The following is a 144,179-nucleotide window of genomic DNA, read 5'->3' on the forward strand; positions in this document are numbered from 1 at the left end:
TTAAAATTTTAGCTCCTCAAATTTTCATTAAAACTAAACTGAACAGAGTTGCATTCTATTGCACCAAAATAATTTTTCTTTTCAGATGTGGATTAATATTTAACTAATGACACCTTTGCTTTTTACATTAATACGGACATTAAATGTCCTTAAAATCTGCATAAATAAGTTTACAGTGTAGTTACTTTTCTATATTTAAACTTGTTTAAATAGAGCTTAGAACATTTGAAAATAATTTTAACAGGAATAGCCATAAAATAAAGGGGTCTCAGAATCAGACAGACTCCGTGTCAATACTTAAGTGAAAATTAACATTAAATTTTATTTTATCGGTTTAGATTGCATGTGATTGGATTATGATAACATTAAATAACATTAAATTTTATTTTATCAGTTTAGATTGCATGTGATTGGATTATGATAAGGCGTACCATAATTTTATCAGAGTAAAAATTATTAAATGCACAAAAATTACTTACAAAAATAAAATTTTTTTAAATCTTTGTTCTATTTCACGTAGCTGAGATTTCTCATTAGATTTAATTTTTTTAGATTTATTATGACACAAGCTATATAATATTTTCTGGTCTTCTAGTTTTTTGAAGGAAAACTGTTTTAAGAAATTAATATGCCTTTGTGAATACACATATATATAAAATTCCGCGATTATTGTTTTCCGTTTATTTCAAAGAAATATTATTGCCGTTTAAATACGAAACTAATATCCTCTCCATTATTTACAGATGTCAACATGCTCATAATAAATTTGCGTTTCTAAGCGTAAGTCTAACTAAAACTTCAATACAGCCAGTTGCAGTGGTATCGACACTTTGTCTCGCCTCACACCAGCGTAGCTCCGTAGCTCCTGCTTTTCCCCTTTTCTTCCCAAATCTTCTCCTCTCTTCATTCACTCTTTCACTTAATCTTTCTTTCTTTCTTTCATCTTTGAGGTGACGATATTGGAAATCAATATGTCGGCTATATTTTCACAGGTTCCCCGCGAAAACAAAGTGACCGGAGCCTTCCGATAATCAACAGAAAAAAGTAAAAGAAGAAAGCTTAGTCCGGCAATTTCGCATTTTCTTTACTTTTGCAATTCTTACTGCGTCTATAGTTCAGTTATTTATTTCCGTGCAACTTAATTACGAAGTGCTTTACCGCTTCGACTAACTTTACCGTTTTGAAAAGTGCATTAAGCACTGTATATACCACTTTGTAAGTTTAAATTATAAGAGATCATCTCAAAGGAAGAGAATCCGTCATATTCTCACTTAGCATTACGGAAGGAAGTGCATCTGGAGACTAAAAACTCTTAATTTTCTTTATCAAACCAAGGGAAAAAATTAAGCTAGAAAGAATTCTAACAGAATGTATGAACATGCTAGTCTCGCCTTGATTTAATCAAGGAATAAAATAAGAAACTTTCCAATTAGAAATGAATTATTTAGATAACTTAAATTCCATCTTCGTTTTTGCCAGTGAGAAAAAGAAATACTTATTTGAACTCTGGATTAGTGAACGAACTATGAAGATAAAACCAGTAATATTTCAGTTCACTTTCAGATAAATGCCTTATTATGGGTCTTCCTCCACCTCCTGTGAGGAAGGCTGTTTTCCAGAAATGGTCTAAAACAGTGGTGCCCAACCTTTGGCCTATCGCGAGGACAAAATGCGCTTTCCAAAACATCAACATTTTTGTTAAACATATTTCCAATCTTATGTGATACATCTGATATACTAATTTTGGCAAATGGGTTTGAGATGAATAATATATTGGTTTAACTTTGTGGAAATCAGAGAAGTGGAGTTCAAATTTATTTTTCAGTGCATTTAGGTTTTCCGAGTATTTCTCTGTTTCAATTGCCTTGTGGATATTAATATGGCTTGATAAATTTTGAAAAGAGGTGAAATTTTTTCCCTTCATCTGATTTATCCACAATAACTTTATCTGAAAAGCAGTTGCAGTCCCAGTCAATAGAAAAAGGGTTTTTCCTTTTCCTTGAAGATCTTCGTTCAGTCTGTTCAGTTTAGCTGTTATATTCGTGAGAAAATACAGATCGGATAACCCATTATTATCGTCCAATTCTTTATAACTTTTGTTTCCGGATTCCGAAAACTGCTTTATTGGCGAAATAAGTTCTACAAATCGTTGAAGTACTTTTTCCCTGCAATGAGACATCTAACATCGGAATGAAGCAATAAGATTCCATGTTCGCTATCAATTTCATCAGTCAATTATAACGTCTTGCAAGATTTCTCTTATGACTATAAATGCTTACCATATTTTAAAAATTAAGAAATATAAATAAATGGTTATTTTAAAAATATTTTATTCACAGTACCTAATCGGGCTGGCGAGCACATACAAAACGATCGGCGAGCACAACGTTTGACACCGCTGGTCTAAAAGAACCCTTTAGTTTCCAACGAGCGAACTTGGTTGAAATGTACCAAAGACTTGTCACCTCTTTGGATGTGATGTTTAAAGTAAAATCTTATCGGCTCTTGGGTAAATATTCTTATTAGCTTAGGACATTTGATTTAAGGCTGAATATTTTATGATTCTCTTGAAAGAAATAAGGTATTCTTCCCATGTGAGTCCTCGTGTTGAAATTGTTAATGCATTTATCTAAAAACTTAGAAAACTACAAGATGATTTTTAGGGAGGGCATATTTGATTTGGCTCGGTCCGCTCTCTGAAAAATCTCAGTCTTTTCTAAAACGACTTTTTTTTATGTATTTATTTGAAGGGATGCACCAACTTTTTTTTTGTTTCCATAATCAGATTACCTTATTTGTTTTAAACTAGTTCAGTATTAGGATGACAAATTTCAATGAGAGACAGAGAAATGAGGAAAATTATTTATACTATCACTGGCTTTTAAGGTTCTAGATCGCTCATTGGCTTTTATTATTTTAAGGTATACCTCATCAAGTATTTTGTCTTACGACATATGGAATTCATCTTCATAAATTTGGATCAGTTCAAGGATATAGGTTTAAATAACACCCATTGTTCCAGTGTATCAAGAATGAGCAAAATTGTTTAGGTCAAAAAATATATAAATTTAAGGTTAAAATGAATCATTTTAGTATTATGTTTTATTTCAGTAGTGAACTGCAATAACGTTGTCCCAAGTCACTACTTTCCAAACAGATTGAAATCTGCATTTTAATAATTAATTAAAAACAGAAAGAAAGCTGGGGAAAATGGAATTTAAATGTAATTTACCTTCTTTCGTTCATTCCGAAAGAAATAGAAGAAAGTTTATAATTTATAGTATTAAAAACAACTTGTGGAGAAAAATTTAAAAACTGTTTCGTACGACTTCCAGAAATAGTGTCACGTTGTTAGAAGTTTCGTGGAAAATATTGAGATTAAATAAGCAATTATTAAAAAATGTAATATACAATATACAAATCTAATGATTTCTGAAAACTAATGTTTTCATACTTTTATACGAATAAATTAAAATCAAAAATACAATTAAATTAAGATTAAAAATTCTTTGCATAGATACATTAAAATACACCTCAGAAACGCAATTAAATCCAAACAAATACCACATCGGTTAAATTATCAACGGCAAAAATTAAACTAAGTATCCTTACAGACTATAACTTAGTGAAGAACTTTTTTATATTTAAGTTACATGCGAAAGCTTTCTAATACACACACTGCCAATGAATTAGAAATTTTTAAGGTTTTCATTTGAATGCGTGCTAGGGATGAAGTATACAAAGTTTTTTTGACGTGGGTTACACGTGGTTAGAATGTTAGTATAAGTAAGGTGTTTTTTAACGATGAATGAAGTAAAATGGAAAAAACGACAGATCTTTCACTTTTTGGAAAAGGGCTTATTGTTGGTGCTCGTTTAGCAATGGCCTCGATTTCGAAGACAATAAATCTCACTGGGTTTCCCAAAGCAACTATACCAAAGATTTTTGAAAAGTTGGGATCAGAAGCCACAGTCCTTCTCTAGAAGACATAACTGTGGTTCGAGCAAAGTTTTCCAAGGGAGTGATCGGTGTCGTTTCTGACGAATTGTACGGCAGAACAGGGACTCTACTGTGCTTCAACAGATCGGCAACCAAGGCTCTTCCCAACAGATTTCAGCTCGAACCATGCGCAGAGAACTGTAGAGAATAGGAATGCATAATCGAAACTCTCATTTCTGCCTGATGTGCAAGAATTTGTTTGCAGTGGTGTCGGGAAAGAAGAAACTGAACATTTGAGGATTGGAAATGGGTAATATGGTCGGATACGTTACACCTTACTTTGCAGTGATGGAAGGCGTCGAATATGGCGAGAACCTCATGAAGCATTGAAGCCATCTTGGCTTACTCGCACTGTGCAAAGGGTCTGGTGGGAGTATCATGATATGGGGCATGTTCTGATGGCTTGGAAATGGTGCTCTGGTGTTCTTCGAGGGTAAACAAACTGCCATGAGATACGTAGATATACTGGCAGATCAAGTGCACCCTGCAATGTTGTATTTTTACCCGGATAGCGACGGATACTTCATGGACGATAATGCAACTATATATCGTGCTAGAAGTGTTCAAAATTGGTTTGCTGAACATCAGTCTGGCTTCCAACACCTTCCCTGGCCGATGCATAGCCGGATCTTAACGATATAGAAAATGTGTGGGATATGGTTAAAAGACGCATCCGACAGCACTCTTCCATCTAATTTCCAAGATCTAAAACGCTAAATAGCTGATGTATGTTAATCTCTTCACGGAAATGCACTTCAGAAGCATGTAGACTCAATATCCGTGCGAAAGGTGGTCCAATGAAATATTGATCTTGGGTTTTCTAACTCATTGGCCTGTGTATTTATTTGTTTTATACGAGAAAAGAAATAATTGCATACAGTTATTTCTGGATGTCAGGTATTTCACTCATTGCTAATAGGATTTTGATAATTTAAAACTGATTTTTTTAAGTATGATACAGAATAAGGCAAGTAAAAACTTCACTTCTTTTTATCAATTCATGTTGTTGAATTCAAGTTGCCAATGAAAAATGTAATATTAGTCTGTTTCAAATGAATGAGTTTTTGTTTCTACATGGATGAAAAATTTCTTACATTTATTAAAAAAACTGTGATAGAAAAATTATTCCTAACTTTATTTGTATTAATACCTTCTTCTTAAAATCAAGCAACAAACGCACTTTGACTGTCACAAACATTTAATTTGCTCATGAAGAAGACGGAACTATATCTGATCGCCTTAGAAATCGATAAAACATAGCTCTAAATTTTCGCAACTCAAATGTTGCTTTTATGAATAGTTTTAAGTAATACATATGTGCATTTCTATTCCAGTTAGGCTTTTCAATAGACTTTTAAGCATAAATCAATAATTTAAAATTAATAGGGGAAAAAATCAAAATTTTCCAAATTTATAAGTTACAAATATTCAGAATCTACTTTAACTGATAAAAAGCTGTTTATTTTTTGTTTCTTAGTTAGAGATTATATTGCATTTCTCGTAACCTAAACACACTTTGCAAAACAGAAAAACTATTAGAAAGTATTAATTTTAATATTTTGCTGTACAATTTTATATTGGAATGCTAAACTAACGTTCTCGTGTCTTTTATCGTTAAATAGCGTTTTCTCTGGCTTCTAACTTCCATATCGTATCAATTAACTCTCGGAACTCGACGATGTTATTACGTTTATTATTGTTTTTGTATTTCCCTCTGCAGGACATAAATATCAATCATAGGTCAGTGTATGTGTCTCGCCATCATTTATTGGCCTTGACAGATATCATTAACCTAGGAATCATTAGGAAATGCCAGGCAAGTTATTAATTTATACAAAAGAATGTATTCCCTATGTAATTTGCGTCCATGCCAATCACCCTCAAGTGCTTGTGATAGAGAATCATTTGAACAAATGCATGCACATGAGCTAGGGTAATGAGAATCGTAGTGCGCTTGATATTTGGAGTCAAAGAGTTATTTACTCATGGGAAGACTATATGACAGCCAAGAGTGACAAATTTGATGAAGTCAGAATTCAAAACTGCCGTTTTCTTATCTGACAAACCAAATCTTGAATAGTGGAACTTTTCTTGAATAAAAACTTTTCTTTCAGGGCTACATTTAGAGATTTTCAGTAAATACTTAAATATTTTAACGGGACAGTAATTATTTTATACTGCTTTTGTTATCCTGCAAGAGTGTTTCCCTTGACGTAAGATCCTGGCTCTCAGTGGTTGTTTTTAAATTCCTCTTTACCTGTTGAAATTCAAATTGTTGTTTTGTATGTAAAATAAGTACTCATGGCTCACGGTTATCAAGAGGTGCATGATTGCTATCTTATAGTCTTCTTTAAATACTCAATTACCATGTCTTCACCTAAAGAAGAAAACACTTGTGTGTTCTTCAATAATAAAAACATCTATAGGCATTAAGATTATATTATATTGTTCATTAACAATCAGTAAATGTTTTATGTACTATGTTATTCATTAAGTGAATTATTCCCACCGAAATAAAATGATAACGAACACCTCACCCATCACAAAACACTTTCGTTCGAAACCATATTCGTATGGAAGTCAATTTGGTATAATTTTCATTTCCAGAAGAAGAATTTATTCGAAGCTTATAGGAGTTCGATGCTTAAATCTGCTCTAAAATGAACTCTTCCTTTCAAATGCCAGTCGAAGCGTGGATCTTCATTTTGATTACTGTCGTATGATGTTGTTATTCTTTTGGAGTCTATATTTCATAGAAGGGAGATTGAACTTCTACTTTTCACACCAATATTGAAGGAGAGAACCATAAAATGGTCGGAAGGCCTACAACCTCTTTCCTCTACCATCAAACCAACGAGAGGACTTTCGGCTCGCCATGTATTTAGAGTTCCTCCATGTCACAAAGACGCTATACATCATCCATGTCCTCTCCCAGATTTGAACCCGAGCCCTGTTCCGGTTAAGGGTTTTATGCTTTTAGTTAATCTGAATGCAACAGTTGTAGAATTATCAACAATTTAAAAGTCCAAGTATTTCTAAGCCTAACGAAACCACGATTTGTATACATTTGAAGCCTTTAGTAGAATAGTGAACTAAGACCGTTTTTACACGAATTTCATTGCTTTTTTGCGAGCGATACCAAAAGACAACTTTCAGTTTTGTGCCCCGAAAAATCTGTCTTTCTGGCAGCTAGCCGAGTTGGTTGTTTTTACATAGAAACTCTAATTTTAGTTGTAAAAATTGTTTTTTTATTTATTTTAACTGTATTTGGTGTTTTACGGGTTTTTATTTTACAATTTAATTCCGCTTAATTTTACAATGCAGTAAGAATGCAGTCCGTGCAGTAAGAAACAATTTAATTGAATGAGAAATAATGAAATTCGAGGAAGTAAGTTTAAATGGAATGCAGCGAAATATGTGTCTAATTTAATAGGCCGTACAAGGAAGTCATGTAGCGCCCATATCAGATTTTTATTTTAATAAAAAATCCAAATTATATCTTTTTAATATTTTAGCTTCACTTTTGTAATTCTACATTCAAAAGCAAAAGATTTTATATCTAACAGAGAAAATAAACTTTTCTTTTTTGTAACTTTAATAATGAGCAGTACTTCTGCGGTTTGGATAATCATTAATATTAGTAATAAGCAAAGAGGAAACAGTTCAGATACAGGTCTTAAATATTAAGTCGTAAACTATTCAGACACAGGTGTTAAATATGGGTCATGTTATTCTCTGCAATACTACGGAGATAATACTGATAAAATAGAGTTGTATAATTTGCGGTGCTATCTCATATTAAAAAAATATATGTGATTTATTTTCATCATTGGTAAATTCGTAATTTTTGTTGTTGATCAAATTGGGCTGTTTTAGCTCTTTTCCCAAATTGTTGTATTTATATTTGACTAGAACTGTACAGGAGTGAACATTTAAATTAATTTATGAATATTTGAAGAAAACCGAATATTTTCAAATAAACTTTTTGAACTTTGTAGACATTAGGTTATTTCGAAACAGAGAGATGAAAAATGAGCAATGCCCTCGCCAGGACTCGAATCACGGACCTCTTGAATACTCGTTGAGCCTGCTGACCACCACACTACGAAAGCATGCTAAGAAGGAGGAGAAATACCTTATAACTTTACTTGCATTATAAAACCGGGAAAAACATCCCAGCAAGTAAGTTATCGGATGTTTTATATGTATGAAAGATGATGAAAATTGCTTAATTAAGGCTCACAAAGCTCTGAAGTTAAGGTTTAGAAAAAATTTTAAAAATTGTAGATGGGAAAAAGTAGCACAAATTAGTAAAACTGAAGGGAACGGACTCGCATATAATTAAATAGAATATTTTTGTTAATACAGACGCTGTTCGCTCGATTTTGCTTTGCGATAGAAAAATTCGACTGCTCGGAAATATGTTTCTTAACCTCCGCTATATTTTGAAACCAATAATTATCATCTCCTACTTGACAGTTTTGTTTTCATTCAAAATGTCGCTTTTGAAGAAGCAATGGATGGAAGGCTACGTCTGTGCTCTCACAAAGAAAATTATTTGTATCTAGTTTTTACTAAACTCAGGGAAAGCCAGGGGTTTTTGGTATCTAAAGCTACGGAAAGTATCATTGTCAACAAGAAAGGAAAAAAATCAAATTTTGGTTTCAAGGGGAAAAATTGTTCCCAATGGAAATTTTTTCCAAAATTGTTCCAAAAAAAAAAAAAAAAAAAAAAAAAAAACGAATGTTACGAATTTTGCAAAGATAAGACTTTTAATGTTAAGAAACTCCGCAAAGTTAAAGGATAGTGGCAAAATCATTAAAATCCTCACTGTCAACTGTAAACAAAGTGATTCATGTTGATTTGAATCTTAAAAAGGTGAAGGTAAAACATAATAAGCGTCGTCTTTCCCAACGACATGTCGCCGAACGCAGAACGCGCTGCAGAATTCTTTATGAGAAATATTTATCCGAGTAAATATGGAAAAGTGTTGTCATAATAGATGAATCGTGAGTGCATTTAAATGAATTCAATAAAAAGATATCCATTATTATCATCAAAGAGGAGCAAAACTGTTGTATTTATATCGTATTAAAACATGGTTCAAAGAATCTAAAGAAAGTTTTCCAAAGGGATTTAGGATTGTTGTTGGTTTTTCATATAACCGCAAATTTAAAATAAAGCAAATGGAGAAATATATTAAGATCAGTTTCACATATTATCAGGAACCTATCTGACACCTAATTTTCAAATATGAAATACCTTCTCTTCAGCCACTCTGCTTCGCCTTGATGCCACTAGAACTGCATCAAGACGTAACAAGCAGCCACACGTCAAAATGCATTGTTAATTGCCTGGAAAAATGGAACAAGAAACGGGTATCAAAACCCTACCGTTCACTCATATCCTTACTAAATACTCTGATGTATCACCAATGGAGTTTTGCGCTTTTGGACTTTAGAAAAGCGGATTGGTCAAACGCCGAGTGTAACATTCCTTGGACTTTGGAAAGCTCTTCAAGAGGAATGGGGTAGAATACCTCTTCGAGCACTATAAAAAGGATCTATTGTTCTCAAAATTATGATGCAGAAAGATAGTGAATAATAAGGGTCATCAAAGAGAATATTTAAAACACAAAAATGTTAGGTAAAATATTGCCGTAATTAGAAGGATTGGATTATTCATTTATGGCAAAGCACACGAGGGCTATCTGCCTAAAGGAAGGGATGCTTTCGTGGAAGACTTTCTAAGTGAAACTGGCTCGTACACGCGTTACACATGAGGAAAATCACGAAAATGCCCATGCAGCCATGCCCGTTCGAGGGATTCGAACCTCGGACCGAACTACCAGTGTTCAGCGTCTTTACCACTCGGCCGCTGGTGGGGTCTGTAAATGGAAGGAAAATCGCCTAAAAATGCGCGAACACCCTCTGTACGAAGATTGCGCTTGAAGCAAATTCTGAATTGGAGTAGAAGTACGGAAGTATATATATTACTGTATATATACTGTATGTATGCATTTGTATAATCCCTCAGTATTATTAAGTAACATAAATTTAGTTTATGAATTTCAAGAATTTTTAAGAAAATTGTATCTTATAAGAGATATATAAAAATTAATCAATTGCTATTACAAATATCAGCTATTTTACTTCTAATGGAAATGTTGTAGAAGAAGATGCTATTATAAATAGATGCTATCTTTCTTTATATTACTTACTCTACAGTTGCCTAGTTCCATCCGTTAAAATCCTTAGTATGTTCATGTAATAATAGGCAGGCATTCCATACACATACAGCGTAAAATTTTCTAAGTATAAATGACATCCAATGATCATTGAAAAAAAATGGCTAAATTTCTCATTTTCTGCCATTGAGGGGGTGGAAGTCATCCTACTAAAATGTGACATCACTCGGAACAATACCTGAAATTGCAATTGTATCCTGAATTCGGAAATAAATAGTAGATGTAATTTCGAAAAACGTTACAATGACAAATGGTAGATAGCCTTTGATTTATACTTCACAAACTTTCAACGTTATAACATCTAACGGTTTTTTTTCCTCCTACTACCACATTAATTTAATCCTCTCTTTTTCCTCTCTTTTATTTCATTTTCGTTTTCTCCTCCCCTCCTAATTCTCGAGCTTTTACATAGAAAGAATGCAGGAATTTTAGGAAAAAAGACCTAAGTCTGTCAGTTTAGGAACAACACATATTGGAATGATGGTAGTTTTATTTGTGGGTCAGCATCTGTTTTTTTTTTTTTTTTCCTTCCCTGAAGGAAAGTGTTTGTTCAGAATAGAATGCTTTATAAAATATTAATAATTAAGTATTGGATAATATGAGCACTGCTATGACATGTCGCACAAAATGTGTGTATATATATATATATTTAAAGTATATATATATATATATGTATATACTTTAAAGTAAAGTAGAAAGAACAAACGATAAAAGACCTATGTGGTCAAAAATTTTGCGCATTGTGCTACAAAATTAAGGAAATTAAAAGATAAATTTTAGTACGCACGCTAAAAAGCTGCTTAAATACTGGGGTTCCATGAAAACTTTAACATAAGCAAAATTAGTTGCAATGAAATGTTTTAAAAGAGAAAAAAACAACATTTGATTATTTACAAGTAAAAATCAACAATAATAGTAAGCTATATGCTAAACTAATTAAGTATATTTAAAACATAGTAAAAGTACTAACTAATTAATCGGGTTAAAAAAAAATTAAGAAGCGGTAAATGGTCGATTTGCCCAATTCGAAGTTCATTATGGCACGTCAGGGTAAATATTTTTTTAATGAATTTCAAACTAAGGTAATTCCATCACGTGTTTCACCGAAACAACCAACTTACCTACTACTACTTTTCTAGAATGGAAAGCTGCACTAATTAAAGAATTTCAGCTTTTTAAGTAACCCAATTTCAATTATTTACACAATAAAAGGCATATAGAGACTCTTATTCAGAAACAGCAAGATAACTTTATCATCACAAAGATTGACAAAGCTAGCAACAATTTTAGTGTAATTTGAAAAAAGTTTTATTTCGACATTCTGCATAAAGAACTGAATAGCGCTTGCACGTATAAAAATATTACTACCAGCACTAAGATTCTTCTCAATAAATTTAATGCACTTCATAAAAAACTTAAAATCCGTCCTCGCAAATATAATAACAGATTATATAATAAGATATAGAAGAAATCTATATGCACTACCAAAACTTCATAAGACTCAGGTCAAATTTAGGTTCATTGCCAATAGTACCAAATGTTATCTAAAGGACATAGACTATCTCTTTGCACAAAAACGCCATCTCACACGTGACCTCAGTAATAATTTTGATTTTAAAGATCTACATTGCTATAACCCACTCTGTTATCCGTCTCGTTGAGCTCAGCTTTTTTATTCTTTTATGTTCGTAAACTGCGCAATTTTTGCTTTAAATGTGATTGAATTATATTGTTCTTATGTCCAGTTAAGGTTTCTATGCCTTTAGTTGATCTGCATGCAATAGTTGTAAAATTATCAACAATTTAGAAATTTTTTAAGTCTTATGAGGCCGAGATTTGTTTGCATTTGAAACTCTTAGTAGAATCGTAATAATATAATTCTCATAAATAACTCTGCAAAGCGTTCTGCGTTCGGCGATATGTCGTGGAGAAAGACGGTGCACATTATGTTTTTTCGCCTTTTTAAGATTCAAATCAGCATTAATCACTTTTTTTACAGTTGATACTCAGCATTTTATTGATTTTCCAATTGTGTTTTGATTTGGGTGATTTTCTTTTAAGATTAAAATCTTGCTTTTGCAACATTCGAAACATTCCAGTTTTTCCTTGGATGCGTGCTTGCAACAATTTTTCCACTTGAAGACTACGTTATTCAAAATTTGATGGCGCTAGGTATCGTTGTTCTTTCACACTGGGAGAAACGTTCATGCAGATTCTTCATTATTTAGTTTCTTTAAATATAATACGTAACGATAATATTTGGTGGCAACAGTCTGAAAAGTGAAGCAACGCAGAAAGTGAAACGACGCAAAATGCCGTTTTGAGACTAATAACCCTTTGGGGGTCTAATGCCCCTTTGGGCTAATAAGTATTTATTGAAATATAGTGAGCTTTAAATTTATAAGAATATTTGTAGTATACCTTTGTATTATACTGTATATCAATGTTCAGTTTTAACAATTGTTCGGAATGCAACTTTTAAGGAAAAAAACTTGAGATAAATTACACGCGATGAGAAATGAAGTAATAGGGCAAAAAGGGTGACAGCTTTGTGCTACAGAATATATTTTCTTCAGGTTTGAAGATGGAAACGTTCGAATTAAAAGTATTTTTTATTACTAACTAGTTCAGGAATTGTTTTTTTTCAGCTCAAATGGACTCAGATGGCCCAGCACTATGCTATACAGGTAAGTGGTTTATAGCCCAAAAAGGACTATTCATCTCGAGATGGGATTTTGCGTAGGTTCACTATAAACGGCGTATCATTTTTAAAATTTTTGCCACCCTGTATTATGGCCGTGTATTATTGTTAAAGCAATTAAGTTATGAAGAATCTGCATGTATATATGTATGTTCCTCGCAGTGTGAATAAATGCGAGTACGTAGAGCCGTCAAATTCTCAATAACGTAGTCCTCCAACCGAACATGTGCACCTGGAAAATCAAGTTTTGAATTTCGAATTTGTTTCATATTTTGTAAAACTTTAATGAATTTTTAGTAACGAGCTTAACGATTTGAAAAGCGAGCAGTGGCAACACTTCGAAATAAAACATTTTTATCTCCAGCTCGAGACTGTTGGCTATTCGTAAAAAATGTAAGATTAATGTAATATCTTTCAGTTTTAATTAACAAACTCGGATCTAAGAAATCAGTGTATTGCAGCAACCGAAAACAGAATATTTTTATCTTCCATGAGCCAGCGTGTTGCTTCGCATTCAAAAAAGTTTCAGATAATTTCAAATGTAATTTAAAAGGTTATTGAATACTAAATCAACTAAACGATTTACAGCAATAAACAACATAAGAATATTTTACGAATTTTTAAATATTTTGTGATTTTGCTGCTGAATCGAATTCTATGTAGCGTAAGTGCGGAGAACTTGATAAATAAAGGTGAACTCATGAAAAGTTAGTAATAAAAAGACAAGAAACTTTTTCTAGCCATCTTGCTAAGAAAACTAAATAGTGATGTGATGAACTGAGAAATAACTTAATATATATATATAAATGTAAGCCAACACACTGCATCGGGAGTTCTAAACATATGTAGCTAAGCAGCTTTTAAAAATTTTGGGGTTTGTTGCTGAACTGTCAATGGCGTAACTGCGAAGAAAAGGATTTTTAATAATAAAGCTTAAAAAAGAAAATGAAAAAGTGTATGCAAGAGCAGAACGGTAGTTAGCGAGTTAAACGAGGGCTTAAACCAGCGAGTTAAGCGAAGAAGTAAACCTTAACAAACCTTTTTCGAGCGACTGTTAAAATCTGTTTTTCCCCTTTTTTTACTTCATAAAATTTAAATTTGTGAAAAATTGTTGAAAATAACCCAAAGAGAGAGATAAAAAAGGAATATGTTTTACTTAATATTATTATTCTGTTGTAAAACAAAAATTAGTTACCGAAGTATCTTAAAAAAGAGCTTAATTCTTTAACAAATAAAAGTGCTTATACCTAAATTCCTCTCATTCAGATGTAATGCACACATTTTCGCCCTTTTTCCATTTTTTATATGTCTGATATGCTTATGTCAAAAGAAAAAAAATCCCCGAGACCAAACCAATGAGGGAAAGAAAAAAAAAAAGAGAAAAGATCCTGAAAAAACCTTGTCTGTACAAATGTAATTGGGATAAAATGGAACCACTAAAACAATCACGTAGTTATCAATCGAGTTGTCGCCAAAAAACAGTTGAAATAATAATAAGTGTGTGGAATGCAGGGAGAAGGAGAAAAAAACTCAGGAAAAAAAATTCAGGCTCCACCCCAGTAATTTGTAGAGCGAGAACACATCATACAGAGACTAGTATATAACGTACGCGATTTCAATTGCATAGTAGGTGACTAGAGGGCGCTGCGTACCGATTCACTCGGAAAAGATACATCACTTGGTTTAACCATCTGTCTTGTCTTCCAATGGTTATGCACAAAGTAGAAGTGTTGGAAGAAAAATGGCACTGGCGGAAACAGAAAAAGGCACGGGGGGCCAAGGAAAGGGGGTTTCCTCAATGAAATATAAGAGAGATTCTGGAATTGATTTCCCTTTCAAGTGGGAACGGTTGCTGGCATTTAACTGACTACATTCACATAAATATTATCCCTAAAACTTTCAAATGACTTCTATTTTTGACTTCTGATTTTCAAAGCTTATGCTTCAATTGAAATGGGCAAGGAGAAGCAGGAATCAGTTCATTTTTGCCTATATGCACTTGATCTAAGTAGTACAACTTATTATAAAATGATGCCATATCTATTTGTTATGCAATGTCGTATTCTTCTAAAAATTACTAAATTTAAGAAAATAAATAAATAGATAATTGAAACGATGTTTGTCTAAAAATATAATTTCAAAAAAATATTCACAGTATTGAAAACAATATTTTAATTAAAAGTAATTTAGAAATTTGAATTAAAAATTTAATAAACGTATACTTTAGAGTTTGATCAAATTGAAAATTAATGTATAAATTGGACACATTTATTTTTCAAAAATAATTTGCTTTCAACGGTTAAAATATTGCGAATTTAAAACTTCTTTTATAGTAAATCATATAAGGACTGTATAGAAACTTGGCTTCGATTTAAAATAGTTACAACATTATTTGAAACAATAAACCATTCGTCTTAGAACATCCCATAAACACTACACTTATTTTCATTCTACAATAAGTAATAAACATTATAAAAAATCAACAAACAACTTTAGGCAATAAAATACTAAGTCTGGTTGAAATTACAGTGAACACTTTCTTCAATCTGAAGACTTAATTTCTCAAATACACTGTTTCACAGTTTCTAGCCAAATTACTCTCATAACACGATGTTATCAAACGTGTAGACATATTTCTGGCTCACCCTGTATAATGATACTGAAGCTCTTTGACGAATTTCTTTTAAAATCTAAAAACACTGAGCAAAATCGATGCGAACAATTGCTCAAAGGAATCTATTTTCTGTTGCTGCAATTATTTCTATTGTTAATATTATTTTCCATGTATTTGGAAAGAATTTTATAAAAAAATTAAATGAAATCAGTTTGAAATTTAAAATATTGATGCAAAGTACCTGCCAACGGTTGAACTGGCCAAGTACCTGCCGACCTAAAGGAATGCCAGGCAGTTAATCACCTGTTATGCATGTTATGTTTTTCCTCACATGTTTTAGTTTGATATATCCTGTTCATCTGTTTTGTAAAACTCAAAACCCATTAAAATGTACGTTTCACATAAATCAAGTATTTTCCTCTAGTAGGCAACCACGTTTTATACTATTTAAATACTCTCAATCTCAGCAAAAACAAAACAACAATTTTTAACTCATTCGTACAGTAAAATCTTTATTAATTACTTTAAATGTACACTTTTGCATTGCGTCATCGATTTTATTTAGAGTCAGGTATTCAAAAGAGAACAAACTGCGCGTTGTTGGGTCTTTTCTAATTTCGCTTCTGCGTTCTACCTGCTATATGTCAGCGTCATTAATGAAACAATGTATTCTTTCTTGAGGGCAAAGGGAAATCTTTATCCCTCCTTTTCTCCCGCAGCGCGAAATGCTTGACCAGATTTTCCCTATCTCATGCTGTCTCAGCGTATCATTCAAGCAAGATGAAATGAGTGTTCGTTGTTTAGCACTGAATTTAGCACCATTTGCCTTATGTTTTCGACATTACTATTACTCGAAGGGCTTAATTTAAAGATTTATTCTTATTTCTGGGCTTTTTTCAAAATTCCGCGTGATGAAATTAAACATTGCAATATTAAGTGAAGCATCGTTTTTTTTAGAAATCTGAAGCATAGCTGGAAATGATACAGGGGGAATTTTAAAGTACATAGTTCAACCGTTATTTCGATTTCGATCATCCTCTTAAAAATAAAATTTAACAGGCAAGTGCAGCAAATATAAAAGTAAAAATACGAGACTAACTCAATCTGAATAATATAAGAAAACTAGCTCATTAATAATTAAGATAAAATAACACGACAAACAAAAATTAATTTAGAAGCCAAACAACAAAATTCAGCGTTATATTTTCAAATTTTCACAGGACTAGTTTCGATGGTTTTCCGAATCATCAACCTCAGCTGCAGAAGCGCAAATGAAATTTTGTGTTACTGTGAATGTGTATTTGCGCTTTTGCAGCTGAGGATGATGGTTCAGTAAAACCATCGAAACTAGTTCTGTGAAAATTTGAAAATATAATGCTGATTTTTGTTGCTTGACTTGAAGTTAATGGCTCATTAATAGTTTACGATGCTGAAAGAAAAGCTTCTCTTGCCACAGTTAGTTGGAAGTTATGAATTTAACATTTTCAGTGTGTGATTAGTATCTGTCTTAAGACTTATTATAATTAATTAAGGAAAAATTACAAAAATGACTATTACTCAAACAGTTACATGTAGAATTTAATGGAACTGATCCACAGTATGCAACACATAGTAAGGCATAAAATAACACGAAAAGAAAATGCCGCACAATTATGGTGTGATAGAACTTAGCACATGTATAAAATGAACAAATCAGATGTGTCAGTTTGGTGTAGGAAAATTACCTTCAATATGGACTGTGATCTTCCCCAGAAGCAATACAATACATTTAGCGATGTGCGATTCTGTCAATTATGCAGTCGATCAGTTGAATAGGAGGTGAGAGCCATTGTTCTTTCAAAGAAGTTGCAAGCTTGGTGAGGGTCTGAAAAAAAGGATTGAGAACAGCTATACGTCTTCCTAAAGCGTCCATAGATGCTCGATACGATTCAGTTTCCCTGGTGATCAAGTTGGACACTCCATACGCTGAACTGTTTGCTGCTGAAGATTATCATCCACGATGCGAGCCCTGTGCGGTCTGGCGTTGTGGTCCTTTAATCACCTGTTGCCCCAGCATAAGGGCGCACATAAGCATCAAGAATATCATCTCTATAGGCCTGAGCATTCATGGTTCCACGTAAACGAAATGGAGGCCTGCGCTTCCACCAAAAATGAGATACCGCCGCAAATACAGATACTACCTCCTCCGCATGCGTCTCCTTCACGTATGTTTAATGGATAATAACGAATTCCAGGCTCTTTCCAAATCAAATAACGCCTACTATCGCTTTGGAGGCTAAACCTAAACTCATCCGTAAAAAGAACAGGCCTCCAATGATCAGCTGTCAATCGGACATATTGACGTTCCCACCTCAAACATTCTTTTCTGTGACTTGACGTGAGCGGCACGCAAACGAATGCTCACCTCGAGTACAAACCTCCATCATGAAGCTTTCTACGCACGGTTGACGTTGACACCAATCTTCCAGAGGCTGCAGCAAGGGAGGATCTGAGCTGATTCTATTCTTTCAGGGGCATAACAATAAATATCGATCATCAGCGCTTGTCGTAACGGTTGGCGGTCCTTGGCTGAACCTCCTGGATGCCGAATCTGTGATTAGAAATTGTTGCCAAACATTTATCCATCTGGTCACTTCTATCTGACTGCCTGTCTGCCTGTAGTCTTCCAATAGCTCTCCATCGAAGTTCTTCGAGTAGGTGATGCCTGGATAGCATTGTTACAAATTGGCTATCCCACATTTCTTATCTCAGTCTCTCAACGAAATTTGCTGGCTTGCTCTGATGCATGTAATTTTATGCTCCTCTCAGACGACTTATTTCGATAGCAGCGCCACTAATTTGCATGCTTCAAGTTTAATCAGCAATTCTTATTTGACAGCATTCAGATTTTATACGGACTGGTTTATTTTCGAACAAGTTATCGCTATTTTTTCTTAATATTTGAAAGCTAGTGTATCTTGCTACCATCAAAGCTTGGAATCAATCGATGCCCAGTTTCGGTTCTACTAATTGGTTTTGAGTAAAATCGCAATTCTATCGAGAATGCACTGGAGCTTTTAATAAGAGAGACTCAACTGCACAACTGAATTGAAATATTTACAGAAAATGGGAATGCCATATTTTGGTTAACACTTATTGAAAGTGATATTAATACTAGATACAGAATGAACGACTCAATTTCCCTGAGATGAGCAAAATGCTTGGGAGAACGTAATTCAGCTGATATTTTGCTTTTGATCATGCTCTGAAAAAAAATTACTTAAAAATGAAAAAAATTAACGATCGTATTCAGTAAACATAAAGAAAATAACATGAGGTAAACTGAAACTACATAATGCACGAAAACTAGCTAGTTAATAGTTTATGATGCTAAAAAAAAAGGTTTTCATTTAGCATAATCAGTTGTAAGCTATGAATTTAATACTTTCAGTGCTTTATTAGTATTTATTTTAAGGCATAAAAATTTCGATCAGATCAAGACTTGAAATTCAGTCAATGTCCAGTTCTAGTGCTTCTTAATTTTTTGAGTAAAATCGTATTTCTACCCAGAAAGCACTGAAACTTCAAATAAGACAAACTCCGTTGTATACTTTAATTGTAATATTAACTGAAAATTTGCTTAACATAAAACATTAATATCTGTTTAAGTAAAACTTATATTGGTACCTGAAATAGAATTGACGATTGAATTTCCATGAGAAGAGTAAAAATGCGTGAGAAAACTTTAGTAGTCGAGGAAGTAAATCCTCCTTGTTAAAATGTAAACTCAGAAATTAATTTTTATAAGCTGTATTCGTTTAAATTAATTTTTAAACGCTTTGAAACTTTAATATTATACGTTTCGGTATGTTAAAATGTAATCCGAAAATTTCAGGTCTCAATTTCTTTATTTTTTAAATTGTTTATGTTAATCTTCAATTTAAGTGCAAAATTAAGGACATTTTACGAAATCTGGCATCCATTATCTGGAAGGGGCTTTAATTATAAAGGTACAATGCGATACGAATGGCAATGATGTCTTAATTACGATATTCGAGATGTAAAATTATTTTCACTTTGTCACTTTTAAAATTCCACTAATTGTCAGCTCCATATACCATCCCACGAAGATTAAGCTTTTTTTATTATTCACCTACATATTACATATATATTTATTTCATAAGCGGTTTGTTTGTTGCAACGTTGATGATAGTTTGACCTGAGGGTAAGTTGAAGTTCTAAGCCACCTAAAATCTGTTCTCGAAACTTGGATTATCAAATGAAAATGAGCCTGTGAAGGTTAAAAGTATCTTCTAATTTATTCTGTTATTTAAGGATAGAAGTAATATTTTCTTTTCAGATAAATTTGGTTTTTTTTATTTAAAAAGCAATGATTTTGTGGTTAATTGCACTTACGAAAAATTTAAGATTTATTTTCACTAAAATTATAAACTGAAAAGCAAAACCTGTTCTAATGGTTTTTAACTAGATTTTTACTTTTGAAAGTCACACGTGGATGAATTTTTGTAAAAGCAGGTGTGTTTGATTTCTGCCGGGTGTTTCTTTTAATGGTTTTTGATATCCAACTTCTACATCCCATAAGGAGTTTCCTTTAAAAAAAAATTTCTTTTAGCGATTTTAATATGGTCAACTGCATGACTACCATGAATCATATCTTGTATGCTATCTTACGTAATAAATCTGAAGAAAATAACTATTCTGCTATATTTTTTTATCTTTTATTTCTCCAAAGTTTCTTATATATTTTATAGCATTATCGTTATCCATGTTGATTTTTGTGCAGGTGTCGATTTTGAGTTTTTGACAGGTCATGCACGTGTCAAAGCTATTTGTAAAGTGGCCTTTTGAAAAACAACTGCATCTTCTTTTTTTAAAGTGACATTTACTGTTTTAATATTGAATATTTCATTGTATAAATTATATTTCACGCAAACATTCGAGATAACATGCGAATATAATTTTTGTATAAGTTTAGAAAGCGTTTTTATTGGTTTGATTTTAGAAAATAACTATTCTAGTGGCAAAAGTAAATAAATAGCTGAAAGCTCTCTGATGTTTCAAGCTACTGAAGACCTGTAATATCTTCAAAATTACTAATACTACGTAAAGTGCAGGAGTTTTATTTCTCTTTTACAATAGTCCTTAATTTTTTTCTTTAAATGAAAAATTTTTCTAAAATAAAAGAGCAAAATTATTTCTAAACTGAACTAAAAAAAATACAAAAGAAACACCTTTTTTCGTGCTTCATACTTCCCTCAAGTTAAAATTCCTTTTTGTTTTAAAGAAAATAATATTTTATAATTTATTACAATTTTCTCATCTAAATGAAAATTTTTCCATCTGTACTCTCTTTCAACGCAAAAGAGCAAAATCTCCTAGCTTTCAATGAAATAAGGAAGGAAATATAAAGTGTTTATCGAAAGGATTCCTCTGCTATTCTACTTCTACAATAGACTTTTCAGGCACTTTCGTTTATCTGTAATAGCTGCTGAACATTAAAAGTTCCTATTTCGAAATAAGAAATTAACTTTGCATGAATTTATATATTTAGAAAAAGTGTGAATTTTTAAAAGCAAATCCACGTACTTCTTGCCTTATTCAGACCTTGAACAATTCAAGGAATTACATTATTTTACACAAAGAAAATTCATGGGTTCAAAGGAAATGTTAACTTTCAAGTATGAATGGATTATAGTTAGCTTATTATTTTGCAGGACACTATGAAAGTTATTACAGGCAACATGTGAGACACCAGATCGAGTCGGACAACTTCTGTCACGATTTTCTATGTTAAGTTCTACGTAAAGTCATGATTTTCTAAGAGATCATTTGAAACCTTTTTCCTTGCGCTCGAATTCGATTTCGCTTTGTCAACAGAAATTTGGAACTTTGTAAATATAGTCAAGAAATCTTTAATGATGTAGTTAAATTAAAGAAAATCTTGAAGTTAGAAATACCTCGGAAGTACTGAAATGGCTTGAACTTGGAAAATGTTAATGTTCCCATGTTTTGATGACCTAATCAACACCTCGAATAGGTATTACGAATTTGAATTTTCTGGTTTAGTTTCTTTCGATGTATAAGGATGTGTAGTTGAGCTCAGATTTAAGACTTACAGTCAGTTTTTTTTTTTTAATATTTACTGAGAATATACGAACCATCATTGAATAATTTTCTAAACGTAATTTTTAAATAATTTTGTTTTGAAGTAAAGAATGATCATTCTCCACAAAATCAAAATCAGAATCAAAAACTGGTACAAAAGAAAAGAAAAAGTCATAATTTTTTTCTTACAGTTTAAATTTTTGTCAATTTTAATTAATTGTATTAGAAGTACGATGCTTACTGAGATGACTTACTAATCTGGAGGTATTAAATATTATAAAAAAAGAGTGTGTATACGGACATGGTTAACTCATTCTTGAACATGATAACTTGGAACTCGAGAGTATTCTTATTCATGTTGAGAAGCTTGTCAGAAATGTTCAGCGTCTAGGCCACATTGAAGGTATATGAGAAAAGTTAATTTTTATAAAAAAAGTTTGTAAGGATCTTAAATTTTACTAATGTTTATTTTATTTTAAAACTGTACTGTCCTCCCTTATTTTCTACTTCCGTCCAGAATAAACGCGTTAACTTATTTATGAAAATTGTGCTTGCTAACGCCCAAGTATTTAAGTTGTGTTTTTTCGCCAAGAACAGAGATGAAAAGAAAGTGAGCCGCTTTGCCACTGTACTTCACGCGAGCTTTCCATCAGTTGCTATCTGCCTTTAAGGCCAGAGGTTTTATTCCTCTCGTAATCTAAAGACGTATTGTAGTTGTCCACAGTTTGCGTACTACATACGTAGTAATTTAAAAGGCCAGTTTTAGGGTTAGTCATTTGTGTAAAGTATTCAATGTTAGCTTTTATTTAAATTTTAGTTAGTCAGTAGTTTTTATATTTTTACGTTCAGACCACAAGTGGTTGGTCTTTGTATCCCGAAGTGCGGGAGCACCTGTAATATCGTGGAAAATAAAGGGTAAAGTTAACCCTTCCTGCTTGTGTCGTCCATTCCACACATATTTCAACAAAGCTTGAGTAATCTCCCTGTTCCCATTCAGGAGACGTCATGTTCCTAAAGCAGATTAAAAGATGTAAGGATTATGTTAATTTTATTAATTTTGAGTTAAACTTCCTTTCCCATCGATTCTTAATTTCAACTTACCCCTTCCGGCCAGAATGTAGTTTTAGAATTACGTCTGAATGCTAATGAGGAAGAGCTGTATCTAACCGCGAAGTTCTACAGTCTTAGAGAGAGAGATACCAGATATTCTGACTGCACGCGTCCGCCTTTTTAGGCTACCCTCTCGTAAGCTATTATTACGCCCGGCCGTACTTTAGGCCTTTGATAGTTTTGCAGTCAATTAGCGTTAAGAAGCCAACTCTCTTGGAATTTTGATAGCTTCGGCTATATATCTTTATTTAAAGATTAGTTTCGTTTAATTTTTAGTTTCTTAAGCCAAGTGTCGGCTTTACTGTACAACTCCAAGACGGAGTTCTGTTAAATCTTATTTGAATAATAAAAGGTCTTTTAACCCATTCCAAGTTTATTTATTGTCTCACGAACTCAAGCGATTATTTGCTTACAAGTTCTTAAGATTCTTCACTTTTAACTCTAACTTAGAATTACACAGCGGGGAATTCTACAAAGCAATACAAGTACTGATAAGTTCATTTATTGATAATATATCTGGCAAAGCTAACACATCACCTCTAAATGTTATGATCCGAAAAACTGATCGTATAACCGAATGAGTGTTAGAAACATCTAATGAAATGTTGGCATTTTGGAGGGATCGCTGCTCATTACTAATAAGTACTAGGATATGGAGATGCGAAGAACAGCAAATACTCTTTCAAGCGAGAACAGCAAATACTGTTTAAATTAAAAAGCAAATACCGAAGTTCAAAGCTTAAGAAAGTGCAGACTGTCTCCACTAAAATAAAAATGAAATATAAGAGGGAAGAGAAACAAATAAAGTACATTTGCATTGCTTCAAATAAAAAACTTATTATGAAGGGGGGGGAAAGGCGTAGAATTCAAGGCATAACTGAAAGAAAAGCTTTCATTGCAATGGTTCCATTCAAAAATTAGTATTACTTGTAGTTTGTGTGAAGATTGGGATGCACCAAAGGCACACATTTTGAGGTAAATTGCAATGCATAACCCCGAAATTTCTTTAAATACGTTATTTTAAATTTTCTTAAGGAACTGTCTCAAAACACTTTTATAGAAAAAAATAATACTTCTGGTGTGATGTATTATTTTATAAACTGTTCATCATCATCAAGTTACGAACCATCATAAAAATTCTAAAGCAGGCCTGGGTTTCCCATGTTAGAGATTTCCTTTCTAAATTTTACCGAGAAAATTTCCTTCCAGCCATTTCCTAGCAATTTTATGAAATCTTTAACTAAAGTATTCACAAATAATTCCTGGCAAATCCTATCTGAGTAGCATGATAAAGGGATTTAAATTATGATCACAGATAATAACTATTTATTTGCTTCTCAAAGGAAATAAGATTAGCATCAGAAATTATCTTTATTTGTTGGCATATGCAAATAAATGCCATTCACTTTACAGCACTTTTTTTTAATTGAAAATTTTAAATCCTTGTGCACCACATAGTACTCGTATTATACAAGGCTTACAGAGGTAAGTATCACAAATAATTTTTGGCCGAAATTTTCAACATCTCTAAGTCAGCTCTTTGGATGATCACCAGATTGTCCTTTTCAAGCGAGCAGTATCTATAGTAAATATACAAGAAGATCAATAGTACTTACTTACAGTTAGTGTCATGGATATTTCCGGCTTAAAATGGAGAGAGATACGTGACAAAATTAAAATAATAATGCCTCTGGCGATTGATTAGTTCGTGAATCAGGTTACTAAGAACATGATTAGGTCAAAAATGTTAAGACTGCAAGAATTTTCAGCACGAAGATAATTCTATTTGGAAGCTGAGATTTTTCATGTATGGATTATTTGAATTTGTCTGTGAAATATAGTGTTACTTGCTACAGATATAGCACGTTACTAAGCTGGTGACGTTTCTTAGACTTTTATCAAAAAACGATCTCAACTAAGCTAAAGCCTCGTCTTTTCGAAATTAAATATTTAAAAGTCTGGAATCCATATTGCAGTGCATCTAGGTCTTTATTAGCTTTTGTAAATGCAGGACTACATGTCCATAATGATTCACTAGTTTGCTTTGCCTTGCTTTGTTATATAATACTTTGTACAGCTTTTCATTTCAAAGAAAATGTGTTTTTATGTCATATTTCTATTATATCGTATCGAACTTATTCTTTTTTTTCAGGTATTTTCGGATTTAACTTCGAAGGGGAAAAAGACAAATAACCTAGGATTATCGTGGGACCTGTAAAGTACTATATTTAGCTAAATAAGATCAAGATTTTACTGTTAGTAAAGGGTTTTATTTCATCACCACGACGCAATAGTGTTAACAATGCGGGCTACGATCATAATGTTCTATCAGTATATACGCACATTTCGGAAAAAAGGAAGCATACATTTCTTTAAAAAGCAGTCCTGCTTAAATATTTGAGTACACGTAATATTACACCGTGTCAAATATTGCGTAATTTATTTTTACGCACACCGGGAGCAATTGCTATTTAACTTTTATACCTTTAATAAAAATGATAATGTGTTAGACATTGTGTTACAGTGTAGAAAGTTAGAAAGTTTCGAAATGATCGATGACTGTTCAGCTAACGGATGACCGGAACATATTTTGTGTGAGAAAACTGACAACTTTATCCAAGCGGTTGCATAAGAAGAGGCAGAATTTAACTAGAACCTAAAATAATAATTTCGCAAATTTTGCATTTCATAACCGAAGAGCGTCCTAACCCCTTCCCCTCCACGCAATAATCAGAAAATAAATGTTGGAGAATTTAAAAAATTTTAGAGAAAATAAATATTTTTACGACTTTTTCAATGATACGTGTCCGCGCAATTTGTTTGGATAATAATGGGGCACCAAATAAATGTTTGGATAAAAGCGGAACACCAAATAAAAACCACTGAAAGTAAAGAAATAAAACTTTGCCCTTAAAAATTAAATTAAGCTGGAGCACTTTTAACAATTTCTGCTGAAGCGAAATAAAACGACGCACCACACACAACATGCAGAAAACAATCAAAGAAGGAAAAGTTTTGAGCAATTTTCACTTTAATCAATGCTTTGTAAAAGTCAAAAGCAGTCACTCCTTCTTTACTTTTACTTTATTGCGCAAGGCTTCACAAAGGTTCAGAGATTCATTATCTAGCTTATATAACCGATATTTGTTGTACAAGATGCCTTTTTGAAGGTTCTATTGCATCTGGCGTCTCCTTCCGAAAGACAATCTCCAACTTTTTCCTTTACCTAGAGGGCGCTACTTATTTTTAAGATTAAAATTTAAGAAGACCAGGCATTACAGCTTGCTTAATATCAAACATAAAATGGATTGTTTATGAAACGAAAGAAAGTACTGCCGTTGCTAAATTCTTAATTGAACATTGCAAATACTATAAAGAAAAAGCAATACATATGAAAGTAAAAAAGACTTGTTCTTCAAACAAGAAGTCTTCTATGCCCACCATCGAAATCAATGAAGTTTCATTCACAATCCAACCCAATTTAAGGTTGTCTTTTCACCTAATTTTAAATTTTACATTTAGTTAGATTCACAGTTAGTTAAATATTTACATTAGTTAGATTCAGTTTGTTATTCACACAAACACTTCAGATACAAACAGATGTACACATTGCACAAAAAAAGAAAAAAAAAGGGGAGGACAGTTCTATATTTCGCATTTTACTGGACCGATTGACGAAATTTAACTTGCATTTTTCATGTTTCGAAAGCTCAGCTTAGGATGTATATTAGATTTATATTTACTATTCTAAGGTAGGTATTTTAACTCAAAATTGGACGTTTTCTGAAATGGCAGGTGATTCTTTTCTATACATCCATTCTACGACTTAAATTATGTCCAAATAATTTTGTAAAATTCTGTGATAAACTTACAGAGGAATTTAAAACTTTATCTTGGCGCATATTTTTCAGTTTGTGCGAAGAATAGGCGAAATTCTTAATTTATAGCAACCTATTTTTCTTTCCCTTTTTTAATTATGCCGGAGAAGAAAAAGGTGCATTGTTCATACTTTCAAAAAATTTTAACAAAGTACGTTATTCCGGAGTACAACGCGCACTTTCAATACAAAAACTAAGATCGAAATTTACGGGTGCGCGTTATATACGGGGTATAAAAAGGAGAGATTTAAAAGTAAGGAATGAGTATAAAAAATTAGATTACTGTACCTAAGTGCTCTCTATTTAAAAGAAATGACATACCTTATGAACTTAAAAATTTTCATTATCGCATAACATGAAAAGGTCATCATGTTTGTTTTCTGTTGTATGTTCAGCTACATCATCGAACTCTGTTTCATCTTTACCATAATTGTTACTCTGATCAGTAAATAGATAATTATCTTCCGTTCCATCTAGGATTTAATTTTAATTTAATTTAATTTTTAACAGTTTTAATGATTTCAGAAATGTGACTTTGTAGGGTTTCTCTCAGTTTGAATAACCAATTATTCTAATTTTTGTTATCTTTTCTGAACTCCTCAGTTTCCTTTCGCATTTCCTCCCCAGGATTACATATTAAGTTGAAGTGACGAAAAGCATTTAAACGGGCGAAAAGAGAAAGTTAGAGCGTGACTTCGCTAGCCTAACTCACTCTGCTATTGTGTCCTTCCTACTATTGCTGATACGTCTTCTAGCCATTTAGTGAAAGTCTATCGCGGGTGCAGGTTGTTGAGTCAGCCTGTTAGTCTTAAGTAGCGTAGCACTACTTTTTACCATTTACATTTATTGTTGAATTATTTTTAAGTTCCCACCGCAAGTAGTCGGTGTTATCGTGAGCACGAAGTACATGCATTTTTATTGAAGTGTTTAGTCAAATAAAAGGGGCACTTTAAACCCTTTAGTGTGGCATTTCTTCACGCCTGTTCTAGAAGTCGCCTGGCTTAGAATAGATTGCATCTTTGAATGTTAGCAAAAAAAGTGCATCTCACAATTTATTTGCTATATAGCGAATTTATTTCCGAAATATGACTTATTTGCTATATAACGGCTTTTATATTATTTAAAAGAAAATATTTTCCACGTGAGCTATCAAAACTCTTCCAAGAAACTCACGATCGACATAGCAATCCTTGGTCTGCATGATTTACGAGACAAAAAAAGGTTTCAAAGAAAATATCTCTTTTGAACGTTTAATGTTCAAATGACATCCTGGTTATCTTTGTGTTGCTGAAGGAAGCGTATAGTAGTCATATTCGCAACGCATTTTTTATTATTTGCACAGCTATTTGGGGTACGGGTAAGTAAACATATTTTTCGGAGTTAAACATAGGACTTTGGAATAGAAGCGTATCTAGTCAAGTTTAGAACTGAAAATTGTAAATTCGTTTCTTGTTCAATTAAAAGGATGGAAAGAAGTATTTCATTTAATTTTTAAATCACTTTCTGGTTAATTCAACATATTTTAACAATAAAATCTATCATGTCTTATTTTTTTATACGGAGTTGAAAATTTTCCTGTATGTAAGTCTAGTTAACAGAGGAATGTGTGAAAAGCCATATTGCGCATTTTATGCAAAGTTAATTTTTCTTAATTAAAAATTATAAAACAGGAACCTTTGCATAATATAAAGCGTTTTTTAACTGGAAATCTACAACCAACGGTTGCGAAAATAAAGCCCTAGTAACAACTTTTGAAAACCCCGTGTATTAGGCCACTTTTTGTCCCGTTTATACTAAACTAATAGTTAGCAGAATCTTAAATTGGTTTTCAAATAAAAAAAATTAGCAAAATTAAATGTCTGTTGACGTCTATGATTTCTGATGGTTACTAAGAAGTAAGTTTGTAGAAAGCAACTGTGTTTCCTAAATCAACTATTTTTTATAACATTAATGTAATGAGCAATTAAAAGAAAAGATCGATGTAGTTCTGAAAACAAAATGCGGAAAAAAATAAAAGTAAAGAAAATCTAGCTTTTGTTATATTGAATTAGATGTAGGAGCGAGAAAGCGAGCAATCATTTTCGGTGCATTAATCGTATCACTTTCTGTTCCATATGGAAAACTAGGTACTCAGCCTTCTTAAACAGAAAGAACAACCTCAAGGGCATCTCTGTTACATTAAAGAAAAGTACAGCCGATAGTCCTAACGTGGTGGATGGTATCCTTTACTGTGCGTATAAATAATGCCACCCCGTTTGACACAGAACGGATTTATTTGCACTAGGACACGGGACTTGTGGGCCACTGAAAGAGAGAAAAAAAAAGGCACAGGGGGTAAGAAGGAATCATGGAAAGTGAGTTGGGGGGATGAGAAAGGTTTGATGAATTATTCTGCATCCAGGAAACTCCTACATCGTGTACTCTCTGTTGTGGCATGATCAAATAATGGTGATGCGATACCATTATCAGTTAGTTCTTTATTTTGCGTGCGTAGACTTTTATGAAGGAGGCAACATGAAAGATTGCAAGGAAATATTTCTTCCAGCATTTAAGTATTTTTCTTCGTACAGAGCCATCAGCAATTACTTGAAAGCTTTTTGGGCTCTTAGATCGAAGTGTAATTCTGGAATCATTATGCTAAACAGCTATATTGGAAACTGGATTTTCTGCAAGTGTCATTCTAAATTTCCAAATCTAAACTTGTAAGGATTATGTTAATTTTATTAACAGTTAAATTTTGACTTAAATTTCCTTTCATATCGATTCTTAATTTCAACTTACCACTTCCGGCGAGAACGTAGTTTTAGAATCACGTTTGAATGCCAATGAGTTGAGTTGAGTTGAGAGCAGAATCTGGACACCCGTGCGGCTTACTAAGACTATTCGGGTCTAGTTCAGGTTCCGCAACTATCCGGGACAACAGCTCCTGGGGCCTATAAGGGCATACATTGGTCCTGTATACATGCTTACATAGTTCATAACATATGCTTATAGTTACATAGTTCATAATATATGCTTACATAGTTACATAGTTCATAGTACATGCTTATATACAAGTAGTTCATAATACATAGATCTTTCATAATACTTGCTTACATAGTTCATACATATACATGCTTACATAGTTCATACATATACATGCTTACATAGTTCATAGTTGCTTACATAGTTCATAATATATTGAGCCTGTTACATAATACATACATAGTTCATAATAATTTTCATTGGCCATAGTACATACATGTTTCATAATATATTGAGCCTGTTACATAATAGATACGAGTACATAGTTCATAATAATTTTCATTGGCCATAGTACATACATGTTTCATAATATATTGGGCCTGTTACATAATACATACATAGTTCATAATAATTTTCATTGGCCATAGTACATACATGTTTCATAATATATACAATAAAAATGTAAAAAAAATAAAATAAAATAAAAAAAAATAATAATAAAAAAAAATCTGAAATGTTTCAGATTTTAAATTACGTCCAAAGGGGCGTTTTTTAACATTTTGTGTGTTACCTTTCTTTATTAAATATCATGTTCCTCGCACTTAAACCATAAGATCCAGTGCAACAGCAATATCGCAAAATAGTTTTAAAACGAGCATATCTTTAGAATTTCCGATACAGAGACTCACGCGCTGGAGATAAAAATGTTTTTTTTGCACAACGTTGCCATTGCTCGCTTTGAAATCCTTGAGTTTGTTAATCAAAAATTCGTCAAAGTTTTAAAAAATAGGAAATCGATCATAAAACAAATTTCAAATTTCAAATTTGGTCTTCCACATGCTCATATTCGTTGGAGGATTACGTTATTCAAAATTCGATGACTCTATGTACCGTTATTTTATGACAATGTGAGAAATATACATACATTTACGCAGATTTTCATTATTTAATTTCTTCAAATATAATGCAGGACTCTAACATTTTATGGCAACAGTTTGAAAAGTGAACCGACATTTATCCGTCCGACGCAAAATGCCAAAACGAAACTAATAGTCCTTCGGGATTCAAATCCCTTTGGACTAAAAAAAAGATAGAAGAGAGAGAGAGAGAGAGAGAGAGAAGAGAGATTGACAGGGAACTACTCCACACTGCACAAATCTGTTCCCAATTCCTCCAGTTTCTGCATTATCTTGCATATTTTGATGCGAAATGCTGGCTGTTTGATCAGATAACGCTTATGAGAAGTTGCCTGTTCCGGAAGCTTCACATGCCACTGTGCGGTTAGAGGGCATTGGGTCAAGTAATGGTCTGGTTTACCAATGCCTCCACAGACACAACTTTCGGTATTTGCAATTCCTCTCTCATAGTAATAGGAGGGGAAAGGCCCGTGCCCCGTCACAAATCTCGTTATTTGTGGGGATGACTCGAGACGATCGAGCGAAACTTTATGGTAATATTCATAGGTCTTCCTGCTTTGTTCGGTAGAGTCCCATTCCCATTACCACTGGTGCTGAGCTGCTGTCCTTGTCACTTTTTTAAGGTGAGACCACGGGAGTTTGGTAATTACGCATTGTGCATCGATATTGTGAGCTGCTTCTTTTGCTAGCCTGTCGGCTTCCTCATTACCTTGAATGCCGGCATGTGCCTTTATCCAAGATATGAGGATATTCATTGTCAACGAACGCTCCTTCAGCGTGTCCTGCATCTCCGCTATGATAGGAGAAGGATGTCTGGGATTTCGTAAGGCATATATGACCGAGAGGCTGTCTGTAAGAATATTAATAGATGATCCTACTGGGGGGCATGTTAACTCGATAGCTTTGCGAATCGCAATTGCTTCAGCCTGGAAAACTGAATTATTCTGTCCTATATGACCTTTCCATGTTATCAGCGTTTCCTTGTTCTTAGTTACTATAAGGCCACAGCCTACTTCTCCGTCAACTTTTGAACCATCCGTATAAACATAATAATCAGAGTCATCTTTCCATGATGTGTGGGCCGAGACTCCTTTTCCGTAGTTAGACGAATGGATGACATTTACTGGCCTTATTTTCATGGAGGCTGTGCTGAGAGGTGGTATGTGCTACAACCCCTTTTCCATGGTGTGAAGGATGGGTTGCATTTATGACACTTTTTGTTTCATACTCCTCTGGATCATAGCATAGCGGTCCAAAAGTAGTGAAGAGATGTAATTGGAGAACAGTCGTTACTGCTGCTTCTTGTGCTGCTCTAATATGTAATGGCAAAAGTCCCGCCAGTATTGTGGCTGCCGCTGTTGATGTTGTACGGTATCCTTTTGTAATAGCCAGAGCCAAGGGGCGTTGTATACTACTGAGCAATTTCCTTTTCCTTTCGTTCATTGGAGTTGCCCAGATTGCTGCTCAAGATCGGTATCTAACCACGAATTTCTACTGTTTTAGTGAGAGATATACCAGATATTATAGCTGCACGCGTTCGCCTTTTTAGGCTACTCTCTCGTCAGCTATTATTACGCTCGGCCATACTTTAGTCCCTTGATAGCTTCGCAGTCAATTAGCTTTAAGGGGCCAACTCTGTTAGAATCTTGATACCTTCGGCTATATCTCTTTAGTTAAGATTAGTTTAGTTTAATTTTTAGTCTCTTAAGTTCAAGCACTTCTCTCAAGTGTCGGCTTTATAACACAACTCCAAGACGGAGTTCTTTTAAATTTTATTTGAATAATAAAGTGTCTTTTAACACTTCCCAAGTTTACTTATTGTCTCACGAACTCAAACGATTATTCGCTTACTAGTTCTTAAGATGCTTCATTTTTAACTGTAACTTAGAATTGCACAGTGGAGAGTCCTACAAACTCCTCCTTACAGCTTTTGATATTCTAACTCAGTGGTAGTCATGTGATGAATCTTAGAAACACATGAACGTTTTATAAGTAGCTGATTTTCAGTTCTGTTCTAAAATTATTCTTTCGTTTTTTTTTTTTTTTTTTTTTTTTTTTCAGTTTAATTCTGAGTTTCTGAGTTTAATTCCGATAATTTTTATGAATGAGTGAAAAAAATTTCTAAAAACATTGGCAATTGTAACGATTCCTTGCGTTACATCATGAATTAATATTATTCATCTGCGCCTTTATTGTGAAATTACTTTCTTATTTCATTAATAAAATAAGTATGAATTATCAGAATAGGTCTCAGCGTGAAAAAATCAGCTAACTAAAGGCTAAGAAAAATACTGAATTAATTTTTTACCGAAACTACAAAAATATTTCTTGCTCGCAGTAACACTTACCTCGATTCTAACTGATGTTCTTTTATTCATTTAATAATAATATTTTTACATTTAAACAAATTTAGATTCATAATGTATGACTCAGTTTTAAATTTTTGCTTAAATAATTTAATTTAGTCCATCAGTGACCGAGTGGTTAAAATCACTGAAGGCTAGTAGTTCCATCCAGTTCAAACCTTAATAAACGGGTTGACTGCATGAAAGGTTTCTTGATTTTCCCAAGTGTATTATTATAAGGTATTTCTCCCACTTTCCTAGCGTCCTTCGTGGTGCACGCTGGGCCGGTATTCCAGAAGTTCGTGGTTCGATTCCCGGCGAAGGCGGTTGCATATTTTTGCTCTTTTCTGCTTCCAATTTACCTAATGACTCTACAAGTGGCGCCCGAACTAAAAGGGTTGTGGATGATGATTCTCCGCCCCCATGATTTGGTATATAAGGTATTTTTCCCACTTTCCTAGCGTCCTTCGTGGTGTAGCGGTTCTGCACTCTGGGCCGGTATTCCAGAGGTCCGTGGTTCGATTCCCGATGAAGGCGATTGCTCATTTTTCATCTTGCCTGCTTCCAATTAAACTAATGTCTCTACAGTATAAATTAATGAATTACCCACCAACCAACCATTTTAATCTGAGTCGTGTTATTCTAAATTCCATGTAGAGGTAAAATAAAATAACCCCAGCAAGCTGCAAATTTCAAATGTAAAAACGGCTATGTAAAATTTCGCTTGATCCCAATTAAACAAGTCTGGTGGCTTTAGAATCAATATTCCTTAAAGGCCCCTAACATCCTTTCCTCTTGTTTGAAGAGCTCAAAACAAGATTATAAGGCATTAGATGACCATTTATGCTTAAAAAAATCTGGAATCTCTTCCTCGGGTTTTATTTGGCTTAAAAGGTAATCGTGTGGTAATAATACTAAGATATTTTGTGTAATGCCATAAATGTTTCCAGCCTTATGATCACATAAAAAATCAAAACTTCTTCGAGATAACGGGTCAAAAATTTATTTGAGTTCGAAATATTAAGTCCAAGCTATTATTTTTAACAGAAACTGTGACTTAATAATACTTCATGCTCCAAACAGTTATTTTGTTATGCCAGGCTAAATTACACATATTGAATATTTCAATTCTTAATTTGGTAATCGGAGTATTAAGATAGCTTTATAGGAAGAGAGGAAACGAAAATTTCTATCTGCTTTTCCAAAATTTCGAAATATAAAAATGCCTGTGCTTAGCTTCTTGCGCAACATCTCTTCTTTGCTCCCTAAATATTTCTGCTCTAAGTCACGGATCCTCTCTCTAGGCATTTCTTCCTGCTTAATCTTTCGAAATTTCCATTATTTAAGTAGCAACGGAACTCGCGGAAGAAACTAACCAAAATGATTATTTTAGTCATATTGCAATATATTTCAAAATTCAGTAACTCAGAGTCTTTTCAACGTTTTGTTTACTGTTGATAATTTCCATTTCCATGGTTAAGGTAAAGTATTAATTTTATCATAATCATGATTTTGTTGGGAAGAAGAGCATTTAAAACTTTTCCTTTTTACCACAAGCATTTTCTTGATTAAGAATAACTATTCTTATTTTTAGCCACAGCTAAACATTTTAAGAAAATTATACCCATTATGTTTTCGTGCGCTATAATTAACTTAATAAAAGAGCTTCAGAATTTTTAAACTCAAAATATTGAAATATTTTTTTTAATCTCAACAGCGTCACTTATTACATGATTCTATACCATTTTTCCTAATTTTACAGTTGAAGTATTTTAAGGAACATATTTAATAGAAAATGAATAGCCATTAGAGTCTCCACGAAATGCATTATAGCCTTTAATTTTCCTTAATTGTTTTTAAATTTTTGGTAGCTACACTGATTTATTTTCAATGCCATCCTTTATGCCAGTTAACAAAGAACAGCTTTTTTTTAAACCTTATTTTTAAGCTAAAAGATTTCATTCGTATTACTTTTGACTCTGTTTTTTCCCTGGTTATAATTAATTGAGAATCTTATATTTTTTCTTTGACATGTTGATCAATATTTTATAATGAAATTCCTTGTTTGCCATCAGTAAAAAATAAATGCGCAGTCTTTTAATGCATCAATTTTACTAGCGTTTAGGATAGCACTAGCAAGAAAATAATCTTAAAGGATTCAGATTTTAACAGTCGCCTTAAATATTTTTTTATAGTTTAATGTGGTTTATCAGTAGAGATTACCAACAGCGAGGCCAAGATGGAATAGCTAAACAATTTTCAGGATGATTAATGAATATATATTTAGAGTAATAAGGGAACGTTATATATATTTTGTATATTTAAAAAGTGAAAATATTTATACGTAATTCTATGAAAATATTCAATGTTTTTAACACAACATGAATTAAATGTATTTTTATTTAAAATAACCAGATTACAAAGTGAAAATATTTATAATGTAATTCTATGAAAATATTCAATGTTTTTAACACAACATGAATTAAATGTATTTTTATTTAAAATAACCAAATTAAAAAGCAGAAAATGATATTATTAAAAGCCTGCATCATCTATTGCTTTTAACCACTTCCCCGTTTCACTCGTCGATTTGAAAAGTATCTTCAAGCGTCAGCAACGAGATATATTCGTCGGAGTTAAATGTAGCTGGATTATTACCCTCTTGCAGACTCATCGGTTCGTGTTTTCCATCCTCCAGAATGCGTCAAAAATGCAAAGGGGAGACAAAGCAAAGTTTACTTAAAAGGATGAGAAATAGGAAGCCGCTTCCACCCTTTTCAGCTGGCATATCAATGGAAACTACTGCTCGTTTGAAAGTGTGCTTTTAGGGGATAACATTTATTAAATTTCAGATAAGTGACTAGGGAACACAAAACAATTTCTCCTGGGGTGACATACGTCCTTCAACATGCCTGAGTATGACAAGTAGGGGGTTGATTTGGCGCAAACTTTTAAATAGCTATTGAGAGATAATAAAAGGGGGGAGAAACATTTCTAAGGCCACTTTTAGACGGGAAAATTTTATCTTTGGAGGAAAAAAGGTAGCAAATATTCAGCTTTTTAGGAGGATGAAGTGGTTAAGTAGCTCAGTTTGTTAATTGAAAAACCAGATCAATTAGAAATATAAATTACTTACATTTTGCCAAATGGCAACAAACTCAAATCAAAGCTTGTTTAACCATAAGCAGCATAAGCATGTGCCCGAGAATTCAAAGACAGGAAGCATCCCAAAAATTTCTCATTATCGGTTTTACCGTGGAATGTATAGTACAGTTAAACAAAATCGAAAGTGAAAGAATGAAGAAAAAAACTGGTGTTGGTTCACCAAAATCTTTAGGTGCTTCGGACCTCCAAAAATCTTAGTCTGGTCCTGACTCGAATGAAAAGTAAAGCAATGTGTTTACAGACGATGACGTTTAAAGTGAATCAACGGAAAATCATCGAGATTAATCACCGTGAAGACAGCTCGGAATTTCAAACCGAGTCGAGCTATTAGTATTCAATTGTCTTGCCGATAAATTACGCATATGAAAGGAATTTGTTGCAAAGGAAGACAACAAATGCTGTAGAAATCCTGAAATATTATTAGTAGATGCTACGTATTATTATTAGCGAATTTATAAAAGTTCACACTAGTGCCCACTTTTAATTGTATGCATTAGTTGTACAATACATGAGACGCTTCAAATATGAAAGAATGTTTTTATTCATTTTTGTGTAGTATGAAATTTACTAATACATTAAAGAATAGTTGAAAATGAAACTGAATTCACAATAACAAAATTATCTTACATCCGTGCTTTTCTGTCATCATAAATCATTGTTTTTTTTTTTTTTTTTTTTTTTTTTTTTTTTTTTTTTTCTCTTTACAAGATAATTTTATAGGCTCTGCTAGAAGTACCTGAAGCTCGTTTCAAATTAAAAAATATTATTTATTTAACTGGACATCAGTTGTCGTATCGGGTATGCTTTTTGATAAGTGTTATAATAAATAATAATTCATAAATGTAATCTTTAACAATTGCCATAAATAATAATTAGCATGTAGATTAATAATTACTAATTAATAACTGTTAAATTTCTACAGATAAATTTATAATATAATAATGGTAATTATTCTATATAACTGATGAAACGTCTTTCACGTTTGCGAATACTTTTTCGCAACATTTGAAAATGTTTCTAGCCATCTGACAAAATATTCAATCCTTTAATATCTGAAATTCTGACACCTATTTCATTGCACTTATATAATAAGGGATGATAATAGAAATATGAAATATTATTATACATAATAAAGCATTAAAATAAATTTTGCATTAGGTCTTTCGAGTGTACTGTCAAGTTTGATTTTATGCCGCAAAGGTTAAAATAAATATCAAAGGTAAATGCGAAGCAGAGGGAGTCCTTGTGACGACATTGGTTGTCTAATTTCAGTTTAAAAATAAATTTTTCATTATGGATCGCCTATAAAAGTCAAGTCAGCGAAGCGCAGACTATTGCTCCCTTCATGGGGCGTCGAAGTAGACTCCGAGAGAAATTAATTATCTTTTCAATTTCCAGAAAATCCTGTAATATTTATGAATAACCCATTCCATTTCCCCAGAAGCTTTCATGATTAGAGTCATCAAATCACAAACTAGGGAATTTAAATTCATTAAGATCCGCCATGGCATGAATCGTGATTTTAACACACTTACATGCAAAAAAAGTATCGCTTATTCATCAAGTAAATCACGTACTCCGCGGAAAAATGATAAATACCAGTTCTGGGGATCTCCTAAAATCCTCAGTGGGGCGTTTCGTTGTTACCGTGATTTCGAAACGTAACAAGCCAGGAAAGATTTTTAGAAACACGTCGATGGACGATGCCATTCATCACTAGCAGCCTTTCCCCTTCTTCAGGCTGCCTAATAGCCACTGCGAAACTGATTGGACCTGCCCCTAACAAGGCGTCAAAAAAGATTGAAATAAATGTAATTATGGATCCGCCACCGCAAACATTACTCATTGGGGAATCAAGATGGCGGAGGTCGGCCATCTTGCTCATTTCGTTATCATTATTATTACTAGAGAACAGTATGTGTTCCGATTCGCAAGACATGGAAGGCATGTATGCGTTAAAATTTAATTACTAAGAGTTGGAATCGGGAAACGACAAAAGTATATTTTGAGCGAAATATCCATTATTTATTAATCTTCTCCTGGTCAGGGCTTAATTTATTATAGTGGTTTTGCAACGAAGAAAAGGGTACAAGCCGGCTGGAATTTTTAAATTTATCAGTTGCATTAAGCATTGGCATCACGCCGAGCAATTATGAAAGGATACAATGAATTTCTAACTTGAAGACAGGCCAAAACATGGTGCTCGTTTACAGTGTCGGTACATATTGGACGAGGGAGAAAAATGAGTTTTGATTTATTAACTCTCAGTTTGAGTAGCAATGTTGAATTTGCACTAAAACAGATTAAAGATGTCTGGTTTTTCGTTTCTTTCAACTCGCCTTCCCAGAAAACTCTATGTTTCCTGCGGATAATTGAAGGCTTCACGAAATCTTTCTCAAGTTAATTTTTTTTAATTCTTCTTTCCTTACCTTATAACAACGCAAAAGTGTAACAGCAATGAAGTAGAATGTGTTCGATTAATCTCACATGTGCGTGCTACTCGGATAAAACGAAACTTTCATGGTGAAAGAAATTATGACTTCTTCGTTGGAATGAATACCATTGAAAAGATTTCTTTGAATATGTAACCTTATAATTCATCACCGCCCCAAGTTGCAGAAAACAAATTGTTTCTAAATTAATCTAAATCTAAGAAGTTTTAGCGTGGGCCAAGAAAATTATTATGCAAAGCTACCAGCAAGCAGCTGCTGTTCACTTTAATATGGGCTCAAAATTTGCGTAGCTGAGTTTCGCTTTTTTAAAATCCAATTTCTTACAGGAAGTCATTTGCATTTCTTATTAGTTTGAATATGATAAATATTTTTGACACATGACAGATGGTGAATACTGCACCATGTTTGCAATATCATGATCCATCTCTATTTCACATCCACATCTCTATTTACTTTTCCATATGCAAGCGCAAGTTAACGAGAGGAGAGAGAATTGAACATTAAATTTCTAATATTGAAATATTTTAAGCAAAATATTTTACTTTCTCTATTTAACTTCGCATTTTTTAAAAATTCCTTGTCGTAATAAACGGCTCATTGAATGTGTAACATCCACCTTTGCTAAATAAATACAACTGAAAAAAAGATTTAAAAAAAATTATCGGAACTCATATCAAGAACCCTGAAACACATAACAGGAAACTAAAAATAAGATTATTAATTTTACATAATGATATATTGTTTCTGCAAAATAGTTTATTTAATTTTTATTAACTCTTTCCAAATTGAATATGTTTTCAATTAATTTTTCATTGCATTTTAAAAACTTATATCAGCTCTATATACTTAATGTACTTAACGAATTTGTTTTTATTGTATTAAACTGTAGATAAAATCATGCTTTAGAGCGAAAGCCTGCATGTCTAAAAATGAATGAGGGGGAAGTTAGAATGAATGTGTTTTGTAGGGTTCTCCACCTACACTTGAATTATTAAGAGTGTTAAAGTAGCTCATCGAGTTGTAGAATGTCGAGTAAGGTGTGTCTATTTGGTCGTTGAATTCTAACAAATCATGGTGGTTAGGGGAAGTGTTGTAAGACTAAAACACGAATATTCCCGTTTGACACCACACATGGTGGAGAGCCAGGGTAAAGTTAAATTAATCTTTGAATAATTGAATGAATGTGAATTAAGCAGTAACTAAGGAAAACGAATCGTTTAAAAACAAAAATTTATTCAGTGTCAAGAAAGTGTAAATTATAATGTATTTAGAAAGATACTGATACTTATTCCTTCTAGATGCTGGAAGGAAAAGAACAAGATTGATTGCTGAAGTCCAGGAAAAGTTGCTGTAAGAAGAGAGATTTATATAAGTATCTACAGAAATTTAGTATACTTTTGTTACATAAGATTTTTTTTTTTTTTTTTTGTTTAAACGAGGCTCTTAAGAGTTAGTTCAGAATTCTAGAAACTTTACAACAGGTCGTTTGTAGTACCTGCTTCCAAGTTTTCCAAATTCTGGCAGCGGCAAATGTAGGGTTTATATTTATTTTAAGTAACATTTATTTTAAGTTTAAACTATCTTTCCTGTCAAGCCTTTACTTTCCCCTGGAACTGCCAATGCCAGAGTATGTAAATTTTAGTAGAACGAGCAGGGATTCAAATTATCAGCGGAAGTTTCTGAGTTAAATAGAATGGAAACGAGTTCGAGGTGCTGCTGTTCTTACTTCACGAGCGCGGAGGTAGTTATCCAGAAATTGAAGAAACCCGCGTTTCGGCCTGTGTGCTTGCCTCGGAGAATTGTTAATAGTTCAACGTGATATTCAAAGTTTGCTGAATTAGCAGCGGTAGTGTAAAACGCGATGAGGTTAGTTACGTTTAGAGAGCCTCATTGTTAGAGTCTTGTTATTATTTCTTTTCAGGTTCTTATTTTTATTTTACCGCCGGGTCGGCGTAGTTTGTGAGCGTCAAGAGAAGAGCACGCATTTGTAATTTCTTAAGTTGAATAAAAAGGGACTTAAACCCTTAGCAAGACTCTGTCTATTTTCCAGTTTCAACAGTCACCACTTGCTTGCGTGCAGGTTGGAGGCGCGCAACTCTACAATATATATAGGTAATTCGCTTAAGAAACTTCAGAGACTTCAGAGACGGGTAGATTACTCAGAGATGTTTCACAGCTACACAGCAGCGTAGAGGTGGAAACGCAATCCTCATGTTCTAGTATGCACAAAAGTAAACACAAAAGATGAAAGAAATAATGATCAAGGCAGTTCCTAGGCCATTGGCTGTCCGCTTAATTTCCTAAGAATGCCGCCGCCAAATTTAAAAAAAAAATACTCAATGATTAATAAAATTTTTATTTCATATTCACTAAGAACTTACGTATAACAAATTGTATGAAAAGTGCTTATATACGACAAGTACTTACAATGAATTAAAAATATTTAGGCGTGGTATCGCGAGAGTCCGGCCGCCCTTATTTTTGCAGCCTGCGTAATTTTACGCATTACATCCTCGCTAGGAACTGCCCTGATAATGATGTAAATAATAATATTTTAATCAGCAAATCATTACAGTTGAGTTATTCAGAAGTCATAGTAAGTGTTTCGAAGCAATAGCCGCCAGATGTGGTACAAGCGTGACGCCGGCGCAGCAGAGGATCACGGCCTTTTGAATATACCGGAAGCCTCGTGAATGATTGCACTAGCTACATGAATGCGCCTTACAAGATTCTTCCCAATGACACCAGATTTTTCAGGTAACCCCAGAGAAAGAAATCTGCGCAGATCTCAGGCATATGTGTAGAAAATGCGTGCTATCTCTTTGTATTAAGACCTCTGTTTTCGAAAGATAACAGTCCGACAGCCTATGGTGACAAGCTTTGTTTGACAGAAGTTTGGTTGGATTAGCTGAGGGAACTTAAAATAAAAAAAAAGGAAAGGTAAATTCCCCCTGCATTGGTCAGAACTTAATTTTATCTTTATTTTCTGCCTATGGTGTTTAGAGCCTTGTGGGAACTGAGATTTCTTGTGCGAGAGTAAAACTGAGATCCGCCTGAAATTTCAAAGAGGAAAAAAAGACAGAAGGAACTGGAACCAGCTTGCATCGCTACAGATTTGCCTGAGCAAGCTGGCTTGGGACAAAGGAGATTCACGTAAAGCTTGTTGATTTCTCAAGCGCTTGCGAGATAAAAGGAAATTTAACGGAAGACGTATTGGTCTCGTGGGATATTATCAGCAGAATTGAATGACTAGAGCACACTTTTCGTATCGCTGATGAAAGATTCCATTTCAATGCTAAATGTGATTCTGATTTTTTTCAAGTGGCGTTTTTCGAGAAAGGTTTCAGGACTTGCTTCCTAACCAATATATGACTGAAAGTGCAATGTTGTGTAAGGATGATTTAAGGGGGATAAGACGTTTGGCACAGGCCTGGCAGTGGGTTAACTCATACTAGACACTTCGGACCTCAAAACCCTGGTGAAAGCTAATTGAGACCAAGAGCAATTTAATGTTCTTAGTCAGTCTCTGGCAGTAGTGCATGGTTTTGGCTTTACATTAGCATTTCCTCGGTGCTCAAATGAAATAAATGCGATGAGTTCTACTGGACTGTGAATTCTCCCTAGTATTCTGGCGATCAGTGAAATCTTGGGTTAGAAATTCAGATGTTTGAGGTTCATCGTTTGAGTAATGATTTTTTCCTTGTCTTTTGTTTTAATTATTATTGTAAAGATCTTTGAAGGTTAAATAATAAGTAAAGAGCAGTTATTTTAATGTAAGTGTTAATGGAGGACTCTCTATTAGAAGGTGAATTTGATTATCTAAACTCAAGTATCCGAAACAAGGAATGTTCTGCAATAACTAAAAATAATGATTTTTAATGTTTAGGTTTAGAAACAGAAATAAATATTGTGAAGCTCTTTTAAGGCAAAAGATAAATATGAATATGCTTACATAACAGTGTAAATGCGTGTTATTATCCTTTAAGAAAACACTGTAGGAAGCTAATCAATTACCCCAACTACCTGAATGTTAGTTAACCTAGAAAAATAATAAATGTATTTATTATTTTAATCATTTATATAATATTATTATTAATTTGTGGTCTATTTAGTTACTCCATTTGTTTGACTGGAAGGTTATGAAAAAATGGTGGCTTATCAGAATTTGGGTTTATTTATAACCATACAACGTAACAACGCCGCTGTACTAACCCCTTATTATTGAGATAATTAATGGACTGATTAATAAAAAAGTGTCGATGTATTAATTGTTAATTAATTTTATTTATCTGGGTTTTAAGTGCATTTATCTGATTTATTATCCTTTTATTTGAATTGCTGATTGAATTATTTCATGGGAGGTCTTGCGGAGTTTTGAATTTGCATTTCAGTGAAATGGGTTTATGGCTATAGTTTAAGAATTATTATGTATTGGCATTTGTATGAGATTTACATGTTTTTAAGAAACTTAGAATGTTATAGCATTTTTAATATATTAGAGAAATTTTCAAATATTCGAATTTAAACTTTTGATAAGATTCAAATGCAAATGTGCGAAAGTTAACATATAAGTAAACGTGTCATGTGGGAAGGCTCCGAAATGCCTATATTTAGAGAAGAGTATTGCTAAAAGATTCTGGATACAAATGTAGGCTTATGTTTTGCAATAGTAAAATCAGAAGAAAGACGAAAAAAAAACTGCATAAAATTATATTTCTTTATTCGGGAATACTAATTTAATTCTCTGAGCTTTACGAGTTTTCCCCTTAAATTTCGAAGTTCCCCAAAATGCCATGAGTAAGCTGTATTTTCTTAATGTTTTAATTGATTATAATTCCATAATGGCCCTTCCACTTTTCACATAGACTTAATTTCTTCCAATATACATCCAGCCTGAAATCGGATTTATCAGTATCAGTCAGAAATTTTTAAGTGTAACAAATGAGAAAGCAATCCTTCGATATGGAGTTTTACTCAGAGGGTTAAGTCATAATGATTTCTTAGTTTGTAAATGAGTGTCTTTTCTTAGTTTGTAAATGAATGTCTTTTCTTAGTTTATAAAAGAGTTCCTTCTCTATGCCATCCATGTCTTTTGCCGGTCAATGTCAATAAAGTGCCATTTTTTAAGGGGGTGGATGTAAAATGTAATGCTTTTTTTAAGCTGCACTATTGTATGTTGTGCAATTACATAGTCTTTGTTAAAATAAAATACAACAGAATCAAAATTCATTATTTAAAATTTATAATATTTATGTTGGAGCAGATTTCAGTACGAGATTTCTTCTATCTTCTAAGACTCTCTTAATGCAATTTGTTAAAATTTAAATTCAGAAATGCGATACAAATTATATGCAAATTATATTCATATATGAATATTAATAATCTCTGCATTACATGTGTAATATTAGTTTTTGTTCTATATAAATTAAAATTCTCGTGACTAAAGTAATATATTCTTTAATTTTTGTTGAACGTTAAACATTGTGATATTTATGTTCTATTTTAATATGGTATGTATAGAAATATTTGTCTCAACTTACGTTGTCTCACTTGTTGCCAACAGACTGGAATAACTCCAACATACATATTAAGTATAATATTTATATTGGTATGAATATAATATTTATATTGGTATGAATATAATATTTATGTTGGTATAAATATAATATTTATGTTAAAAATATATTAAACGTTAATATGCTATTTAATACGAAGAAAAGGAAACACCCCCAAGCTTCCCAAGACAGGCTAAATAATGTGTTTTACGAGTATTTATCTCATTTTCTAATGCTCTATGGCAGGAACATACTTTTATTTCTAACAAATTATTCCACATTTCGTTACTTTCTTCAGATGAAATTGCTTTGCATCCCGTCATTTATCTAACAAGGTAATTATAAAATAGCACCAGTTGCACTAGATAAAAGGAGTTAAAGGCATTTTTCTCACGTGTGATAGTGATGTACACATCTACCTAGCAGTAGAAAAATCTCAGTTTCGATATTCTGCGAAGTTTCGGTTGATGTTTCATTTTCCACTTCATAAAAACTCGATAGTTTTTACAGACTCATCTTATTTATAACATGAAATTTATTGCCACAGCTATTTGATCAAGAATCCATCTATTGAGCCTAACCAAATATCGTTGTTCTTCTCGCTATATTATCCAACTTAAATTGTGTCTGTAAAGCCACTTTCTTTTTCAACTAGTATATCAATAAGAAGTTGAATTAGTATATCAAAGGCATGGAGCCAGGAAACGGTGTGAGTAAAGAAAGACAAATTTACAGAGTTTTGAGCATCTGGACTTCGTAACACATACACGTAAATTCTAGGTATTAACAAAACGACTGAAACTAAATGTCCATTTCATTCTATTTTGTAAAAAAAAAGCAGAAGAAAAACTTAGAAACCTATGCCCCATTATCACGATATCTATTTGCTACGACGCGAGTTGAAAAACTTTTCTTCGGTTTCTGGTTCCTTAATCGTCATTAGAGTTCGAAGAGCGAAAGAGCTCAATAAAAGTTGTTCAGCTCAAGTTTTAATAAGTTTCACAAACTACAATATATATTTTTGAGCCGCCATCACAACCATATCAAATTTTGTGAAAGAAATGAAAAAAACATATATATCCAAAAGTCGGTTTCAAACAATGGTAGAACTTAGGGCCTTTTATACAATTGATCCCCGGATGACTTGAGGCCCTAACTTCTTCATAGGGAGTCATAACATTTTTATTACACTTTTAACGGCCCTCTCGTTCTCTCAATGTCACGTCGGTTCTAGGTATTATTATACTCCCCCCGGAACGTTGGGAGGCCTCTCTTTGCCCCTCGCGGTTTGCACTGAAATTTTTGCCCCCCCCCCATCTTTTTCTGTCTTTTCTTTTTCGATTTTTGTGTAGAGCCTGTTTATCGTGGGATATCAAGAGCACTTGGTTCTGAGGGTTATAAAACTGCGCTTGTTTTCTGCTCTCCTGGGGGGGGGGTGAGGCTCGATGATAGTCGAAGGCGGTGGCGAAGACAGATCGTGGAAGAAATGGAGAAATTTGTTTCTCTAATGTGTTCTATCCTCTGATTGTGTAAAGGCTTTTCATACTGTCAACGTTAACTAAAATGTATTTAATCCATAGTTGAGGGGATTTAAGTCGGTTGATAATGTCACCGGATCCGAAAGGTGTTTCCTTTGAAATTTCTTACTAATGCTACCAAAGTGTGAAATGAAATTTATATTTGCTATTGTAACTGAGGTGATTAATCCTCCTAAAAATGAACATAATCCAACTCAGTTCCGTTTATTGTGAGCAAAATGTCATCCATCATTGCGAAGCCTTGAGTGAGCATTTTATAGGTGATAACATGAATTTGTCCAACTGAACATAATTTTGATAAAGAACACTTCAAAGGCAAATCTAAGGGTTTCTCTAAGGGTTTTCTTGCTTCCCATGAGCCTCTTGAGGGGATTTCCGGCTCGTCGGTATTTTAGGTGCCCCCACACATTTACAAACATCCGGATTTCTCTGGGATTCCAATCCGAGCCCAACTCATAAGCATCAATCAGAGCATAAGTCGTCCGGCACATCTAACCACTACACTGGTCAGGGTAGCAAATTTACGTTATTTAATATAATATAAGCTAGCTAATTTAATTTAATAAATTTCTTCATCAAGTGAATGCTTTCATTAACTAGGTAATCTGAATTAAGTAGAAATTAAATTAAATTATCTTTCACTGAGTAATTTAATTACACGATAAATAATGCCTTTTCTGAAAATACTTTTTACTTGCTTAATTTTTTTTTCTAAAGAAATCTTTTTGCAAGCCTAACTTAATTTTTAAAATACTTTTGCTACATGAACAGCTTTTGGCACAATAGCAAATGAAATTTATGGTATTGTTTTGTATTAATCAATGCAAATTTTATAAAGAACTTTTTTATATCGATTGTTATTTATAACTGACTTCCCCATAGATTATTTCCAGAACTATTATAAAACGTTTTGCGTTTTTTCTTATAAATTATAGATATACCTGGCAACAATTTGAGATCTTTTTCCATCTGTTTTAATCTTAGAAGGTCAATCATCTTTCGATAACTCCTTTGCAGTTGTTTCAGATAATCCCGAAGGCAAAAACGAAGAGGAATCTTGAATGTGATAAGAGAAAGTTTTTGTGGGTTAAAAGAGCGTTTATTATTTTAACAGTCCTTAGTGGGTAAATCCGTCCTGTTATGAAATAAAAGCTACAGAAATAAAGGAAAGAAAAAAAACATGATTTATGAGCAAAAGTACCGTATACTTTGCTTAGAAACTTTGGAAAAAATCAAATTTAAACATTTCCAAAATATCAGGTATTTTGTAAAGATCAGTTTGAAATGTATCAGAATTAAAAGTATCTGAAAATGGCAAAGCACACGAATGCTATCTGTTTAACCCGTTTGGAGAAGGCCAATCAGCATTAAATATTTCCAAAATATCAGATGCTTTATTTAGACCAGTTTGGTGTGCTTCAAAATGAAACATCTTTTTGAAAAACATGCGCAATTACAACTTAAGACGCTTTCTGCCCTAAATTCCGTCTATCGGGTAATTAGTCCAAAACCTTTGGTGAACCAGGTACTATGTGAATTCATCATACAGTGAGAGAAAACTATTTTCAACGTTTATTCTCTATTATTTTTTGTAACTTTAAAAAAAATCATTAATTCTAAATTTTATGCTGATTAATGAAGACCCCTAAGTGAACTAATGAGTGTAATTCCTGAATCATAACTGAATGAAGAGCTATTCACCTTGAAAAAAATTTTTTTTTTTAATTTCAAGTTGGCAGTCATCATTTTTTAATTTCGAGTTGCTTAGAATACATCTGTTTTAAAATTTTTGCTAAAAAATTAGAAAATTAACTCGTTAACTAAACACTGAAATGAAGTACACAATTATTTAAGATAAAATGCTAATAAATTTTTAAACTGGAGGTATGTTTCTGGTTGTAGAAATAATGAGAAACATCCTGTACGAGCAGAATCTGGAAATTACTCCTTTATGTGCCTGCTTCCCTTTTCTCACTTTAGTTTTCATTTCGAATATTTCGATATTCCGTTACAGTCTCTATGATTGCATTTCACCCTTCAGATAAAAGAATTATTCTCCAATTCCAATATGCTTCGCTCTTCATCTTCTCACCCCCAAATCTGGAAGCTCCCCGTAGTGCTATCCTGTTCCCATAGCAACTCCCTTCTTCTTGTAGAGTGGAATTACTCAGGGGTCAAGCAAGACTCGACGCCTTCACATATAGATGCCCCTCGTCTGTAAATATATGTTCCCGCTGTTGTCTTGTAACTTGATAATTTTAACGGGAAATTGATTACTAAAGAAGATAGATATTTTTAGAAAATTCAAAGGTACTCAATATTTATTAATTTATAAAAATTAAATGAATAAAGAAGTTAGAACAGAGATCAAGATCCATCTTTTAGAGCAGCCATTCCTAAAAGTGAATTTTCTCAAGATTTAATTTGTAAAATAATAATAAACATTAACTTATGTAATCACTTTAAAGGATCCTAAAGCACATTTCTTTATAGCTGATAATTTCAGGAAAAATTGTTCGGTATAATATATCACTGATAAACAACTGTTTTGTTACAGAAAAAAAGTCTTTTTCATGTATATAGTAGGCTGATTTTTATTTGAATTTGTCAGAATTTCTTTATAAGGGATTTTTTATAACAGAATTTTAAACTGAGTCTATTATTTTATGTCAGAGGTCAAATGGTTGCCATTATTAGTTGTGACATAACGCTGTTTCTTGTCAATCTTATTTTCGATCTTAATTTATCACACGAGCAGGCATAGGCAGCAAAATTTAAGAAGTATAATATTTTAAAAGAGCAAGAAAATGGGAACGATTTACCCGAGCAAGAAGAGTATAAATGGTTTTAAAAGGTATCGCGTATTTTCAGTGGCGTACGCCTATTACTAAAAATTATAGACATCAATGCAATCTTCTAAAGACTACAATGCTATTAACAGGCTTCACGAAAATAAGCTCAAAAGCAGTTCGCTTCCTAACGGAAATGAGTATCCATTCATGCCAATTGCTTGTGTATATCATGTATGAAACAATCGCATCAAAATAGGAAATATTTGTAATACATTTTACAAAAGAACATTTACTGCAACCTTGCTCCTTGTCTATAACAGAGAATAAACTTATGAATACACAAAATACTGCTCATTCTGTATGATATGGATAGTATCGCCGGACGAAAACATTGAATTAAAAACTTCTGCTCTAAAAGAGAGACCGCTTAAATGCTTTATTCGTTCTCAGGAAGTATACTACACAATTCTTCATTTAGAGCTCAATTTGATGAAAATTGTTTTTAATGACATGCGTATAAAGTAGGTGGGTTTGTTTCTTAAAAATGAAGTTTCTCAGAATTAATGCATCCAAAAGCAATTTCGCTAATTAAAAAATTAGGAAATTAATGAATATACTACATTTGAAGGTTTATTGAATGAGGCTGACTATAATCTAATGTATGGAAATCCTCTAAAGATCTGGAGATGAAAATTTTAGTTAACTGGGTAGAAAATTACAAAAACATTATTAACGAATTTTTGAAAATTTACATAGCTTTTGTTGTACCATGTGGCTTTAGGTGTAAATAAGAATTATTTGGCATGCTGTACATGGAAATGATTGAATTTATCTTCCATATGAAGCACAGTTTTAGAGCATTTTCTTTTAATTTTCTGTTAACTGATGGTATACAGATTTTCAGAATCTTTTGAAATGAATAATGAAACAATCAAATAATGTAAATAAATTCTATAGAAAATCTACTTAATTTATAATAATATAATGCAATTTTCATTGAAATATTTAAGCCAATTATACCACTTGTCAAAGCCTTCAGAAATAGTTTCAAAGCATAGTTTCTGGAAAGCATTTTTTTTTTTTTTTTTTTTTTTTTTTTTTTAAATAATCTCTGTCAAATATGCACTAGAAACGATTTAGATTTTCACAATTTTCTCAGATTTCATATTGGAATGTACTAGGGGTCATGATAAAGCAAATTTAAATCAAGTGAAATCTCTCATGCCCAGTTCTTTTTATCGTGCGTATTAAATCGTAATCACGATAATTAATCGTATTGTAATCAGCCCTTCATTTTCAGACCATTTAACTTTTCAAATAAAAGGATTCTGCCACCCATTGTTATCGCTATATATTACTTTTAAAGAAATAACGTAGCGAATATTTAAAAAAATTATAACAACAATTAACACTCTATTTGTAATTCCAATTATATGATGATTTTTAAAATTTTGTTGTTAAATTTTGTATACAATGAGAGCAAAGAAAGTTATTTTAATAAATAAAGCTAAAATGTAAGTCATAAAAAAGTATGTCAACATGTTAAGAAAAGTAAACACTGAAATGCCATAAACGGAAAAAAGACTGAAAAAGAAATGCGTGGCAACACTTAACACTCTATCGGTAATTCTAACATATGCTGCTTTCAAACATTTTGTGACTGTCAAGTCACTGATTTGTGAATCTGAAGAACTGTACAAGATACTAAGATATACTACGATCCAGAGACTACTATGGATGCCATAGTTCATATCAAAGTGTGAGAACGGATGTGTACATGAGCATGTTTAGTTATTATTGTCCATCGTACTCGAGAAGAGAATAACAAAAAATGAGTATCGTTTATAATTAATACTGAATCACAAGTTCCATAAACAAATTAGGTTTTATTTACAAACCAATCAGCTGTAAATGATAGTTTACTGAAAGCTCGTTGCTATTCTGCCAATTCCATGCTTTAATACGGAATGTGTTAACTAACATCGTAGTTTTTCTTATTATTCTTCTCACTCGATGGAACTAAGAGAGTCGGGATTCGAAAGATACGAGTCCTTTTAGGTTTTGGGTTAGAGAATATTTAAGATTGTTCTTTTCTCTTGTATTCAAAGAAAACTTTTGCACACTTCTTACTTATTGCTAGCAGCAAAGGAAGATTTTTCAAGTCACATCTTTCGAAAACTCGATTGTCATTCCCATTCGAACTTTCAATGGGATTCGAATCTAGTCCTATCAATGTGGCAGACGTTCCCGCTATCTGCATTACCTATTGGACGCGTGCGTGTGCTTAATCATATAATGAGAAATATTTAAGAGAGTAAACATCACGAGCATCAAAGTTGTTATTCTGAAGAGGGATTACATAACTGGCATTTGTAATTACTGTCAGTTTGAAAGTCGAGGCGAGAGGAGTGTGGAATAACAAGCAATAGCTCTCTCTTGCATCATTTAACCCTTAGCGTCCTTCACCCTGCTTCTTTCCCGAGAGCGAATCACACCTCCATTTCAAGGGGACAAGTAACCCCCTTCATTACAACTATCTCTCGAAAAGGACGCGAGTTCTAATGGACACTAAGAAGGGGGACGTAATATGACTCAGCCTTTTCCAGGTGAATTGTCCCTCCTACCCCCTCGCGATGCCAGAGATTCAGGAGACCAACCATCGGTCACTCGCGCCCGATACTCTTGGACACTTTATAGAAAAATTCCCCCTTGAATGTCCACTCCCTCCCTCACTTTCTGTTGTCATGACAACGGACAATCCTAGTGGACGTTACAGGCGGTCATTTCTTCTACCGAGACGTAGAAGAGCTGCAGGGTTACTGGAATTTAGAAGAAGCAAGAGGAGTTGGCACCTTTTGATGAAAGGATGAGCTGAAGAAATCGACGTTTTTTCGCCAAAATTTTAACTGAAACCTGTAGTGTACGCTGCTAGAGGATTTGATAGCTCCTGGTTTCAGCTAAAAACCTGTTTCTTAAATCTGATATTTATAACAAGTAAAATTCATTTTAAACCTATAGTTAGATTTTACTAATCGCAATCTGTTTTACTTAACAAATAATTGCAATCTGGACTTGGGTTTTATTATGATATGGAACGCAAGGAAAAACATATAATGCAAAGTTTCCGGATAATTTTAGCTTAAGAATTATTCTGTACTGTTAGTTTAGTGAAAATAATGTATGAAAAGAGATTTTATCTTCTAACGCAAGCTATTATTTATTTGTTGCAGTATTAGGTATTATTTTTCTTAGACTAATGATCAAATCCCTAGATCACTTGAGCTTTTAACTTTTCTTGCTTCATGAAATGATTTAACTACTAATTAGAGACTGAAACTTATTTAAATCATCGAACACATACACACACACACACACACACACACCCATATATATATATATATATATACCTTTATCGCACTTCAAGGATATTAATATGTTACTTATATAGAAATCCAATCGTTTCCCCTGATTCTCGTATTGTGTAGCATGCTTTTAAATCTTTCTCGTTGGAAGATGCAATTAAATTAATTCCTTTTAATATAGTTAATATGTATTTATTATTTTTGTTTAGATATAAGATATTAGATCTTTTTCTTTTCATTAGGAAGTATAATTTTTCATGAGATAATCATTATTTAAGATTCCTTAGTTAGAACACGTAAAGTAATGCAAATATATCTATGTATCTGAGATATGTCTGGTATTTTTTTTTCCAGTAAGTGTTAACAATTTAAAAATATTGCGAGATAGTGATTAGTGACTCTGACTGCTGTACTGAAGGGCCCGGGTTCAAATCCCGGAGAAAGCATAGATGTTTGTAAAAGTATAGTGTATGTGCGGCATGGGGCATTCTAAATATGATGCGAGCCAAAAGTCCTCTCGAGAGGTTAATGGTAGGCGATGAGACCCTGGGAACTGTCCCTCGGAGGGGATTTCCCTATAACTGAGGGCGGAATTGAGCAAAGTCGCACTTTCACCTGTATTGTGTCTAAGGCTCTGGCCAAAGGCAGTCGCAATACGAACGCAGCTACATGTTACGGATCAGCACATATAATCTATATATCAAGTAAATTTATATGAATCATATATCAAATGATTAAAAATGAAGTGAAAATTCAGCTTTTAACTAAAATATCGTGTTCCTTGTACAATTCAATAAAATTCGTAAACTACCCCAGATATTATTATCCATGATAAACAAGAAAAGACTATCTTTGTGATAGTCTAAAGATTATTGTACCAACTATTTTTCACAGCGTTTCATCTTCATCTTTGATTCAAAGAAAACTCTTCTTTCTTTTCAGAATATGGCATTTGAAAATACGTATTAATGTTTGAAAATAAAAACGAATAATACTTTTCATTTATGAAATACAAGTAATTAAGGAAAGGAAAATTAAAATTTCTCAGTTCCCAACTCTTGCCCCCTAGTACTTAGTTTCAATACTTTGAAACAACATTCTATCTTAAATTTCATAAAGAAATACAAAAATTAATTTTAACATAATTTGTTTCAATATTACAAAATTTGTTAATTTTTTGGAACGAACTCATAATAAGCAAGAAATAAAATGCCACATTTGCAATGAAAGACTATCGTTCTTTAATAAATACATTCTAACAATTTTATTTTGAGATTTATTTAGTTTTGTATTTTATCTGCCATTTATAGATGATCTTTTACATAACTGTCGCCATGTTACTGTTTATGCAATTTCTGTCATGTTACGCAACGTGATCAAAATCTTGTTATAAATGCTGTCACTTTAAAAATGTCACTTTTGTAAGTTCAGATTGGAATTCTAATATTCTTCTTTTCTGCCTTCCAGAGTGGAATGCGACCCTATGTTCAATGGCAATTACTGCTCATCTGAATGAGTACTATCACGCCTCTTAATTTATAAAAGTAAGTTAGAATCACCCTGTATATATATATATAAAGAAAAATGTCTGTGTGTTTGTTCCCGATTAACTCAGTCACTACTACAGCTATCGTCACTAAACTTTCTACAATTCTTTCCTAGATCCTAAAAATGGTCGATGTCCATTTCCCCCTCCCCCCCAAAAAAAAATCAGAGATATTAATTTAAAAACTCTAAAAACGCAAATTTTTGCAATCATTTTTCCGAGTGGCAACAGTCTCGCATGCTGGAGATAAAAATCTGCTTTATTTCGAGAAGTGTTGCCACAGCTCGCTTTCAAACCGTAGAGTTTTTTTTCTAAGTTTTACAATGAAATAAAAATAGCATTGCCAAACATTAAATACATTATTCCCGATTCCAAAAATTCGTGCGAAGCCATTTCGACTATTCCCATCTTCGTACGACTTTAATCAGCCGAGATGTTAATTAAAAATTCTGAAAACCCTAATTTTCGCACTCATTTTTTCGAGTGGCAACAGTCTCGCGCGTTGGAGATAAAAATTCTTTATTTCGAAAAGTCTTGCTACTACTCACTTTCAAATAGTAAGGTTTGTTAATAAAAAAAAATTTAAGTTCTACGAAATCTCTCTCTCTCTCTATATATATATTTAAAGAATGCCTGTATGTGTGTTTGTTTGTTCGCGTTATTGATTTCTGATGAATTATAATCAATTTTTGGCTACGTTTAATCGACTAAAATTCGATATAAGTGAAATATTGGATGGAACTTGAGTTTTTACGACCATTTGATTAGAAAGACGAAAATCATTAAGAATTGCGTGCCATTGTTGCTGATAAAATGAGAGAGAATTGGTGTATTTTTCTATCGAAATTTTTTTTGTGGATTCCATAAAATGTATGATTATGAATCGTATTTTTTGCATCGCTATTAGAGAAGGATTGCAGCGGTATCGTTTTCTCTGTTGTTAGATGCATTACTCTCAATCTAGGTTAACTGGCATCGGGTACCTCTACCAGTCATTAAATTATTAAAAGAGCATATCTTTAGAATTTCCGATACACAATCTCGCGAGCTTTGGATTTTTTTTTTTTTTTTACTGTGTTGCCCTTGTTTGTTTTGAAATCGTTGATCAAAAACTCATAAATGTTTTACAAAATATGAAGCAGATAATAAAACAAATTCCAAATTTGGCTGCTTTCAGATGACCATATTTTGGTAGAGACGTACGTTATTCAAAATGTGATGGCTCTAGGTACCATTGTTTTATCACAATGCGAGAAACATATATACATTTATGCAGATTCTTCATTATTTAATTTCTTTATAATACTGGGCTCTAATATTTAGTGGCAACAATTTAAAAAGTGATTCGCTGTTTATAGTGAATCAATGCAATATGTCAAAACGAAATTAATAGCCCTTCTGGGCAAACTACACCTTTGGGCTAAAAAATTAAACGAAGATGGATCAATTATTTTATTGTTTTATTTTACGACGTAACTCAAACTTTGCGCAACAATGAGCACTAAAGTTATCAAAATAAATCAGGAAATTAATCATAAACTTCACTGTATACAATATTTCAAAGAAAAAATTGCTAAACGTTAATAAAATTGCTTAAAAGGTAATAATAAATTGAGTCAAATTTAATACTAAAGAATGCAGTTCCACCTGATGCGATAAGCACATAGTATGCAGAAATGGAAAAATTTGGCCATTCAAGCTTTGTAAGATCAAACAAACTATTTTTTTTTTTCTCCTCTTCGCCTTTTCTAATATAAGATAATCTTCTTTACATCTGTTAAATTTTTTAGTCTTGATCGTGTTTTGGCCTTGAATTCAAATTAATGAATTACATAATCGTACATTAATATTTTAAGCGATATTTATTGGTTCTCCAGAGTAGTACGATACTTGTGAAAGTTCTCGAAATGTCGGTTTTCTTTGCATGGGTTCACTAATACGAATGTTGTTAATTCTATTGCTTTATATTTAACTTATGTGTTAGGAGAAAGCACACGTGACTCTAGACAGTTACCACTTTTACTATTATCAGCATAAACTGTGAGAAGATTTATCACCCTCTTAATGACTATGGTCTGTTTCTTCCTGCATAAGCTTTTATGGAATTTAACATAGTATTTTGTGCGGTGGCTTATACTTTGAATATGTTCTTTGTTTAGTGCACAATTATTTACTATTACCTGTTACTTATTCTTACAAACGTAGCCACTATGTAACTGAAATCTGCAATTATTTCATTCCGAAATGTTTACATGCGAATCAAGAAGCAAAACATTTATTCATCATAAAAATAAGTCCTATTTCTTATCATTTGCCTTATTACAGGATCCGTATCTGAACCAAATTGGGATAGAAATGTAGAAACAAATTAGGATGAAATAATATAAATAAATGAGTAAATAAAATACAATTTCCTTGTTAACAAAGGACTGAAATAAATTGAAATCAATTTCCTCTTTAATGAAAGTGTCTGAAATAAATTTTAAAATTAGAATTTGTTTTAAATTTATCTTTTAAATATAATCTGCCCTTTAGTCATTAAGTGAGATTTTCAAAAGCAACCGTAGTTCTTAAAAAGAAAAAAAAAAAAAAAAAAAAAGTGCAATCTGGAAACTTCAGATTACAGTCTAACACCCCGATAATTTCAAAATTCAATTAAAATTTCAAAAGCATTAAAAATGTTTAAAAAATTAGAAATAAAAAAATTGTTAGATTAAAAAATTTGCATTCTTATCTTGGTATGCAGGTTTCAGTTTAACAACTGAAACAATTTTAAGCTAAGTAGTTACGATAAATTTAATAATCTAAGAATTAGCAACTAAAAAATTAAAGATATAGAACCTAAAATCTCACATTTAAAATGAGGTATTCAAAAGATAAAGAAAAATGGTAGGGAAAAAATATGTGATATTATGTCACCATAAATGAACACCATGATCAGACCTTACATAATAATTAATTTTTCAAGGCGTAGCTGTACATTTTCTCTAGACTAGATAGTTTGCGAATGAAAATGGCAATAAATATTTCCATCAAGTTATAAAGGACTATCCATTTCTGTACACGTGCTGTCGTGGTGTTAAGTGGTAGTATATCCAACTAACCGTTGAAAGATATGTGGTTAGAATCCCGGCTGTAGTATGGTAGATTATTTATGATTCTTTTTTCGGAATACCTGTTATTTTTACCGCGGTGCCTGTCTAAAATGTGGTTGGCGATAATTCTTCATTACTTGAATTTGGTCGACTGGTTATCTTCTTCTCTCCAGTCGCCACTGAGGCTGGAAAGAAAGGGAAAGATTATTGCATTCTCTTATGCGTGCTCTAGTAGCGTAACTGGGAATAAATCTAACTAGCAAATGGAAGACCCGTGGATTGAATCCAGGAGAGACATAGTTGATTTTTTGCGTTTCCTGCTCTGAAATGGATCTACAGATGGGTCATTCTGTTTCTGAATAATGCTCATTAAAGAAATCAAAGTTTACACTAAATCAAAGTTCACACTAATCAAAGTTTACACTAAAGCTAATTTAATTTTAAGCTAAAAAAGGTAAAACTTGATTATTAGGTATCCTTAATGCATAATTGCTGCTGTAAAGAAAGGAAATGATTCCATCAACATTGTATTTTCGAGAACAGAGTTCTTTGTTTAGCCATGCATTTGTAAGGAGGAAACCTCTTCAAGAAATCAATTACTATCATTCCGCAGATTTCTTATCCTGGCAAAATAAAATCATGGCCCTTATGAAAACTCTTTATGCAGGGCACAGGCGCACCATATCCAATGAAACAAATGTATAGATACGTCTTGAATAATCACGAATATTCCTTTCTAAATAAGTAAGGAAAACAGAACGTGGTGTAATTTACGGTTCAATAATATCAAAGCACATTTTTTCTACCATTTTTCTTTGCCATTAATATCAATTAATTTTAAATATAAAGTTTAAAGCTGTGTTCTATACTTCAATTTCTCAAAAACTACTTATAATAGTAAGCTTACTGTAACTGCTTGCCTGGATAGTAGGCATCTGGAATAATAGGATAGGAGGCGTAATTTCTTTCTGGAGTTATACTAAGATAAGCAATACAACACTAAGATGACGCTGCAACTTCTTCTTGATTTTATGTTTCATATATATATATATATATATATAACTGTATTAAGACTTCTTTTCATTTACAAATAATATATGTACGATAGAAAATATGAAACTCAAAATGACTGACTTTAATTTGGCTGCGTCCCCTCCCTGGGATCAAAACTGCACTACTTAAGAAAATAACGTTATATCCTCTGCATTTCATAAGATATTATCCAATCGCCTTTCAGAACTTAAACAAAAGATTCGGCTCTTAAATATAACACTTTGTTGAAATGCGCACTCGCATTTGTCGTGCTAGGACGAGTCTCACCTCTTCGCAATACAATCTGTTGATTCGAAATGTAATAATAATATATATAAACTTGCACGGGGCTTGTTTCACCAATAGTGATGGATAAGTCAAGAATATATGTTAGAAGAAAGTATTCTTTAAGAAAATAAAACTATGTGGTGAATATACAACTATTTGTGGTTTTACAAGTGCCATAGACCTAATACGCATCATGTTTGTGTGACAGCAATATGAGTGGGTAAGAAGCATGGTTAAAAAGGGAGTGGTAGCATTGTCCGCAAAATCATCAAAAATATCACATTTATACAGTCGTTGAGTAATCCATATACTTTTATTGCATTTTGTAAATCTGTAAATGATTTTTTATTATCTCCATGCTTTCGTGCGCATACCAATCGGTGTATATTCAGTCATTTACTTTGTAACCTCGTGTAACGCTTACCTATCATAAAATGTACGCAGCGTTGAAGACTGTAAGAACAGTAGGCAGCAACTCGTGCTCACAAAAGCCAACACTTTTGGCTTGACTCAAAAGGTAATGGTTAAACTTAAAACTGATGAAGTTAAGTATAGCCTAATGGCTTCATAGAATAACTACCGAACAAGCTGGCTGTGACCGAAGTCGACGGAAGCAAACCTAACGGCAAGAATCACTCAATCCCGCTGAATTCTAAACGCTAGAGAATCAAAATTAGCAACGTTGCCTTCAGCCAGAACACGCTCTGATTTCATCTTCCGAAACCTTTCTTTAAATACTTTCTTCCTTCTACCTAATTTGAGTATAGCTCGTGCTGAAAATTCTCTTTCTGACAGGGAAATGAAACGAGAATTGAAAGGAAATGTATTTAAAACAACAGGTTAGAAAATTATATATTATATTCTGCAACTGATTTAGGCGAGGTAATGTTTATTTTTCCGTCAAACTTTGCTAATTTTATTAAGCCAACAAAAAATTAAGTTCCATTTCGAAGATTGTTGGTTTTCAACAGAGTTCTGGGCAAGGCTGGCGTCACAGCCGTAGCAACCGATGCGGCCTCGACAGGCGGCAAAATTCAGGGACGAAAATTTTTTTTATCATTCAGAGAAGGTATTGATAGCAGAATTTAAGACTTGTAGTGTTGGCATGGCAAAAAACCTAATGTCGGTCCTGGTTCTCTGCAAACTTACCAAGTAAGAGAAATACATCTGTATATATTCTATAGGACAATCGTGTATGCAGTATATGCCTTTACAAGCGTATATAGTCTGCCCTTTCATCCACTGGTTCAGCACCCATTGTACATAAAAGAGCCTTGAAATTTTGAAAATAAAAAAGGGAAACTTCAGCACGAAAATTTAAGATTACAGACGTTTTAGAATTTACCATTAAATTTTCAATTTAATTTTTTAAATTTAAAAATATAAAAATTCATAAAATAAAAACAAATTGCAATCTGATCTTGCCCTGAAGATTTTAATTCACTACCTGACACAACTTTAAGAAGAACTGTTACAACAGGCCTAATGGCTTTAAGACTTAATCTCTGTAACCTACAGGTATAGAACAGAAAAGAATATATTTTACAGGACAGCGAACATGCAAACTCAAAAGTTTAAACTTTTTCGGTCTGCTAGGTGTAAAATAAATGGTTCATAAGACGTAAACGCGTGCTGAGCTAGAACGAGAAAGCTGAGCTAGAATTCTTTTAATTGCTAGTGTCTTCCCTCCTTTTTGAAGAAGGATGGAAGGAGGAAGTAGCCTGGATTTTTATCATCTCATTTAACTAAAACAGGTTTCCTTCATTAACATTTCTAACAACGAGAAACAGACATTAATTAAGTAATCCAAATAATCAAAAGATTTAAACTTTAATTAGTTCTCCCCCTCCCACACACTGGACTCAACTTGCATATTTATGAATTTCATGAATTCTTCTGGCAATAAATATGCAGTTACATGTTAAGTAATTTTCAGAGAAAGCTGTTTAAGACACAGGAACAGGGATTATTTAATAACAATGTATTACTTCATGTATTATTTATTTTTTATAATTATTAAGGCTTTTAAATTATGTTCCAAAAAACTTTTTAGATTATTAAGCGAATGCTATTGCAAATGATCACTTATGTTTGCTCTTTTGTGTTTCGATAAATATTATTTCAGGATCTTGTAAAAAATCTCATGTTCATGAAATGTACTATGCTTCAGAAACATTTTAAGTGAAACGCAGACTGAAGCATATATCGTGAAGAAAAAACAAGTCAGCAAGTCTGATTTAGCTTTTTTAAAATGTTAAGGAAATTTAAAAGAACTCTGAAGCAAAAATACAAATGTGAGGGGAATGCACCCAAAGTCGCATAAGAAATATCAATAAAAATGTCTTAAATATTACATATTTTCGGATACAGTGCTTTTAAAAAAAGCGAATCATATAGTTCTGCACAATTCTGAGAATTTTGTCGCTTTTCATTAAGCAGAAAACGCTTTTGATGAGGAGTTTTCCCGCCACATTTACTTAACCCGCGTTTTCGCATTTTGACTCTTCATTCATGCATATATGCATATATTACCGCTCGGTCGTTATTCAAAGATGGCGTATCAAAACTCTCAAGAGGTTAACAGTGTTTGGACCTCCTCTAAACACATCAGTGTTTCTTTTTATTTCTAATAATGGGAATAATTCCTAGATATATGTATTTTTAGCCATTACTTATATTTAAAAAGTATTCGGCTCTGTCTCTGCATGGGCACATTTTTTTCCTTAAAATTACCGTTTAATTCAGTATTAATTATTAATTATTGTGGTATTTGAGGCTACTTCATAAATCTTCCGTCGTAAATAATCATTTGATCTTTCTTTTATCATTGTTTCAACTTAAAATATAGTACAGTAAACTGCTTAAATTAAAAATTTTAACTGCTTAAATATAATACAATAAAATTTACTTAACACGAACTCGCTTAAGATGAACGCTCATTAACACGAACAAAATGTCGGTTTCGGCAGAGATGTAGCTCATGATCTTACAGGAAGTTTTATCAGTCAAAGCGAATTTCGTTTAGCACGAATTATTTTTTGGTCCGTAGTGTTAGATTTTATCATTTAGCATGAACTTTTCTCTGCTAGGGCTGCGTCCAGAAAATTCCCGTGGCTTTTACTCAAAGCATCACAGAATATACTGCATTTTTTAAAACATAGCCAGCATGAGTAATATTTCTACGACAATCGCGATTATTGTTTCAACGATGAGTTTTGAGGAGTTTATTAGTGCAGGTGACGACATTGCCGTGTATACTCCGGTGGAATAAAATGTACCAGAATTTCTCAGTTGCAAGAAATGCCACCAGAAGAAAAGGAGGATACAATATTATTCCGCCCCCACGCGAGGAAATGTAACACGCTTTGGACACCTTAGAACGTTTAGCTGTAACATCCAAATTGACGATTACTTTTATTACGGAAACCATGAATAACGTTGGCCAAGCGGTGTATTCCAAGCGGAATCAGTAGCTCTTCTTCAAGCAATAAAATACAGCATCACAAACTCCCTAAAAGCAGCACATATCACATATCTTTACAGACAGTCATTCAGCTATGCATGCCATCGCAAACTCGCGCCACTGATCAAAATTAATCCAGGAGATTACAGTAAGAACTTCAATATCACAAAATCATCACTTCTTTGTCACTTGGCTGAAAGCACATGCAGAAACAATAGGCAACGAGGAGACTGACATCTTATCCAAAGAAGGCAGCTAGGGGTCATAATGCACAAAATTCATCAGTACCATGGCCTGGCTCGCACCTTAAAAAAATCACAAGCAACAAATCTAAAGCTGAATGGCAGAACTGGTGGGACAACGCCGAACAAGGAAGAAGGACTTATCAGTTGTTCCCAAAAGTAGGCACAGCATCCAGTTTAATAACAAGAGAAATAACGTGGTTCTTATCAGGGCATGGCCCTTTTCCCACGTACTTTTATGCAAGGAAATTAGCAACTTCAGATCAGTGTGCATGTGGAGAAAGACGCAGTCCCGAACATTATATATCCAAATGCCCCCTCACAGCTGAACATCATCTAAAAGTCCCGAATTCAGAGAGTGAAGTGATTTCCTTTTTTTTAGATACGCTACCAAGAACAACCATCTCCGGAAAAAATCATAATTATAATGAACTTCCTGTCCACCAGAGACACTGAGCTATGTAGCACAGTCTAGAATAATATAACAAAGCTATTACTTAAAACGTTGTATGTAAGCAGACCTGGAGCTGTCCTCCATAGCATGTAAGTGCGAAAGGCACCAACTGTGAAACCATCACTGTATATTTAAGGAAAAAAGAAAGGTACTGCCCGCGGTGTGGTGAAATAAAAGCATTGCAAGAAACGCCTGTAAGTCCTGTAAGTCCTGTGAGGTGTAATTATCTGGATATCTAGTGTGGCTGGACGATACCCACATTGTCAATGGTTAAACAATGGGTGTCCACCACATTTCTGCATATCTATATCCATATCCATACCGTTGGCCATGAGCCTGGTGATCTGTGAGTGCATTTTTCGAAGTTACAATATGGTAACTAAAGTAGTACTGTAGTGTTTTCTATGACGACATACATTATATATTGCAGTACTTATGTAACTATATACTGTAAATGTACAAATGTGTACAAAATTTATTCCAAAAATAACATTTGAGTCCCTAGTTAACATGCATTTTCTTAATACAAACTCTTGATTTTTCGATCGCGTAAGACTTGTGTTAAAGTGTGCTAGAATTTTTCAAATGAACTCTTCAGTATATGTAAATGAAATTTCTTCGAAGTTTTCGAAGTTCAGCGTTAGTTAATGAACTCTTTATGGGTCAGATTTCGTAAGAACTTGTGAACCTAAAAGAACCTCAATTTTTTTTTTTAATTTCATTTAAATCTTATTAAAGAGATGGCTCTAAAACTTCTCTTTTTTATTCTTTTTGCTTTTCAATTTTATATATTAGAGCTTCACAAAGAAAATAGTCTATACCAGGAGAAGATCAAATCATTCGAAAATATTTAAGGGTGTGACGTAGATAAATGTTTACTGAATTCAGCGATATTTATGCTACGTAAAGGAAATTCTTCTCTTGATTTCATAGCGTTACATCATGTCTGCCTTGAAAGTCTGTCGCTTATGTCTAACTTTTAAGTCACATGATTTAACCTTGTGCTATCTTTTGTTTCCCGTGAGTATCTATGTAAGTGACATATATTACAGAAAATGGTGCAAAATACTTTTGCTTCTTGAAAACAATGTTCAGTCATTTTGTCCTTATGAAAATCTCAGAATTTTTATGAAACTGAGTTGCTTCATAAAAAAAAATAATAGTTTTTGAGTTTAGAATTTTTTTTCCTTGAGTTTAAAAATAGGTTTTGAGTTTAGAATTGTTTTTTGAGTTTAGAAATAGTTTTTGAATTTAAAATTAATAGTCATTGAGAGCATAATGAATAGCCCATTATATGTAATCACATTCTTACACTTAATTTGCTTTGTTTTGCCTTATTTGGGTTTACTTATAAATAAAGTAATTTATAGTACTTTAATTTATAATACATCTTGGTTCCATATATTATAATGAAATAAACAAAATTTATAATAGCAATAAAATCGAGCTGTTAAAAATAGACTAACTATGCCTTTCTCAAACTGGTACTTTCAAAAATAAATTTTTAATATTTAATTCACAGCCTTTGTATTTAGTTCTACTTAAAAATGAGCTATTTTGAAGGAAGGAAAAAATTATATAATTAAACTTTGATAAATTTTAAATTTTAATTTTATAAAAAAATCAAAATCGAAAATTTTATGTTTAGGTAATATAGAATAGCTACTAATAAAATTTTATATAAAATATAGCTTTGCAAAGAAGTAGTACATTTACAGTTAAAAGTGCAACATTTTTGACCTTGTGATGTGTAAACAGGTATCATTGAGCAACATGAGTAAATATCATATTCGTAATTTTGGACATCGTTATCAAAAAAACCTTCAAACACTAGAGCAGCTGATATTAGAAACTGTAAAAACATGTTGGAAACGTATTTGATAAAATTAGATCTATTAGATTCTAGTTTCAGCAGTAAAGCTTATGTCAGCACACTGGCGTTTAAACCTCTATATTCCTTATAAACTGCTCTCTTTAAAAAGTTCAAAAAGTTATTTGGTTCTACAACAGATTTAAACAGTTCCGGAAATTTAACACAAGCTTAAAAATTTTGAAAACGAATAAGGCGTAGTTTTTATTAAGTAAGTTAATCTTTTCGCTTTATAAAATTTGTTAGTTTTAATTGTAATGTTAGAATCATTTAATAATTACGGCGGAAGTCATATACAGGAGAAGTTATTCTTGTCATTCGAAATTTAAAAGATATCTTAAACATTTCGAGCATTCTGAAAAGAAAAACAGAACTACAGAGTGCTATTTTTCTTAATTAAATTCTGCTAATGAATTTTTTAAATTTGTTTTTATTAAAAAATTAAATACAAAATGATTTGACTGAAGCAACGTATTTTGCGAGGGTTGTAAAATTAAACATTTAAAATGAATTAAGTATACAGCGTGCATGCTAACTCATTTCAATGATGATATTAGCAAATAGGATTTTATTAGTATTTAATTAGTATTAATAGGATTTTATTAGTATTTAATTAGTATTAATAGGATTTAATTAGTATTTAATAAATAAGGCCATTACATTTTAATTCAATGTAATAAAATAAAATAAGAAGTAAAATGTCTCCAATGAATTAGGATACATTCAAAAAACGAGTAAAATCAGCAAACTGATTAATCAGAATGCAATTGCCCCTGAGAATTTATCGCCGAGGTGAATATTTTTTTGGGGGGATGGGGGCTTAATGTATATTTCAGTTAAAAGTTTCGTCATTTAGTGGCAATGTACCTTTAATATTGTGAAAATGTAAATCTTTTAAAAGACGATTTTGCAACTAAGAACTTGCGATAGGCATCGTGAGTAGTATGCTCGAAACTAAAAATGAATAAATACCGTATAATATTTATTTTTCTTCTTTTTTTCTTATAAAGATAATAATAGCGTAATTTATTGGTAAAAATTTGAGCTGCAATTTATTCTTATACCAGTATTAAATAAAAAACTGCCCTTCAAAAATATATTCAAGTAATTTGTTGATTTATATATAAAAAAAAAAAATACAGCAAAGTATCTGAAGTGTCCAATTTTTTTCCGGGTGGGTTAAAACGAGCTTTTTAAACAACTCACTTTTCAATAAAGCTTTTGAATTGAAATTATTCATAATTTTCTTAAATCGCGTGTAATAAAACTCGCACATTTAATAACAGTAATTGAATGGTTAGGAATATTGAAGGCAGGCAGTCCATTCACCCGTGTTTAATTCCAAGATGCAACATAAGTTGGCGTAGCATGAAGATTTCATAGATTTAGCCTATAACATAGGGTGCTTATAGAGAGCTATAACAGTTATAAATGTTAATAAATTAAGGTGAGTATATGATTCAAATACACTGAAAATTACGCATAAAAGTTTTGTTTATACAGTTATAGGCTTTATTATACTTCATACATCCGAAAGCTTTATGAATACTCTCTGTTCAAACAAAGTTCGATAAATTTCTGACCACGTTATCTGACGTCATTAGTCTATTTTTTGTAGCGTTATATCATAAAACACATCATGTCTGTTCATCCAAGCTGCACTCTTTAGACACGATTAAGATTAAGATTTGATAACAAAAGTAGTTCATGAATCACTGAGCTGTCACACATACTTGCAACGAGTTCGAAGACCATTTTATTCGCTATGTCAGAAAGATAACGTTTGCGCTGTACATTCGATATATGAGTTGCAATACGATTTGTAAATAAAGCACTTTTGCGTGCACTTTGAAAAAAGCTTCTTTCACATACACGTTCGAAGTTACAACCATGTGACTGTGCATTCCTTATATATAGGTAGGATTTCCCAAAATTATGTTCAAATACTTCAAGAGTAAGACGTATTTTACATTAACGTACTGAATTCAGTGATGGACACTTCATTTTCTTACGTAGTTGTTATGACGTCTGAGGTACTCATCTAGATGCAGAAGATGTTTTCCGATGTTCCTCTCTTAATAATGTTCTTATAATGTCCTACGCATGCGCTAAATCTTGTTCATGAATAACACATTATTGCGAAGACGATAGAACATATAATTCTCTTTTTGTCTTTTGGATCTTAGTAACTGCGCGATTCTTTGTTCATATAATTAATGATTTCGAATATTGTGACAAAGTCCAATCACACGTCAGTTCGATCGCTATCTTTTGCCCATCCTTCAATATCGCAAGATTCCAAAGAAGTTTCTTTTTGACAAAGAAGATTTCGGAGAAAAATGTATTAAAATAACAGTTTACACGGGAAAGAACTATATTTTACAAGACAGGTTTTGAAGAACTTACATGGTTGTATCTGACGTCATGGTAACTTCAGAAAAACAAGATAACTTCATGAGACATAGTGCATAATATTTGTCAAATGAATATCCCCGAATCAAATAATTCTGTTCAAGAAGTAGCAAATCTTAGAAAAAACGTCCTTCATAAATAAAATTTTAATGTTTATTAGAGTAGTCTCTGTGAAAAGCATCTTCTCCTAAGAAAAATGGCTGAAATTATGCATTAAATCGAATAAAACGTTAAATAAAATAATCATTCTGAATAACACCTGTTACTAATATTTTTCGTTTCCATAATGCATTAAATTTTTTCTGTATGTAGCATGTTTCAGTTTCGATATGTTCATTTAGAATCGTTCGAATACTTTAAATCCTTGTATAGGAGATAGATCGCATCCAGTTTAAACTGAGAGTCGAACTGAAATCCGTCACACTTTCAGCGATTAATTTCTCGTTACAGTAACCCTACTCTCCTGATTCTCAGAGGAGAGGAATGGACAGTAATTCCAAAACACGCGGATTATTGGATTTGGCGTGGAAAGGGGGGAGAGCCGGAGGAAAAAAAAGAGAGAGAGGAAAAGGGAGAGGAGGAATAACGAAAAGAGGGGGTCGAAGAGAAAGAAAATGAACTCGCCATTGTTTAACAGTGAGAGAGACTCTCCTTTCTTTATCCATATTTATTTCACGTTCCTCCTTAATTTGCTATAGCCGGCAGAACATATTGATCGGAGAAATTATAGAGACTGTAATTTGTGAATCTTGCCTAAATATCACAAGTGCTTCAAGGCTTCTGTTTCTGCATTAACTTTGGATGAAATCACCCAAACCACGTTTACGATGTAATATCTTCTTGCGTGTTGAATTGGGATGAATTCTACAAAAGAGTCTTTATCGAATTTCTGTACCAAACACGATTAGAAAAATAGTCTTGGATTTATTGATTATGGAGGAATAGTTGTTTATCCATATGATTTGGTGCTTGTTTTTTCTATAAGTATGAAAAGTGACTAAGTTTTACCGAATCAATCAATATTCTACAAACATTCAAAGGTGTCTTTGTACCATCGATGCATTAAGTAACTGAGTAATTTTTAATATCTTTTGTTGTCAACATATTATACGATAATAAAAAATGTTATTAGAGCATCGAAAATAAACCTAGAAAATGTGCTTGATATTTGTATGGCATTGGCTGGTAAAATAAAGCTGTCAATGAATTGTGATGCAGACATTAAGTTCACTTACATTTATATAGAAACTACTTCCTTGAAGAGAGTGAATTTAAGGCAGTCAAAGTAAATCTCGAAAATATATGAAACTACAAAGACTAATTTAATTTAACCATAGTAAATCCAGTCACATTTAAAAGAAAATGAAAAGTGAATTCAAAGTAGACAAACTAAATTTCTTCACCTTTATAAAAAGTGTAAAGTAGACCCATTACATTTGAAACACGCCGCCCAACCGCAGTAGTGGTTAGCGACGGCCGAACAGAAGGGCTTGGGTTTAAATCCTGAAGAAGGCATGAATGTTTGTAAATGCATAGCGTCTGTGCAACATGGAGAGCCCTCTAAATATGCGGCGAGCCGAAAGTCCTCTCGAAAGGTTGATGGTAAGTGAAGAGAAGTGGGAGATCCTCAGGTGCATCCCCCCCAGGGTGATCTCCATCAAAATTGGGGTCAGAAGACAGGTGCAGTCTTGCACTCCTTGCCACGATAAATTTCGTGGGCTTGTTCTGATTTTACTGTCAGACAAGGGAGATAAGTCACAACAACAGCAACACATTTGAAACACAAAAATACTAAAGTTATAATTTGAAAAAGTAGGGTTATTTAAAATGCCTTTACGTAGACTGCATCATGTTAACACAGTAATATCATTTTAACTTTTCATTTCAGCTCCACACTGATTGAATATAATATGAATGATATATATACATATATATGAATGATATGAATAATATGAATATGATATGAATGATATATAATATGAATTGAATACAATATATAATATGAATTTACGAGCCTTCCGACAGATTTAGACACATCGGTGCGTATTCGAGAGGTCCAAGTTCGAGTCCAGGGTAGCGCATTGCTCATTTTTCTAGTGTCCTGCTTCAAAATAACCTAATGATGCTACATCATAAGGAAGGGAGAGCGCTTGTAACTTAATGAGCTTCAAGTGTTTACATACATAAACTCTAGATATGGAACTCGAAATTCTTTATTGAAACTTCGGTGTAGTACTCAGGACGCCAAAGGATGATCTTGGCAATGCAGGCATTAATGTACGAGCATTGCTCGAGGGCACTGCCCTGAATTATGCTGCGAGTTGGTGTAAATAAGTGTGCAAAACCGTAAAAAGCTCGGGACTTATTATCAGCTTATGATGGCCCTGGATCTAGGTCCTTTAAAATTGGAACAAACGCTTTCTTTTTCTATTGGGAGTCGCTTAAACTAATCTTTTTGAAATTTTATCTTATTTTTTTTTTTTTTTTTTTTTTATAATAACAAGATTTGAAAGATTCGACTGGCGAAAATCGCGAAGGATTGTGCTTTCGGACCCCGAGTTTTTTGCGGAATTAGTAGAATTTGGGGGTATGACTGCATAATCCCTAGTTTAAATGAGTTTAAAATTAAATATTTTTCATAATCATGTTCTACACCATTTACAAGCGCTCTGTGTGTATTTCTATATTAATTACTTCCTGCTCAGGTTGATCAAGATCCTGAATGTTAGAACAGAATCAATTCGCCTGACAAGTTGTTACGAATATAAAGGAAAAACATAAACGAAAGGAAAAGAGGGTGTTCACTTCTCTGTACCCCCGGGATGGGAGAAGGGAACTGGAATGAAGGAGAAAAAAATCCCCAGATGTTTTTTGTGACCGCAATGCGGCTGGCAGGAAGCCTATTGACACGTGACCAGAGCGCCCAAATCGTGGGTAATTACGTGTGAAAATCCGCGCTGACAATAAGGCTGCCCACCCCTCCTTTTTTCACGTATTGTCCGAACCCAACCGTTGACAAATGGTCCTTTCAGGTAGTCCAAGAGCCACGTGTTTTACTTTATACTGCCCACGACAAACTGGAGAATTCAGTGCAAGGTTATTATGAACTGCATTCACCCTTAAAGACCACGCCGTCTTTTCATGGCGTAATCGTTTCTATATGTATATTATTCTGGATTACATTTTTTCTTGGTCATTTAAATCCAGCAAGGTTGTCGCTCTTCAACTTATTATTGGATCTCCCACTGAAGCAGCATAAAGTGAAACTTTATACTACAATTACTCAATCTATTGAAACTTTTAAGGGTCGGAAAGATTATGCCCAGCCGGCAGCTCGGGGGAGGTTTTGAAAAGATTGTTACATTAAACTGATCTCCTTGTGTTAGCTCTCAACTACTCAAAGAAAACTTCAGAATCATTTGGTTCCCTTTATTATGTTTTTGAGTTTCATTTGAATTTATTTTGTTTAGCAATATTTTTATTTTCTATATTGTGTTAGCAAAACCAAACCTTCATGATGTCACTCTAACATGAAATGTGTTGCATCCATAATAAATTTTAATACAAAATTAAAATATACAAACACGATTGATTCCTTTCAAGTTTAAATTGCTTCTTTTAAGGTTTTAACGCTTTCTTCTCGAAGGCATTATTTCACTTTTGTAATGTAATCAGAAGGGGTGGTTAAATATTCCTAAGATTTCAGAGATAGGCATAATTAAATTTAATTAAAATAATTATTTTATAAATTAATATAGTACTTTTAATTTGTAAACCATGAATTAGATTAATCATGCTGTCATGAAATATTTTCTTAAAATATGAAATGTAAAATCTCTTTGATGGTTAAAAAGAATTCAGTGATTTTTAAACGATTAGAGCTTTTAAAACCACAAAATGACGTATACTGCACCTTGCATTAATGCTTATCAATATAAAGAACAAATAATTTCTTCTGAACTCAGTGTGCAGTAAAATCAACTAGCATTTTCCTATTAATGCACTCAAATTACCTCCAATTAAGCAGTCCCTTACTATGATGATTTTCAACACATACAATCTCCCCGTACACCATAAATGCACAACGCATGGCTTACAGAAGTAAATTAACTAAAGCATTAAATATGACATGCATAAATAAAACAAACATAAACAGAGACCAGCAATCTGGACTTTACAAAAACAGATAAGTTAAAAAGCCAAGTTACGCCAAACTTCTTCAAAATCGTTCTGCGAGCATAATCTAGAGCCGTCGAAGGTAGGGCAGGTAAAAATTAAATGTTACACCTTTTGAAGTACTCTTTTTGAACATTCACATAAATTATTTGAACAAACTCATATTGAAACAAAACAGGTGACTTGCAAATTTACCGTAACCAGATAAAAACTGAGATACTTTAAAATTTAAAAAAAGGAAAGACTCGGAATGAAGTCTATGGTAAATAGAAAGAAAGAAATTTTAGATGCCCTCAGCATTACAAAGTGAAATATATTCCTCATTCCAATTAGCTGAAATCTTCTTATATTGAAAGAACTTCCAATAACTCTTTGGAATGCTAATATTGTTATCTATGGGTAAATTTAGAGCATCTTTAGCTAAGAAATCAGCTCTTTCATTTCCGTAGAATCCACGGTGACCACGCACTTAAGCAAAACGGATGTCAAACCCTTATTTCTAAGCGAACTGACAGTTAATAGAGTTTCGATTACTAATTTGTCGCTGTTACTAATACTGTTCGAAAGATGAAGAGAAGAAAGAGAATCAGAACATATAAGGTACCTTGAGGATGCTGTCCCATTATTCTTGATCCACTTGATGGCAAGATAAATACCGAGAAGTTCTGCTTTAAATACAGTGCATTCATTTCGAATACGGTGCTCAAAATATCAAACCTCTGACTGGTCTTCAAAAAGAACAAACGCAAGGCCAATTTTATTGTTCATTTTACTGCCATCTGTAAAGCAAACCGTATGAAAAGACTTTTGAATACTCTCTTTATAATCACAGAACCTCTAAAGTAGCTGGAGGAAGCTATCTACTTTAGAGCATCTTTTCATCAGCTCTAAAGTAGCTGGATGAAGAATATCGGGGAAGGGGATGTTTACATTTACGCAGTCTTCCAAACCATCCAGTTGTCAATGCCTCGAAAATATTGTTCTTATAATCAGTTTCAAAATCAACACGCGGAACTCCTGCAAGAACAAAAATAGCTTCATAACTTAAGGTTATATAGCCACTAATAATGGGAAAAAGAATTCTGAGTTGAATTTTTCTCAGATTTCTTTTGTTAACCTTCTTTGCAAGAACATGTCCCCAAGGACGAGAGCCGTACGTAATGTTAGGCAGAGTACACAGCTTATACATCAGTTTCTTGACTTCTTGCAAACATTGAAAAAAGAAAGGAAAAACAAAATGTTTAAAAACTGCCATTTATTTAGCCACGTAAACACAAATATAGTGTCCCAAAACTCCTCTTTCTGTCTGTACTAGGAATTTCAGGGACATTTCTGTTCCCAATAGCTACCTAATCATGGCAATTGCATATAATCCCCCACCCCCTCATGAGAACATGACAGCATTCGCAGAACTCTAAAATAACACTTGTGTTCAAAATTTTTGCATTATGTAGAATTTTTGAAACAATCATGGACAGATTTTAATGAAATTTGGTATGAGTCTTGTTACGAAAGTACGAATTCGCAATAGATTGAATGCGCACAGGTCCGATGATAGGTTGATAAAATTTATTTTATCAAAAGAAACACATCAGAGATCTGGAACTTTCCACAGAAATAGTCGTATAACTCTTCACAATATCACAGAATACAATCAGTAGTTACACTTCAAACTACTACGAACATTAAACACAACGCAATGAAAACCGCAGCTGAAGAGCGAAACTAAGCCGGAGATAATACTCATAATTCACGCTGAGCTAACAGCTCACAAACACAACTGACGGCAGAGGTTCTCACAGGCCTTAGATAGTTTTTGCCGGCCGCTGAGATATTTCTAGTCTGCTTCTGTTAATTACTGGAAAGCAATAAGAGGGTCGAATTACGGTTACAGATAATATCGCGATCAATTACAATACCTATTACGGTGATACAGGGACCAGACAAAAGTTTATTGACTTTTGGCTGTTTCTCGCCAAATTGGAGATAAAAATTAGTCACCAAAACCGTTACCAGCTTGGCGATAGTTCGCCAAATTACCGAGATACCCATATACTCAAATGGATTTGCTCCTAATTTATTACTTTTACAGCATAGCTTGTCTCTCTAGACTTTGCATGCTACATTACAGAGAAAAATACAATTTCACGTATAACTGCTCTAAAATCATTTATCTATATACAAACTTCGCAACAATATGCATTTATAACCAAGAAAGATTCCAAAGTCATTTTCTACGCATAATGTGTACACATGATTATCAGTAAAGCTCATAGTGCAGAGGTATTCAAAATCCACGTTGTGACAACGAACTGAAAATGAGACTAATATGGGGTATGATCCCTGTTACGAAGCGAATAACGATACTAATGCGTAGTTCGAAAGGCTAGTAATAACTTGACGATTCTTGTTCGAAAGCTAATTTTGTTTCGACGAATATGCATCAGTGGTAAATTTGATCTTGATTTGGATACAAAATATTCATGACGATATCTTTCATTTATATTTAATGAAAACACCAAAATATATCACAGCAATACACATACATCGCAATGGCGAACCACAGTTACATAATGTAAAAAACACAGAATTCTTTTGGCGCAACAGTGCCCTCTATAATATGAAAAGTTCCAACACACCCCACCTGTGCTCTTTTAAGAGCACATTAAATTTACATATCAATAATATATTTAGATATAATCAAAACCAATATGCACAAATTAATACTGAAAACTACATTGCAAATTAAATACAATACATGAAAGAAACATATATATATAACTTTAAATTTCAAAAGGATAGATTAATTGGACGGGTCTTCGATAAAGTCCTTGAGAAGTACGAATCAAACATGAACGCACATACCCATCCCTACCTTTATAAACTTCTTCTATAATTCCAATAGGCCATAAAAATTTTGATTTCGTCGACCCCTCCAGCAATACAACCTCACCCTTTTTAAGATTCCTTTCAGGAGATGGATTTAGAAAAGTATGCGCAGACCGTAATTCGAGGAGATAATTCTCCTTCCACTTTTTCCAAATTTGTTTCAAAAGATTAGTTTGATACAGTTTTCTCCTAGTCAAAGTCTGCCTGTTCAATGGTTCATTCCTGAAAAGGTCGGCAAAATGTACAGGATAAGAAATATTTTCTTGCCCTAGAAACAAGAAATGGGCAGGTGTAAGAGCTTCTGGCTCTTTTATTTCATTATGGACATAAGTAAGAGGTCTATGATTTAAAACTAACTCAATTTCTGATAGAATAGTCATCATTTCCTCAAAGTTAAGAAGAGCCCTTCCGAGAACCTTTCTCAAAGGATCTTTGATACTTTTCATAAGCCTTTCATAAAAACCACCCCACCAAGGCGCGTGAGGCGCAATATATTGCCAAGTTATGCCGTTTATTGATATGAAATCTTTCAATTTTGAATCTATTATAATTTTTGCTAATTCTTTAAGAATTTCATTAGTGGCTCTAAAGCTCTTAGCATTGTCGGAAATGATAACTTTACAATTTCCTCTCCTAGCTAAAAATCTCCTTAATGACAAAATAAAATTTTTTGTTGACATATTTGTGATTAATTCTATGTGCACAGCTCTAGTAACACTGCATGTAAATAATGTTATGTAAGCCTTTTGAGGCGTATCCTTTCCTGATTTTATTAAAACTGGGCCAGTGAAATCTATGCCAGTTATAGTAAAAGGAGGGTTTTCAGTAATTCTACATTTAGGTAGTTGACTAGTTATTTGTTTAGCTGGTTTCAACTTATACTTTCGACAAATTAGGCAGTTACCTAATACTCTTTTTATAATTTGTCTACTTCGTGGAATCCAAAATCTAGACCTAATTTTGGCTAGCGTAAATGTAACTCCACCATGAAAAATTTTATTATGTTCTCGAATAATAATTAACTCTGTAAATTTAGACTGCTTAGGAAGAAGTATAGGATGAGCTTCATCCTTTGTAAACGCTCCTTGTTCTAACCTTCCTTTTATGCGCAAAACACCGCAACTGTCGAGAAATGGGGCTAAATTTGAAAGTGGAGAGTTTTTAGGAATCGATTTACCATTTTTAAGGTTCTGTAATTCTAAGTTGAACTCTATGTTTTGCTCATGTTTTATCCAGTCTATTTCAGCATTTTGAAGTTCTTCTGCTGTGAGGGGACCTGCAATCGTTTGTCGTTTTTGAAGTTTATTAACAAACCGTTTAACTAGTGCAGTTACTCTTAGTACTTTTAACAAACAACTATATTTCCTTAAATCTAAAATAAATTTCGAATTTTCTACCAAACAGTTATTTTGCACTGTACTTTCAAATTCTTTTTTTAGCTCTAAGTCTACGTCTGTAGATTTTAAGTTCTCTCTTTCAGTAGGCCAGTATTCAGGTGATTGGCTTAGCCACGGTGGACCGTTCCACCAAAGATGGTTTGTAGCTAAATTTGCTGCAGAAATTCCTCTGGACAAGATATCTGCAGGGTTATCCTTACCAGGACAATGAGCCCAATTATTGGTATCTGCTAAAGATTGAATTTCTTCTATTCTATTTTTTACGAAAGTTTTGTATTTACTAGCTTGTCCCTTAATCCAACATAATGTAATCATCGAGTCGGTCCAAAAATAACTAGAAGTATTAAATTTGACATTTACTTACTTGATGGACTAATCTTGCGGACAATAAAGCTCCCATTAATTCCAGTCTTGGTAATGTAAGACCTTTCAGAGGAGCTACACGACTTTTAGAACAAATAAAACTGATACTTATCCTCCCATCTTCAGATATAGCTCTTAAATACAATACAGTTCCATAGGCTAAAAGAGATGAATCTGAAAAAGAATGAATTTCAAATGAAATAAATTTACAGTTCAAATTTGAAAAATAACATCTAGGAATCTGAAGATCTTCTAAGTGTTCGATTTCACTGCACCACAACTGCCACTTGTATTCCAGTGACGATGGAAGTTTATCATCCCAGTCTATGTCATGACTCCACAGTTCCTGTAGAATGCACTTCAGCTTTATGATGAAAGGCCCAAGAAATCCGATAGGATCATAAATACGACCCACTACTCGAAGAATAAACCTTTTCGAAGCAGTTCCGTTCTTGACAAACTTTGATAATTCTTTCACGTTAAAAGATATACTGTCCGCATCTGGATCCCAAACTAGACCCAACACCTTGGATGGTGAGTCAAGTCCTGTACTTGAGCTCTTTTCCTCATCGATTTCGAACTCAGCATCTTTCCACAGCTTACGCAGTTCCATGGAATTGGTTTTCCATTTTCGTAATATCATGCCACATCTTTTGAGAATCTCTACACTTTCAGTCGTAATTTTCAAAGCCGCTTGCAAGTCTTCTTCGCCTCCAATCAAATCGTCGACATAAAACCATTCTGACAGTAATTTGCAAGTATCAGGAAATTCTTTACATTTATCAAAATGATATTTCAGAGTTGCAGCTAATAAATATGGACTTGGTTTTAGTCCAAATAAAACTCGACTAAAGTTCATTTCTTGATATGAATTAGAACCGATATCATCAGTCCAGAAGAATCTAGTAAATTTTCTATCACTAGGATCGATCAAAATTTGTAGATACGCTTGCTTTATATCCGCTGTGAAGGCGATTGTATTTTGTCGAAACTTTAAAATCATTTCAAATAGATTTGGATACAAGTTTAGTCCTTTAAATAAACAGTCATTAATTGAAAGTTGTCCTCCTTCATGAGAAGAACCATCAAACACGATTCGACTAGTAGATTTGTCCTCGCGAATGACAGCGTGGTGGGGTAAGTAGAATGACTGCTCAGAATATGACACTTCAGTATCTGACGACGAATTCTCAATGATACCTTCCTTACGATAATCATCAATTACCCTTTTGTAATCCTCATAAAAAGCTGTATCATTTCTAAATCTCCTAACCAGACTATCGAAACGTTTCCGAGCCACTTCTCTATTATTTGCTAATTTCTCCTGCATACCTGGTTTCCACGGAAACTTTACACAATATCTTCCATCTACGAACCCAACAGAATTATTAAATTCATCAAGTATCTCCTGTTCCACTAAAGTCAAACACTCCGCTTCCTTGTTTTCAATACCTAAACTTTCCAGTTCCCAGAAACGCCTGAGTTCAGCTGATACAGTGCTTTGATCACCTAAAACTAAATTCACAGCAGCCGTTTTACTCATATCACCACAATTTCCCTGCAAGGACCATCCAAGTTCTGTGTTTACAGCTACCAAAGACGTATTTAACCTTTCGAAACCTTTTGTCAACTTCCAATAAAAATCTATACCTATTAACAAGGAAATTTCATTATCATCTGACGCTTGATTATATCCCCACGTTAAAGTTAATCCCTTGGCTTCCATTTCAGCTCTTGTACGCTCATTCGGCAAATTAATCGCCGCCCTCGAAATTTCATCTGTTTCCAACGCCTGTATTACGACTTCATTTCCATCTAAAATATTTCGCAATCTCACTTCAACTCTGCGACATGTTTGCAACCTAGGCTCCTTTGCTCCAAATGAATAAATCTTTAATGTTTCTGACCCTAGACATTTTAATCCCAACTTCATAGATACATTTCTTTTAATAAAACTCTTCTCACTACCGTTATCAAACATTGCAATAACTGTACCTGACGATTTACGACCAACAATTTCTGTCCTAACACACTGCAATAAAATCACATTCCTATCATTTACAACTGAATTAGAAATAGTAGGCTGAATTTCCAATTCCTTTGGTTTTTCTTCTTCCGGTTTTGAATTAGATTTACACTTGCTAGAGTTTTCAAATTTAAAACAAATAGCTTTGGCGTGTCTACCAAAGCAGAATGAACACTGTTTAGCATTACATTTTTTCACATAACAGTTCGTGTTACAACATAACAGACATCTCCTTTCCTTAATTAATTTATCCCTTTTTTGTTGCACAGTCATGTTCTCACATTCAGTCTTACAGTGACCTTGACCGCAGAATAAACAAACTTCGGAAGTTTTCGCCATAAATTCTGTTACTGACGCGTGTTGATTATTGCGACTCGGAGGGAAGTTTCGTTTCTGATTTCGAAAATTGTTTTGTTTGTGTTGGTTAGAATGAAAATTATTATATGAAGATACATTATTAGAATTAATACGGAATGCTTTTTCTCTTGCACTAATAGCATTGTGTAAAAACTTCATCAATTCCTGTAAATCATGACAATTATTTATATTTTGCTTCGAAAATTCAAGAGTCAATTCTCCTGGCAGATTTTTTAGTATTATGTTAGTTAGTATTGTTGTGTATGTTTCCGATTTGACATTTAATTCCTCTAAACATCTAATTTGAGTTTGGGCTTCAAAATAAAGGTTACGAAGGGCCTGAATGTTAGAAGCATTTTTTACAGGTGCCAGATTTAATAAATTTGACAAGTGAGCATTTATTAAAATGTCTCTTTGGCCAAATGTTTCAGAAATTAATTTAACAGCCTGTTTATAATTCTCTGGAGTAATTGAGAATCCTTTGATGCTAGCTATGGCTTTACCACCTAATAACGACTTTAAATAGCAAAATTTGTCAACTTCAGTTAAATTAGAATTATTATGTACAGAATTCTCAAACTGATTCCAAAAATCTAAATATTCTGAAGGCTCACCATAGAATCGAGGAAGCGAAAGTTTAGGAAGTTTAGTTCTGTTTCCTAAAGTTTTATTTTCTACGTGAACATTTTCTGGATTTACTGTTTGTTCACCTGACTGATATGGAACTTTTCCAATTGATTTAATTTTGTTTTGCAACTTTACTTTAACTGGTATTATTTTTTCGTTATATTCATCTACTGTGTTAATTTCATCCTTAATTTCTTGTTCTTCTTTCAACAATTCATCAATGTCACTATTTAGTATGTTAATAATTTCAATTTTACTATTCAACTGTTCTAAATATGAATCACATACATCTCTGTCAATATCTGATTCATTCAAATATATGTTTATTTTTTCTACTAACTTTAATGTTTGTTCACGATGTGTGTCACGCTTAGTTCGAAGCTTTAACAATTTAGCCATTTTCACAGTTTCTAGCAACAAATTTTACCCCTCAAATACTTTAACAATAAATTCTAATTCTAGAATTATAAGAAAACAAACTGTAATTTTCAACAACAAATCACACTTCAAGCATTAACAACAAATTCTAAATCTAAGAAAGCACAACATTTTCTTACTTGCAAATACCAATGCAAATATTCAGTAAATGCGAAACCTAAAGTTGTAAATTTTTACCAAACAAGATCAACAACATCAAACAACCCTACTACTTCAACAATTACAAAATATTCTATTCAACCAAATTTTCAACAAAACTATTTACTCACCCCACCATTACGATAATTCCCGGCGACAGCACCACATGTTACGAAGCGAATAACGATACTAATGCGTAGTTCGAAAGGCTAGTAATAACTTGACGATTCTTGTTCGAACGCTAATTTTGTTTCGACGAATATGCATCAGTGGTAAATTTGATCTTGATTTGGATACAAAATATTCATGACGATATCTTTCATTTATATTTAATGAAAACACCAAAATATATCACAGCAATACACATACATCGCAATGGCGAACCACAGTTACATAATGTAAAAAACACAGAATTCTTTTGGCGCAACAGTGCCCTCTATAATATGAAAAGTTCCAACAATCCCTACCATAGTCAGATAAGTCGCGCAGCGTGACGGCATACTGGACATTTGAGAAGTCCTTGTGGCAGTCGATTCCCCTCCTGGCAGAAAGGCAGTTTTCAGTTCTTGGATGGTACTCGGGACAAGATAAAATTGCCCTCCTGAGAGCGCCGCAGACATGCTCTATAGGTTAAGGTCAAGAGATTTGATTGGCCATCTTGAGAATCCATGCGACGAATATCCTTACTTTCCAGGTAATCGTCAACCAGCTGAGCCCTTTGCAGAGGAGCGTTGTTATGCATTAACAAAAAACCTGCACAACTGTAATGATCCTTTTTCCTGATGATAGAGGAATGGTATCGTGTTTTAGGTTCCTCCAAATGCAAGTACGCCAAGAATAAGTGTCCAAAGTGAATTTCGACTCATCTGTAGAAAGCATGGTGCTCCAGTGAAGTTTGGTTTAAGGCGCATGTTGTCTGCATCATGTTAAACGTGCTCTTTTGCGTGCTGCAGAGAGCGGGTCTTGTGGTATAGATCTCTCTCATGGAGCATTCGAGCAACTGTAGACCGCGAAACTCGCGTTCCAGTGGTAACATACGGCCCACGTAAGGGAGCTGTGAAGCTGTAGCTGTCATCATACTGGAACTCTCAAATCTTGATCTGCATTCGTCGTTGTGATCTTGGTTGATCTTGTTCAGGTCTTCTCGAGACGGATTTCTGAAAAGTCCTGAAACTGTTTTCACAAATTGCAGACGACACTGGGCGTTACACTGAACTCTCTATCAACCTGCACTTGAGACTGACCTGCCTCCAATTTCCCGACAATTCTCCATCTCATTCTTTCACACATACATTTGTGGCTACTCATTTTATCTGATACTTTATGAAATTTCCCCAACTTTTATGAGAAACACGGCAAAAGTTGCGAAGGAGTACGAGTACATAAATCGTCCAAAACCGCTATCGCATTTACATTTTTTCCACAATTACAGCTCCATAGACACGCACGTATTTACTCACGTGTACGCTTATACAAATAGTTATAATACTTCGGAGGCACAATTAGTACCTTTCGTTCAATAATTTTCTTAAAGATAGACATAATTTGCAAATTCTCTTAATTTTGAAACACTAGTCTATATTCACATTCTCCACAAACACACACACACACACACACCAAAAAAAAAAAAAAAATTCAGACAACTTCAACGCTGTGAACTCGCTTTTGGAGTGTCCCGTCGAAAATGAGTAGGTATCAAGGGTGGCGAGATTTAACTTTGACCACTACTACCCTTTGCTCTTTAATTCGTGAATGGACAGTTAATTATCACCCTTTGCTCAGTGATAACCATTTTATCGAGTTGGAGTATACATAAACTCACAGCAAGTCACTAAAATTAGGTGGAAGACGAAATCCATAAATCTCCGATGCTTCGGCAATGATTTAGTTCTGTATGCCCAAAGTCTGGTAGCACAATACAACAACTGCAAAGATATTTTAAAATTAAACATGCTGCGTGATAGCTTTGTAAATACCTTGCACTCAATCTCCGACCAAGTTTTAAAACGCCTTAGAACGTAATCTGCAGTATAACATCCTGATGAAAGAATCGGTTGACAGCCGAACGTAGCAAAGTATGCGCCCTAAGGTGCCAAATGCAGAAATTCTATAGTCCTGAGGAAAAGGCAGCGCTGGCCATAAATTTTAAGCAGCGTAGAGCTGCTTCTAACTGCGACATTAACAATGTTAACGTATATTGTGGTACACTAATTTTACTTCATGGCAAAATTAGTGGACCACAATGCTTGTAAAATGCTGTGCTGCCTTTAAAACTGAGCATAACGAAGTGTTCAGACCAAATGGCTTCGCCGTTACAATTCAACATTGTGCAAATTCTACAGTACAAGTACTTTCCCTTTTCAAATAAAATAACGCAGATGATGAAACCCCAGCATAAGGAAAAATCAGATTTAGCATTTCACAATACTTTAAGTTCAACTTACTAAATTTAGAGCCTTTTAGACAAACAAGGAGCTCATCAGTGAAATCGAAGATCTGAATCCAAACAAGGACCCAGGTTCGGCTAGTTTGTATAGAATGGGTATCGTCCAAGTAACATGCAGTACTTATACCACTCTTTTGTTCGCCTGTAAGAGTACGTGACATTTTCCTGCGAGTTCAAAGGTCGCAAAAGTATTCTTATTTATAAAAAAAATATAAAGGGTTCCTACTAAGCGTTATCATGCAGGCCAATTTGCCTATTACACGCACTCGGTAAAGCGCTGGAAAGAATAATACTGCCAAGGTTAGGGCACCACATAATAAGATGAAGACCACTGAATAGATGTCAGCACGAACTCAATGGTGTAGAGTCCATTGAAAATGTTTAAAATCATTTTCGTAGCATAATTGTACACAACAAGAAAGATAAACTACTTTCACGGATAATTTTAATGGACTTTAAAGATGCCTATCATTCCTATGGTGGCTTGAGATTAAACTTTCCCCGAAGGTTCTTTGACACCCGATTCATAGTTATTAAACAGTCGCCAAGTACAAGCTAGAACAGACGGAGGAATCTGTACTCACAGCGTTCCGAAAGCTCCAAGCCTTGGTCCTCTACTCTCGAACCTGGTCCTGGTAACTTTCTCCGCTTGCCATTGACAGCAATAGTAAGATTCTCTCTTATGTTGACAACTTCGTGCTGTTGGCCACAGGACACTTCCACAGTTTTTACGAAAACAGAGTACATTTAACATTAGACAATTTCTAACTGACTAAACAGCGTAAACTAGTCATATCAGACGCCATAACCTCCATAGCTGGGTGTGATCGCTGATGATAAACTATCATGGATTCTCCGCATCAAAGATCGCAAGTTTAAAACTGTACAGGATCTCTAGATCGATGCTGCGCGTACCAGCGGCGGAGCGCTAAAGTCGCTGAACGCTGGTAGTTCGGGCCAGAGTTCGAATCTCGACGAACGGGTTGGCTGCATATACGTTTTCGTTGTTTTCCCCATGCTTAACGTATATACACGAGCCAGTTTCCCTTAGAAATGAAGGCGCCTATGCCCTTAGGTAGATAGTCCTCGTGTGCTTTGCCGTAATTAAATTAACCAAGCCAAAGTAGATAAATGCTGATGACAGATGCGCTTATCTGGAGAATATCCTCGCAGATGTTGAAGGTTTGGCTTCTCACTGTAGCAGAGAGTATCGCACTCCATCGTGCATCACCATAAAAATGAGGAACTTATTAGACTTTTCACAAAGATCACTCTTTCTAAGCATCTGTCGGAGATAATGGACATCGCCAACAAGCGTGTTTAACTCATTTCCTGGAGTTCCACCATTGCAATTAACAATACAATATCAAAACTCCACAGTTCGCGTATTAAGGGAAGAGGCATGGAATATCTCCTTTGCTTACATGGACCATGAGCAGATTTTATCATCTTGCCGAATTTGACATAAATATCATCTGCAGCCGTCCAGCCGCACTGAATACCAAGGCAATCTATACTTAACGGATCTAAAGGAGAGGAATGGGAATTTTCAAATTTATCGGTATCTGCGAGCAGAAAGTGAACCTTTTTTACTTCTTTGTACGAAATAAAGGAAGTATTATAATGCGAAATATTCCGGGTATCATATTTCAACGGAAATATCTGTTTTGACCTTTCCCGAGTCCATTTGGATTATTTCTTTGCATGATATCTGTATGTATGGTCAGAATAAAGGACTCTTTTTTCCAAAATTTATTGCAAACTGGATTTCAAATGGATTCAAAAGCGATATTTTTATGACATCTGTGCGTATATATCTCGTCATATATATGTATATATCTCGTATAAATCAAAAAGGTTATCCTAAGAACGTTCAGAATTTTGTATATGGGGCTGCTATAACGTTTGTGCACCTTCTTATTTTATTGCAAACGTATGTATACCCACCTCTTTACCTGGCTTAAATGTCCTTACCCGGCCTTTATGTTCGCAAACGTTGGTCGTAGTCACATACTTTTAATTACAGAAGTGTTTAACTACAAAAATATTTGGGTTTATTAAAAATTATGGGTTTTTGGCAATGTCAAATTTAAAAAAATTTTTTTTTTAAATAAACGAATAATGAAATCTAAATGAATGTATAATAAGAGTTTACTTGTGCAGTTAGGCTAACAATAAATACCAACAATATTTAGTGTTATTTTATTGTTGTAAATATCTAATAATGTTTAATAAAAGTTTATTGTTGTTCTAAAAAGATTATTACGTTACAGACGTAATATATTTATGTAAGTTAATAATAACTCAGCTATCTCATTTTGTGAACTCTTGTGTAAAGATTACAAATGTTAATTTTGAAGTTGCGGTGCGAAGTTATTGCTTAAACTTATTTATTTTAGAAAAACCTAAAATAAAAAAGGTATGAAATGCAAAAAAATATATATACACAATTTAATATGTCATACAAGAAAGGCATGTGGTGTTCACATCATATTCTAGTTTTTTTTTTTTTTTTAATTCTTATACTCTATATCGCCCCATTAATATTGAGATTCGCACTCATAATACAGCCCGAGAGGTGTGAACTAGTAATAAACACTTTAGCTTAATGGGATTAAAATATGTACGTCTGATTTAAATATTTTTGATTTACTGGAAACAGTAACACTTAAACGTGTTTAATATTTAAGAAAAAATTTGTTTTAGTTTGAGGTTGGTTTTGCAAAAACATTTATAAAGTTTAACGAACAAAATTATTATAACAGAGTAATTTTATTCTTTGAACTTTTTGAATACTGAATGAGTAAAACACTATGTGTGTTGAATATAAATATGAATGTTTTTCTTGCTTCAAGAAGAGGAACTTGTATTAAGTCTTCTTCGAAATAAATAATTTTATTTTAATAAAACTACATAAAGTCAATCTAAGGTTAAATTTCGACTGATTTTAAATTTCAAATAAAATAAATAAATAAATTCAATCTAGCGTCAAATTAATAGACCTCCCTTCCATATACATTACTTAAACGCAGATAATTTTTTTTTTTTTTTTTTTTTTTTAATTTAGTGACCTATTTCATTTCCCAGATCGTATATTCAAATGAAAGTATCAATAAAAATAATCACAACTTTAACTTTTAATGTAATTTTTACCTGAAGTTGTATGCATCTACCATTTGTCAACTGTTTCAAGTTTATTACTTTATTTCCATTAAAATTTAAACCTCATATTTTAATCAACCCTTTTAAAATCCTTTTGAACTTACCGTACATTTAGCATTAAATTCACTGTTCCTTTCCCGGTAGTCGGAAAAGCGTTTCTTATTTAGTGGCTCTCACTGAAAAGAAAAACACTGAAATTCCATTCTCTGATAAGGTGATGGGATAGCATCCAGTTTAAGCGAGAGAGTTTAGATCGTCGAAATGTTACCCGATAGGCTACTTGGTTAGGGGTATTCGGAGTCCCTTAATGCGAAGCTAAGGGGCTATTCCAGTGGTCCTTTTAGGTCTCGTAGTATTGACGCTGACTTTTGTTTCTTTTTAAAAGTCCCTCTCGGGTTAAATGCTAGCTTTAGTACGATTAGAAAGAGTTTTCCATTATCAGCAATGAAGAGTGAAAAGAACTTACAATTTAAACAATTCTCTGATCTTACACACAGTAAGGTAGGACACATAAAATGAAACTCCTGTCTTTGTAAAACATAACTAGAGTAAAATTAAAAAAAACTACCACTTTAAAACAAACTCAAAAGAAATTGGTATTTTCCAAATTGAGTATATAAAGTATTGCATTGTTATTAGTGAATAAAATCAATGATTACAGAACAAGTGTAAATGAAAGCAACTTAAATTCGAAGTAATTAATACTTGTTTATAAACATTATAAGGTATTTTCTCACTCCTTCCAGCATCCCTTCGTGGTGTAATGGCAGCAGACTCGGCTCGTATTTGAGAAATGTAGGTCCGTGTCTCAGCGAGGGTATTGCTCATATTTCAAGTCTTCTGCATCGAGAAAACCGTAATTACTCTACAACATTTGCAAAGCAATTTTTAGCCCAAAGGAGAGTTAACTCAGGGCTATTAATCTCGAAACGGGATTTTGCGTTGAACCGTTGTAAAAGGCTGTAGTACTTTTCAAATTGTTGCCACCAAATATTATTGCCCTGTACTATTTTAAAAGAAAGTAAATGAAGGAGAGTATGCATGAATGTAGGTATGTTTCTCGCATTGTGAAAAAAGGATGGTAGCTAGAGGCATCAAATTTTGAATAACGTAATCCTCCACCCGAACATGGACGAATTTTTGTTTAACGATTTCAAAGCGAGCAATGGCAACACTTTTCCGCCCCCCCAAAAAAAATATCTCCAGCGATCGAGACTATCAATCGGAAATTCTACAGATATATGTTGTTTTTAAATATTTTATGATATTCCTGTTTAATTGAATTTTATGTGTTTTAAATGCAAACGACATGATATTTAATGAATAAAGGTAACACTCGAAACGTTAAAAAAACGCCGCTTTGGGCGAAATAAAAAATCTGAAAGCTTTCAGATTTTTTTTTCCTTTTTATTCAAGATAGTTATGAAAGTACGGGAAGTTATGCTTATAATAAATGGGTCTTGAATTTAATAAATATTAAAATGGGAAACTCTCCGATATTAGCTTTAATTTAATTGCTTTTCATTAAATCCATCACCACAACTTCGTTCTTAATTTTTTACGGTATATCACAGTCCGTCGAGTCTCTTAAGCGAGAAAAAGACATTAAAGTGAGAAATGAAGCTCATAAATATTATTTTAACCACACATAACCCAAGAGAATGGAATACTAAGAAAATTCAAAGTGAAGATTTTATTTTGAGTTTAATGACCCAGTTACCTTTTTAATTTACGTTGTTCCTTCATTTCTTAGATTTGTAATCATATCACTAACACCAAAGCTCACATGGCTTCACAAAGGTCCGCCACATCGTGGAAGTTAAATCTCACTTTAGGAAACAATCAACAGACTTAACTTTGCTTGATAGTCCAAATGAAGAAGTGATTCCTTTTATTTTTTTAAAAATTCTTTTTGATGACTCATTAACTTCCTAAAAATAAATCTGCTGAGTGTACATGAATAGAAAATTCAATTCTCACCTTCTGGCCTTCTGTGAGGATGGTGCAGTGGTCGATTCCTATCTTTGACCAAGCACTAAAGATACATACTTTCATACACTAAAGACATACGCCTAACGTAATAAATGCAATCACAATTGTATTAACAAGGTGAATTTCTCTAAGATTTTGATATTGATAGCTTCATTATGATCATCTGGCAAATAAAATTTCGGCTTCATATCATTCTTAAATTTAAATTAATCAGCTAGATTAAGTTTGACTTGCAATTTTCAAACTCAGCTTTCACAAGAAAATCTGAAAGAGAGTTATGTTGCCAGCATATAAAACGAAATATTTTATGGTTAATTAAGACTAGACAATATTTTTTTTAAATGCCCCCAGAATATTAATTAGTTCCTATTAGTTTCCTTTTAACGTTCTCCATCTCACAAGGAAGGAGACTAACGGGAAAATAGTTTTAGGCTGATATAAATCTGTTACTTTCATGAAATGATGGGTTGAAAGTATGTCGAAAAACAGAATTTTGATCCAATGTAGAATTCTCTAGTTTCCTAGTATTCAAATTAAAATGTTTTCAAGAGATTCCCATTTTAAGTACTTTTTATTACCATATCTACATTATTTTGTTTTTTGTGTTAAACATTTTCCTCCGTTTAATTTAAATTATTACACAATTGATACCCTGATTAATGTTGCCCTTTTCTTCAGAACTTTATCTGTGTGTTACAGTTGCTCCCTTTCTGTTTATATTTTAAAGATTCTAGTACAACATGTTATCAGATGTTTTTAAGTAATTTTTTTTAGCTTCATTTTTTTATGTGCAGCACTTTGTTTCACACATCATTTTCACGAGCGCACTGTAAGACAACAATAATATTCCGAGAAAATTTTCAAATGCATAATCACATTTGATATCTTAAATGAACAATTTCTTACGATATATACGAAAAAATAATAATATTTTTAAGACTTTTTTTCAAACAATAGGCTCTTTTCTTTAAGTACTTTTTTTTTTAGTTAGTGTGATAGAACTTAAAGGCTTTTCAGTATGCAATTTATTTTAATTCTAGACCTCATTTTTTTTCCTTCTATTCATGTTTCTCCTTACAAAACATGATTGTAAAGTAATAAATAAGACCTCTTTTTAGATCAGCTTTCCCTTCTTTTTTAAGCCTGTTATCTCAACACAAAGCCAGTATAATTACTGATAACCAAAGACTCCAAGGGTCATTCTCATTACAACTTTAAAAACTTCCAATTTAAAAAATGTACTCAAAGATTAAAAAAACCCTCGTTAAAAAAACTGGTTTCCTTTTAGAAACCAATTTAGCGAAAAATTCTTTTATTGCCAACGCACAACTACTAAACTACAATACTCAGACCTAGCCCACGTGCCCCTGGTACAGAAGAATTTCAGCTTCGCTGATTTGACGATTGTTCAACTTAGTGTACTTTCAAAAGAATCATTCTCCACCTATCTCACTCCTCTTCACCTGCTCTTTATACATTTGTTGCCAGAGATTAAGTTCTTTTTTTTTTTTTTTTTTTTTCGCTTTCTTTTGAACTCCCCTTATTTGTGGACATATATAGATAATTCGAACTTTACTCTGACCCTCCTGTTTTCAGTTATGAAGAACAATTTCAAGATAGAAACAGAAGTACGTAGGTGGAGGGTGGGCACAGATTCTATTGTAGAAAGTTAAATCACCCTTACATTGTTTGAAGGGGCCTCATAACGCTCGTTTGAACACGTTGAAGAGAAAATAATAAATATTGGAGCAGTGGAGAGTAAAATGGCTTTTAGAATTTCTGTCATTTCAATTTTTAGAACTGTTTCCTTTTCAGCTTACATCTGTCAAAATAATTTCGCATTATGCTGCATTAAAAGTTTCATATTCAAGGGTCTAATTTTGTTATTTGAATTCTGCGTGGATGGACACAACTGATTACGATGACAGGAAAGTATTTGTTGTGAGGCCTGATGGGATCCTTGTTTCGCACCCAGATACTCTTATTATGGCTTGCCTTAAATTTAATATGCCGCAAGAAAGGCATATAGAATTTAATAAGCCTTACGTTTCGAAAGAAGACCATTTTTATTGATAATCGTCCTTTTAATGAAAATGGTTCAGCTTAACAGTAGTTATTGTTTTTATTATCCCCCCATAGAATGGTAAAAATTTGAAATTCCCAAAACTTTTGGTTTAAATCAAAATTTGCTCCTCTAACCTGTTAGACCCAGTGTGCATCTATCATTTTGTGCTATGAAGGAATAGGGTTATTGACAAAAAAGAAGGTGTCGCTACATGAACTACAACAATGGAAAGTTTACATATAATGTTGCTTTAACTTCTTTCAATCATTAAATGAAGCAGACAATGGAGAAATAATTAATAAGAAAGATTTTTGTGGCTATTATTTGTGATTTGGGAAAAACAGGATTCTTACGACTTTTTTGCGATATTTGATCAGTTTTATATCGGAAACGAGGACGCAGCCTCGTTAGAAACGAAGTTAAAATCCTCAACAATGTGTGAAAATACTTAATTGCACAGGTAGAAATCCGTTAATTAAAAAATAATCCATTGATATTTTATTTGGGAATAAACATTACGAGGCTTTTGAACACCAACATTAGTATTCAAATTAGTATTATCTAAGTATCTTCTTGCCGGCTTCATAAAGTTTACTATAAACATTTCATAGCAGTTATCACGACAAATGAGCTGTTGCATTAAAAGTTGCAGCCATGCACTTACAACTTCTACTCGTACATTTTTGCAATTTCTACTCCATAATTCCCTCTTTGCATTAATACGAATAAAAGAATTATTAGGAAAAGTCTTAAAAAGCTTCATTGATCTCTTTTCCATTAAAGTTTTATTTTGTTATTGATAAATTGATGCATTCCCTTACTTCTATGGAGTCCAATTCTTAACGCAAAGCCTGATGTTATAAGACGTAAAAAGTATTTCAAAAATAATTAAGCGTGGAGTCATTCCCATCTGAAGCATCCATGAACTTACCTACAGAGGTTTCAAGATTTTTATCTAAATATCAAGAGCCATTTTTGAAGTATGAGAGACAGCTAAGTAAGCTACGTGTTAGTTATAAAAACTACTCGCACTCTTAATCATAACTAATTCAAGCATTTTCCTGAGAGAAGGAATGATATTTGAAATAGTGTCGTTTACAAGAAGTAAAATGCAAAACCACTGTTAGTTAGAAACGTGAAATATTTTAATAGATCGAGCCTATCCATTATTTGATGTATGAATATTTGAAAAACGCTTAAGCTTCAGCTTTTATTCTAAAAAGCAAAAATTAGTCTACTTTTGAGTTTCTGTTTCGATTATTTTTTGCTTTCTGGTTATTTTTTAGCTCATCTTTTGCTATTTTAGTTCCCATTAACTTCATCATAAACAGACATTAAAAAAATATCTGTATAATTTACAGCTTCTTTTTGCATCTTAAATTTGAAACAGACTCATAGATTTGTTACTATCTACTACTACCTCATAGCATCTGTAATAACTATTAAAATTTTAAAAGAAAATATTTGTAAATATATATAAGAATCAGATCAAATGTTTGCACTTCACCATTTAAATCTCAGCAATAAAATAAATTAAAGTTTGTCACATAAAAAAATATATTTATCATCTGACCTTCTCATATTCTTTATACTCTATTTATATTATCTGTTCTGATGCAAATAATTATGTAATTTTTCCTATTTGGATTTTATATCGCAATGTTTCAGAGCTACATATAATATTGCTAGCAAATTTCGCTATTTTCTTGTAATATAGCTAGAAATTCAAAGATTCATTACATATATAGTTCTCATATAGTTGATTTTTTTAAAGCTTTGAAATAGGCGAAATATATTACACGACCTGAAGAGCATAGCTCGTAATATTAAATCTCTGACAAGATAAAAATTTCTTTTATATACACATTTTTTTTTAAACTGTGGTTAAGTTATTGTCCTACATGAATTTTTGTTTCAATGACAATAACTTTCAAATGTCTTACAGTCACAGCCAAAAGCCAAGCCATGCTATTCATAGTATAATAAAATAAGTAGCAAATTTTTTAATGCAAAAATATTTTAAAGAACAAGTCATGCACTTCGAATACGTGGCTTACATTCATAGGATCCACACTAAGTAAAATCGACATGGCATAGAAACAGCAAATGCACAGGATGGGCCCCGGCATGCAAACGACATTAGTTATCAGTATGTGATCAGCAGAAGAAAAATCTATTTTTATGTTGATTTAATAATGAATGAAGAGTCGGTATGGGCATACGGATAAACTATACGTAGGTTTGATACTGGTATATGCAATCACACTGTATACTGTAACCAAAACCGTAACTAGAAAGAGCATAATTATGATGGAAAAAAATTAAATAGTCGACATAATCATTTTTTATAGTGTTTTCACAGAATCAAGATCGGTGTACGATCAGACATAGAATCCGCACTGATGGCACGTGAAAGGAGTGCTATTAACTACTTGCAAGATAGCTGTTTAATTTTATACACGGCGACTGAACGCTGCAAGAGTATTCGAAATTCCGAAATCCTAAAAGTTCTGCCACCTTTTTATTCTGCCATCTTGTTCAGCATTTTGTGTAGCATTAAAAAAATGTTACTGCCAATGATGATGGTAGTATTTTATTTAAATTTGCATCATCCACAGATAATAATTTTTCTATTAAATAAACAATAAATAAACGTAATTTGTTCCAAACGAATTGCTAAAATATTAATCAGCATTTTCATATTTATTGTATCCTTTTACTACAGGAGGAAAAGAAGCGCGTGTTTAGGAATAGAAGACTAGTATTGCTCTGCTCTTTCTGGTAATACACCGCTGAGGGCAAAAGAAGAATATGCTGAGGAGAATCCAGTCAGATATTTTCCTCCACGACCTTCGATAAAAGGCGCCAAATCTCCGCACAAACGTAGAACAATAGAAAAGAGAGAAGGAGAACGAAGTGTCCAGCCGGCTGGTCACTCATTGTCCGTCAGTCTATCGCCGTAAGCTTGAAAGATGATCGTCCAGAAAAAGGAACGCGACTCCTCTCTTGGAGGCAGCGGTTCGAGAAATATGGATTCAAAGCGACAGCCATGCGTCTCGTGACGAATGGACCTTAATGCCCGTGTCTTACGTCCACCTCGTGTTGGACCTAATAATAGCGCCAGTGCCTTAATGTCAAGATCCCCCTTCCCCGCTCAGCCTACCCTCAAATATTTCATTGAGGTTGCGGCGATTTAGTTTCTGGGTGAGGCAACAGATCCTCTACTTGACAGAAATTCATGCATGAGGTTATAAAAGAATTCTAATAAATTTTAAAGCATTGAGTTATAGAGAATTTTAAGAGAAATTTAGGCGTGAGGTAGCAAATAAATTGTTGAATTCTTCTAAAATATATCCTATGGTATTATAAGATTGTAACAATTTAGCATGGATTGTTCAAGCCCCAGATAATGCTGTTAATTTTTAACAAAATTTTAACACGAAGGTTCATTACACATGCAAAAAGAAACCCTCCGTTCGAGGTGACATCAACCAATGCTAAGTTGGATGATTAAAAATAATGAAATGTAAGTATACGTTTATAATGTACTTCAATGAAATATAACCATTTTGGATTAAAAATTACAGGTATAAAAATTTGGCCAGATTATATGGCTCAATCTTTGTTTTAAAGTTCTTTTTAATTAAAAGAAAATGTTTTGATAATTGTTATTTGCCTTTTTTATTTTTTTTCTATAGACTTTAGTTGCTTCAGTATCAAAATATCTTTGTATTTTCAAAAACGCTGTTTGGTGTTTAGGTTATCCTTCTGGGATTTCTTTTTTCTTTTTTAATTTTCTTTGCATACTCTAGAGTATTCACCGCAGACTCTTTACGAATATAAGAAAAACTTGATTAATATTTAGTCTGAGCATGCCTTCGTGGTGTACCGGAAAGTACGTCCGGCTAGCAGTCGGAAAGTACGGAGTTCGAATCCCAGCAAAGGCATCGCTGGTTCTCATGTTTCCCGCTTGGAGTTAAATCTAAAGACTTAACAAGAGTGCTAGAAATTATTCTAAAAAGGAGGTATAATCCAAATAATTTCGAAAAAGGAAAGTATAGTGAATTATTGACCCCACGATTAGCTGAGTGGTTACCTGGCTTGGGTTCAATCCCAAGCGAACGGTCTAGCTTCATTGCTTTTCGTGTTTTTTCAGTGTGTGACGTGAATACGATTCAGTTTACTCCAAAACGTCCTCTACGAAGGCCTCCCTTCTCTTAGGTAGATAGTCCTAGTGTCTTTTCCATATTCAAATAACCTAATCTAACCTTAGTTTGGAGTAAATGGTTAATGGCTTTCAAAGAAACTCTTATTTGATGACGATTGATATAAAAACAATAGTCCCTCATAAATGGCAATGATATTTTGATTTCAATAACTACAAGGTTAACGTACCTTGTGATCATGTTTTTGGTCTGCTTCTCGCAAGGCTAACATTTCTTTGTGATTATGCTCTTCGTGATTTTTCTAGTCGAGTTGCAAGTAATCAGCAATGCCTGTGTGTCTCTAAATGAAAATTAATATATTATTCTCATATATTTATCTCAATCAATGCAGAACTTCACAAAATCTAAGGTCGGATATCCTTGGTTCTTCTGCCCAGCAGCGGCCGAGCCGCTGAACACTGGTAGTTAGATCCGAGGTTCGAATTCCGCGAAGAGGCTCCCTGCATGCACATTTTCGTGGTTTTTCCCATGTGTAACGTGTATACGAGCCAGTTTCCCTTAGAAAGTCCTCATGGTGGCATCCCTTCCCTTAGGCAGACAGCCCTCGAGGTTTTGCCGTAATTACATAAACTAAGCCAAGCCTTGGTTCTTTATAGTTTAAAAGGCCCAATAACATAGTAGCATTCAGGCAGGATAAGATCACTGAGCAATCGAAATCTGATTCGGGTTCGCATTTTCGCAAACCGGGTGGCTGCGTGGCCATTTTCGGAATTTCCGCGTCTCTTGCGATTCGAATGGAGCCAGTTTCGCTTATCAAGTTGTCCAAGAAGGCATCCTTTCCTTTACATAGATAGCCCTAATGTACATTAACGTAATCTAATAAATGAATCCAATCTTATTATGCTTCTAAAACATAATATTTACTGTGTGTATCTGAGCCATAAACGCAAAGAACGACTAATTTATGTCTGACATTATGTTAAAGGAACTTATTAGTTTTTCAATTTATTAATTATGAGGTAATAAAGAAGAAAATTTAAAGCAAGACACAGTGCATTTACAAAAATCATTATGACTTACACCCAGAACTGCTCAAAGGCAAATATTTAATCTCACTGATAGTAAATTATATATGAATTTTTGTCATAACCAACGTCTGACATTAATACATTGACAACAAGATGCATTATTATCCTTTTAAGAAGAGATATTTAATGACAAATATTTTAAAGACGAAATCGCGGAGTTCCATAACCATGTTATTCCAATTTGTATTGCTCTTACATGTGGACGAGTGGTTAAAGGCTGCTCAGTGCTGGTAATTTATCTAGAGTTCGAACTCAGGTGAGCCAGCTTGCTTAATGGTTGCATTTTTTCAATTGAACCTCACTGAACACGAGCCAGTTTTCTTCAGAAAAGTCTTTACGAAGGCCTCCATCCCGTTAGGCAGGTAGTCCTTCTGTGCTTTGCCGAATTCAGATAACTTTAACTATCTGAACTTTATCGGTGCATGTTGAAATGGAATCTGATTGCTATCAAGAATAATTTCGAATTTAACTGTAAAATTAAGCTACTTTTTAATATATGGAGATGATATTAATTTTTATATGCATTCTCTTCCCTTTGGGTTAAACTATTTATTTATTTAACTTGACGATTGCTGTCTGTCGTTTTCATCAGTCATTATTCATTAGAGAAGCTGTGTACATTAGTTAGAAAGAAGTACTAAATAATTAGTTAAAAAATTCAGTGAAACTAAGACTAAAAGTTTTAGGTACCGCTTATTATAATTAAATATAAGACCGCTGATCGCTAGCAGATTAGGTTTCGAATAATTGCGAATTGACTCGCTGCATGAACATTTTCGTGGTTTTCCCATGTGTAAAGGGAATACGAGCCAAATTTACTTTAAAAGTTCTCCACGAAGGCATCATTCGCCTTCGGCAGACATCTTTACTATGCTTTAACGTAATGTAATATATCAAAATATCCATTGATTAAACTTACGACAAATCCACATCTATTGGAATGAAAGTTTTAAAATGCATGACACGAATGCTTGATGAATTAAGCGCGAATCGAAGAGAGAGTAAATCTTTTTCGAAATTCAAAGTCTCAGCATTACAAATGACTGTATTAAAAAATGTCAACCATCCTTAAAGAAGTTTGTGTTCCAGCAGCTCTGTTGGCAAGGTGATGGAAAAGACAGTTTCTTTGGTCTTGGACCCGAGTTCGAATGCCGGAGATAGTATAGATGTTTGTAAGTGCATAGCGTCGTTGCGGCATGAGAATACTTAAAATTCTGATGAACCGAAATCCTTTCGAGAGGTTGCTGGAAGAGGATTTGGAGATCCTCGGTCCGTATCTGGGAGGATTTATCTTCAAAACTAGGACAGAGATTGGCAAAATGCAACCTGTAAGGAGCGCAAGGTCTAAATCAACAACAGTCATAACCTTCGTTTATTGATTATAATAATGCTCATAGATTTGATTTAATGTTATTGTCAGACAAGTGATATAAATCGTACATTTTGCGTTCCTATGAAAATAGTACATCATAATTTTATAATCTGAATTATTAGGATAAATACTAAAAAGATAAATAAATAAAAAGGAAAAACGAATCTAAAGGGGAAACTGGTTCATTCGCATTGGCGATTTAGATGGCAAAAACAAAGGAAATCCTCATAAAACCAGCCAATTCACAAAGATTTATCCCCAGATCGAGCTACCAGTTCTCAACACTTTCACCGCTAGCCCGCTGGTATACTGAATAGTATTCATCTAATGTAAGATGATTCAGTCAATTTTTGTGGCCTTTACCATAATTGTAAAAGTAAGATTCAAGACACATAAAATTTCCTATAACTTGTAAATCTTATTCATTAAATAATTGTGGAATAAGAAAGACGTTACAGAAAAAAATAACTTTTTTATACGCATAAATCTTAAGAATAAACTTTAAAAAATTGTAGCAGCTAGAAACTTAATGACGTTTCGAGTGCCTTTTTTAGTGCACTCATATAAATACAAATTAAATTAGAAGTTTGTTTCGAACACAAGTTAAATTTTAAGAAGCGCGATTTAAAAAAAAAAAAAAAAAAGTTTTTTTTGAAATGTTAGTCAAAAGCTCACGACAATCCTAAATTACTAGAAAAAATGACAAAATTAATTATAGCAATAAGTAGTGGTAAATACTAGCTAAGAACTGCTAGCGAAAATTACTTTCAGAAGTAATTTAGGAATTAGCTTAAGTGCAGTATCCTGCAACTGTTACAAAATACATTTTCAATGTTAAAATGGGTATTAAGCAAGATTAGAACAAAAAACACATTATTATCGTAAAGCTTCTGTCTATCAGGTATTTTTTCCTGATGTAAATATTTAAGAAAGCAAATAGTTAAATACAGGAGAAGTAAAAGGAATTTAGCCTTTGTTAATATATGATAATGTATTAGACAGGAAAGCAAATTTTCTTAACGTTTTTGGAAATTCCTCGGTTTATAAGAAAGATTTTAAATGATTCAAATTATAACTAATGTCATAACTTTTAATTAAGAGCAGTTTGTAGTGTTTTCATCCTTTAAAACAAATGTCAGTATTACTTCTTAGCTAGTAATAGTTTTGAAGGCATTCGGATGGCCGTTAAACTTTCATTGACTAAATTAAGAGAAGGGTTGAAAATCAACTTCTAAAAAAAAAAATGTTTTTTTTTTTGGCTCTGCAGTTACCATTATATTTAGTGGCGCCATCTATTGGTAATGAAAAGACATATTCTTTGCATTTGGATTCATGATTTAAATGAATGATTAAAAATTATACAACACCTATAATAAGATTGGTAATTCAGAAGGTTCACGCTTAAAGGTATTTTCTAAGTAAGAAATCGAATTATGATGTTATTTTAAGCAATCTATCGCTCCTTAGCAGTTAATATTATGGTCAATGAATCAGTTCGAATATTTTAGAATTCATCCGTGCATACGTATTAATATGAGTATTTTCTTTATTATGTATAAGAAAACTTTATGAATAAAAATATCTCATGTCCTTTTATTTTTCCCATGATAGATATTTTTCATTTAAAGGAATGATTTTAATTTATTAAACTTTTGTTTAACGTTTCATTTTGATAATATCATGCGACGAACAGTTTCTTAAACGGTGACAGAAATCCGGTTAATGATATTCAAGAAGCTTAAAATATTAAGAAAACTTCCCATTTGAATCTTATCTCAAACTTGAAGTAGACTCTCTTTTTTGGTTTAGAAAACTAATTCTAAACCTAACCTTGTCTTTACGGCATAGATTGTTTTCTTACTCCAAAAACAGAGAGCTTCATCAAATTCCCCTGAAATACATAAATTTTCAGTACAATTATATCCAATCTAATGATGAATTTTGATTATTTTAAAATTCAGACTGATGAATTTCTCTTCCATCTACCAAATATGCATTTGTTTGTTAAAAATCACCCCACTGTGCAAAGTCTACTTAAAATCTTAAGTAAACTTTGCAGAGAATCACTCTGTATTTACGATGATTATCAATTAATCACAAAGAAACCTTTGTGTGTGTGTGTGGGGGGGGGGGGTGGAAGGTCTTTCTAGTTTTTCAGCATTCATATAGTGTCACGTAAGCACCGCATTTATCATTTCCGCAACCTGGTTAAGTGTTGCCAGTTTAAAAAATATAATATTTTGTAACTGCCTCATTGGCAGGAAAGCAGGCATATTATTACTCCTTAATTATTACAGAGACGCGCTATTCAATGCGTCATCACATCTTTCTTTTCAAATTATAGTCATTTAAAAAAGCTAACGATCTGTAAACAGTACACACATTTCGTAATAATTTGTATATATTAATTTCTGATAATATATCTGTAACATTCATTCGCGTTTTCTTGATTTTTGTAACCATTTCTCGGCGATAGAAATAGGTAGACCTTTATGATTTTGGGAACTAAATTTATATTTAATTTACGTTCCGACCTTTAACTTGATTACTATTAAGTTACAATAAATTTAATTCATATAATTTACAATATACTCATGGGTAACTTTTATGAACACTAGCATCATTACTGCAATTAATGATTTAATTTCTAATTCCGCGCATTGTTATGTGGTTCGGCACACAATAATATTCAGGTTTAGAAGCCATCAAATTTTGAATAACACAGTCTTCCACTCGAAAATCGGTATCTGGAAGCCCCGAATTTCGAAACAGTTTTATAATCTGTTTCATATTTTGTAAAAATTTAACGAATTTTTGATCAGCATACTCAACGATTTCAAGAGGAGCAGTAACAACACTGTACGGATCATTTTTATCCCCTGCGAGTCTGTCTGTCAGACATTTTAAAGATATGCTGTATCTAAATATTTTGGGATTTTGCTGTTGAATCGAATTTAATGCGGCGTAAGCGCCAATAATGCGATATTTAATAGATAAAGTAAACACGCAAAACGTTAATAATAAAAAGGAAAAATAACTTTTTGTAAAGCCATCTCAGTAAGAAAACTGAACATTGATATGATAAACTGAGAAAAGACTTTAAAAAAAAAAAAAAATGTATCCCAACACTTAACTCTGCGTCGGGAATTCTAAACGTATACTGCTATGCTGCTTTTAAAATTTTTGCACTCAAATCTTGAATTGTACACGGCGTAAGTGCGAAGAAAATGGTGATTAATAATATAGCTAAAAAGACACGAAGAAAAAGGTATTAGTAGCAGTGAGTGTAACTAGACTGGGAGCTCAGCAAGAGCGTAAAAAACCTTAACAAACCCTTTTGAACGACCGTTAAAATCTGAAACCTTTCAGAATTTTTATATTACTGATTTTTTAATAATATTTTTAACTAATAATAGATCGAAATTGTATGACTCATATGTACAGATGTCAAAGTTTCATATTAGAAATCTCTGAATTTCTATTTCCAATTTTATATGTATACTGCATAAGGTATTTCTCCCGCCTTCTTAGCGAGCTTCGTGGTGTGGTGGTCTGCAAGCTGGACACGTATTCGTGAGGTCCGCAGTTCGATTTCCGGCGAAGGTATTGCACATTTTTCATCTCTCTTGCTTCCAAACTAACCTAATGTCTCTACAACTTTAGTAATATTCTCTAACCGATGTAGTTTATATAATTATGTATCTAATTAACAATTTTTACAAAGATTTGTGTCGTTAATATATAGAGTTTTTCAAAAATAATGATTTTATGAAGCTCTATTTTATTAAGGAAAAGAGCTTCTAATTTATAATTAGGCAGAAAGTAGTCTATTAATTTTGAAGAACAATGAATTTTATTTCCTGGCTTACAAGCCTTCATGTGGCTTTAAGGATCATAAGCTCCAGCAAGTTTTTAACATCATTTAAAAAAATTGCTAACAAGTTTACCATATATGTATCTTTGAGGGGTCGCCGATATATAAAAGATTAACTCCGGTCCTTATGTAAAATTTTAAGTTGCAAAACATTTTGGCGCATTTTCCTCAAGCAGGCTTCCTAACTCGATTTTGGCAATTCGACACTCTGTCAGCATCTCAATAGTTGTGGCGTATCAATTAGAGTATCAGGGTGTCTTCTGCTGAGCAAGAGCTGGGAAAAAATATAACCCATATTAAAGGATAAGGATAGAGTAGACTTTAAGGTACCCCTTGTATTATGGCGAAGTTGTTGTTTGATTTATCGCCAAGTTGTTGTTTCATTTATGGTAGCCTGAGTAGTTGAATGTTATGGAAACCCTATTGTGACGTAATCGGGTGCATGATTCTGGGAAATTTTGAATCATGGGATGTTTTGTAAGCGTTTTTGTGGTGTGTGTTAAAACCGTTTAGATGGATTTGAATGGTTTTAGTGGAAGAAAGGTTCAGATGGTCACTATGGGAAGCGTTCGATCAGAAAGAGTATCTGGTTTGAAAAAAGTCATTTGAGTATGATTGATATTTTGAATTTTACGTGGCTCTGGGTGTACGAAGCGAACTCGAAAATCATGGTAAGTGAATATTTGCTTTTAGTACTGCTTAAATGTATAACATGTTTTTCCTTTCTTATGTTATTTTATTGTTTGGTTTAAAATGTATTTTACTGAGATTATGTATTTTTTGTTTGCCTATATTGTAGACTTAAGTAAGTGAGTGAAAATAAGTCGACGTGTACATAGATAAAGTCAAAGGAGTGCGCAATGCCACTTTTGTGCAATTCGGAGGTTTTTTTTTTTTTTTTTTTTTAAGTGAAAATAAGTCGATGTGTACATGGATACCGAGTTTGTGCAATTGTTTGTCTTGCTATTTTGGCTTTGTGTAGCGGCGATTTTTGCCAAAATCGCCGCTTCGCAAGCCAAAATAACGAGTCAAAGAATTGCACAAAATCGTTATACATGTACCGCCAAAATCGCCAAGTTTCGCCAAGGGGTACCCTAAACTATACTTTTACCAAGGATAAAATTACTAATTTTAATAGAAATTAGTTTCTTAAATTGTTTATATCATATATATGTATTTGCTTTGAATATTCCTTTGCGTCACAAATATTTTATCGTTTGATTTGAACAACATTCAAATACAATTGCTTTTTTAACCCGAAAAAATTAAGAAAATACATCTGAATAAAGCCCGGCTTTCACAGTTTGATAATTTATTTGCAATAGCTGAAAATTAAACTACCAAATTTCGGTGAAATTCTAGAATATTTTCAGCATCAGGATCAGCATCAAATTAAATTTGCTTAAACTAGCTCAATTTCTTTTGCAGTTGGTTTCGTAATCTCAGTTCATTCTAAAGGATCAGGAAAATTTGCATGAGAATTGCCCCTATATCTAATAATAAAGGATTCCGTATTACTTAATGCTTTGACACCCTCATTATTAGATCTTGCTAAAAGAGAAACATTAGACTGTGTTAAAATATGATTCTATGTTTAACATATCGTATTAATAAAATATATTAATCTAAAAGCTAAAAATTTAAGGAACTATAGTGCTTTGATACAAGTAGTTAACAAGTCCAAATAACAAATGAAAAATCTGTGGTTCGGTACAGTTGTTTAGTATGTTTTTTGGCTCAACAAATTTCCTAATAATCTCCAGATGGCTTGAACTAGGATGCAGCCGAAGTTATTTTGTCGCTAATTAGATTTATTCGACTGGATCTCATGTCTGTTCTTAGATGCCCATTTTTAAGAGGGCGAGAATACAAGGAAATTTTGTATTTTCCCTTACATGTTCTCGTGATGAAAGTATCAGTACCTTCAGCTAGCAAGTGATAAATCCGGGGTTTGAATCCCGAAGAGTTCATAATAAGTTTTCCGATTTTTCAGCTCAGGAAAAAAATCTAGAATTATCTGGAAACTGTTATTCAGAAACATGCTTCACCCTTTTACGGAAACATTGGATTTATATATCATTAATGCAGACACCATATTTCTTCAATGCAATAACTGTCTTATTATTCTTAATAGCATTTCGGATTTAAAACAAAACTTTCATTGCAGATTAGAAGCAAAAAGTTTCAGAAAGCATGAGAAAATAGAATTAAATGAATAACAATAGATCGCGTAAACTAGAAACTTAATATTTTCATTCAGTTGCGCTAACTGACCTAAATTCGAATTTGTAGCAATAATGTTTACTTGGGATTCGAAGTTTTAGGCCAAAGTCAATATTCTCCTGTGGCAGATGTTCTATGAAAGAGAAATACTGACTGCAATAATTTGAATAACATATGCTGACGAAGAAATTTATATTATACAAGCAATATTTAAATCTTGAATTCAAATTTACTTTCTTTCTCTACCAACAGACTCGCAAAAAAATAGCTGATTTTAACTATCCGATTTCGTAGACAGTTTGCATCTCTATATATCTATGCTTACATCCGTTTTCCTTACATCAACATTTTACGTCTCTTGTGTAGGAGTTAACTCACCAAAATGGTTCACTATCTAGTAAAAATATACAGAGGTATTATGGCTAGATCTCTATGTATTTTCTTACAAGTTATGCTTTATCTATCGAATGAAAACTGCGCAATGGTTGCGTAGTCATATTTCAGAAGTTGGGCCCATTCTCGCGCGTTTGACAAGGGTTATTACGAAGATACTGATTGATTCTCTCTTCATCAAAATCAGACTGTCTTCCTATGCATGTATTATGAAATAAGTCAAACTGTCTAAATAACATTTTTCTTGCCGTATATTCAGCAATGACATTAGGCCCTTACAAAGCACAAAATGCTGTTGCAGCTCCTGCTGCTCTTAATTCCTAATTAAATTCAAAAAGCAGAATTTACCGGAAATGTACAACTTTGTCTCCTTAATATTTCTCCTCCTTTTGCCTGTAATATGGACAAAATATGTTCAGAATTAAAATGTATCGTTTGTCACGAAATAAGCATCAAATAAGCAATAGCGATGAAATAATATAAAAGGAACTCTCGGCAATCCAGGTTTGTTGACCGAACAACTAAACACATTGACTGCAATATAACTAAACACATTGACTGCAATATAACTGACGAAAAAATAAATTATGAATACGCCTTATTTAACACTTTATAATAATATAGTTTGAGAGGTCACTAGTAATTTTTTTCAAAAGCGTCCGAAATTTATTACTCTTAATTCTTCAGCTGGTTGTTCTGATTGGATCAAACAAATGAGATTAATAAAAACAACAACCGTTAAGCCCAAAAGTCAAGTCAAGCCACGTATTATAAAAACTATTTGCTTAAAGCAGCGGTGCCCAACCTTGTGCTCGCGAGCACAAGTGTGGTCGCCGATCGTTTAGTATGTGCTGCTAGCTAACCCGATTAGGTACTATGAAGAAAAAATATTTTAAAAATAACCATTCATTTATATTTTTTAATTGTTAAAATATGGTAAGCATTTATAGTCATAAAAGATATCTTGCAAGATGTTATAAAATAATTGATCGCTGACTGATGAACTTGATAGCGAACATGGAATTTTATTGCTTCATTCCGATATTAGATGGCTCAGCAGGGGAAAAGTAATTCAGCGATTTGTAGAACTTCTTTCGTCAATAAAGCAGTTTTGGGAATCCGGAAACGAAGGTTATGAAGAATTAGACGATAATAATTGGTTATCCGATCTGTATTTTCTCACGGATATAACAGCTAAACTGAACATACTGAACGAAAATCTCGAGGGAAAAGAAAAAAAAATCCTTTTTCAATTGACTGGGACTGTATCCGCTTTCAGATAGTTAAATTTGTGGATAAATCAGAGGAAAGAAAAAAATTTCACACATTTTCAGAATTTATCAAGCCATATTAATAACCACAAGACAATTAAAACAGATAAATACTCGGAAAACCAAAATGCCGTGAAAAATAATTTTGAACTCTGCGCCTCTGATTTCCATAAAGTTCAACCAATATTATTATTCATCTCGAACCCATTTGCCGAAATTAATATTTCAGATGTATCACATAAGATTGGAAATATGTTTAACAAAAATGTTGATGCTTTGCAAATGAGCTCTCGATAGGCCAAAATGTGCTCGCGAGAGGCCAAAGGTTGGGCACCACTGACTTAAAGAATCTACGGAAAAAAGGTCGAGTCACGTAACTTTTTTTCACTTCATTTACGTTTAACATGTTTTCATTCTGTACTGAAGTACAATTACGCAGTGCTATTGTAATCGCATTTAATTTGTCTGACACATTCAGAACAACCCACCAATATTATCGTGGCAAAGAGTCCAGTGTTTGCGCCTGTCGTTTGGGCTTGGGCGCCCATACAGGTGATCTGCTCTGTTCTGCCCCATTTTGGGACACAGCACCTTAGGGCGCAGGTCCGAGGGTCTCCCATTCCTCTCCCGCTACCATCAAACCAGAAGAAATGACGTTCGTCTTGCCATCTATATTATGCCCCCATTCCACAAAGGCACACTACACATTTAAAACATCCATGCCTTCTTCGGGGTTCAAACCCGGGTTCTTCGGTACGTAGTTCCGAAGTCACTAACCACTATGCCGTTGAGTGGTTAAATTACACAGTAGAATGCTAAATTATTCGTGGAATCGAAACTAATTTGCAAGATTTCATCATCGGTTGATTCCCCAAGGAAGAAGAATCGTCCAAAATCTTATTCTAGTAATCTATAAGAACATTAGATGTTAAAGAAGAATAAGAAGTTCATATAACTATATATTGTTACTTGTCCCACCAGATCTACAGTAGCACCAGATATGGTCTCTGATATCAGAGCAAGCCCATGAAATTAATCGTGGCAAGGGGTCGAAATTGCGCCTGTCATTTTCAAGAACTTTGAGTACAATATAGGCGATATTAGGACTTTGCTGAGTTTCGCCTCCCAATTTTAATGAAGACTGGTGGGGTCGGGTCCAAGAGTCTCTCACCCTTCTTCCCTGAGAGACCTTTCGGATCGCCGAATATTTAGAGTAACTACATGCCGCACAGACTTTGTATATTTACAAACATCTATGTCTTCTTCGGGATCCGAACACGGACATTTCGATATAGAGTCACTAACCACTATCCCGTTTAGTGGGTAATTTACGCAGTAGAATGCTGAATTATTCGGGGAATGGAAACTAATTTGTAAGATTTCATGATCAATTGATCCGCCAAGGAAAAAGATTCATCCTAAATCTTATTCTCGTAATATATAAGAACATTAGAAGTTAATATAGTATAAATTTACTCACTGGGTTTGGCAGCACTGTACATAAAAGCAGCCAAGAACATTATGAATTAGAATGCAGCCATATGGTTTGAATTTTTGAATGCAAGGTTGCTGAATAAATTAATAACATTTACAGAAATATAAATTTACATAATTAGCTCTTGTTATTATTTATTCAAATATAAATGTAAAGGATTCTGATTTTAAACAAGATCAAATTAAAAATGAATTCTATTTCCAGAATTTTAAGTAATTAAGTGTGAACCTTAAGTTGTCTGATCTAAATCAGCTTTCAGCTGCATCGAAGAAATCTGACACCTGATGAGTCTATTTTAAAATAACAAACAGTGCTCAACTACGATTTCTTGATTTATTATCGACAATCACCAATATAAACTAAACATAAACGGAATTTTATTATTAGTATATAAGGTATTTCTCCCGCCTTCTTAGCACGGCTTCGTACTGTAGTAGTCGGCACCCTGGGCACGTATTCCAGAGGTCCGTGGTTCGATTCCCGGAGAAGGCGTTGCTAATTTTTCACTTCTTTCTGTTTTAAAAATAACCTAATAACTCTATAAACTATGTAAGGACAGTAATTAAATGTTTACTTCCTCTAATAATATAGAAAATAATAAAAGTATTTGAGAGTTTTTTTTCAATTAAAACGTTATTTTATTTTAAATAATTTTCTAACTTCTACTGCTTAGATTACTCCACTAGAAAATACAAATTAAATTAGCTTAATTAATGAGCGGGAATCTAAATTTAGAGAGATAGCTTTGGCTAATGAGACCCTGGAAGCTACAGTATTGATTCAACTTGGAGTGCTGATTGTTGGCGAATTAGCTTCTCTGATTTTGGATACGTAAGAAAACGCATGAACGCAGAAGCCAGGTTTGTTATTTAATATTTGAGTTGAAAATAATTGAGCCACTAGTGTATTTTCTGGCTTCAAGCAGAGGAAGCTATGTTTTGTTAATCTCCTTTACCGTCACTTCAAGCTGAAATAGCATTAAATATTGTGTTGGCAAGAGAGCAATTTCGGTTTACACAAATATATAGCTTTATGTTGGTTTTGTTAGACTTCCGTATTTTTGTTTTGTTTTGTTTTTGTTTTGTTTTGAGATTTGGCAGCTGATGCTTTTAGGATGCTATCGAAACAAATTCCTTGTTTTTTAATTTTATTTTACAACTGAATCGAATCTTCATATAAGAGACATACGAGAGATTGCAAAAAGGATAAAAGGTATCACACACAATAACTGAAAATCACGTAAGATGTTTTGGACTCGTAAGAAGCTCAATATTTGGGTTTCGCATGAATTGAAAGAAATTCACTGAACATAAGGAATCAATATTTGCGATACGCATTTCAAAGGTAGTGCAATCTACCCTTTTTTGAAACGAATTATCACTAAAAATGGATCGTCTACAATAAAACTGATCGAAAACGTCATGGTGCAAGCATGATGAAATTAAAAAAAGATCATGCTGCTAATTTGGTTATAGAACATTGGCGTTGTGTATCTTGAGCTGCTTCTAAGTAACCAAACAGTCAACTCAAATGTTTATTGGCTGCAACTTATGAAACTGGAGGAAGTTATCAAAGAGAATAACCAGAATTGGCAAATCGCAAAGGAACCATGTTCCACCACGACAATGCGAAGCCTCACACATCTTTAGCAACACATACGAAATTGTTGGAGCTTGTTTAGGGAGTGATGTTGCATCCCCCATATAGGCCCGACATCGTACCGTGAGAGATTATCATTTATTTCGAAGTTTACAAAACGTCTTAAATAGTGAAAATTTCAGCAGTCACCTTGTAGGGACTTATATTTATTTTAAAAAGCCAATTTTATTTAAGTTCTTTTCTATAAGCCTTCATTCCCCTAATTTAAAAAAAACTCAGTTTTATTTCACACTGAAAAGTCGAAATAACTTTCTTGTTAACTCGGTATTTTAAGTATTTTTATACTTTTGCTATTATAAACTTGTATTGTAAAATTTTGAACTAAGACGGGACGAAAATTCGTTCGACAGTTTAATAAGGTTATGCAATGTTTAGATAAGTGTAACGAGAGTGAAAAAAAAAAATTAGAGTGAAAAGTTGATTTTCAGAGCAAACATGATAGTTTAACAATCTTACACTTTTAACAAATAAATTGTTAAAATTATTAGATGCAGTTAAACAAACTTAATCTTCTTCTTTTGCACTTAATTTACAAAAATAATAAAAGTACGTATTATAGTTCGTTGAAAGCTTTATTAAAATAAACGATTATACAATAATATGCCGTTTAGAAATACCAATAACGATTTAGAAAAATGTTCCACTCATTACGAATGCGAAAATGCAAACCCTTGCTCAGATGTAGTTATTATCGTCAATGATCCTCTTCGAATCTTAATCATTACCAAAGATTTCCTTACATTATTCAAATAAAATGGAATTCCTTTGCTTTGAATTCATTTTTATAAGAGTTAATTATTATAATTACAATTAAAATTTTAAAGAAAACTATAAACAGTTAAACACTAAGAATAAATGGGAATTTTTACTTCGAACAATACAATAATCGGCTAAATTTTATCATTTTATGAAAATGTTGGGTAATTATACGAATTATATATTTGTGCAGTGAGTAACACTACTAAAATTAGAAATTTAGATCAAAATTCAGGATTATCAGAAATTTCTTGTTAATTTGATTTTTTCTTTTTTTTTTTTTTTTGATTATTTTTCCCTCTTTACCTATCAGACCAAAAATAATGGTTTATATTTTCTCAAACTGTTCTGCAAATATGTATTTCCTTCCCAAACCTTTAGAAGGAGACCATACCTCTCCTTTTTTCTAGAAAATTTTCGTTGCCTCATTTGATCAACAAATGTTCTTTTTGATTCTTTGCCTTCACTTCAATAAATTTAAATATTACTATTCTTAAATTTCTAGCTATAAAGTTTCTTTTTGATAAATTCATTTATGTTTATCATTTTCGTCGAAGAAAAGTTGATATGAATCTCTAATATTTTTGTGCATTTCTAAGTCAGATAATGGTGGTTCAGTGAGTTCACGAATGTTAACACTTTTACATTTTTAACATTATTTTTATTCACTATATACAGAGCGTATTTTTAGGCCGCCGCCTTCAACATGAACAAACTTTATTCTCTTTCAACTAGGCGAGCAACAGCGCCCTCTAGCCTTTTCCTTCAAATTACACAACACTCCCCACCTGAACTCGGTGGAGAGTTCATCTTTCAATAATATATTCTAGAATATTCAATTAATATTTCGACAATCAATCCTAGAGAAATGGTTAAATATAACAAACATGCATACATAATTATAAGCACATAAAATTTACAAACATTAAATGATACCTATCAGCAAGGTCAGGTGAATCAAACCTAAAAATACAAAATAAAAACATTAGTTAAGTTCCATATTATATAACAATTGTATAGGCCTTTTTAAGGTACCAGTAGGTGTTTTAATTATGCAAGATCTTATTTTACCATCTCTGCCTGGCATTAATTCCAAAATTTTACCTATTGTCCAGCGATTTCTGGGATGTTATTTGATTAGCAAGCAGAGATAGTAATCGTCTACCAGCCAGAAATTGAGAGGGTGTTAGTGGAAAAGGTTCATTGGGATCGGTAAACACGTAGGTAATTGGTCTACAATTAATCATTGCCTCGATTTCAATGAGCACTGTTTCAAGCTCTTTCACAGTATAACTTTGCGCGCCTCCAACTTGCACGCAACCAAGAGGTGACTGTGAAAACTTGTATGAAAGATAGAAGCTTGTGAAGGGTTTAAGTCCCTTTTTATTCAACGTAATAAATTACAACTGCGTTCTCTTGACGCTTACAGACGGTGCCAACTTGGCAGTCAAATAAAAATAATAACCTGAAAAGAAAATAAAGACAAGATTCTAACTACGAGGCTCTCTAAAATAACTAACTTACCGCGTTTTACAATACCGCTGCTAATTCAGCAGACTTGAAGCTCACTGGAACGATGACCACTACTTCCCGCCAAGCACATAGGCCGCAACGCGGGGTTCTTCAATTCTCGCTAACTACCTCCGCGCTTGCTAAGTAAGAAAATCTCTCACACCGAACTTGTTTCCTTCTATTTAAATCAGAATACTTCCGCTGATAATTTGAATCCTTGCGCGTTCTACTCAAATTTACATATTCTGGCATTGGCAGTTCCAGGGGAAAGTAAGGCTTGACAGGAAAGATAGTTTAAACTTAAAATAAATGTTAGTTAAAATAAATATAAACCCTACATTTGCCGCTGCCAGAATTTGGAAAACTTGGAAGCAGGTCCTACAAACGACCTGTTGTAAGTTTATCTAATTCTGAACTAACTGGCAAGAACCTCGTTTACACAAAAAAAAAAAAAAAAAAAAAAAAAAAAAAATCTTATGTAACAATTATACTAAAATTCTGTTGCTCGTTACAAAGCTTTCTTCTTACAGCAACTTTTCCTGGACTTCATCAATCAATCTTGGTCTTTCCTTCCAGCATCTGGAAGGAATAAGTATCAGTATCTTTCTACATACATTATAATTTACACTTTCTTGACACAATAAATTTTTGTTTTTAACGATTCGTTTTTCTTAGTTATTGCTTACTTCACATTCATTCAATTTTTCAAGCATTAATTTAACTTTACCCTGGCTCTCCACCGTGTGTGGTGTCAAACGGGAATATTCGTGTTTTAGTCTTACAACACTTCCCCTAACCACCATGATTTGTTAGAATTCAACAACCAAATAGACACACCTTACTCGACATTCTACAACTCAATGAGCTACTTTAATAGTCTTAAAAATTCAAATGTAGGTGGAGAACCCTACAAAACACATTCATTCTAACTTCCCCCTCATTCATCTTTAAACATGCAGGCTTTCGCTCTCAAGCATGACTTTATCTACAATTTACTACTTAAATTTTGACTTCATTGCTTTTAAGCATTCAGTTTTAGCATCTACAATTTTATGCTTCTAGACTAAATTCTACTTTTACATAACCTTCAAGTATTTACATACATTTACAAAATTTTAATACATATGCTTTTTACAATTTACTATAAAATGAATAAGAGAAAATAAATTTTTACTTTACTCATTCTTCGCCAACCTGGCGGCACTGAAAGTAAAATTCTTATTAATACCAGAATACGAAGTTATTTTTATCTTCGGCCAAATTTTGGCTTTAACATAACAGAATTAGTCTTTCGACCAACAGAAAATGCTTGTTTTTAGCTTTTACACTTAAAGAAAATAATACTTTTGCCTTAGCTAAATAAAGTAAAACAAAACTAAGTCTCAGCCGAGACATATTGACTTTCGTCAAAACATAGAACTTCGTACTTATGCATAACATTTCGGAACAAAAGAGAAAAAAATTTATAGAAGGTTTTAACTTATCTTTGAGTTTTCGATGCTTGAAACTCCGTCATCCGTTTTTGGCAAAATTGATCCCAAGTTAGAGGTTTCATGGATGTCAATCTTCTCCTTATTGATCTCCGAGTGTCGTCCACGTTGCTCTTTCTTTTGCGTCCTCTATATGCTGGCCTCTTGACGGAGTAATCGTCTGGTTGTTGGCCTTTGCGTTTCTGCCTGGGACGGCTGGTCTTGACGTCCTCCGGTCTGGAGTCCTTCTTGAATTTCTTCTGTTCCTCGTATTTTTGTGCCTCCTGCTGGCGTTTCAGTTTCCGGAACGGCGGCCTTGCTGGCACCTGACTCTGTGGCCGTGTGCGCGTTCTCCTTGATGTGTAATTTCTCCTGCCATCCTTTGTAGGTGGTGTTTTCGTCTTTACCACGGTTTCTTTACCCGGTTCATCTGTATTTTTGTTTTTCTTAAACGCCGGAGTTTGAAAATCATTTTTTCTTTTTGATACCGACGTCCGGGTTGTAGAAGTGCTAGGTCTCTCTTCAGTTCTCCGTTTCTTGGGTGGTGGAATAGTTGTTGTAGTGTTTGAACCTTCTACTTCGTTTAGACTTGAGTCCTGCAAGAAACTTTTAAGGATTTCAAAATCATTTGGATTATAGTATTTTTTCACCTGGTCGGGACTTGCTTTACAGGTTTCCCCTCTGTCGTTCTTAAGATATAATACTACCCCTTTGATTTCCTGAATTACATAGGGGCCTTCAAACTTTGGAGCTAGCTTTGCCATAAAATTGTCTGGGGCACTTGATAAAGAAAATTTCCGCTTCAATACTTTATCCCCAACTTTAAAATCTGCTTCACGACGTTTTCTATCATAATAAAGTTTCTGCCTATTTCTTGCCGTATCCGAGGTTTTAAGCGCCTGATCAATTAGCTTTTGCACGTCCTTTTGTCTGTCTAAATTCCTGCTCTCTTTGTTGCACAAAGAATAATTTATCTAAAGGCGTAATTAACTTTCTGCCTAAAAATAATTCTGCTGGAGTTTTTCCCGTAGTATCATGATGTGCCGTTCTTAAAGCATAAGCTAATTCATTTATGTAGCCATCCCAGCGCTTGTCATGTGTGCTAACGTAACTGCGAATTATTTTTACAATGTTTTTATTAACTCTTTTTGCTGTGTTAGCCTGTGGTCTATACGGAACCATTTTGATATGGCGTATGCCAAGTCCATTGCATATGTTTTCAAATATTTGACTAATGAATTGTTTTCCGTTATCGCTAATGACTTTTATCGGTGCACCGTATTTTAAAATGTATCTGTGTAAGAATGCATCTGCGACTGTTTTGGCTGACGCGCGTTTAAGAGGAACAATTTCTATCCATTTTGAAAAATGATCTACTATTACTAAAAGAAAACGATTTTTATTTAACTCGCTCTGGGGGAACGGACCAAGGAGATCTATGCTTAAAATTTCATTCGGAAATGTAGCGCGAATGCTATTTAAGTACCCGGCCGGGCTGTAATTAATATCATTTATTAACTGACATTGATTGCAGGACCTGACATACGCCGTTACTATTTTGTATAATTGCGGGAAATATACCGCCTCGCGTACCCTTTTTATAGTCTTTCTGACCCCGAGGTGGCCCGCTGTTTTTTTTTTCGTGCAACTCCCTCAAAATGCTTAATCGAAGCGAGGCTGGGATGACTGGCTTATACTCAAGATTTTCGTTTGTTGTTTTCGTATAGAATAATAAATTATCTATTATTTCATAGTTTTTTGCTCTATTTCTTATCGCATCGATATCTGTGTGCTCAAAGCTTTCGGGGTCTTTCAAATAAGCATAGATATTTCCAAATTCAGGATCAGCTTTCAGTTCAGTAATAACCGTATCTCTAGAATCTAAAATTTTTGAAGTCAACACAGCGCATTTAAGTTCATTTCCTTCGTCGTCCAGTTTTATACGAGAAAGTGCGTCAGCTACATTGTTTTCCTTACCCGGTTTATATTTTATTGTGATATTATATTCTTGGAGTTTTAAAGCCCATCTTATTAACCTGGGCGTTAGGTTTTTTCCCGAGTAAAGTCTACCAACAGCCGCATGATCCGAAAAGACTGTTACTGGCGATTTGCCGAAATAAACTCGAAATTTGTGTACAGCCATTAATACGGATGTTTCTCTTTCTGTAGCTGTATAATTCCTTTGTGTCTGATTCAATGTTTTACTAAAAAATGCCAGCGGATGGTTATTTTGCATAAGAACCGCACCCACCGCATAGTCTGACGCATCTGCCGCAATTTCCAGGTTTTCGTCCCCCTCAGGGAATTTTAAAACAGGGGCATTAATAAGCGCTTCTTTTAATCTTTCAAAAGCTGTGTTAGCTTCCGCTGTCCACGTAAATTTACTCTTTTTTCTTTTGATTACTAAGAGTGGTTCAACAATATTAGCGAAATCTTTTATGAAAGATCGATAGTAAGAACATAATTCAAGGAAAGACGAAAGTTTCTTGGCGGTGTTGGGCGGTGGGAAATTCTTAATAGCTTTTATTTTTGAATCTTGCGTTTCTATACCCTTTTGCGAAATTTTATAACCGAGATATTTAAGTTCTTTAGTTGCGAACTTGCATTTTGAGGCGTTAATTGTAAGACCGGCCTCTTTTAATAATTTAAAAACTTGTTCGAGGTCATTAATGTGTTGTTCCAACGTACTACTCGTTATAATTATATCATCTAGATAAATTAAAGTTGATTTTCCTAGGACAGGCTTTAGAACAATGTCCATAGCTCTCTGGAATGTTGATGGGGCCCCACACAACCCAAAGGGCATGCGTAAAAATGCATAAGTGCCCGATTTTGTTATAAACGCGGTTTTGTGTATATCTTCGGGTCTCGTAGCTATTTGATAGTAGCCAGACGTTAAGTCCAAAGTAGACATATATCTTGTCGATTTGATCTGTCTAATGATCTCGTCTATAACCGGCAAAGGGTAAACTGGAAATTTAGTGATACTATTTAGTTTTCTATAATCGATAGCAAACCTCCAAGCCCTTTTATCCGAAGGAGGAAACTCGCTCTTTTTCCTACATAGTACGACTGGACTCGCGTACTCACTATGTATGGGCGTTATTATTTTATTCTTTAACATCTCCTGAATATGTTCTTCGATGATTAAGTCTTTTTGTTTATCATAGCGATACGGTTTAGTCCTACAAGGTTTTTCGGCATTTAATTGAATCTTGTGAGTCACGATTTGACAGTTTCCTGGTTTTTCTGAAAACAAATGAGAAAAATTACTCACCACTTGCTGTATTGCTTTACTTTCCTGGTCATTCAAATGGCTAAGGTCCAATTCAGGTGTCTCCACAGATTCCACAACCCTCTGGTCCATCTCCAGCACCACGGAACTATCTTGAAAATTTAATTTGGCCCTCGCGGCCCTTAAAAAGTCCATACCTAAAATAAGAGAGTGTTGCAGGTGTTTCACCACAAAAGTTAATACTTTGAGATTTTCCTCTTTTACCTGTACGTTTAATGATACTTTCCCGATGCAGTGACATGTTTTTCCTTGCGCCGCTATAATTTCCGTATTTCTGGTTTTAAATAGTCGTATCCTATAAAAATTCTTTTTGAAGAACTTTTCACTCATGAAATTTCCTTCTGCTCCTGTATCGATGAGGGCTTCTACTGGTACATCGCCAACCAGGACTTGTATAATTGGTAGCTGTGAGTTTTTTACGATGACTGTATTTAAATGTCTATTTGAGGGTTTTTTTAAAACTTCCGGGGTCTGGACCCTCCCTTTCACAGGCCCCTCTAGTCGTTTAAAGCTTTCCTTTCAATCTGTGTCTTCTGGGTACGCGGATGCTTATTTTCAAATTTTCTTTTTGGGCCTTGACCTTCGAGTTTCGATGCGTTAGCTTGATAGTTCTTTCCCCCATATGAGCGATTTCCATTTCTGGTTTCCTCCTTCCTTCGGGTATGTTGAGAATATGTTTCCCCTCTCGCTTTTTCCGCTATTCTGCGATTTTGAAACTTCACCGCCAATTCGAAAAGTTCCTGCAATGTGTTTGGGTTTCTAATTTCAAAGTTGTCTTGGACAGCGGGTAACAATCTTGGTAATATTATTTCAATAATCTCCGCATCGGGTTTTTTCCCATACAGCATATCCGTTAGCTTGATTTTTCGTAAAAGAAAGTCCGTCAAATCTGCTGTATCCCGTTGATAGAAACTATATAGCTCGGCTTCCAGCCGTGCGCGATCTTTCACTATGGGGAAGGCCTTTACTAACGATTTTTTGAAATTTTCAAATGTATACGTCGGGCTTCCAAATTCACCTAGAAGAAATTTGCCTATATTTTCCACCATAGCGCGGCCTGTCCTCTTAGTGCTGATGTGGCGATGGCAACTTTTTGTCTTTCAGGCACAGGGTAGAGCTGAAAGTGGTTTTCTATACCTTCTAAAAATACGGACACCAAATTTTTTCCGTCGAAATAGACGTTTGGCTTGATTGATGCTCTCAAAGTCTGGACCAGGTATCCAAATCCTTCTAACTGCGTTGTCGTTTCTTGGTGTTGTCCAGCGGCTTCCATCCAGTTTTCGGCCATTTCAGTTCGATAAGTGTTCGGGCGCCAATATAACGTTGCGCGCCTCCAACTTGCACGCAACCAAGAGGTGACTGTGAAAACTTGTATAAAAGATAGAAGCTTGTGAAGGGTTTAAGTCTCTTTTTATTCAACGTAATAAATTACAATTGCGTTCTCTTGACGCTTACAGACGGTGCCAACTTGGCAGTCAAATAAAAATAATAACCTGAAAAGAAAATAAAGACAAGATTCTAACTACGAGGCTCTCTAAAATAACTAACTCACCGCGTTTTACAATACCGCTGTTAATTCAGCAGACTTGAAGCTCACTGGAACGATGACCACTACTTCCCGCCAAGCACATAGGCCGCAACGCGGGGTTCTTCAATTCTCGCTAACTACCTCCGCGCTTGCTAAGTAAGAAAATCTCTCACACCGAACTTGTTTCCTTCTATTTAAATCAGAATACTTCCGCTGATAATTTGAATCCTTGCGCGTTCTACTCAAATTTACATATTCTGGCATTGGCAGTTCCAGGGGAAAGTAAGGCTTGACAGGAAAGATAGTTTAAACTTAAAATAAATGTTAGTTAAAATCAATATAAACCCTACAACAGTAAGGGATGATCGACCAATAATTTTTCGCAAGCTGGATTTTATGGTTCGTACCATACGCTCCCAAAACCCTCCCCACCATGGACCCCTCTCAATAATAAATTTCCAATTTATGCCTCTAGCAGAAAATAATTATTTCACAGATGAGTCACTCAAAGTTTTGAAAATATGTTTTAGTTCTTTGTCAGCTCTTTTAAAAGTCTTGGCATTATCGGAGTACACGGTGGTACACAGTCCTCGGCGAGCTAAAAATCTTCGGAAAGCTAGCAAAAAACTTTCAGTGCTGAAATCAGTTACTATCTCTATATGTAAGGCACGAGTGACCGCACACGTTAACAACAGCATGTAAACTTTACCTTGCATGTCTTTCGTAAAAAATGGACCGGCGAAGTCCAACCCGGTCACAGCAAATGAAGGTGACTCTTGGATTCTGTCTGGAGGAAGTGGAGCGATATCCTGTACCCCAGAACGAGCACTATATCGTTTGCATATTACACATTTGCTGATGATAGTCTTAACACGCTGTCTTCCCTTAATGATCCAATATTTGGCTCTGATCTGAGTTAGTGTCGAATTAACTACAGCATGGAATACCCTTTCATGCGAGTCCATGATGATCAACTCGGTAAACTTGCATTTTGAGGGTAATAGGATAGGATGTTTTAAATTCTCGTGACAGTCTGCAAATTGAATGCGACCTTTCAACCGAAGAATTCCCTCCTCATCAAGCCTTGGATTAAGGGAGTAGATGGAAGAATCGAGAATTGAATTTTTATTCGATAACTTAATTATTTACGCTTGATACGATTCTCGTTGCGTAATTTTTACCCAATAATGTTCAGCTGCTTTAATCTCAAAAGCACTTAGAAGTCCATTCTCTGTAGACCTTTTCCGAAGCCTCCCAATAAATCTAAATACATAGGCAGTAATTCGAAGTAATTTTCCTAAAGAACTGAATTTTTCTATATGCAAAATTGGGAATTCATTGTTAATTAGAGGTACAGTCAAAATAATATTTTTTCTTAACTCTAACGATTCTGAATTTGGTTGTAATTTCTTCTGTTTCGGAAAGTTTTCAGTAGGAAAACGTAATCAGGGTGGCCCATGCCACCACAGATCATTCTTAACTAGTGACTGAGCACTAATTCCTCGAGTCAGTAAATCGGAAGGATTTTGTTTTCCTTCGCAGTGGTTCCACGATTTTTTGTTGCATATGCCCTGTATTTCTGTAACACGATTGGCGATAAATGGTTTCCAATTATTTGTCGAACCTTTAATCCAAGTAATGGCGATTTCGGAATCACTCCAAAAATAAACATCCTCAATTAAATCGCCAAACAATTTTTTCAAATATTTATACATTCGAGCAGCCACGAGTGCTCCCATTAACTCTAAACAAGGAAGCGTGATTGATCTTAAAGGTGCAACTCGGCATTTCGACATGATAAAGGAAGTTTTAATTTCAGAATCACACGTACAATATCTGAAATATGCGATAGCCCCATATGCTTTAGGACTTGCGTCCGAAAATAGATGAAGGCTTATATTCATTGGATTGTCATCAAAGAAATTTCGCTGTATCGATATTTCAGTTAAATCATTAAGTTCCTCCCGCCAAATGTTGAATTTGTCCTTAATCTCTGCAGGAAGGACCTCATCCCAGTCAGAACCGGAACACCAGATTTCTTGCATAATAATTTTTGCCCGAATAACAAAGGGTGCAATAAATCCAAATGGATCGTATATTTGGGCGATACTTTGCAAAAGTTTCCTTTTTGTAGCAAAATCGTTTCCAGTAGAAAAGTCAATTAAATTTTTTAAATTTAACTTTATATTGTCTTCAATGGAATTCCAAATCAGGCCTAAGAAATTCGATTCACTAGTTAATTTGTTATCTGATTCCTTAATCCCATTTGTGACCCATAAATCGTTTAATGCTTTAGAATTAGTTCTTAATTTTCTGAAATTCATCCCAGCATCCTTAAATATGTTAACCGCATCTACAGATAACCGATATGAATCTTCAACAATTCCTGCTCCAAAATATAGGTCATCGACAAAGACAGAAGAATTTAACATTTGGAAACTGTCCGGCATTTTATCTTTATATTTTCGAATGTGATATTTTATAGTGGCGGCCAAAATGAAAGGAGATATAGTCAAACCGAAAGCTACGCGACACATTTGCATAATCTTAAAGGAGTCATTATTTTCATTAAACCAAAGAAATTTTAGAAATTGTCTATCACCTTCAGCAATTCCTATCATCAAAAAGGCTTTTTCAACGTCTCCACAAAACGCTATCTTAAACTTACGAAAATTTAACATAATGTCTAGTATACTTGGATTTAGATTAGGTCCCGATTCAAGGCAGTCATTTAACGAATTCGTGTCCTCTGTCCTTGAGCTAGCATCGTACACAACTCTTACCTTAGTGGTTTCACTAGGTCGTATCACTGCTCGATGCGGCATAAAATATCCCAAATTTGTATCATTATTCGGGCATTCCTCTACAATTCCTTCTAATATCTGGTTCTCAATTATATTTTTATATTCCTGAAAAATCTCCGGAGTTTTACTTAGTTTATTGTGAAGGTTTGCGAATCGTTTCTTAGCTACCTTAAAATTGTTTCCTAGATTATTCGGACTGTATTTCCAGATTACATTTGCCTCATATCTTCCGTTTTTAAAGTGCAAATTTCTTTCAAACTGGTCTATTATTTAGCAGTCAATATCGGAATAATCATCAGAATCATTAATTCCCATATGTTCTAATTTCCCAAAACCTCTTAAATCTTTCAACACAACAGTGTTTGTCATTACCGCTAAATTTTCAGAACAAGTTTTATTTGTTTTATTTTTCTCGATTCCTGCAGCAACCCAACCAAACACAGAACTGATTGCGTACAACCCTTCAGATATTTTAATTCTTTCTGAATAAACTACATTCCAGAATTCATCCCCGCCAATTAATATCTCAACATTTGTTTTATTTTTTCTTGAACAATCGGCGATCTGCAACCCCAGATGCTCCATGAAGTCTGCAATTTGTTTACTAGGCACACTGATGGGCGCCGAGGAAATAACATCCTAGATCAAACATTCAATTTTTATTTTATTATTTTGTTTCCAATTCTGAATTTCGATTTCAACAACCGGATAGGAATGATTCATTGCCTTCGTCGCACCAAATGAATAAACAGAAAGTCTTTCATAACGGATTGGAGTAAGTTTTAAATGGTCGGCTAATTTTTTCGTTATAAAGGATCTGTGACTGCCTTGATCAAGAATTAATCTAGTTAATTTTGATTTATACTTAGAACAAGCATAAACTGTACAAGTTTGTAATAATATTTCCCTGGCATTACAGTCATTATTATTATCACCTTGAGGAACAGAAGCAATCAATTTTAAGTTTTGAACTTTATTTCTTTCCTCAGAATTCAAAGTCAGTGATTTAGTTTCATTTTCAGAGTAACCTTGTTCCGACGTTTTGTTTACAGGGGATTTATTAGTACAAATCGATTCATTGTGATACATACCGCCACAATGATTACATTTAGTTTTATTTCTACACTTTTTTGATGTATGAAATTTTTTAAAACAAGAATAGCAGCGGTTTTCGGATCTTAGTTTCTTTAATTTATCAGAAACATTCACTTCGCATTTAAATGACTTGTGCAAATTATCACAAAAGATGCATTTTCGGTTAACTGCAGTATGAAATGCAGCCGTGGGTGTATTTTTTACATATTTTCTAGTTTCATATTTTGATTGATCGACTCGCGGAGGCACAGGATTTTTCCTTTCATTTAATACTAGATTTGAAACTTCCCTGCATTCTATTTCCGTTTTAATAAATTGTGTTAATTCCGAAACTTCAACTTTATCTTTCGATCCTCTTTGCCGATTAAATTCCAAAACTAAATCGTCCGGAATTAATTTTAATAATATTGGAATTAGTAAATGTCCATATGAGCCAGAAGTTACTTCTAAACTTTCCAAATTACGAATCGAAACTTTAATTTGTCATATAATTTACGTAAAGCCTTTACGTTAGCAGAATTTTTAACAGCTTCTAAATTGAGAATTTTATTCATGAATGAATTAATGATCAGGTCTTTCGACCATATCTGTCCTTTAATGATGCTACACTGTAAGGATCCTAAGTTTTACTAACGTTAATTTTATTTTAAATCTTTACTATCACTTCGTATTTTCTACTTCCGGCCAGAATTAAAAGCTTTAACTTATTTATGCAAATTTGTCTTGCTAACGACAAGTACTTAAGTTGTGGCTTTTTGCCAAGCAAGAGAGAGGAAGGAGTTATTAGAAGCAGGCCACTTGCCATAGTAGTTTTACTCGGTTGCTGGTTGCCTTCAAGGACAGAGGTTTAGTCCTATTGATAATTTTAAACGTATCGTAGTTTTAGCAGCTCTCTGTAATACATACGGATTTTGTTAAATAACGGCCAATCTTAAAGTTAGGCACTTGTATATTAATCGAAAGTTAGTTTCAGTTAGAGTTTTAGTTAGTAGTTTTATATTCTTACGTTCAGACCACAAGTGGTTGGTCTCTGTATTCGGAAATCTCTGTAAAGATAGAAAAAATAAAGGGTTTCGTATAGCCTTCCTGTGTGTATTGTCTACTTCACAATTTATTGAACATAGCTTGAGTAAGCTCCCTGTTCCGAGTCAGGACAGTTCATGTTTCCAAAGAAGTAAAGAGGAAAACAAGTCCTGATAGTGGCGCCCGACGAAAAAGAATAACCATGGCCGAGTTTCAAGAAGAACCTGTGGTGCCTGCAGAAGCGGCTCAGAATTCAGAAATGACAGCTGCCGCCCTGGAAGGATTTGGTTACATCGTCCAGACCATGCGCGCATCGATGAAACCAGATGCAACATTCAATGGAAACTCACCGGTAACCAGTTTTTTGGAAAAATTGGATGACCATTTCATGCTGTATCCAGTCCATGAATTCCAGAAAGTCGCCTTAGCTACCAGCGCTTTGAGGGGCCAAGCGCTTAATTGGTTCAAATGTATAGGCAGAAACCTCTTGGGTCAAGCGGGAAGTCCCACCTATACTTACGAAAATTTTAAGACTGCCTTAGTAAAAGTTTTCCCTGTCGTAAGAAATCGTTCAAAATTAGAAGCGGAACTCTTCAGCATATACCAGCAACGAATTGAAAATCTCTCAAGCTTTATTTTAAGAAAAATTCACGTCTTTAAACTCTTGTATGGAAGCCGTCCGGATCCTGAGATAATCCAAGTGATTTTGCCGAGGTTACTTCCCCAAGTACAAGACTTTATTGAATTAAGGAATCCGATTACACTGGAAAAGTTATTTGAGCTAGCAATCCAGTTTGAAAGTAGAAGAACGGCGGACATTAAAAGAAGACGCCAGTATGAGCAACGAAGACTATTTGGTGCACCAAGACCACAGCAAAGGCAAGAACACGACTACGGAAGCAAATCGAATCAGTGGGCAAGGAAACCTGAGTATCGAAAAACAAGCGGCGAACGTCGACAGTTCAATAGTAAGCCAGAAAAAAAGTCTGAAGGCCAGCGGAAAAAGAAGGAAGGCATGGAAAGGAAGAAAGAAAATTTAAACTAAAACGGATTTCTGCTGACGGGAGGGTGCGGAAATCTGAAGGCCAAGAAAACCCCTCTTCCTTCAAGTTAAATACAGTTATTGTGAAAAATTTGACTCTTCCAAAGATTGAAGTTTTGGTGAACAACATCCCAGCCACCGCACTCCTGGATACAGGCGCGCACTGTTCCTGTGGTGCAGAAGATTTTTTTAGGAAGTACTTCCGTAGATACCGCATATATAATTCGGATAATACGACAGTGTTAGCTGCGCAGGGAGAAAAATGCAAATGCATAGGTAAAATACCATTATATATTCGCATCAAGGACGAGCAAGTAAAGATCATGTTTTTTATCGTAAAAAATTTACAAGTACATGACATGTCATTTTAGGGATAGATTTTCTTTCAGAGGCAGAAGCAAAGCTGGATTTCAACCAAGCGTCCCTTAAGCTGACCATGCAACCAGTTCGGGAAGAAAAAAGAGAACCACTCACATTAAATCTCAATCACCTGCCTAAGGGAGAGCAACAAAAAATTCGACAGGTGGTAAGTGAATTTGCTTCGTTATTTAGTGATATTCCCGGATTTACTCAAGTTACTAACCATAGTATCGACACAGGAGATTCACTGCCAGTTCGCCACAAACCATATCGGTACGATAAGAATAAAGAAAAAATTATAGAGTGGCACATTCGAGATATGTTACGTAAAAAGATCATAACGCCCATCTCAAGTAGTTATGCTAGCCCGGTTGTGTTATGTAAGAAAAATAATGACTATCCAGTAACACATCCGAAAAGGTGGCGTTTTGCAATTGACTATCGTAAATTAAACTCCATGACTAAATATCCGGTATATCCGTTACCTATTATTGAAGAAATTTTAAGGAACATAATTTCTACGAAATAAATGACTGCGTTAGACTTAACGGCTGGTTATTTTCAAATATGTGTTAAACGAGAAGATGTGCCTAAGACTGCTTTTATAACCAAGTCTGGCACTTATGCATTTTTGCGTATGCCGTTTGGCCTTTCAGGGGCACCGGCAACATTTCAGCGATGTATGGACACTGTGCTAAGGCCTGTTCTAGGAAAGACCACATTTATCTATTTAGACGATATCATTATTACTAGTGCTAATCTGGACCAACATGTACAGGATTTAAGACAGGTGTTTTCATTATTAAATGAAGCCGGTCTAAAAGTTAATGTCGAAAAGTGCAAATTTGCAGCCCCTGAATTAAAAAATGGTTACAAAATATCTCAGAAATGAATCGAGACGGACGAATCAAAAATAATCGCTGTGCAAAAGTATCCGCCGCCAAATACGGCGAAGAAGCTTTCTTCTTTTCTAGGACTTTGTTCATATTATAGGTCCTTTATAAAAGATTTTCCAGCTATTGCTGAACCATTGTTAAAATTAAAAAGGAAAAAGGCAAGATTCTCGTGGACGGCCGAAGCCAATAGTGCTTTCGAAAAATTAAAGCAAGCATTAACGCAAGCCCCTGTTTTGAAATTTCCTGAAAACGATGAGAATTTACAAATTTCAGCGGATGCTTCGGATTATGCGGTAGGAGCGGTACTTTTGCAAAATCAGCAGCCCGTGGCATTTTTTAGTAGAACTTTAAATCAAACACAAAGAAATTATTCCGCGACTGAGAAAGAGGCACTTGCAGTTCTGTTAGCAGTGCAAAAGTTCCGATTCTATTTTGGAAGGGTGCCAATAACAGTGTATTCTGATCATGCGGCGGTAACTAGATTGTGCTCAGGGAAAAACTTATCCCCAAGGTTAATAAGATGGGCACTCATGTTACAAGAGTATAATCTGGTAATTAAGCACATCCCCGGAAAGGAAAATATCGTAGCAGATGCCCTATCCAGAATAAAAATAGATGAAGAAGGTAGTACTGTAAAGGTGGCAATGCTCACAGCATGTACAATACATTCCCGAGAAACTGTAATAACCGAACTGGGTAAGGATCCTGAATTTAAAAATATTTATGAGTATTTAAAGGATCCTGAAAATTTTAGCCACCAAGATATTGTGGCGATAAGAAATAGGGCGGCCCATTACGAACTAATAGATAGTCTATTATTTTATACAAAAACTACGAATTCCAACAACGAATTTCGACCTGTTATCCCAGCTAGTCTTAGATTAAATATACTGCAGCAGTTACACGACTCCCCTTTAGCTTCTCATGCTGGTATTCGAAAAACCATCCAACGCGTACGCGAAGCAGTTTATTTTCCTGAGCTGCAAAAGTTAACAAGGGCGTATGTCCAGTCCTGCCCAACATGTCAAGCAGTTAATTATATTAATTTCCGCCCGGCCGGGTTTCTAAATAGCATTAAATCCGAATTTCCAAATGAAATAATTGGCATCGATTTATTGGGCCCTTTCCCAAAAAGTCAGTTAAATAAAAGTCGGTATCTCCTTGTTATGGTTGATCATTTTAGTAAGTGGACCGAAATTGTTCCCTTAAAACGAGCCTCCGCGAAATTAGTTACTGATTCTATTTTAAATAAATACATTTTAAAATACGGGGCGCCCCTGAAAGTTATATCGGATAATGGTCCTCAATTTGTAAGTAATATATTTGAAGACATGTGCCAAAAACTGGGCATACGTCATTTAAAAATGGTCCCGTATCGGCCGCAATCAAATATAGCGGAACAGGTCAATAGAAATATAGTGAAAATTATCCGTAGTTATGTTAAAAATTTTCATAAAAGCTGGGATAGCTATGTCAATGAATTAGCTTTCGCCCTTAGGACCGCAAAACATGATACGACGGGCAAAACTCCTGCTGAGTTATTTTTAGGCAGAAAGATTATAACGCCGTTAGATAAATTATTTTATGTTCAACAAAGAGCCCCAGAATTTAAAATGGGCGATATAGAAAAACTAATTAAAGAAGCAAAAAAGAACACTGAAGTAGCACAAAGAAAACAGAAGCTCTATTATGATATGAAACGACGGGGAGTAATTTATAAAGTAGGGGATGAAGTGTTAAAAATTATGCATTCACTTTCTTCAGCACCAGAAGATAAAACTGCCAAATTTTATTCACGATTTGAAAGACCATATGTCATAGAAAAAGTAACTCAGGCTGTAGTGGTGTTAAAAGCCAGGAATGGTGAAACCTGCACCGCAAACGTTGACCAGATAAAACCATTTTATAATCGTAATAAAATGCCAATATTTCAAGATCTTTTGCAGGATCCGGCACGGCAGGCACAAGGAACAACGACAATCACAAGGACAAGCCATTAGTAGACAGGAGCAATTGAAAAGAAAGTTCCCCCGTTGGGAAACTGAAGGTAACAAGGAAAAGAAGCCGTTCCACCGACCAGAAAAGAGAGGGCACGACAACCTCCAGAATGAAGAAGGGAGAAGTAAGACTAATGCAAAGAGAGCCAGGAGAAATCGCAGCAACTATAACACGGCTCCAAAACGGAAGATCTACCCATCGGATAGGAGTCTACGCAGCAAATGTCGACGAATTGATGAAGGAAGACCAGCTGCAGATGCAAAGAAGCAAGAAAAATTTGAACAGCCAGCGATGAGATCCAGGCAACAACGAGAGACAGTTGTCCCGATTCCGCCAAGACCAGCTGCCATCAAACGGCCGAGACCACAGGCAGATGCTAAAAAAAGGTTTTCAATTGTGACCGAACTGGAAGTAAAAGAAAGCTCATGGAGGAAGGAACCGAAGGGCGAACCCGCACAAGAAGGAAGATAAACCAGATGGTAGTCTTCGACACTTTCCAGGATTGGGCAGAAAAAAGGATGTCTGAATATCACAAAGATAAGTAAAACTTTATGTTACTTTGAAACCTTAAGTTAATTTTTCATTCTTACTGCAAGTGTCAGAATTCAAGAAGTTTTACCTCATGTGAGGCCTACCTTTATCGCCAAAAAGGCGAGAAATGAGTTGTTACCTATTTTGGTATTGTTTTTCAATTACTCGCGAGTAAAACTAAAATTAATGTATAATAGGAATGTGTAAATACTTGAATATTGTAAAAGCATTGATAATCTTTGAGAAAGGTACCTTAAGAAAATTGTAAAAATTATTGTATAAAATTTTATTTAAAAGATTCTAGCAAGAAAGAAGTTTTTGTCTGAAAGACTTTTGAAATGTAGTATTTCAATGTAGAAGAATTGGCACTTGCTTGGAAAAGAATAGAAGTTAACAATGTACTACTAATGTATGTTTTAAAATGCGTAAAATTAACGGAATGTTAATATGTCCTTATATACAATGTGAACTGTTATCTTAAAAGTAAGAAATACTGTGATATGTTAAAAGTGAAAGTAATGCCAAAAATTTTAACTTATTCGTGTGACTGTAAAAAGAGCAAATTATTGTGAATATGTGTTAAAGGTTGAATGAATGTAGTTAGGCTCTCTGACGCTACACTTCAGAGTTAGCCACTTTTCAGAATAGTACCTCAGGGTTTAGAGATGAATATAAGGTGTGTTCTGAGGTCTTGTTATGTTGAATTTTAACACGTTAGTGTTTTGATTGCAGGCGGTAGTGTTGAACACTTGTACATAGACACGCTCGTGTTTGGTGTTTTTCTTTACAACACATGTCAGAGAGCACGGGGAGATAATTAAATAACGTCATGAATGAAATAAGAATTTTAAAAGAGAAATATAAATATTCATGTTACTTGCCATTTGATTGTGTAACATTTCATTAAACTAGTTTTCCTTCCAGATCTATGGAAGGAACCAGATTTCAACTAAGAAACTCCTGTTTATAGATGCAGTACAGATGAAAATTACTTGTCCATGGAGTTGATAATGTAAAAACGACTTTTTAATTTCTAGTTTCTAGAGAGAAATGTTTGTAAAAGATTGGCCTCGCGTTAGATTCTACAGCTAAAAGTTTTCAACAAAGTCGTTTTAGACCTCAGTTTCAAACTAATTAACTCTGGCGGGAAGTATGTAAGGATCCTAAGTTTTACTAAGGTTTATTTTATTTTAAATCTTTACTATCACTTCGTATTTTCTACTTCCGGCCAGAATTAAAAGCTTTAACTTATTTATGCAAATTTGTCTTGCTAACGCTAAGTACTTAAGTTGTGGCTTTTTGCCAAGCAAGAGAGAGGAAGGAGTTATTAGAAGCAGGCCGCTTGCCATAGTAGTTTTACTCGGTTGCTGGTTGCTTTCAACGGCAGAGGTTTAGTCCTCTTGATAATTTCAAACGTATCGTAGTTTTAGCAGCTCTCTGTACTACGTACGGATTTTGTTAAATAACGGCCAATCTTAAAGTTAGGCACTTGTGTATTAATCCAAAGTTAGTTTCAGTTAGAGTTTTAGTTAGTAGTTTTATATTCTTACGTTCAGACCACAAGTGGTTGGTCTCTGTATTCGGAAATCTCTGTAAAGATAGAAAAAATAAAGGGTTTCGTATAGCCTTCCTGTGTGTATTGTCTACTTCACAATTTATTGAACATAGCTTGAGTAAGCTCCCTGTTCCGAGTCAGGACAGTTCATGTTTCCAAAGAAGTAAAGAGGAAAACAAGTCCTGATAACACAACTATCATAATTACATTCTGTTAACTCAAAGCCTGAAACAACATTCAAAGCTTGTTCCGTTAGAATGTTTTTAAGTATGCAAATTTTTGTATTTTTGAAAGCGTTTCGTTTTTATGTATCGAATTTTCGAAACTATTCCAAAATTCATTCCATTGTTTGGGGTCCCCCAAAATTTATCAATTATTAATTTTGGTAATTTCAGTGTACTACTCCCACTAGAACTGGAACTTACATGCAAAATTCCATTACCACTAGACTCTTTTAAATCAGAACTTTGGGGATTCCTCGCTGGCGGTACTGCGGTAACCGCACCTAGAAACTGCTTAATTTGACTACAAGCAATTATATATTTGTCATTGTATTCTTCGCTTATACTATAATCTTCTTCAATTAAGTTAACATTAATTAACTCTTGTATTTCATCATCAAGCGTTCTCAAATTATTTTTCTTTTCGGTTAATAATTCAAACAATTCCCGTAATTCTTTAATCGAATTTTCCTCCTCTTCAATTTTTAATTTATCTTCAACCACTTTAATTAACCTAGTAACAGACGATCTCAATGTGGAACGTTTACGTTTCAACCTATCTAACTTATCTTCCATTTTATTTAATTTAAATACACCTACGACAGCAATAATAAATACTTACTAATTTACTACAAATAATCACTAAATAATTCATTTAAGATTTCCCTACCTTTATTTGGAATTCCATTGTCCCTTGAATATGAAATATCCTAAATCGAAACACTTAGATCGAACACCTAAAATCTTCACAAAGCCTTAATTCCCGGCCGATGCACCATCTAATATTTTTGTGCATTTAAAATCTAAGTCTGATAATGGTGGTTCAATGAGTTCACTAATTTTAACACTTTTACATTTTTAACATTATTTTTATTCACTATATACAGAGCGTATTTTTAGGCCGCCGCCTTCAACATGATCAAACTTTATTCTCCTTCAACTAGGCGAGCAATAGCGCCCTCTAGCCTTTTCCTTCAAATTACACAACAACCAGCATCCTTAAATATGTTAACCGCATCTACAGATAACCGATATGCATCTTCAACCGTTTCTGCTCCAAAATATAGGTCGTCGACATAGACAGAAGAATTCAACATTTGGAAACTATCCGGCATTTTATCTTTATATTTCCGAATGTGATATTTTATAGTGGCGGCCAAAATGAAAGGAGATATAGTCAAACCGAAAGCTACGCGACACATTTGCATAATCTTAAAGGAGTCATTATTTTCATTAAACCAAAGAAATTTTAGAAATTGTCTATCACCTCAGCAATTCCTATCATCAAAAAGGCTTTTTCAACGTCTCCACAAAACGCTACTAATAATATGTGCATCTCCAAATCAGATGATGGTGGTTCAGCGAGTTCACTAATTTTAATACTTTTACATTTTTAACAATATTTTAATTACTATGTACATAGCGTATTCTTAGGCCGCCGCCTTCAACATGAACAAACTTTATTCTCTTTCAACTATGCAAGCAACAGCGCCCCCTAGCCTTTTCCTTCAATTTACACAACACTCCCCACCTGAACTCGGTGGAGAGTTCGTCTTTCAATAATATATTCTAGAATATTCAATTAATATTTCGACAATCAATCCTAGAGAAATAGTTATATATAACAAACCTGCATGAGCGTGAGACTGTGTATCGGAAATTCTAAAGGTATGTTCAATTTAAAATTATTTTGCGATATTGCTCTTGAATTGAATTCTATGGTTTAAGTGGGAAGAACATGATATTTAATAAATAAAGGTAACACGCATAATGTTAAAAAAAAAAGTTCCTTTGGATGCAATTTAAAATCTGAAACCTTTCCAATTTTCTTTTTTATTTATTTATTTATTTATTTATGAGAGGGGGGATAGGAATTATAAGCGAATTTTGATTTCTAGTCTGAAAATAACCCTTAAATATTTGAAAGCGACTGTGGATGTTTTCCTGTTATGTTTTTACCACCAATCCTCGAATTCCATATCACAGATTATGTTCTTACTGCATTAATATAATATTAACAAGACATAGTGCACAATAAAAATTAAGCTTTATTTAGGAACTTCGCGCATACTCCCCGACAGCCTGCCTGTTTCGCTCTGCTCGCTACTCGTAAGAAACTTCTCCTCTAGGGTTGCCACACTTATCGGAGGGCGCAAGGCGCGTTCCTTATCGCCATAACCACAGAGTTTCCCCCCAGTTCCTTTAATGGCTATTCAAAGGAACGACATAGGTTATGAAATTATCTCAGAGTATCCGTACTGTCGGGTATTTTTACATGATTACAAAATTAGAATAGATCAAAATGAAATTCAATATATAACAAGGTATTGACACATATAATAAACATGAAATAACAAGAAATATGTTAAGATATGAATTTAAAAAAAATGTTTTAAATTGTTATGTAAGAAGCAAGTTTCTTAGGGAAGTGAACATGTCTTCCCGATCTGGTGACAGTTTGTGTCTTAGAGAGTTCGTTTGCAGATTTATTCTGCTGAACTGTCTTTAAGTCTTTATTTGTTTTCAGTTCAGGCAAATTAGAGTCCGAAAGCAAATAGGCTGGTTTCACACGGTCTATAGACACAGTAGATTTCAGACCGTTAACATCAATTGTGAAAGTTTTGTCCGTTCTAGAAAGGACTTTATGCGGACCTGTATATGGTTGGCACAGAGGTGGCTTTACTCGATCGACACGTAAGTATACATGCGTACACGACTTTAAGGTAGCACTTACGTAACATTTTTCTTGGCAATGTGCAGATGTTGCTATTGGATTCAACTGTTGCATTCTATGCCGAAGATTCGTGATAAATTGTGTGTCATACGGAGATATCTTAGATGACGTTATCATATCACTAGGCAGCTTGAGAGTTGTGCCGTACACCAGTTCAGCACAAGATGACTGTAGATCTTCCTTTACGGCTGTCCGAATACCAAGCATAACAACTGGTAGTGTTTCAGTCCAGTTATTGGTCTCGTGAGCCTTGAGAGAAGATTTTAAATGTCGATGAAATCGTTCAATAATGCCGTTTGACATTGGATGATAGGCTGTTGTTGTGATTCTGTTCGTACCCAAAATGCGCGTGAATTCTGCAAAAAGTGCGGATCTCATTTGAGAACCTTGGTCTGTTGTTATGATCGATGGGCAGCCAAAACGAGATATCCAACAGTTGAAGATGGCTCTGCAAATGGTTTCCGTTTTCATATCCGGGATGGGAATGGCTTCAGGCCATCTGGAGAATCTATCTATTAGAGTTAAAAGGTACACATTGCCTTCTGATGGAGGTAACGGTCCGACGATATCCATATGGATTTCTGAAAAACGTGCATCAGGAAGAGAGAATGTGCCCAGTGGTGCTTTAGTATGCCTAGTAATTTTCGATTTTTGGCAAGATTCACAGGATTTCACCCAATTTTTGATATGACGTTTCATATCGGGCCATACATAACGAGAACAAATAAGCTTCGTAGTAGCTGCAATTCCTGGATGTGACAGATTGTGCAGATGATTAAAGATGAGTCTACGAAAGGAATTCGGAACAAATGGACGAGGAATGTCTGTTGATATGTCACACAGAATATTACCATCAGAATATTGGCACGGTTTAAATTCCAGTTTCAAAGATGATGTGTTGTTTTTGAGAAGGTTTTGTACCTCCGGATCATGCCTTTGAGCTTCCGAAAATTTTTTAAAATCCAAAAATGGAGATTTTGTTATGGAATCAATTTCGATTCTTGAAAGAGCGTCAGCAACGACGTTTTTTGAACCTTGCACATGCCTAATATCAGTAGAGTACTGAGAAATAAAATCTAAATGGCGCAATTGTCGAGGTGAACATTTATGAGGGTTCTGTTTAAAAGCGTATATTAACGGTTTTTGATCCGTATAAATTATAAAATTTCTGCCCTCTAACATGTGTCGGAATTTCTTAATTGCAGAATAAATAGAAAATAATTCCCTATCGTACGCGGACCATTTCTGTTGACTTTTACTGAGTTTCATAGAGAAAAATGCTATAGGTTCCCATGTTTGTTGAGACAACTGCATAAGTGTGCCGCCGATTGCGACGTCTGAGGCATCTACCCAGATGCTTAGCTGGGCTCCGGGAATAGGGTGTCTCAAAAGGGTAGCCTGAGCAATGGCATTTTTGGCAGCAATAAAGGCTTGTTCAGCATTCTCGTTCCAATTTAATTGTGGGGATGAATCCTGAACACGAGAACGAGATTTCTTTTTATTAATATAGCCTTCTAACAATTTTATTAAAGGAGAAAGAATATGTGCTGCTTTAGGTATGAAACATCTATAAAAGTTAAACATGCCTAAAAATCGGCGAAGCTGAGTGAGAGTGGTAGGTTGAGGAAAATCTAAAATACATTTGACTTTGTCAGGAAGAGGTTCAATTCCGTTTTCACTAAGGTGAAAACCTAAGAAATCAATAGATGTTTGACCAAAGGTGCATTTTGAAACATTTATGCAAAGTCCATATTCCTGAAGTTTGGAAAATAAAGCTTTCAAATGCCTGCAATGTTCCTCAGAATCTTTAGAGGCTATGAGCAAGTCATCGACAAAAGCGTAAACGCCTTCTAAATCCCGCGTGACTTCATCTATAAAACGTTGAAAAGTCGCAGATGCATTGCATAAGCCGAATTGCATACGGATACTTTCGAATAAACCGAATGGTGTGCATATGGCGGTTTTGTGGATGTCGGCTGGGTTAATTGGTATTTGATGGTATGCCTTAATCAGGTCGACATGACTAAAAATTTTAGTACCGTGCAATGCAGCAGTAAAATCGGCTAAACATGGAATAGGGTATTTGTCTTTTATTGTTTGAGCGTTCAATGCTCGATAATCTCCTACAGGTCTCCATTCCAGACTTCCCTTTTTTGGAACCATGTGAAGTGGGGATGCATAATTGCTGCTCGAAGGTCTCAAATGCCCCAATTGCATCATAGTTTGAAATTCTTGTTTTGCTATTTTTAAGCGATCTGGAGCTAACCGACGAGGTTTTGCAACCACAGGTGGACCTTTAGTTATGATATAATGAACGGTGTTGTGTTTAACAGGTTGGTTAGGATCTGGTAATCTAGTAACTGAAGGAAATTCTTTTAAAATTTTGTGATATGGTGTATCACTAAATACAGTTTTTACTGAATAAATGCTTGCATTTTTCACGCAACCGACGGTTTTAAAATGCGTTTTTAAATCTTTGAGACATTTGTTTCTGAGATCAGGCACCAATTCAAAGAAATGGAGAAAATCTGCTCCAAGAATGGGTGTACTAACATTTGCTATAAGAAAAGTCCATGTAAACTGTCGTCTTAATTTGAAATCCAAAGAAAGTGTTTTTTGACCATAAACATGAATAGTAGAAGAATTAGCAGCGAAAAGTGTTTGTTGGGACGAATTCCGTTTTTGAGAATTATTTGCTGGAAGTAAGGACACGTCAGAGCCGGTATCGACCAAGAAAGAAAGGTTTGTTCTACGGTCACGAACGAACAGGCGACGTGAAACTTGAGGCAAAGAATAAGTCGCCTCTATTCTTTGCTGGTTTCGTTTCCCTGCCATGAACAAGGTTTTGTACATTTGTCATCTCTACACTTTTTCCCAAAACGTCTATGATACCAGCAAACAGAATAATCTCTCCTTTTGGAATTGCTTCTTTCCTTATTGCGATCTCCGCGATTTGGCGAGCGACCACGAGAAAGAGAAATCCGATTAATACGTTTGTTTAATTTTTCTATTTGTTTAAATAATTTATCCTCAAGAGACTGATCGACTGTGCGAGAAACGGCACAAGTCCCTGGGGTTGGATTTACTTCTAAAATTCTGTCGGCAATTTCTGCAGCTTTATCTACAGTTAAATTGGAAACCGCTGCCAAAATAGACTGAACAGTCGAAGGCAAACGTTGAAGGAATAATTTTAACATTAAGTTATCAGGAACATTTAAAGATTCTGCTCGACGTTTCATATTTCTAAGCAAATCGGAAGGTTTTCGAGAACCTAATTCTTCTCCAGATAATAATTGGCGAATTTCTTGCTGAGAAGATTCTCCTGATTATTAACAGATGAGATTATTAACTCAGTTTTAAGCTTTGCATATGGATCAATAGGGTCTGGTTTCATAAGTAAATCCCGTACTAGTGATGCGATATCTGGAGGAAGATGAGAAACTTCATAATTATATTTAGTAATGGATTCTGTGATAGGTTTGGGGGTGGCAAGAGCAAAAGTACTTTCACACATAATAAACCATAAAGATGGGTCTGATCGGTTATAAACCGGAATTTGGACGGCATGAACATCAGACATTGTGCAAGGTTTTTAAGCCAAAATAAAAGCAAAAATTTAACTAAAGAAAATTAAATTAAATGATAAGTAGAAAACAGAATTATAAAATGATCTATAATTAGTACTCATCTGTGATTCGGAGGATGAAAACCGATGTAATCCATTACTTCTGGTTTGGAGATCTTGAGTGATGGCTTGTAGTCAAAACCGAAAGTGCTTGAGAACTGTTCATACGATTTAACACAGTCCGGGTTACCATTATGGAAATTTCCTGTTATGTTTTTACCACCAATCCTCGAATTCCATATCACAGATTATGTTCTTACTGCATTAATATAATATTAACAAGACATAGTGCACAATAAAAATTAAGCTTTATTTAGGAACTTCGCGCATACTCCCCGACAGCCTGCCTGTTTCGCTCTGCTCGCTACTCGTAAGAAACTTCTCCTCTAGGGTTGCCACACTTATCGGAGGGCGCAAGGCGCGTTCCTTATCGCCATCACCACACGACATAAAGTTAATTTAAGTAATTGATTAAGGCATAGCATGAAAAGATCTGCCTAACAAAAGATATCCCTTTGTTTTCTACGGTTTGTGCTTACGTTACATGTGGAGAAAAACCTTAAAACACCATATAACATGAAGGAAAAGAATTTTAACCCTACTTGCTATAGTAGCAGATTACCTGGTTTATAGCAAGGTCGTTTCTCATAGAGATAACTTTGGCTAACCACGGTTCAACCATCTAATGTGAAAACAGCTTAACGTGTGGAGTGCTGCTGTAGTTGCAGAAAATGATTTGTGAACGCAGTAAGGAAATATACAAGCTATGTGGAACTCGTAAGGAAAGATACTGACAGGATTTTAAAGAAGCAGTGGCATTTTCTAGATTCAGAAGTAATATTTTTATGCCTCAATTAATTCTTATTGTTTTCAGCTTTATTATAAACCTATATACATATTTAAAATTTATTCTTAGCTTTGACCAACAAATTTATTAAAAGATACATCTTAATTTTTAAGCTAATTTATAATCAGCTATTTTTTTACTTTTACATTATTTCTCTTTTTTTAATCCATTCTTCGTAGTTTGTATAGTAGAAATGAGAAATTTATAAGATGTAAAACTCAGAGGTAGTTTTTAGAATTTTTTATCTTTAAAACCATTTTTGCAATTTTTAACAAAATTAGATTTTAATATTTTCTAAGATGGTTTTATATCAATAGTAATTTTACATTTAAACTTGCTCTTAACATTTATTGTTCTTAAGAAAGTTTGTGTTAAATAATAAATTATTGATAACATAAGAATTAAAAGAGTATATAAATTTATACGTGAAAGATTATCGTCATTTTACATTCTTTTCTGCTTCATAGCTGAACAACTACATGTAGTGAAATAATACTAGAGTTAAAAAAGACACTACTAACAGCATTACAGTTAAAAGAACATATAAACCTATACATGAAAGGCTATCAAGAATTTTACATTCTTTTCTTTACTTCACAGCTGAATAAATACATGTACTGCAATAAATATTAGAGTAATGTCAAAAATTTCCTGCTTTCACCACATTTAACGAGTTTTATCTTTCTTTTTTAAAACATAAAAATATCGCTGGTATTCAAAAAACCCTTAGCTTTGTTATTTCTGTTTATTTTTATGCCAAAGGAAAAAAACAACAACCGGAAAATGCTTTAAATCATTCTTAGGCATGCTCAAACAGAAGCTGCTGATCAAATAAAGATAGCAAGCATTCATTCGTTAACCATAAACTGTTTCACAAAAGAATTGCTTGATAGCTTGTGCTTATTGCTTATAAGAACTAAAAATATTCATTTCGTAAATTTGCTTGCGAAACGGGATTTTAACCTTTTAGTGTGGCAGTAGATTATGAAATGAGGGGTAATTTTTATGTATTTATAACAGAGTTTTATAACGAAAATTTCCAGAAGACAAATGACTTCAAAACAAAGTATTGGCAACTTTCATTTTCGGTAAAAAATACCCTACGTAACGTTAAGCTAATTTAAGAAATGTTGATTTGAAATAAATATTTCCAGACACTTATAAGTAAATAAATAAAAAGTTTTAAACATTTTACTTAATCATTTATTTATTTCATTTTTACAACAAGTTTCTTAAATCTTTACTGAATTTTCCTTCCTCTTCATAAACTATTTTTATAAGAAAACTTGGTCACTTTTTTGAAGTCAAAATACTTTTGTGATATTCGCAAGAAATGTGATAAACTGAAATATAGGTACACCCAATCAGTCTAAACAAGAGCTCCATATATGGTAAAATGGTTGAGATTTAAATCTATGAAACTGCTTATCGACTAAGTTATGCTTATCGATACGAAATACTCAAACAGGGTTGTTTCAAATGCATTGAGAACATTTCTACGAATCTGAATGCATATCATAAGTTCTTAAATATATGAATAAAACGTTCGTTTGTCTTACGGTAAATATTAGCGAAATGGGAAAAATACTTCTAAACTCCAAAATAGCTCGAACTATTTATTAATCATTGATATTAATTCATATTTAGTGACTCCGATAGATAGCATCTAAAAGTCTGATCATAGGGGAACGTTTCGGGACTTAAGAGATGTCTTATTATCCGAGTAAAATTATACAACACAAAGAGCCTCCTCTTCTACTCCCCCCCCCTCGTTATCGAATGCATTTACGAGAGAATAAAATCTGCATATAATAAATTTGCAATTCTGCAAACATATTTAATGAATCAAATTTTTAAATAAATTTTTTATAGTGTAATTGCATTTAATAAGCTTGTCCACCCACGGCTGAGTGTCTGAGACAGCTGAATATTGAATAGGGGAACAAGCTGGCTGCATGATTGTTTTTCGAGATTGCCCCCTTATTGTAACTCAAATGCACGCTAGTTTCCTTCAGAAAGTCTTCCTTCCAGGCATCACCCCTCTTAAGCAGGTAGCCTCGTGGCTTTGCTCTATTCCAAATATTTAAAATACTTAACACGTTTTCGTTCTGCAATTATCATTATTGCCACTGCATAAAGTTTTTTTAAAATAAAATTGTTCATTTATTTAAAAAAGCTGATGTGTACACCACATGACTTCTTTGTACGGAATATTAAATTATACGCATTTTTCCAGCATATAGTCTTTGCATAAAATTTAGAAAGTGAAGGGATTTAGGACCATCTAAATTAAAATTAATTTTACTGTTCTATTTTAGATAAAACCGAAACACGCTTTTTATCTAGGAAACTAAAAATAATTTTATTTAATTTTGCCGAAAAAGACTGTTTTGTATCTTGCTGTAAGAGGCTATTTTTAAAGCCATCAGTATTAAATTAGTGCCATCAGTGTTAAAATTCGATAAACGAAAAAATTAAATTTCTTAACTTACATCGTACCCTTACTTTTAAAAAACGTATTCTTTGATTACTTCATCTTACATAGACAGAAAAAATAACAGTTATTATAGCATAATTTTAGGAAACGTTAACATTTGTTACTTCTCTATTCATACATTCGGTTGTCTAGTCGAAGAATTAGACGTGGAAAACGTCGCAATTATTTTGCAGATTTCAATAAATTATTAAACATTTATTGGTGCTGCCATCTAGGATTGAATAATAGTACGAATTGTATCAAAGCATAAAGTAAGATTTAGAATATTATGTTTCTAAGTAGGGGTTCATTTAAAATACCTGTTACTTAAGTTTAATGTCTACATAAACTTAATTTATCTTTAAAATGGCACAGTATTTGATAGTAGTGGATAGCCATTGCTATAGAGTATAGTGAAAATTGAATTTTAAATACTGGAAAGAAAGATTTACAAAGAAAAGTTTACAAAATAACAGCCTTACGATTCTTCGAAATTTTATTGTACTTATCATATCTATTGAAGCGTTTCAGTTATATAGTTCCACATTTTAATTTATGAGACATCGTTAACATCACTCTAAATTTTAAATTTAGGTAAAGTTCGGACGTAGAAATTTAATGCGTATAAATGGCGTAGAAAGTGATTGCTGATACTTTTATTAAAAGTTTTTACAGCAAGAATTCTATGAAAAAGAATGCTTAGAAACGTAAAAGCGTATGATATCTGGGAATATTTTATCAGAACGTTGGATTTATTTAGGAATTATACTTCTTTTCATGTTGCTTTTAGTTTTTATTCCGTTATTAATAGTTATTTTCTTATATGAACAACAGATGGCGCTACTACCTTTTCCAGTTTATTGTCATTTTTGTTATTTTCATATGTCACTTTTACGTTTCTCTTACATTCCCTCAAGACTCTTACATTCTCAAGTCATAAAAGACCTTATTTTCGTGCACATTTATTTGTTTCTGTAAGCTTAAAATTATCCGAGGAGTTCAATTAATAACTTAAATACTTTCAATACCCCTAAAAATTAAACAGTCCTCCCCTATAGACAAACTTAACCCTCTTCACTACACACACTCTCAACCCCCCCCAAAAAAAACACATTCTATAATTACCAGTTCTACACATGCGCGTACGAGTGAATAAATTTCAAATAAATATTAAAAAGTGTTGAAAATACAAAAAATATAGAACTCCTAATTTTTTTAAATCTATTATGCTTAGATAACAAACTAAAAAAATTCCCGTCATTAAATGCAAAAGCAAGAAATAATTACAACAATGAATACAGATCCAAATTCTAATTACATGCATCTTCTTGAACCTCTGGAAAAACAAACGACGGTTAGAATCTGTAATTTGTTAGAGTGGACGAAGGAATTTGCCGTCAGGGTTGCTTTGGGAAAATTTATATCCTCCCCAAGCAGTTTTCGCGGAGAACAATGCGAGAAACATACATACATTCACGCAGATTCTTCATTCTTTAATTTCTTGAAATATAGTACATTGCTATAACATTCGGTGGCAGCAATTTAAAAAGTTATTCGCCGTTTACAGTGAACTGCCACATGCCGTTTTGAGACAAATAGCCCTTCTGCGCTACCGCCCCTGCTAAAAATGTCCCGTAAAATTTTTTATGGGGAATTGGCCTACGAGTATCCGTAAAGCTCCGCGAATAGGGCAAATCCCTGTAAAAACCCATAAAAAGAAGCCCGTATAACTGTGCGGGTGCCCATAGTCCAAATCCCAGTAAAAACCTATAAGTAGAAACCCGTACAACTGTACAGCGAAATCGCTGCACAAAACAGTAGACAAAAACCCATAAACAAAACTAATATAATTATACCGAAGCGGAGTATCCATACATAGAATCGTACATAGAACCGATATCCATATACAGAACCCCTATAAAAAAACAATACACAAAAAATAAAATTGTAGATCAAATTTTCATAAAAACTAGAAATTAAAAACATAAACCAGCAAAAGTACATAATTAGCACTGTTGAAATGTACAGAACTAAATGAAAGAGAAAGAATGTAGAGTAATTATAAATAAAATTCAGTGCGAATAAAATTAATAAAATTTTAAAATATCTAGAAGCCTACAAGCCCCTGTCCTTCTCAATGCATGTCAGTATCTATAAACATATTACAAAATATTTGTATAAATTCTCATTGAAAAATTTTAAACTCCCTTTATACAATTTTGAAAATAAAATTAAAAGAAAGATAATAATCAAGATTCACAACCATCGCATGATATATGTATATATATACATATAATTTAAAGTAAAGTAGAAAGTGCACTGTTTCATTTCGAGATTAATCGATGTCATATGACTCTTACATAATTCTGATGTTGTAAATGGAACTAAAACAGCCAATAGTAATTTTACAGCAGTCTTAATTATCAAATAAATATGCATTGAGAACCAAAATTAACTCAGTCTGAATAAAGATTTCACCCTTAACATAACGCACTTGCTTTCTACGCTTTGGGGCCCACCAGCGGCCGAGCGATAAAATCGCTGAACACTGGTAGTTCGGTCCGAGGTTCGAATCCCGCGAACAGGCTGGCTGCATGGGTGTTTTCGTGGTTTTCCCCATGTGTAACGTGTATACGAGCCAGTTTCCCTTAGAAAGTCCTCCACGAAGGCATCCCTCCCCTTAGGCAGATAGCCCTAGTGTGCTTTGCCGTAATTAAATACACCACACCACTTTCTACGCTTTGGCCTAGCTGGACTACAGACTGTCTGCTCCTTCTTTCCTGCTACAAATTTATTAAAAATGTAAACTTTTGGAATAGGCATGAATAATGTGCCAACCTGTGTGTGGCTGCAACATAGTAGCTCAAATAAAAGTTGAATTAAATCTACCTCGACTATATAAATCATCCAATTTTTCTCAAACTGTAAACATTTGGTTTTCTGTACATGTTCTACCGATTTTCGTCCCATTCGGATAACTCCTTCTTGGTGCGTCGTTTTTTTTTTTTTTTTTTTTTTTTTTCGTCTAAGAGTGTATATTGTAACAAAACGAACTTTAAAAAATTTACAAGTCTCAACAAATACCGATTCTCAAACCACAGTTCGAGAATTAAGGAAATATCTCATAGCGCATAATATTTTATTCTGTATCTCACTTTTAGTGTTCTATAATCTTCCACAGACTTTATATAAATAAAATCTATAACATAACAGGTATTTATATTACATGTATTTCTCGATGAAAAAAAGATTAATTATTAACTTTCGTACTGTAAAAATTCCATCTCTGTGAAAAAGTATGAATATACTCATATACACGTAATTATAAATATATATTTAAATAACTAATTTAATGACACTAAATTCCTATAGAAAAATATAATTAAATATAATAAAAATAATAATAAAAATATAATAAAAATAAATATATATAAATTAATTTTATTATATTTTATTAAATATAATAAAATTAAATATAATAAATATAATTAAAAATAATAAAAATATAATAAAAATACCATTTACCTATATATATTAATTAACTATTATTACAAAAGGTTTTTCATATATCATCTCCAAGGACCAATTTAATTAAAGCGATGAATTATTGGAATAAATTTGAGTCCGTGTTTTAGGTATAAGTTATTTAGATTTCTATTGTAGGAAAAATTACTTTAAAAAGTGTATAGAAATATTATTTTGAACCGTAAAAATTCTAAATAGTAAAATTTAAAGTACTGAAAAGGTAGCTATTGTTATTGACTGTAGATTACATAATATAAAAATAATACTTCGTGTTGAGCATTTCCTGTATTTTACAGTGCCAAATGAAATTTATATAGTGCAGTATTTAGCAATATAAATAAATCTTCTGTACAGCTTATACAAACATAGTTAAAATTACTGTCATTGCAATTAAGCGGATATAGAACATATAGTTACATTCGTTTACAAATAGTTTTATTTACGTTAATGCCTATACAAACAAATATATTTAGTGCAGAAAATTGTAACTACCATTTCCGCAGTAATGAAAGAAAATAATATTTAACAAATACTTTAACTATACTTGAAAGCAATGTTAAAGCAGTGCCCTTACAAGACTCGTGATTTGAAAAGCTTTAGTTTTAATTGTCTTGTAAAAAATTTCAATTACTTACAACAAAAATTCATATCCACGTAAAAATTACTACACCTAAATCAATGGATTATAAGTGAAACTTTCCTAAAACAATTAACTCCACAATTCCAGATAATGCCAGTTTTCTGTAGCTTTACAAAACTGTCAGTGATTTTAAGTACTGTATTTAATTTTGTTCCTGACAAATGTGTCACTATTAAAGGCGGTCATTTAAGAAAATAACCACTATATGAGATACATTTTTATTTGCGGCTGGTCGCCTTAGAAAGCCCTCGTTTTGTGTGATGTGCATGATTATTGTTATTGTTTCCGACAAAAGTTTTTTAAAAATCAAATAAATAAGCCTGCGACAAACTTCGTTGGGGCTCAGCGAAATATAACGATTGCGGGCTTCACTTCCCAAGAACAAAGCCGTTGCTCATCATTTAACTCAAGCATCAATAGAATGGCAATTTACACCTCCAGCATCTCCTCATTTCGGAGGAATTTGGGAGGCCGCTATTAAATGAACCAAATATCACTGTAAAACAGTAATCGATGAAAACTACAAATTTCGAAGAATTGACAACTGTATTGGCTCAGATAGAAGCCATTTTAAATTCTCGTCCGTTATGTAGTTATGTAGTGTAAGCAATACTGACATTGATTGCATTATTATTCTCACTCCTTCACATTTTCTTACAGGAGACGTGTTCCTATCCCCTCCTAAACTACCACTTACTAGTCCTACCAATATACGGAATAGGTGGGATCTCCTTCAAACGATGCGGAAGGACTTCTGCAAATCATGGACCAAAGCATATCTATCGTCTCTTCAAACCAGAAAGAAATGGAAGGACACTCAGCCGAATATGAAAATTGGAGACTTTGTCCTGTTACTAGATGATGGTCATCTTCCAGGTTCTTGGCCGCTAGGACAAGTGGTCGAACTTCATCATGGTGCAGACGGACTGGTTCGTGTGGCCACGGTTAAAACTAAAAACTCTATTTTTAAAAGAAACATTCATAAATTAGCACCTTTGCCCATATATCAAGACTAATGCCTGATAGGGTGGGAGTATATTCCGGTGCACCGGAACAGAACAACTCAACCTGACTAAGACGAACACATTCGCAAGGCAGCTGGAATGCTGTCTGTTTTTGATTATTTTTGTTCTGTTCTCGTATTTATAAGTTTTATATGTAATTTTCTTGTTTATACTTTTATCGTGCAATTATTTAATATAAGTTTTGTGTTCAAAAACAAGGACGTGTAACGAATTCATTCCCATTACATCGCAACAAAGCCTATTTAATAAAAACCCTCTCGAAAACGACCACCTGCGTTTCTAGGTTTCTCTGATAGTCTTAAAGAGATCATATTTTCATTCTATTAATTTTAATGTTTACAAGAAGTATATTAACGTCAGATAGAAAATTAGCATAAACCAACAGAAGATTTATTATTATATTGATACGAGTAATAAAACCAGTAAAAGTCAATATAAACCAATACAAAGCAGTAGAAAGTTCTGATATTGATGTTGGTTGTATGGGTGTCAACTGATACCAGCAAGAAAAATCCACAGAGATCAATAGAAACCAGTAACAGTAGCGACCAACAAAAATTCTATAGGTATTAGAATGTTTTACTGGTTTCTATGGGTCATTTTGAAACCAGTAAGAAAAACCCACAGAGATCAACAAAAACCAGTAAAAGTCAATAGAAACCCATAAAATTTTATGGATACCCATAAAAAGTTTTACTGGTTTCTATGGGGCATTTTTAGCAGGGATATTTGTTTCTTAACTTCCATTTTCATTACTTAACCAAATTAATCTTTTAAAAGTACGCCTTTTTATTTAAATTCTGATTTTGTTTCGCTTCAGGAAGGATATAAATTCTCGAGAAGCAATTCTGACTGCATAACTCCCCTCTAACAAATTCCAGATTTTAACTGTCGTTTGTTTTACCAGAGTTTCAACGAGATGCAAGTAATTATATTTTGACTCTGGAGTCGCTGCTGTAATTGCTTCTTACCTTTGTATTTAACGACGCGAATTTTTTTATTTTATTATCTAAGAATAATAGATTTAAAAAAAATTAGGAGTTCTATAATTTTTATATTTTCTAATATTTTTTAAATATTTATTTGAAATTTATTTACTTGTATTCACATGAATAGAAAGGCTAACTATTGAATGTGGTTTATTTATTTTGTGTGTGTGTTAGATTTGTTCTGTAGGGTAGAAGTTTTTAATATTCAGGGGTATTGGAAGGATTTATATTATTAATTTAGTTCGTCGGAAAATTTTAAGCATACAGAAACAGAATAAATCTATTGGAAAAAAAGTGTATTATCATAAGAAGTCTTTACTTCTTCCCTTGACAATATAAGAAGATAATAATACTGTTTTTTCATTTTTAGTCAATGGAGTCAATAGCCGCATAGGCTGTATTTTAATTTATATATTATGGCAAAAAGTTTTGACTCCATTTTCAATTTTTTAATTAAAAAAATTAGTTTATTCCATTTATAAATTTTTAAGTACCATTAATTTACTGAATATTTTATTGTTTTTTCTCTTACTTACTTTTTTTTTACCTTCCTAGTTTTAATTTTAACGTAATCTATACATATATACATATATGTATACGTATGACGACACAAATGAAAGGATGTTGTTACCATGTGTTATTTTTAAAGAAATAATATAATGAATATAAAATAATGTTCGGCAACACTTTATTCTCTATCGGGAATTCTAAACATATGCTGATTTGAAATGTTTTGTGATTTTGCTGTTGAATTTTATGCGACATATTTCCAAGAAAGGAATGTTTCACAAATAAAGTTGAAAAGACAAAAGGTTACAATAAAAAGAAAAAATAAAAAGTTATATACGTCATCTCGTTAAGAAAACTATGCACTGATATGATGAACTTAGAGGAGTCTGCAAAAATATTTAAGAAAAAAAATTATGCAACATTTAACAATCCATCCTAAAAGTATGCAAGTATCCAGTCTTAAATGTAGGCTGATATTTTTAATTTTATGATTTTACTGTTGAATTTTATGCGGCCTAAGTGCGAAAAGCATAAGTAGGTTTAAAAATAAATTTAGAAAGACAAAAAAAAAAAAAAAAAAAAAAAAAAAAGTTTGTGTTAGAAGTGAAGCTAATAGAAGATTGATAAAAAGCAAGCAAAAATCTTAACAAATCCTCTCAATAACAAAATTTTGAAGCCTTCCATTTTTTTTTTTTTTTTTTTCCTTTTCTTTTTCTTTTCAATATATTGCCGCCCAGACGGTATAGTAGTTAGGTGACCCGACGGCGAAACCACAGGTCCTTTCAATAGAGGCAAAGGAGGCCCACTTATTAGATGCCTCCATAATAAAATGAAAACCACTTCTGGCTTAGGTGTGTCGAAGGCGCGCGCCATTGGGCCCTCAGCCGAAAAAAAAAATTCCCTCCTTTTTTTTAGTGCAAAGGGAAAATTTGCCCAGAAGGGCTATTAATTTCGTTTTGACATTTTGCGTTGATTCACTATAAACGGTGAGTCACTTTTTAAATTGTTGCCACCAAAAAATTAGAGCCCTTTATTATATTTGAAGAAATTAAATAATGAAAAATCTGCATAAATGTATGTATGTTTCTCGCATTGTGATAAAACAACGATACCTAGAGCCTTCAAATTTTGAATAACGTATGTCTTTACCAGAATATGGGCATTTGGAAGCCCAAATTTGAAATTTTGAATTTGTTTTCTTATCTATTTCATATTTTGTAAAGCACCTATGAGTTTCTGATTAAGAAACTCAAGGATTTCAAGGCGAGCAATGGCAACACTGTACGAAAAAAAAAAAAAAAAAAAAAAAATCTCCAGCGCGCGAGACTGTATATTGAAAATGCTAAAGATATTTTAAATATTTTACGATATTGCTTTTGAATTGAATTTTGTGGTTTAAGTGCGGAGAAATGATATTTAATAAATAAAATGTAGCACACGAAACGTTAAAAAAACGCCCGTTTGAGCGTAATATGAAATCGAAAAGCTTTAAGTTTTTTTTTAAATATTTAAATCTTTATTTATACTCATTTAAACTATAATGGATTTGTTGAAATTAAAAATATTAAATTTTTTCGTATCTTTAAAATTCTCCAGACCAAAAATGTATTGTTTCATATTTTCTATTAACATAAATATGAGAGAACGCTAAACGGCTCCTGAAAGCATCAGGCTTGCTAATTTATTAATTCTTTCATGTTTAAATTCTACCAAATAAATTTTTAAATAGTTTATAAGGTATTTCTCCCGACTTCTTAGCATGCCTTCGTGATGTAAGCCAGCACACTCGACGAGTATTCGAGAGGCCCGTGGTTCAGTCTCGGCGAGGGCATTGCTCATTTTTCATCTCGCGTGCTTTCAAAAAATACCTAATGTCTCTACAGTGGCACCTAAACTAAAAAAAAAGTGGTGGATGATGATTCTCCACCACTAGGATTTAACGAATAGGTTCCATAATCC

Source organism: Stegodyphus dumicola, chromosome 6, assembly GCF_044657685.1.
Source record: "Stegodyphus dumicola isolate Sdum_Otavi_A_Nest chromosome 6, ASM4465768v1".
NCBI lineage: Eukaryota > Metazoa > Arthropoda > Arachnida > Araneae > Eresidae > Stegodyphus > Stegodyphus dumicola.